The sequence below is a fragment of the Sturnus vulgaris genome, chromosome 8 (genome assembly GCF_052056855.1).
Source record: "Sturnus vulgaris isolate bStuVul1 chromosome 8, bStuVul1.hap1, whole genome shotgun sequence".
Taxonomy (NCBI): Eukaryota; Metazoa; Chordata; class Aves; order Passeriformes; family Sturnidae; genus Sturnus; species Sturnus vulgaris.
The window spans coordinates 34,522,316-34,666,325 of record NC_142250.1 but is presented as its reverse complement, the minus strand read 5'-3'; the positions used below and the strand labels follow the sequence as shown (position 1 = coordinate 34,666,325).

Below are 144,010 nucleotides of genomic sequence, written 5' to 3'. Positions count from 1 at the left end.
TATTCTAGAAACCTCAATTTTAACACCCTTCACCATGTGAAATCACACACTTCTATTTAACTCCATCACTCAAATTTGGAAGTCTTCTCCAAGGCCTCAGGTCAAAAGCAGTGCTCTCCAGAAAGCACAAAAACCCCAGATTTCTGGGATTCAACAGACCCCACCTCATCCAGGGGAAGATGTCCCCAGCAGCTGGGGCTGGGAGCTGCTCACCTCTGCTGAATTCATCCATGTCCTGCTGGGCACAGATGCTTTTAAGTCCCAGCTCCTGTGAAAACTCTGCATTGCCTCAGTCAATAGAAAGACCCTCAAAATGATTGCCAGCATGGCAGGGGCTTAATGGGCTGCCAGGCTGGAAGCTGCCATTAAAATTAGAGGCCTGCTGTGTATATATTAAGGCACAATTAGCAGAAAATAAGGTCTGAAAGAGACATAAATAGTAATCACTGCATTGCAGTTCAGAGGAAAGACACTTTCCCTCACCCGTGTCATTTCTGAACATCCTTTGCTGGGTGAAAAACTCCTCCCAGCAGGTGTTGGTGTGGTGGTGCCTCAGCTGGGCTGGCAGGGGTGTGGAAGATCTAAATGAAAAATGAAAAAAATGCAAAAAGTACAACTCAAGTGGTTTAAAATTACAGTTTAGTCACTGAAGGAGCAGTTGCTGTGTGACACTGACCAGCAGGGCAGCTGCACAGGACACCTTCCTTGAGGAAAACGAGGCAGATTTCCAGTTCTTTGCTCAGTCTGAGAATGTCCCACACATTTAGAAAATTATTTCTTCCTCTATTAATGAATGGGAATGAGGAAAGGGAAAGGCTCTGCTGCTACTCAGAACATTGCAGGAGATGAACAGCCTCAGAGCAGCTCCCAAAACTTCACTTAATTTAGGCTACAGAGGCCTAAGCCATAGATAACTTCAAATAATTTGGTGTTTAGCTTTTAAAGAAGCTAAAGCCAGTGCATCCTGATTATTGAACACATTGGGTGTCTCAGAGACCAAAGATTTGGGGTTGGTGCTGCACTGTCTGGGTGGTTAATTGGGTCAACACACATTATTTCCTCCTCTAGATTGTTGAAATCAGAGATAGAAAACAATGAAAACTTCTGTCCATCCATACAAGCTGGGTACTCCTACAGGGCAAGGAGGGAAAGGCTGTGGTAAAACAACTACAGAAAGGAATGGAAAAGGGGGGAAAATAAGAAAGAAATCCTGCAGCTGTGTCCAGTGAAATCCTGGAATGCTGAGAACAAACTGATGACAAAAAATAGCATGGAGGAAAGTAAAGCCAAGCAAGGCAGCCAAAAAACCCAGAAGAAATAAGACAAAGAAATAAGCAGAAAGGAATGTGTGGCTGTAAGATGAAAAGGTGGAATTTTTTTTTACCATCTGAAAAGGCTTAGGAAAATAAAATAACCATATCACCTGGTAAAGTATGTTGGCTTGACTGGAAAGGCATGAGCTGAGCCCACTGCAGGCTTTGCTTTTGTTGTTTATTACACTGAGGGTTTTAAATTCAGCATCAGGGATGGGATCCATGGAAATGTGGGTTCCTCACTTCCCCTCCCTGGCTGTACAAGGCTCAAATGTTTCATTTAAACTTGGGAAGGATCAAACACTGTGAAAGGGAATAGAACAATTATTGGGGGGAAGGTCTGAAAAACGAACAAGAGGTGCTTGACTGGATTAAGAGTCTGAAAGAGAGGCTAAAAGCTGCATTTCTGGCTAAAAAGAGGAAAGGATTGGCATTAGAGATTTCTCAGGTATCATCTGTCCCTGAGTGCAGGCTTTAGTTGAGAGGAGCCATAAAAGAGCAGGATGTGTAACAGGTGACAAAAATATAACATGCCTTTTGTTTTGGGCTCTGTCTGGGGGAAAACTCATTGATTTTGGGTGCTGGGTTGTGCTGCTGCTGACAGAGGCAGGCTGGGGTGCAGCACTTTGCCACCACAGCTCTGAGGGGTCACAAGGTAAATTTTTATTTTCCAGTGGTGTAAGAGCAGCAAGAAATAAGCATGACTGGGCCAGCAGCACACCACGAGAGGGCAGGGCATAGCTGGAAATTCAGCTGCAGCTGGAAATCCAGTGCCACAGCCAGAGGCAGCTCCTTGTCCTGCAGCTGCAGCAAAGCACACCTGGAAGGTGGAAAAAGGGGGAAAAGGAGGGACACGTCTGATAGTGTGTGTCTGGTGGGCAAAAACCCCAGAGATTTCACCAGAATTGCAGCAAATGGTGGAGAGAAATTGGTTCTCATGGTATGGAACATAAACACTCACATAACCCAATATAACTTGTATGTAACTCAACTCATGCAAAACATAACTGGGAGAGTTGGACAAAAGGGCTGAAAACCACTCAGCAGTGTAATTTACACACAGGACAGAATCATGGAATTGTTCATGTTGGAATAAAAACCTTTTAAGGTCATGAAATCCACCCTCATGGCATTGATGCTCCTCACACAGAGCCATTGGCATCCCAATCCCATTTCTTTCTCCTGCATGAGCCAACCAGAAATGGGGGAACTTAAACTCATTCTGATCCATGCTGCTGATTGCAAATCCCTTCTCAAACCTCGATGCAATTTTGAAGATGCCAAATAAAAATCCCACGTCCTTGCTGTGAGTGGCAAACAAAAGCCCAGCTCCTCTGAGTTTAGAATTTCAGTGCAATATTCAGTTATCCTGTATCAGGATATATCAGGAAAAGGACACATGAGCAATTCATCCCCACTGAAAATCCCTCCCGTGGCAGTGGCACACTCAGCAGCCAGCTCATTATTCATTGAATCATTAACAGCATTTCCTAAGTGCTCTGGTGCCTCACAGTGATATTACCAAACCAAGCACTGCTAAAGTATTTTTTTGCTTCAGTAGCACTATTAATCCATGAAAAAAAGTTTCTTGGACTGAAAAAAACCAAAAAAACCCCAGCTACCAAACTGGCAAATACGAGTCAGTCCTTGACAGTGCTGTGTCACACAGCCCAGGGTGAACCCTGGAATGTTTGTTCCCAGTCCAAAGCCAAATGAGCAGGATGCTTGGCCTATTCCAATGGTTAATATATGCCTCCCTAAAACTAGATTAAAAAAATATTTCACTTCAGCAGGTGGTGCTGCAGAGCAGCCCTGTCATTCTAACCATGCCTGAGCTTTTGAGAACTGAATTTATACATTTACACTGGGCTGCTCTCAATAGTTTCCCTTTCTTCTGTACGTGCTAGAGAAGTGAATATTAACTAATGAACACCCCAGTAGGTCCCTCTTGCTCTGAATTACAGGCTGGGGAGCGAAGGCAGCACAGCAGGGGCTAAGGCAGGTGTTTGAAACAGCACAATTCAGCAAGAAATCAAACCCCTGAGCTTCTGAAGCCAGGGGGTTCAAAGCACTTGGACTAGCAGAAGTGAATGGTTGTGAGCCTGATAAAACCTCAGGAGGCAGGAGCTGTAGGTGTCCAGCACTGCAGGAGGCAGGGTTTGCTGAAGTTAACTGCTGCCAGAGGCAGGAAATTGGGAATTTTAACACTTCAGTTGAGGAACTGGTATGCTGGAGAACTGCAGAGCTCGGGGCAGAGAGGGATGAAAGGCTCCAAGTGCAGCCCTGGTGAGGGTGAGCTGATTCATTTTAGAGAAACTGAGGCTTGTGCCACAGTGATTTGTTCCTTCATCTGCAAAGAGAACCAGCTAAACAAGAGATGTTTGCTCACTGCTGTCTTGGCAGGCATCTCAGACATTTTAGACTTTAAATCTTTAAAATTTGAATTTTTGAACACCTTCACCTGGGTGTTCAAAAATCTGCTACTGCTCCAAGGACCACTTTTTTTAAGATCCACCTATTCTTCATTTTTCTTGTCTTCTGTGTTTCCTTTACTTCCAGGAATGCTGCATCAAAGATTTTTCCCACAGACAGCAACACACCCAGCTCATGGTTGTAGTCACCAGACCTGAAGGAAAGGAAGATGATCTTGCAGCTGTCCCCTGCATCCTCGGGATTCAGGAGGCCTTGAGGACCTTGGCATCCCCACATCCTCCTCAAACCTCAAGGAAGCCTCGAACAGCAGCCCTGGGCTCACCTTGCCTTCCCCTCAAGCTGGCAAATCAGCCATGCTGGCTTGGCTTTACACCTAAACTGATATTCCCCTGGGAGTAAAATAACACCAGAAATTCCTTGTTTCATGGGATAACCTGGGGAGGGAAAAAAAAATATAAAAAAAGGTAATTCAGTCAACCCAACCTACCCACACAGGGCTCCAGGTGAGAAGACTGAAGCACAGTGGAGAGAATTTGGTCAGGTCTGCACCCAGGCATGGGGGAAAATTCCCCTGCTGCAAGGAACCAGCCCAGTGATTGCTTTCTGGTTGCTTTAAAAGCACAAAAAGGGGATATGTGGAATGTAACTGATTAGAATAAGGAGCTTGAACAATATCCTGAGATTGTTTTGATACATGGAGCTGTTTGCAAAGCTTTGTGAGGGTAGCCAAAAACTGGTTGTCATTAAGTCCAAGAACCAAGAAAATAATGAATTTTTTAAAAATATGCAATTATTTTATATACTTTGAAACATGCACACTGTTATTTAGCCCTATTCAGGCCTGGGTTTCCTAACATATTTATCCTGCTTTTCCCAGAGCAACCAATTTCCACACACATGCTGCAGATTTTCTGCTTTGCCATTGAAACCATTTCCCAGAAAAAGCTGGGCTGGTTCCTGATTGTCCTTGAAGCATTTCCACATCAGCTCGGTTTTAATGAGCAGATGCAACACAAAGGGCTCAGGTTTGCAATTCAGGTAGATACAAACACTTGCATAATGCCAAAGTTTTTTTATGGAAACCACAGAATCCCAAAGTGGAAAGGACCTCAAAAACCATCAAGCTCCAACCATGATTAGGGACACTGCCCATGTAACACATGCATTTTAAAACCCATCAGGAAGAATATGGAAGCAGAAATCTATTTTTCCCTGAACTACAAATCTCTCCAAGTTACTCCATGTTAAGGATAAGGAAAATGCACACATTGACATGCAAAGCCCTGAGAATATTATTCAAGGAAAGCATCTCTAGGTGAGTCACAATAGGAAATGCAGATGCTCAAAATGTATAAGCAGTGCTGTTCACTGCAGTTTAGAAACCATTTTACATGTTTAAAGTCAATTTGAATATGACTGTAAGGGGCAACAGCACCAATTCCCAGCATCTATGATTTTGTTTTTGTATTTTATTGAATATATTTGGGGAAAGAACTGCTTTGCCTTGCTCCAGCATGAAAATGAAGTTTAAACTCACCCTTGCACAGCAGAGCAGAAGCCTGAGTGTCAAAAGTCTCATGTTGGACAGGAGATGGTGCCACCACATCCTCATCAGCAGGGCCATCCCTCCCTCCTGCAGGCAAACCCAGGGTGGCTGGAGAGGGTGGGACAATGCCAAAGCATTGTGGAGAGAACAACACAAACTCTCCAGAGCACTGCCCCTCCTCTGGGTGCTCCTTTGGTGAAAAGACATTTCCTTTCTCCCTTTCTTCTCCACTGACATGGGAGGGCAGGACAGCACAAATCCTGCTTTGCAGAGCAGCCAGTCCCAGCTGGGAGAGGCTTTTCTGCAGTGTTTGTGCCACCAGGGCAGGTCACAGCCCAGCAGGTCCTGGGCAAACAGATGTGCATCCAACACACCTGCTGGGAAACAGCTGGGAAGGAGCTTGGCTGCTGCTGGAGGGGCATTTCTCACACCAGGAATTTGTTCTGACCAGCAAATCCAAGCTCCAAGTGTGGGCTGCTGTCTTGGCTGTGTGAGTCAGAAGGCTGGAGTGGCCTAGTTTTAGTAAGAGAGGCACTTTGGGGTGAAATGTTCAATTTTTTCATCCCTGGAAGAAAACGTCTCATCAAATTTTTATATGGCTTTGGGATCTTGGTGTTTCATCAACAAGACCTTTCCAGATGCATAAATAAGAAAAGACTGGAATATCACAAATTGCTTGCCCAGAGAAAAAATGAAAAGGAGATTAAAAAAGAAAAAAAAAAATCAATCATTTACGCAAAATTTACGGACATTTATGTACACATTGGGGAGTTTTATCCAACAGCAATACTGTTGCTCTTTCAGGGAATGAAAGTAACTGGAAATTTCCTACATCACTCCTCCTTTCTCCCTGGGGTTCTTCATAACAGGACCTTGGAGCTGAGCTCCTGAATGTGTTTCTGGGATAAATGGTGCAGGGTGTGGGGGATAGGTCACCTCAGATGGGGTTTTTAGGGACCCCTCTAAAATGAGCATCCATTTATATGGCAACCTTTCATTTCATGGGATGGGAGTTGATGACCCAAGTGGTCCTTTCCAGCCTCTTATATAATAAAATTAGTGAGAGAAATGTTTGCTGTTCTGGGGCTATTTTTAATTGCCAGGATGAAGCTCACTTATAATAAAGAGAAGATTTTAATTGGTCATAAAAATGCAAAAGAAGGTTTGATCTCTGTACTCATCATCCACCTCCCTAGTGAAAATAACAGATTTTTCATTACAAGAGCAATACACAAAAATTACTGTTTGTAGTGAGGTTTTTTCAGCCTAGCTATACAGAAAGTCCAGTTATGCAATGCCCCATCCCTGGAAGTGTCCAAGGCCAGGTTGGATGGGGTCCTGAGCACCTGATCTAGTGGGTGGTTTGCCTGCCTGTAGCAGAGGATTGGGACAAGATGAGCTTTAATGTCCCTCACAATCCAAACCATTCTGTGATTCCATAAAAAAAGTGATTTTCCAAAGTTACAAACTGTTTCAAACTTCTAAGAGTAAGGGAGATTTGGGCTGCTAAAGTTCTATAGGGTTTCTCAAACACTGCATTTATCCCTGTGCTTTCTTTTCCATCCTTCCCAAATATCCTTGAAATGATTCCTCTGTTTCTCCTGGCCCTGCAGTGCTGCCTGTTGGGCTAACACAGAGCAGTAGAGAGGCATTATCAACTGCAGGGTTGTTACCCCACCCCAGAAGACAAGAATAACCCAGTTATCCTGTTAGTGCATCCTTGGGGTGGATTAGAGTGAAGTGACACCAGATGATCAGTGTTTGTAAATATACACATGGAAGGTTTATTGGAGAAAAATTGGAAAACGAGTGCAGAGCTGTTTTGGTTGTTGTCATCCATAGGAATACGACAAGATAAAAACACAAAAATATTACTTGAGAAAATGTAGAAGAAGGAAAATATGAGAATAGAAAGCTCTCACCAGCTGTAAGCCTTGTGATGAGAATTGCTGCAATTTTGATGAGTGTTGGTCAAAGCCACGGCTGTAGTCTGGATCCATGGGGTGGTGGGAGAAATCCCAAAGAAGCAGAAAGCCCCAGGAGCATCCATTGAGTTTATATGACTCAGGTGAAATGGGAACACCCAGGTCCCTCCCCTGGGGCAGGGAGTTTCAGCTGGGTGATGGGATGTTGTGGATCTGACACTTTGACACCTTCTAAGGTGACCCAGCTGGCACCACACCAGTGCAGTTGGGTCAGTTGTGATCCATCAGCAGAGGGGAACACCTCCAGGCAGGTGTGAGCTTACCACAGCTGAGCTCACTGATCAGGACAAAGATCAGGTCCTGCCTGCCAGGGTTTTTCTCTTCCTTATCTCGTTCATCCCCAGCTCCAGTCTGGCTGGGCTGTGCTCTGCTCCATTCCACAAAGGATGGGATTCAGCCAAAGCATCCCTAGGACATTCATTCTGTACAGGTACAATAAATGTCAGCTTTACTGAGCACTCCTGAAAAAGGTTCTTTGTTCTTGGACCATAGTGTGTCTACAAGGCAAAAGAAAATCTGTAAAAACCACTTGGTCGCATAAGAAATTCTATACTTTCAGATCATTCTGGTTTAATTAAATGAAAAAAATATTGTATAAAACATGTGAACTGCTGCTAATGCCATGTATTGAAAAATGCAAAGTCCAAACCCACGAAATATGAGATTAATTAAAATAAAACGTTAGTGCTTTTTCTGAAACTTGCATTTCCCTGTTTCCTACTTCATTTTCATGTGGGCCTTCCCAGCCACGTTGGCTAGAAATGAACCTCTTTTCCAAAGAAAGTTGAGACTCTTACACATTAAATAAGTTCAGCTGATGGAGCCCTAAAGAAAATATTCATTACCAGGTGAGTTGTAATAAAATCCCCCATGGCTGGCACAGGCTGGCTCCTGGGTGTTTCTCTGGTGCCTGGCTGAGCTCCAGCCCTCTGCCAGGTCAAGGCAAGCATTGATGAACAAACTCCCTGGAATGGCCTCATTATTGCCTCATTATTTACCCCATTATTGCTGCAGGTGATTGGGTTACTCAGAGTTCCTCAAAAGCCAAGCATTTGCATTCATCCATTTTCACACTTTGACCCTAAACCAACGCATTTCTGTGCTTTTTACCATGACAAACACTACCTGAATAAAATATGTATTTTCTGTTCTAACACCTGAGACCCTCAGGAAATACCAAATCTATGCTGAGCTAAAGGAGGAGGAAGTGCCAACACAGGAAAATAGAGCAGGCCTTGAATCAATTAACACCACATGGTTTTATTTAATGAATTTATTATGGTTTCTACTCAGAAGCCAGCCCTTGCCCAGTTACATAAGGCTATCATTTTTTGGATGGCAGGACTGAAACGGCCTTTATAAAATCTGATATTATTTTGGTTCATTATTCCAAGAAAAGTTACTCTTTACTTCTGCTAAGCTCAAGGAAGCAGAATGAGGCTGACACTGACAGTTTGGAAGGAAACAGGCAGGAATTTTGGAAAATTGTAATTGTATGGGTGAAGTGAAATGTAGAGAGAGACACTGTCACAATTCCAGGTGCCATCACACTGAGTTGGACACCATTCATGGACAAAGTGGGACAAATACACAAATCAAGTGACTTTGCAGCTCCTCAGGGAGCAGCACTGGCTAAGGGTCATAAATCCATTAAACCCCAATCCTTAATTTTTATCACTGCTCCTTCCCAGTCCCCCCAGTCCCTCATGCAGGGTGGTTGAGCTGAGAGTCTGGGAGGGAAATCCTGAGTTATGAGTGTTGAAATTGAGGAGCTGATATCAATGTACAGCCACAGATTTGTGTCAGCTGGAGATGCAGGCTTGGGGATGTTCCCACATCCTAAAAATATAACACAGCTCATTGTGTCACTGCCCTTCTCTTCTTATTTCCTCCAACTCTTCCTTATTTATCCCAACCTTTTGTTGCCACTTCTCCAGCCCTTTTAATACCAATTCCCATAATCAGTCACATCAGATTTATTTTGGGGTTTGGGCTGCCCATATAATCTCAGAATATACATTTCCATGTATTTTCTATATAAAATGCCATATATTTCTCAAAACTCTGGCTTATGTGAAGAATAAAAGGAAAAAGGTCAGATGGTTAGAAATTTTGAAGTTAGGTTTAAAAATTAAAGGAAGAGTACACATATTTAAAAAAAAAAAAAAAAGGAAGAAATCAACATTTGAACACATCCTCCTGAAATCTCATGTCTCCTTGCTCTGGTTCATGGTTGAACTGTCAAAACCCTCTACAAAATGATCTGTGGATCTACTCTCTTTGCAGAGCTGATATTTTACAGCTGGAATCAAGCACAGAAGCAGCAGTTTGTGTTGCTGTTGAATATAGGACCAGTTTCACTGATTTCCAAGACGTTGCCCGAGCAATATGTGACTTTTTGATATAATGTTTTTGAAGATAAAATGGAAAATTCAAATTAAAATCTGAACTGAAATCTCTATTCTAATGAAAGACTCTTTCAAGGCCTGACCCCACTCTACCTCATGCCTGACAGTGCTACAGACTGAGACCCTATAATTGGGAAATTGTTTAATTAAATTGATTTAAATCACCACAAAATCACAAAGAACTGCAAATAAAGTAATTGAAGTTTTCAACTCTTCAGGATCAGAACTACAACCACAATGGCCTGAGGTTTGATTCCCTGGTTTTACTCTAAGTTAGTTAAATAGAACATGAGTTAGTTAAACAGAACAATGGGGGTCTGAGGATATTTTCTTTGGAAATTCCTGCAGTAGTTACTGTGGAATAGCACATAACATAATCACAGCCTTCCAAGTGTTAATTGTTCTAAAGAGCAGGATAAAGATTATACTCCTGACATGCAGCCAACTCAAAAATTACCCTCTTATTAAATCTCTAACCCAAGAAGAAAAAAACCTGTGACTCAGGACTCATGAGAACATTAAGAAATACAGCAGGATCTTTTCTACTTTTTGTTCCCTCTTTCCTTCAGGGGTAACAATAATAGCAATAACAACAACACAAGTTCTACCATTTTAAAAAACTGAATATGTTTCCTTGGTTGCAACATAATGACTTTGCTTGGTTTGCCTGGACTCAACATGGCACTTTATAATGAGCTTTTTTATTAGTGTTTAAGGCTAATAATTTTTTTTTTCCAGTCAGAAAATTGGACTAATTTTACTTCATTTTGATGAAAATCCAGATGAAATCAGTGGCACATGTCACAGACTGCAGCACTGTAACATCACAGGTTGCTGCACCACACCATGGACTTGTTCTTCAAGACAGCAGCATCTTCTGCTGGGCGCCTCAGAGTCTGCAGGGGTCAAACTGAGGAAGGTTTGGTTCCTTTTTTTAGGGAACCAACCAGGATCAGGATTCAAACCTGCACAGATTGAGGAAAGCCACTGAAACCTCTCTGCTGGGCTGAACTTATTTGTTTTTCTTCACTTAAAGAACACACATGGATGTGCTTTTTGCTACTGGGGCAACCTCTGGAAAGCCTAGATTGACTGCAAGCCACAAACCATATTTTATTAATGTACCATGGGTTGCTACCTAGAAATGGTAGCAAATTCAGAAAAATCTGTTCTTATTTAAATAAAATAAATGAGCCAGGTTTGAGATTTGCAAAAGCTTTTTAATAATATTTCTGTCTCAGAATATGCATTTTTTTCATGCTGATAGATATGAAGAATAACCTTATGGAAGTTGCTGGAGAAAAATGAACATAGAGGGAGAACTAAGGAAAGGAATCTGAAGCAGAAACCACAGCCTCATGGTAAGGGAAAAAAGGAAGTGTCTGTTGTATCTTGTAAGTGAAATTTATTTGTTACACTGACATATTGAGGCTGTAGTTTGGAGGTCCTTTGGGAGTAAATATTATTACTCAAAGAAAAAGAAATTGTAGGGTCCTGACAACACGAGTTGCCAGCAATTTGATTCATTGCCTCAAGTAATTCCTGCATGTAAACAGAAGCCCCCCAAACCCACTCCCACACACTGCTGAAAACGTTCTGAGTTTTGTTTTGTCAGCTGGATGAAAAGCCATGCCACAGTTTGTTTAAAGAAAAAGCTTTTTATTTCACAAAACATACTCCTCAGGAAGCCACCAGAGACCAGCCTGTAGAGCAGAAAGTACAACAAACAGATCCAGGGTAATCCTTACCCTGAGAATACCAGGGGAAGCAAAATACATTTTCTGACATAAAAATCTCTGCCTTCCTTGGACATATTGTGTGATGAAGCCACCATGGATTTACCTTCTAAAATATGAATAGGGATCTTTAAAAAAGAAATTTTAATTACTGTTTGTCCTCTTGAGTGTGTTCTGGGGGTGTTATTGATTCACTGTGTTTTTGTACCCACACCAAGAGTGTTTGAATTCAGGGATATTCCCACACAAATCTTCCTTTTGTGACAATTCCAGATACAGAATCACAGAAAGGTTTAGGTTGGAAGGGACCTTAAATCCCATCCAGTGCCACCCCTGCCATGGCAGGGACACCTCCCACTGTCCCAGGTGCTCCAACCCCAATGTCCAACCTGGCCTTGGGCACTGCCAGGGATCCAGGGGCAGCCACAGCTGCTCTGGGCACCCTGTGCCATTGGAAAAGCCCTGCCATTAATGCACTGGTGACATTTTCCTGGTGAATTGTGATATCTTTGCCTTTAAACATGTTTGTGTCCCCATCCTGGCTGGGATCTGCCAGACACATTTCAGACTCATCCTTTGCCACTCAGTGGGGAGGGTAAAGAAAAGTCAAACCAGTCAAATTCCAGCTCCTCCAAGAGAACAGTAAATAGGACACCCTTGAGTTACCCTGTTGGGTTTTAGGAACATTTTGAATACTTCTGGCTTGGTGTTGTCCCAAAAAGTCAAAATTGTTCAGACACAATAATTAAAAAAAAAAAATAGAGAACAATCCATCTCATTTCTAACTGGAGCAGATCAAAAACACTCTTACATCTATTTTTCTTGTCCAAGTCCCAGACAACATCCCTCAACTTTGTGTTCTTGGTTTTGTGAGACTGAAATCAGACAAAGAGTGAAAAGCAGCCAAATATGGAATAAACATTTTTCAGGGAAGGCGACTTTGAGAGTCAACCCATGATAACTTCCTGAATTACTGTCTTCTTAAACTCAGAGGAAAATTTGGTTACATGGTAATTTTCTACAGATTTTTTTTTAAAGTGATATATAAAGAGAGTGAACATCAGCCTTTAATAATTTTATCCAAATTCTGTAATTTTTAAATATGCTTTTGATCTGCTCTGAAAGTGGAATCATGCGAATAATCCTTATTCAATTAAAATATTATTTTTATTTAAAATTGGTGTTTCCATTAATTTTTTTCATTTTTTTCTCTCTTTTTACAATTGGCTCAAAGTCTGTAAAGGCAGCTCTGCTTGTGGGCTGCATGGGCTTTGTCCCAGTACTGAGTTCAGCCAGCTCATCATTCCAATAAAGAATTTATATTAGAATATAAGGTACAGACTGGCCAAAAGAACGTTGATTTTCATGTTTCTGAAGAAAAAAATTAATTCAGATGACAAAGAACAACGACCAGACTGAAAGGAAAAGTTTCTCACCCGTTTCACCTGGGGAGGATTTGCATTCAGCAGTTTCAAAGCATGCTCATTTTGGTTGGGGTTTTTTGCATAAAAGCCTGAATGTTCTGCAGAGAGTTTGAAGTCAGCATCTCACTGAGCCTTTTTCAGCAGTGGTCTTTGCCACCAGCCACTGAGGGGGATTTTTATTGCCAGGAGATTGCAGCTCAAACACAGCACTCTCCAAAAAGGCAGCTGTGATTCCTCCCCTCATTTCTCAGCCTGAGATCGATCCGTTTTCCTCTCATTCTCCCAGTGGAAAAATCTCCTGACTTCTGTAATTAAAGCATTTTAACTAGAGGATGGGAGAGAGAAGAAAACAGAGGCAGAGGAGGTAAAATACTTGTCCTAACCTTTGTTCCTTAATTCAGATGGAGATCCTGAGGAGACCTCAGAGCCCCTTCCAGCACCTAAAGGGGCTGCAGAGGAGCTGGAGAGGGACTTTGGACAGTGACAGGACAAGGGACAATGGCTTCCACTGCCAGAGGGCAGGGTTAGGTGGGATTTTGGGCAGGAATTGTCCCCTGTGAGGGTGGGCAGGGCTGGCACAGGGTGCTCAGATTTGCTGTGGCTGCCCCTGGATCCCTGGCAGTGCCCAAGGCCAGGTTGGATGAGTTTTGGAACACCCTGGGATAGTGGGGAGTGTCCCTGCCCATGGCAGGGGGTTGAAACTAAAAGAGGTTTAAGGTCCCTTCCAACCCAAACCATTCTGTGATTATAAAATTCTGTATAATGACATAAATTATATAATTCCCACCTTCCCACCACAGGTTTCAGCAAGATCCCAGCATTTCTCCCAGACCACATCAAAGCATCTTCCAACCCAACGATGTCACAGAGCCCTCTCCTCCATCAGTGTCCCCTCCACAAAGCTCCTGTGGTGGGACAAGTTGTGGGACAACCTGCTTGGTTTTATTCTGCACCTTTGAGACACTAAGGGACAAAAATGAACAAAAGCCAAAAGTCTGGGAATTCCTCTGAGTGCAAGTGGGGAAATCATCAGGTCTGAGATCAGCACCTGAATCCCTTGGCATGGGAGAGGCATTTCCTGGCATTCCATGGCATTCCATGGCATTCCATGGTATTCCATGGCATTTCCTGGCATTCCATGGCATTCCATGGCATTTCCTGGCATTCCATGGCATTCCATGGCATTTCCTGGCACAGCTGGCTGATAGTGGTGACCAGAGCAGCACAATGTTGGCAATGGAAATAAAGAACTGCTCCCTGCACATTTCAGAACCTGTGCCACTTACACAAAAATCGCTATTTTCTTTCACACTGACTGATTCCAGAGAGTCCCTGGAGCCTGCTGGGTCCCCAAGCTGGTGAGCTCATGATGCTTTTAATAATCAGCATTTATTTCCATGTGGCTGGGCTGATAGACAGACTGACAGGATTCACCTTCAGGGCAGAAATGGCTCTGAAACTGTAACAGCAGCAGGAGGGATTGGTGGTGAGAGGTGCTGGTTCTCATCCTGCAGGGAAGGATTGCTCTGTGCCAGGGCAGGGTGAGAGCTGGGCTGAGAAACTGAGCTAGAAACAAACCCAAGTGTTTCTATTTCTTTGCTTTTTTATTTTTTCCCCCCCAGGTAGCAAGATCTCCCAGCTGGAGGGTGTTCAGAACAATGAATGGGATTATTTCATTTATTTATTTTTTTTGTGTTTTGGGTGCTTTAATTCAACTGGGCGAGGTTTCTGCCCATCACAGCCATGGTAGTGCCATGCCAGGGCCCAGCAGTGACAGCCACTTTGGGGGTCATGCCAGTGTCCTTTGGGGTCTTCAAGGCACCACAGACATCTGGGGGATCAGGGGAACCCTCAGCCCAGCCACTGGACCCCCATTCCACACCTCACAAGAAGGGGGATGATGAACACTCATTACAAGGCTGTTTCTCCATCCTCTTGTGCCCAGCCTTGCCTGCTGGAAATGGAAAATTTCCTTTCCCCAATTTGTTCCTTCTAATTGCCACTATTTTCAGCACAAGGGTTTTAGTGTTAATTTGATTTTTTTGCTTCAGCCTCGCTGTTTCCTTCTTATCCCCTGAATTCCCTAAGCTTTCCATCCTAGCAGGGCTGTTGGATGCTTTGTTTCTGCTGGTAAATCTAAATTATATTTCCTAACCCCATTTGTATGGAAGATTAGTAGCAAAGCAGGCTGAGGAGAGGGGGTAAGTCAATCAATGAATTAACCTCCTGGTTGAACGCCACAACATGTGACAGCACAAATGCATCATGGTTTAGAAATGCAAATTTCAACAAGGGGGATTAGTGCAGTTTATAATGACCCAGAATGTTTGCCTTTAAAAAACGATGCCCCAGATGGATTCAGCCTCTGGAGCTTCAGCAAGGAGCCTGCCACATGAAAAATGTGCTCCCATCGAGGAGTGGAGGCTCCAGGCTCAGTATTGATTGAAATTTATCAGCATATTTCAGAGGCAGCAGAGGGTTTATTTAGGGCAGACAACTGGCTGAAAACAATATTTAGTTGATTCCCAAGGCTGAGCAGAGAGGTGTGTGTGGCCAAAATTGTTCATGCAAAGCTGGGCAAGGGGGAAAACCAAATCCTTCCTTCCAAGTCATAGAGAAGGGAGATCACTCGTCAGCCTGAAGGAGCAGCTCTGGCACAGGGGATTCGATTTGTGTCTACCTGTGGAATTGGGAAATCAGCCATGGCACAGCTGGAGTCTGGGAATCTTCAGTTCTGCATCTGGGAAGGGGGAGAAGCTGCTGATCCCTGGGAGTTTCTTGTTCATTAATGAGGGAAGAGCATCCTGCTCCTTTCCTTGCACTCTGGGAGAAGGGACAGCTAAAGAGAATGATGAGTGAGGATCACTCATTTTTTACTGTGAAATGTCCCCATTTCCCTGTGGATTGGCCAGCTGGGGCCAGGAACTGTTTCTGAGGACACACAGTTCCAGATTTTCCATCATGGATTGTCTCCTGGCATCCCCTTTGGCACGCTCACATTTTTCCTTTAGCTGTGTTTAAACTGTCTCACAGGTCGATGAAACAAGAAATTAGGTTGAGGGAAAACCTCCAGCTTGCAGAAAAATCCCTTAGGATTTTAGTATTCATTGACTGGCACAGACTTTTTTCTATTTTAAAATGGAAATTTTGTCAATTTAATATTTCTAAAATTATTCTTCTGGTCTAAGTGGAAATAAAGCACTTTATTAGAAAAGCTGCACTCAAGTTCTGTCCTATGTATGAGAAAGACTTCAACCATCTATAGATTTATCAGAGGCAAAATGTGGCAGAAAATACAAGATAAAACTCGTGGTTTAGATTTACACTGAGATACGGCATCAGGTGGTTTAATCTAAATTAAAGATTTTGGAAAAACAGAGCAGAAGGACAATGACTTTTCTATATTTTCAAAATAATGTCATTAATCAATTATAATACAATCGAGATTATCTCAATAATCTAGCAACTATTTATATCCACTATTTACAATACAGAAAATAAAAATCTGGCATCTTTCTAAAGTTGTATTTCTTGTAGCAAATGTATCTGTAGTTCATACAGACTAAAAGAGGAGATAAAATTGAGAAAATATAGAATAAAAAGTTAAGCTTGTTACTTATTAACTTCATTATAAAGGTTCTTGCTGCTCATATGACACTCACTCTTAAATATAAAATGTGTTTTAAATTGGGACTTTTCTCCTCACCTGGGAAGTGCTACAGCATGAACTGAACTGAACTGAACTCTGCACAGACACCCATGTTATGTACTCCACTCTATTTTGCAAATAGACCCTGAAGAAAGAATTTCTCACTTAAAGGGAGACTAATTATATGACCTTTGCATTTTGAGGATCCATCTTGAGAATTTTAATCACTCAGACAGCATGAATGGTTCAAGTCAGCTCTACTTACAATCAATTACAACACATAAGCACTTTTATCATTTGCACAAGCCAGAGAAGAGGCACCTTGATAGAAAAAATGCTGTTTACATTCGTACTGTAATGCACCTTAAGATTTATCTTTTCCCTGATTGATCAGGAGATCAGGGTACCAGCTCTGATCAATGCATAGTAGCAGGGACAATGTTTGGACAAGCTGGGATTGAGAAGCAGAGCAACACATTTTCTAGTTCAAGAGGAGAAACTTCTATTGACTTTTGAAAAAAAAAAAAAAAATTAGTGGGATATGGCACACTGTGCTCTTTTACACAGCAGTCCAGAGCCATGAAACTCCGAGAGTAAAATCGTCCTGATACATCCTCAGGAATACTCTGCCTTTGGACAGAGAAACACAGCCAGGTGGGAAAGGAAGAGAAGGAGATGGGATGTATAAAAGAGAGGCACAGGGTCGGGATGGCAACAGAAAAGGAATGAAAGACATCCGTGCAAGTGTTCTGAAATGCCTGTGCTTCCTCAGCTTGCTCGGTGCAGGTTTGATAAGTGCATTTCTCACAGTCATTAGCAGCCATCAGACTCTGGAGAAAAGCTCTGCATGTTTCTCCGTGGCCGTGACAGCTGAAGAGCCCAGTAAGATCACTTCTCCCCTTTCAAAATGTAGATTAGATCAGAGATAACTTGATTATCTCTGCAACTTGCAAAGATGTTTTCAATGCAAACAAGAGGCTCTCTATCTTCACTTTGTTAAGCAGAACAAATGTGAAGTTTCTCATTATAAGGCATCTCTTCTAGGCTTTAAATTATGTATTGCTTTTTAAAAGTTCTGCTTCACTTCCTTTTCTTTGTCAAATTTACATTTTGCTATGGAACATCGTACTGCCAATTCCCATTAAAGTCAGGGCACCAAGCTACCACTGAAGATCCTGGCTGAAGAGTTTACAGGTATCACCAGTGATTGTCACAGTTCTTTTCAATCATCTTTATCTTCTGACACCTCACATTTGATGATATTCAGCTGCCTCAGCCACACGGGCTGAAATTCACCGAATTTTAACTGTTGAGCTTATTAAAAGATATCACTGCTATGGCTGCTGCTCAGCAATGGGTTAGTGTGGGGTTTCTGTGCCATTGCTCTGTCAGAAAAGTTGTTTCTTATTAAAACACTGCAAGTGAGGATGTGTAGAAGGCAAAGAGCCTTTTACAGCACCAGAAATGCAAAGAAGCTGCATTCTTTACTTCTGGAACCGTTCAGTAATTTTCCCTAAAATACTAACTCAGCCTCCTTGTATTTATAAAGATGATTTTACTGCTCATTATCAGAAAAGCAAATACTGACTCAGTACTGACTCGCAGATTAGCAAACATTGCAAAAGAACAAACCAAATTGTTGGCATTGTTGGGAGTTTCAGACATGGAAACTCTTGCCTTGCTATTGCACTAATGACAAATATCAGTTTTAGGAAGCATAAGGCAGGTCTGTGTCTCCAGACTGAATCAATTGAATATTGCAATATGAAATTGAGCTCAGCTCAGAAATGAGAGTTTTCTCACCTCTGGGACATGCCTCTGGCTTTTGCCAGAGGTCCCTTGTTATTTTCTTAAATATTATTTGTTCATATAAATATTAGGAAAACATTTGGGAGATTTTATTTCAAGGCTTGGTTTTCACCCCAGTATCTGAAGCTGAACAAAACCATTTCCCTTAATTGCAAATCCACATCAAGATATTCCATCACACTTTGGACAAACTGACCCAGAGCCTGACAAAGAGTCTCTACCTCTCCATGATTTTTCTGTTTTCTGCTTTTCTGCTGAGAACATGAGGAGGCAGGACACAGATACCTCCAGATGATCCCTGGAAATCCGTGTGGAGGTGATCAAATATTGTTTCTTCACCTGCCCACTGTCCCCTTTGCTGTAAGAACTTTCCATAGAACATTACAAAGTTTTTTCCAGCTCTGCCATGATGCTGTAGTGTCTGTGGAACTGAACATCTTGGTCCCTGTGGAGTCTGTGGGGTGGAAATATCTGGAGATACCTGGTGCCAGGTGTCTGCATAAATATGGAGACACCAGCAGCAAGAATTGGGTGGGACATTGCCTAGTACAGAGCACCAAACCTGTTTAAATCTCAGGAGCTGAGCACTTCCCCTTACTGAACCAGCAGCTTTGATTTGAGCAGCTTCTGCATCCAAACCTGAAACCAGAAATTCCCATGATGGGCTTAGGGAAATCTATTGCAGGAATAAAAAACAGTAACACGCTGCTGATGTGAAATGCATTATGGCTTTATTTGCAGAGACAGCCTCTGCTATCAGATGACAACAGGCATGAGTGAAGGTGCTTAAAAGGAGCATTTATGGGATAAGCATCACCCAGGCCTTCTGCCCCTATTGCTGATCATGTGGGAAGCACGCTGGTAGGGCTGGGGGCCTTACAGAATTTTTAGTTCCATATTCCTCTATGGGGGCAAATGAAATACTTTTCTGTTGTGACAGCTGTAGAAAATGCTTAGATGTACCCTTTAATTTCCTTCATCGATCAGTTGAGATTGTTTTTAAATGGGGATCATAGGGGAGCCATATGCTCAGAGACATTCCCAGTACATTGTTCAGTCGAACAGAACTGCACTTGCTCCTTAGCAGGCTCATTCTTCACTCTAATGCTGTTTGCTGATGGAGTTTCCCAGCAGTTGGTGGCCTGTTCATTGTGCAAGGGCCATTTCAGTGAACTCCAAGCTCGTGTGGCAGAAGAGCTCTTCCCCCTTCCTTCTAATTGCTGCAGACCTCTCCAAATGCAAAGGATGCACGCAGGTTTGGAGCAGTGGCAAGTGCAGCTGAGCAGATCAAAGCAGAAGATTGTTGTGAGGAGCTGCATTCATTATTTGAAGGAAGTCTTTCCTTTGTCACAAGACTCATAAACGTGGCTGGATCTGCCTTTTGCTCCCAGAGGGACAATGGGTCCTTCTCACCCCTCTGAGCACTCAGTGAAGTCTGTGAGCTCCCCCCACCTTTCCCTTTAATCTGTAAGGTTTTCTCAGTGGGATTCAAGCTTTGCAGAATTCAGAACTTGAAGGAGATCCTGCCTCAGATCCCTTTGTGTGTGAAGAGCTGCACCTTTTTTTTTTTCCAAAAGGAGCAGTTAGCTCTGAGAAGTTGCTAGCACTGAAATACCCACAATTGTTATGAGAGATAAATACTCACAAATGACCTTTCTTCTTTTTTTCCTCCCCCCAGTCTTTTATTACTTATGAAGGAGGCGCTGGAAACAAAAGGAGGGCCAATTAAGATGAGATAAAATGATCAAAATTAGATAAGGATGAAGTTTTTTACAATGAAACAATGGAGTTTTTTACAATGGAACAGCTTCCCTCATCCCTGGAAGCATTCAGGTAGGATGGGGCTCTGAACAACCTGGTCTAGGGGAAGTTGTCCCTGCCCATGGCAGGAGGGTGAAAACAAGAGAATCATTAATGTTCCTTGCAGCACAAAGCATTGAGTGATTCCATAAACCTGTTCATTTTGGGGGATGCGCAGTCACACCCCGTTCCTGGGCTCTTTCTCTTGAACAGGTTTGTGCATGAGGCTCAGCCCAGTGCCTGGGGGATAAAAGGTGGCATCACCTGCAAGGAAGAGGAGAAGGAGTCGTTTTTAAGGCTGATGGAAATGCCAGCACTGGGCATCCCATAAATATCACCTGCTGCTTTGTGAGTGTGTAAATCAAGTCTGGATCCATTCTGAGTAAGAGATAAAATGTTATAGAGTGCTGTACCTGGAAGGAAAACATGCAGAACTCTGTTTCTTTTGCTCTTTGCAGCCTGCAGTAACAGCCCCCAGCATGGGAGATATTTCATAGAACAACATCTGGTTACAGAGTGCAAACAAACCAACAATTTACACAGGGGCATGTGAAAAGGTTTGACATATGGTATTTATTTATGAAATTCAAAGAGCTGCCTGTATGCAGTTTACATTCAAATACTCCCTGTGTCCCACAAAGAGACCCCACGTGTAGGCTGAATTAATTTTGCTGTATTTACTCATGATGCTGAGCTAAGTAACCTCTAATTGGCAGACTCAGATTATACAGATATCAATCACAATTTTCCCCATAGAATAGATGGATACAGCAATGTTTTCTACAATAAATATCAGCAATAAATTCCGAACAGAGAAAAAAAATTCATTCAATAAAAATATGAAAATTCTGTGGGTGGCATTTGCATCAAAACAAATTTCTAGAATACCAACATATAAAATGCAAGAATTAAAATAATATTAACCACCCCGATCCTCAACTTTTAACATTTCTCATAGGGGAAACAGAAGCTGTAAATTTGGAATGGATTGTTTTGATAATCCATTTTGATCTACTACATAATACCGACTAGAAGGAGTGTTTTATTAGGTTATTTCTACAGCAAAATTCACTTTTAAAGACATTCTTACTTCTCTATCACGTCTGTCAGCAGTTGAGCTGTTCCAATAAAGTTTAGCCTTGCTGTTCAAATTCACAGCTCATTTCTGTTCTGCTTTTAATTTGTTTTATCAGTTGGTTTCAGCTACTGGGGCTGACAAGTCCATCATTTGCTAAGCCAAAAGAGCCCTCTGCTGTTGGAGACCGACTTCCACCCAGGGGATTTCTAACCCACAGCCAAGAGTCCAGTTCCAAAGTGCAGAAAAACAAGTTTTTAAGCTTTTGGAAGGCAGAATTTCTTGTGCTGGCAACCTTCTCGTAGCTGTGTTCTGAAACATTTCTAAAAGCTGCCAAGAGGTGTGTGGGTTGGCATTGCAAACACTGGCATTTCAGCTGTGGTGGGATTCAAAAATTCCTTCTCCCCTTCTCCCTTCCTTTTGAACTCTCAGATTTCACCTGGAACTCATTGTTCTTCAAAACAAGTTTGAGAAAAATGGCTCAAGTCGAGATGTTGCGTTTAGTGAGAACCAGGCAGCCACAAGGTGTGGATTTGACACTCAGAAGAAAAATTCTGTGCTGTGCTGGTTCTGTTTTGGACTGTGTGTCACAGCATCACCATTCAGAGCAGGAGAAAGACATGAAGTTTCAAAAATGTAAAATTTCAGTGCCTGCAAATGCCACCAAAGCTAGAAACAGGATGAAGCTTTCAGACTGATTTTCACAGCTCAGCTCAGAATGTTGGAATGGACCTTCAACCAAAACTCTGCTACTGCAAAGTGCAGGCAATGCGCTGGTGGAAACTCCAGGTTTATGTTCTGGGAGCATTTCCTGGGAGGGTTTTTCCTATTCTGGCTGCTGCTCCCCTCACCCTGACGGACCTGGATCCCCATGGGCTTTTCCTGGGGCTGCTGGATCCTGCAGAGCAATCCATGGTGAAGAAACAAGGGCACGGGGAGTGTCCCTGTGCTGGCACAGGCATTTAGGGGCACCCAAGGAAGAAAAGGAGGAGTGGACAGGGCAAGCTGGCTGCAGACACATCATTAAACACAGCTCTTGGAGAGTAAACTCACTTTGTGGAAGCCAGGACTGGGTCATCTATTCCAGCCAGAATGAAATGCTAATTTTCCAGATTTACAGCAATTTACAGCTGCACTTGCTCCAGCCTGGCAGGATCAGCTCAAGCCAGCAGGGCCAGAGCACTCAGCTGTGGCAGCAGAGATGGGGCTCAGCATCAGCCACCTTGGGGGCTGCATAAATGAACAGGGATGGCCCTGGCAGCTGCTTTTTTAATTATTTATTATTATATTTTAATTTATTTATTTATAATGCAGATTTCTGTGCAACCTCTTGTAAACGGATCCATGGAAATGGAGATAATTCCAAAGCACATTAAAGAAGCTGAAAGTGAACAGGCTCCCCTGAGGCAGAGGCTGAACTTGGCCCTGCCACTGCCACCAGTGGCACTGCAGAAATCTCTTTGGAGATTTCTAAAAATCTCTACATTTTTAAAGAAATTTCTAAGTCTCTAAAAAAATTCTAAAAGTGAACTCTGCTTTAGAGGGCCTCCTGCACTAATTGATGCCCAGTTGATCTGAGACTGATCACCAGACCCCTCTCACCTTTTCCTGATGCTCAAAGGAGATTCCAGAATCATAATTTCTTGGCCCAAATCATCACAGCATGTTGATTGAAACCATGTAATTAATTTTATTAGTGCTGTGGATGTGGTTACCAAATCCCAGTTTGATTCTCTAATTAGCCTGTCTTGTTAACTAATTAGGTTTTTATATCCATACTGTGAGGGTGTTTTCTCTAATAAACTTTGGTTTCAACTGGCCTGGCTCATTGGATTTTGACAGAGAATATGGAGGCTACAGAGATTTAAAATTACTGCTACAGATTTCCTTTCCCATATACTTAATTTTATGAAATACAATTTATTGATGCTCTGGGTGAGGGACAGTCCATAGCTTGAACTGATTTGTTAATAGCCAATACAGAATTTATGTGGGCAGATACATCATAAGTAGCTCAGTCACCATAAAACATTATTAATTTTAAATTTTATTGCAATGGGTTATTATGTGGTGTATATTATAGTTTTTGTTCTGATTTTGAGATAGATTTTTGGCTCCATATTTGAATGCAGCTACTTCTTGGTGTCTGCACAATGATGCCCATGGATTTTAGGGAAAATCAGGATCAATGAGACAAATGTCCCTGGGAAGCTCCCAATCACCCCTGCCCACGTGGTCAACCCACAATAACATACAAAGAGAAGAAAGAAGATTTAAAAAGAGGTAAAAGTAGATCACAAAATGAGGGAAATGATGGAAACCCAGAGGCCCTCAAAGCAAAGAGGGACTCACCCTCCTGCAGCTTCTCTCCCAAGATGCTCCCTGGGCTCACTCACTGCCTGTCTGGGCATCTAAAAATTCCATTTACAGCTTAAATTAACCCATCCTCCCTGGGCTTGTCACAGCATATGTGCTGGGGGGATCTGGGGACTCAAACAGGTCTGGGCAGCAGGAATGGCTTTTAGAATTAATGTCAGTACAAGCTAGAAGCAAGAAACTCCCCGAGAGAGCACCCAGGTGTACAGAGGGGGACACTCACACCCTCCTCCTCATTTCGGCTCCTTGTTTGTGCTGAGCTCGTTTGCATGCTGTCCTTAAAGGTCAGCTTGGCTGCTGCTGCTGCCTGCTTGGTATTATGGTCTGCATTTATTTAGAGATGAAACAGGAGCAATTTGAGCTAATCCGTGCTGACCACTATCATGCAAATAGAAGTGGTAATCATTAACTACCCAGAGCCACTCAGAAAGAAGAGTTAATTAATTGTAGGCACACACACACACGTATCAACCTTTTATTTAAAAAAGCTGCACGGTGACATCAGCCTTCGAGAGTGTCAACTGACATTTTAAAGAGTTTCTGCTGCTTTTGTCCAAGAGCATTCAGCTCCCCAGAGCTTCTGGAAAGGGAGTTAAATATCCAATTATAACAATTTTTATCATCCAGATCATGAGCCTATTCTTCAGAATTAGCCTGAATTAATGAAAAGTGTGGAGAAAGGAGAAGTTACACATCATTACCAGCTGCATGTTTTTCTGGACAAACCCAAATCCCTGACCTCAGTTTTAAACCCTCATTAGGAGCATTTGCAGAGGAGCTCAGGCTGCTCCACACCCAGAGCACAGCTCCTGCTGCATCTCTTCCTGGTGCTCCCTGAATCCCAAAGGACATCCCAAAGGACACAGAGATTCCTGGCCAGCAACACCAAAATCCAGCTCTTACACAGCCCACAGATGTGATCTTCTGGAGGTACCAGCCTTAAGTTCAGGAAGTGTGGAGCTTTTCTGAAAAGTAACTAATTACCTTTCTTTAAAAACATAGCCACGCATCACACTGTCTATATGCATAAATTGATATTTAGAGTGTAACTGAAATTTTTGCACACCAGATTTCCTCATCAGGGAAATGTTGTGATTTCAGTGAAAATAATAAACTTTTTTTTTGCCTCATTTTTTTTCAAAGCACCTTTTTATTTAAATCAACTATAAACATAACAGGCATTTTAGGTGTTCTTTTCTCTTTTTTTTTGCCTTTTGTGGCAAAGGAAAATCATGGTTATGCTTTATCACCAGTTTAACCAGGAAATTTGCAGGGATGAGACATCAAAAGCTGCCTTAGGAGGAGGGAGGCTCTTACAATCCCTTTTGTAAACGTGCCTGTAAAACTTATTGAGAGTTGACAGGTTGTAGATACTTCAAGAAATTGCAAAACAGAGTGAGTGCAGGTGGAATTAGTGGAAAGATGCCAAGAATTTTCCTGTCTTCTCCTCATTAGGATGGTGGAGCACCATTCACAATCAACTTATTAATTGTTAATCTAAATTTTAAAAAACCCCAACAAAACCACAATTATCTGTGTAATTAAAAAAAAAAACCCAACAAGATCACAATTATCTGTGTTCAATATACAAATGCACATGAAAGAACAAGTGAATAATGCTGATAGGTCTCCTCAGCTGCATAAAAGCACAGAATTTTCTAGGAGAATAAATGAAGTGAGTTACAGGAAGTTTAAGCAGCATGGGCAGAGTTCAGATCAACATTCTGCTCTGCTATTCCTCAGTTCTGTGTGCTCATGGCTGGACCTTGTGTTGCTGTAGTGCAAAGAAAGGAAAATATGCAAGGAGCCCTCCTGTGCCTGGGGGAAAGCGAGTAACTCATGGAAAAAGGAAAGTTTTTGTCTCTCTGTCATCCTAAATCTGATGTTTAAGGAGTGCAGTATTGCTGCTTATCTGTGGAAAGATGAACTTGCATTCTTGGCTCTCCAGAATTAAGAGTTTCTATTAGTTTATAGAAGCACAGTGCTGTCCACTCTGAAGAGACCAAACTGTGCCATTTTAAACCTTGCTCTGTTGCACAGATATTTATTTTCTGACAAGGAGCTGAACGAGACTGACAGAGCAAGCAGAAATGTCTGTCTGAAAAGGCAGTGTTGCCTCAATAGATGGCTGTTTGGGCTGACAATAAAACCTCCTGAGTTTATCCTATTTCCTTAGGAAAAACAGCTTTTGGGAAAACCAGCACTGAGAACACCAACAGCATAACAAAACCACGTGAAACGATGGCCACAGGCGTGGAGGCCCAAGCTGAAAAATATCTGGGTTGTCTGGAAGGGAATGGAGATAGAAATCCAGGGAATCACGAATTGAGGTGGCCTGAAGGAAGCTTTTTGGGGCTGCTGGAGGCCAGAGCTGGCAGGGCTGTGGCCAGGAGAGATTTCAGATTTGCAGTGGCTGGGGAAGGAGATCAGCAGAGCTCCTGCAAGGCTGGCAGCTGGGAATGGGACATCTGCAGAGCTGAGCCTCAGCTCGGGCTGCTGTTTGTGCTGCCCCCAACACCAGCCCAAAATTGTCTTCCCCATCTCCTCCCACAGGTGGTTTGCACCTCTAATAAATGGGATGTGTTGTCTAAATAGAACCATCATCATCATCACCATCTGTATTTTATTCACTTCAGACACAATCCCAGCAGAAACTCACAAGAAGCTGCTGTGAGGCTCCAGATCATTGGCAGGGAATGTTACCAAAGGCCTCTTTGCTGGCAAATGAGGAAAAATGAAAACGTGCCTCCTCTTTCTCCAGAGAACTCCATCATGGACTCACAAATTTTTATTTAATGCTCAGTGACAGCTTTAGGTTTTAAGGGGACTTCTCATGCATTTTAGATGAGATGACAGTCACACGAGGTCAAAATGTGCTTGATGAATTTCAGAAGTCACTTGCCAACAGTCCTTTGACAACTGGTCTTCACAGAAATGCCACACCCTTCCTACACATCTGGATCATCTCCAGCAGATCCAAACTGCTACAGAAGCATCATGTTTTCATTTTTCCTCCCTCAAGCCCCCTGGAAGATAATTTATTTAGTAGTTTCTTTGGAAATTCCTCTCCCATTGTGTTGCCCTGTCACCAAGCTCATTTTCCCAGAAGTCTGCCTGGGCACCTCTGCAAACCTCATGGGAGCTCTCTGAGAGGAAATTCCCCAGGAATTCGAGCTGGGAGCGGGGTTTGCAGCCAGCACATCTCCCATTCCCAGCAGGTCACGGGAGGGATGAGTTTGGGTTGAGTTTGAAGCCTGGCTCCTGACACCTCCCTGCCGTGGCTGTGGCAGGTGAGCCAAGGCTGGGCTGCTCCTAAAGCAGGAACGGCAGAAATGCTAAAAAAAATTTGAAATACAGGAAATTGAAATCAATGACAGCAGACACCCGCTTCCAAAAATCTTAGAAACTGCAAGGATTTTTTTTTTTTCCCGGTTTAATGTTTATCTGTGGAATTTGGCTGTCTGTCTGGAATTTACTGTGTCTTGCTTTGCCTTTCGCTACCCTACTGGCTTGTTTTAAGCTTCTGGGTATTTTAAACATTGCCTTTTAAGTATTTTTTTTTTTCTTTTGTGGCAGTCTTAGACAAGTAGGCAGGAGGAATTCGCACATGATTGGGCGAAATAACAAGAAATAAATATTTTCCATTGTAATTGCAAGGTTGCTCTCCTCCTGTAAATTATTTATGGAAAAATACACTTAATGCCATTACCCAGATTTTCCAAGATAAAGGAAGACGAAGCTGAGGTTGCTGCACTGTAATCCATTAGTCTGGTATGTGTGATGGATCACAGTCAGAAGCAAACCATGTAGAAAATAGCTGTAAGTGATCCTCCATCTGAACTTTTGGAGCTTATTTTCCACTAGCAAGGTGTGGATACTTGTGGTAGAGCAGAAGAAAAACTTTCTAGGCACATAACATCCTTTTTTCCCTGCTGTTTTATTGGGAGGGAAGTTTCCTTCTCCCTTTGCACTCAGGGTGAATATATGTGATTTAAATCAAACGTGCCTCTAAAGCTGCATTCCAAGTGCTGGTGTGCTGCCTACATGTCTGGAAGTTCAGTCAGGAAGAGCTTTTGGAATTCTGCCCTCCTGCCCAGCCTGGCAGCCTTGGGAGGGCTGTGCAAATCACACACCAGAGATGTTGGTGCAGCACTTAAAGGAGGCTTATAAAAAAGACAAAAAGTGAGTTTTTACAAGGAAAGGCAATGATAGGACAAGGGGGAAGAGTTTCAAACTGACAGAGGGAAGATTTAGATGAGATGTTGGAGAGAAATTGTTCCCTTTGAGGGTGGTGACATTGGGGCTGGGAGCAACCTGGGATTGTGGATGGTGTCTCTGCCCATGGCAGGAGATGGAATGAGATTATTTTTGAGGTCCCTTTCAACCCAAACCATTCCTTGATTCTCTGATTCTTCTCCAGGGACTCAATGCCTAGGGCTGCTCATCACACTGACTTGTTTTCCTTCATATCTCCAGTTCCTCTGTGCTAATTGAATACCTTTGGCTCTCTTCCACACCCCCAAATTGTCATTTTTGCAAGAGAATTCCTGTGCTTGGGTTAGTCTGCAGCTATCTGTATGTTGAGAAATCAGCTAGCTAAAGAAAACAGAAAATTGTTAAATTCACCAATGCAGTTTTCCATCCCCGGGGTTATTAACTTGGCTGTGTTTTTACTATTCAGCCAATTTTCATAACATGTGAAGGGAATTTATTTGCCATCTTGATTTTTCCATTCAGTTCAAATGAAATCCATCAGGAATTCCAGCATCACTGGAGATGAGGGCACTACAGATGGACAGACTTCTGGGAAAATGAGCAGACAGACAGCTTGGTGACAGGGCAACACAATGGGAGAGGAATTTCCAAAGAAACTACTAAATAAATTATCTTCCAGGGGGCTTGAGGGAGGAAAAATGAAAACATGATGCTTCTGTAGCAGTTTGGATCTGCTGGAGATGATCCAGATGTGTAGGAAGGGTGTGGCATTTCTGTGAAGACCAGTTGTCAAAGGACTGTTGGCAAGTGACTTCTGAAATTCATCAAGCACATTTTGACCTCGTGTGACTGTCATCTCATCTAAAATGCATGAGAAGTCCCCTTAAAACCTAAAGCTGTCACTGAGCATTAAATAAAAATTTGTGAGTCCATGATGGAGTTCTCTGGAGGAAGAGGAGGCACGTTTTCATTTTTCCTCATTTGCCAGCAAAGAGGCCTTTGGTAACATTCCCTGCCAATGATCTGGAGCCTCACAGCAGCTTCTTGTGAGTTTCTGCTGGGATTGTGTCTGAAGTGAATAAAATACAGATGGTGATGATGATGATGGTTCCATTTAGACAACACATCCCATTTATTAGAGGTGCAAACCACCTGTGGGAGGAGATGGGGAAGACAATTTTGGGCTGGTGTTGGGGGCAGCACAAACAGCAGCCCGAGCTGAGGCTCAGCTCTGCAGATGTCCCATTCCCCAGCTGCCAGCCTTGCAGGAGCTCTGCTGATCTCCTTCCCCAGCCACTGCAAATCTGAAATCTCCCGTGATGTGGAGATTTCTGCCCGTGGTCACTGGGAAACAGAGTTGAGCCACCAATCCCACACAATCCCAAGGGTGGGGGAGGTCTCCTTAGCAATATTTGTATGGAAATCTGGGAAAGTGGCTCTGGGAGTCTTTTTGACTCGATCATACCTCACCCCGTGGAGGAGAAGCTTGGTGCTGGTTCAGCCTCTGGCTCAGCCTCTCCCCTGACACACTATTTTATATCATAAAATATCAAGAAGAGGAAGCCCTTCCCAAGACAAATGTGTAGGAACCACGGGAAGGAGAAGAAGAGAAGATCAAAATCAATAAAAGCACATATCAGCATGCCTAAAATGCCAGGAAAACATTGAAATTGCTTCCTACCAGTTTTGTTATCAATCCAGCTAAAGCAACAAAAAGGGAATAAGAAACTCCCTTGTCTAGGTGCTGATCAAAGGAACCAGCAGCTCTTCTTCCTGTTAGTCACAAGTGGTTTCCTTTCAAAAATATTATCATTATTTCCAAGATAAAACCATTTAAATCCTGATGGATGGTTCTGGAAATTACTCCCCACTCTGCTGACAAGCTTATCTGGCCTCAAGTGAGGCCGAGGTGTTTTGCTTGGACTGAGTTTGCCATAACCAGTAGGAAGCAAACAAAACCATATCTGAACTGCACTATGGGGTGCTAAATTTCAGTGTTTCCAAAACCAAATTCTGTAACCTAAATGATAATGACACCCTATAGGGTAAAACAATAATATTCCTAACACTCTTTATCCCATTAATGAGTGGGATATACAACCACACTGTGAGAAATTTACTCTGTCTTAAAGATCTTATAGTTTAAACATACAAAGAAAGTTAAAAAAGGGAGATGCTGATGTCCCAAAAAATCTCTTTCAACCTAACCTATCCTGTGATTTTTGGAAACAAAATTACTTTGGATAAATTTTAAAATGCAAGGTAATTTTTATACCCTGGGGTTTTTTTTGGCAGAATTAGTGCCAAGTCCTGTGTGAAAAAAATATATTAGTGCCTATCAAACAGTGAAGCTTTATAATTTATCTTATGTCACCTATTAGTAAGAATCTACATAGCATTAAAACTTCATTGTGCTTTTAAATCCAATCATTTCTCTTCTCAAGTAGCCTTGTCCAGCGTGCTGGCACAAGCCCTTTTTTAATGGCTACAAGTTAAGTTCAAACAAGTTTATTACACAGCTGTGAAATTATATTGGCATATCCAGTAATGTAAGTCTGACATGAATCTCTGTGTGACAAGTGAAAACTCATTTCATTGCTTTCCTTTCACATTAACTCTTGCATTTGCACTGTTTTCATAAGTGAATGCACTATGGAAGGTACCTTCAGTATATTGTCAAAACTACATGATTGTGAAGATAAAATTAGATCTTCAAATATTGGCTCTAAAAGTCACTAAAATAATCAGTCTGGGGTTGGAATTAAGCTATGCAGAGACATTGCTGTCATATGAAAATGTTGCATTACATTAAATATTTCTTCACCCAGAGTAATCCCAGCCATGAATACTTATTGTATCTGAAAGGAATAATTCCTGTCTCTCCTGTCTATAAAACACAATCTTTAAATACAGAATTTTAAGGACGACTCTCCAATGATGCATTTGCCAGCTCTATCACATTGAACATAACAAATATTTCTACATTCATGTGCCATCTTCAGTTCCCACTGGACTTTCATCCATGACTTCCCAGGCTACACTTAAGCTGTGGATATTGAAGAAATCACAGGAAAAAAAAAAAAAGACCTTTCAGACAAACTCCACACTGCATTTCCCTGCTGCTGCCTGGGATGTGTTAAACATGCTGCTCACACTCCACATGGCACATGTGCAGCAGTTTCAGTCCAGGAAATACCAGACTGAAATGTGAGAGTCGTTACTTTTTGGGATTCAAATGTTGGCAGGTAGATGCTGTCCACGGGGACTTGCTGGAAGTGGCTGTTTTCATCCAAGTGAACCAAACAGGGATGTTCCAGACATTCTGTGAGCACAGCAGGGGAATTTCATCCCATTTTCTCCGACTGTTCCATATAACCACTGTCATCCACTCAGCTCTGTTGTCTCAATGCTGTCTCGGTTTCACAGTTAAAATAAAATTTACACATTCAACTTGCCCATTTTTGGGCAATGCAGACGACTCTAGACCATTGACTGGTGCAGAACTACAGTCTTTCCAATGCTGATGAATCAACAAAATACAAATAGTATCAGAAATAAATAAAATATTAGTTGTCCTTTTTGTAGTGCTAGGGTTAGAGAATTTTTAAGGCAGCCTCTCCAGTCCTTTTCCTAGTGATAATTCTTCTGGCTTTAGTCCTGCCAAATGCCAGGGCAATGTTGTTAACACAAAATCTACAGACATTCTGGGGCATGAAGAAATGTACTTCCCATAATAATAATAATAATAATTTAAAAAAACCCAGGAAAATTATTACATTATTTGCAAAAACGCCAGAAATTCCTTTTTTGGCTTTGTTTATGTCACTGGTTAACTTTGTCTTTCTTAAAATTCTGTTTCTTCTCACGTGTTCAGTGCAGAAGAAAAAGCTCTGAGAAAACTCTGGGAAAGTGTAGGTAGAAAATTTTCATTTCTCCAGCAGCATGGGCTTGATGCAGATGAATCTGATCTAAATATCCCCAAATAATGATGATGGTGGGTGCAGTCTTTGCTTGGCACTCACAGCATTTGTGGCATGAACTGATCCATCACTTTGAGGTGCTCAAAACAGGAAAATCCCACAATTCCATTTCTGGCTCAGAAAAGGGTTCATATAGTGAAAATTATATCAGAGCACAGGGAAGTATAAGAGAACAAGGAACTTTTGTTTCCATGGCAATCTGAGCTCCTTCTCCAGACACAAGCACAAAGGCAATATGCTGAATGATTATCTGAAGGTCATGTTGTTCTTAGGAGAAAAACTTAGGAGAAGGCACTGGGATAATTCCCCAGCCAGGATGCACACTGCATTTCTAACCAGTTCAAATAAACAACTGCTGAAGGAAATAATTGCCTTCATTAATGGCATCAGTTTATTTTAAAATCTGTTTGCCTGATGGGAACAGCAGCCTGCTCAGGAGGATGTTTTGTACCATTTTTTGGTATGTTCAGAGACAAATGTTGAGATTCTGGGTATATTTGGGCATCCCTCACCTGGTAAAATAATGATATTCCCTTTAAAGTTAAATGTATCTTAAAAATGAGTAAAATGTCTCCATGTAAGAGACACGGTTTTCAGTCATTTTTTCCTGTGGTAAGAGCCACTCTTTTAAGGATCTGCCTCATCAACAAGTGCAGCCAGGGATTTAAATGCCAGGCAACTCAGGTGAGCAGAACCTTAGTACCTGTGTGTGTTAAACGTGTAAGGAACAGGCATCAAAGAGCCACATAAATGTTCAATGCAGTTTCCTTTGTATTTCCCAGAGTCAGTTTTAGGTTTCCATTTCCTCTGAGATGGTTTGACCTTGTTGACAGCAGGGGTAAATGCTTTGTGTGGCAACGAAAATGACTTTAGAAAGTGTAATTCTCTTTTCTTGCTCCATTCTGTGCTTCATGATTTACTACAGAGCTGAAGTACAAAAGAACAGAAACTTCACTGGTGTTCAGGAGGAAAGTTATTTTTAGAGTCATTTTGTTGCCAAAGCATATAGAAACCTTATGTGCTACCTCAGAAAGTTACCCTGGAATGACAAGGAAAACAGAGATGCCTAGATTTTTGTCCTTGTTTTTTCTCCAACCACGAAGATTTGCTCCAACTAAGAAATTATTTTCCAAATGAGAAGTTGCAGGAGTCACTGAGCTGTTTGAAGTTGACAAAACCTAAATGTGTGGTCACTGATTGTGTGGTGTAAATATAAATTGAGATCCTCAGCAAGGACTGTGCTTACAGGTACAGCTTTACTTTCTCCTCAGTGAAATCCATTCCTAAATCTGCACTTTCCAGAGTCATTTAGGTTGGAAAAGATCTCTAAGATCATTGAGTCCATCCATTAACCCAGCCCTGCCAGTCCCACACATGTCCCCAAGTGCCACATGCACACAGCTTTTAAATCATTGCAGGGATGGGGACTCCACCACTGCTCTGGGCAGCCTGCTCCAATACTTGATCACCTTTTCCATGATGAAACCTTCCCTAAAATCCACCCTAAACCTCCCCTAGCAGGCCCAGGGCAAGGAAGAGCTGGGAGTGCCTCTTTTTTCCAGAGGTGGTGTTGAAATTAGCTCAAAATACGTGGCTTGAGAAGCACTAACCCAACTTAGAGAGCAAACCTTCCTCTTCCAAAGAAATCCTACCTGGGAACAGAGGGGGAAACCCTGCTCATTTGCAGACCACAGCATTTGATGTCTCCCTGCAGCAGGACAAACATTTAAAGCAAAGTGCAGAATGACTTCTACACTCTCACTGGCATCATTTCAGGGGGGGAGGGTGATGCTTGTTGCAGTTCTGTTCTACAAAAATCTCAGTTTGCTTTATCTCCTTCCACATCAACGACAGGTTTTTACAAGCTTTTGTGATACTTCCCAGGCAAAAGAAAAGAAAAGAAACAGCCCTTAGGCCCAAAACATCTGAGCCCTGAGTGATCTTAATATTCTGTGCCACTCTTAGAAGAAAAACCTTTCTTGTAAGTTGTTTCTAGGATGCTGACAGATAAAAAAGGTAGTAAAAACATTTTATGATGAAGTAGATCAAAATTGTGCCTAGAGACAGACTTTTGTGTGGTCTCAGCTGGCTGAATTCATGTACATCCCCAAAAGAGATGTGGATGTGGAAGGTAAAGCAGTGAATCCATACCCACACCCACAGAAAGCATTAAAACCCTAAAAAATAAATACAGGGAGCTGGTTATCTACACAGGCTGATACCCAGAAATATCTATTGATGAGTGCTTGGATGAATTAATCTTTCTGAAGGGTAATTACAGACAAAAAGAAAAGAGGGAGATATTTGTGGTGACTGCAGCAGGAGGAGCAGTGGGTTTAGTGCTGCCTGATATCCTGCTAAATTCTTCCCAGCAGAATGTAAAACTTCTCCAAATCACATTCCTCAGGTCTTTAATTAAAGTACACTCAACTTTGAATTTTATGAAAATGCTTCTTGTTACGCTTGAAAACGTTAATACTCATCTCTGACTCCATCTTTAAACACTGCAGTGAGTTAAAGTTAATTAATTACCAAAAAGCCAAATTCTTAATGACGTCATGGAAAAGTTTATTTTTCTACTACTTCTCTGGGTATGTGAGTGTTCATAATGTTTTCAGAAGACTGGCTGTGCTGCAAATGGCAGAGAAATTAAACACATTTTCTGTAGCTTGTGCTCTGCCCTCACAAATTAGGATCAAGGCAGGAGGAGACTGGGTACTCTGGAAAGGGGAAACAAAGTAAGAATATTTGTGAAGTCACTAAGAGGGGATTACAAGGATATTCAGCCTGCTCCCACACTGCTCCCAGAGGCAGAAGTGACAAAGCCATCTATTACAGATAAAAGGGTCTGAAAGTTTGATGGGAAGCAGCTTTTCATCAAATGAAGTTTATTTATGTATGTATGTATAATTCAGCAAAGCATTGAAAAAGAAAAGTACATATTATTCTAGTCCTAAAAAACAAAAATTCCTATATTTAAAATAGAAAGATGCCTCGTTTTCAGATTTAAAGAAAAAAAAAAGAAAAAGTTCAGGATAAAAGTACAGCTGCATTTTTATAAAAGGAAGGACAGACACAACATAATCACTACATTCCTTTTGGGATAGCAACTAAGAAATCAAGGATGATCATTGCATAGATGGGACAGGATCTCCCACAGCCTGGAAACCAAATATATCAACAGATACAGGTACCAAGACATGAAATGATGCTTATTATGGTATTAAAATTATGAGAAACACACCAAAAATGTGAGCACAAAGCCAGAATAAAGACTGGGGGAACAGATGTGATGCTTTCTCCCAGCTGACTGGACCGTGGCAAGAAATACAATATACATGATGAAAATATAAGCTGGTATTTTCAACACAGGAGTAAGAATTCATATTTCATGTGAGCCAACTGTTGCACATTTCCTTCAGCACTGGAGGTTATTTTAGAGGTATGAAAAAGATGAAAGATAAGATTTTGTTCTCAGACAAATTGATTTCATTAATGACACTGGCTTGCGTGTGTGCAGCACAAAACATCCTGGTCTGCTTGGAAGATGTTTCAGGGGGAACAAATACCAGGATTATCCCAAAAAGAGTGAGAAAAAGGGCCACAGATGAACCATGCTCTTCCTGGCTTTCAGCTGGACTAAATCCAGGGAGCTGCCAGGGACCCCAGAAGAAGCCTCTTATAACTTGGCACATGACATGTGTTGAGTTGTATTAGTTATGGATAACTTGATATAAGTTGCTAGAAAATAATAAGCTATTGCAAAGTATATCGAAAGCTGTATGATTTAAACCATAACATTTAAACAGTAAACGATAAGTTACTATAAACTAATGTAAATATATTAAAAATACAGTTCTATACCTATAAATTAAAATATAGTTTATATCTACAAGTTATATAGATTTTTTTTTGTTGTACGTATGTAAACTAATATAAATTATAACTTGGCACGTGAGATGTGTTGAGTTGTATTAGTTATAGATAACTTGCTAGAAGTTGCTATAAAATAATAAGCTACTGAAGGTATATCTAAAAGTATTGAACGTATCTAAAAGCTATTGAAAGATATCTATATCAATATTATTGAAATGATACTATTTAAACAATAAGCTAAAGTTTGTTACTGTAAGTAACTTAAAGTTACTATAACTTAAAGTATAAGTTTATAAGTTACTATAAACTAATATAACTATGTGTATATAAAATATAGTTCTGTATCTATAAATTAAGATATAGTTTTATATCGATAAGTTATAAATAATTTTTTTGGTTACATGTATATAAACTAATATAAAGAGGGAGGCTGAGACTGATGCTTGCTGGAGACGGATCCTACTTTGTAAAAGTTAAAAGCGGAGGGGAATAAAGCCCCACAAAAGGGAATAACTTCTATGGAATGAGGATAATTTGCCCAGGGTGGCAGTGCCAGCAGATGACCCCTGCCAGGCAGGGGCTTTGAGTGCCCACCCGCATCTCCCGGGGGAGGGAAACACTTTGGCCACGGGCTGGGAGGAGAGGGCTGCCTGCCAAGTTGACTTTTCTTGGAATAAGCGCGCTCTTGGATGAGCTGAGCGCAGGAGGAGCGAGGAGCCCGGGGAGGGAGCGGAGCTGCCGCGGAACTCGGGACAGCGAGAGCGGCAGGGCAGGGCAGAGAGCGGCCAGCCGGGGATCCCACCTGCCGAGTGTCCGTGTGTCCGTGTGTCCGTGTGTCCGAGTGTCCGTGTGTCCGTGTGCCTAAGTGTGCCTGTGTCCGAGTGTCTGTGTGTCCGAGTGTCCGAGTATCTGTGTGTCTGTGTGTCCGTGTGCCTAAGTGTGCCTGTGTCCGTGTGTCTGTGTGTCCGTGTGTCCGAGTGTCTGAGTGTCCGTGTGTCCGTGTGTCCGAGTGTCTAAGTGTGCCCGTGTCCGTGTGTCCGTGTGTCCGTGTGTCCGTGTGTCCGAGTGTCTAATTGTCCGTGTGTCCGAGTGTCCGAGTGTCTAAGTGTGCCTGTGTCCGTGTGTCCGTGTGTCAGTGTGTCCCTCTGTCCGTGTGTCCGAGTGTCTAAGTGTCCGTGTGCCCGAGTGTCTGTGTGTCTGAGTGTCTGTGTCCCTCTGTCCGAGTGTCCCTCTGTCCGAGTGTCCCTCTGTCCGTGTGTCCCCCCGTCCCGCAGCCCCATCCCGGCTCGGCTCCTTCCCCCGCTCTTTCCCAGCCTCCCAAACTCTTCCCTCTCTCCAGATCAAGTTCCAGCGCTCCTGCGATGATCGCCCGTGGCCATTCCGGACTCTGCCTCGCTCTCTGCTCCTTCGGGCTGGCGCTGCTGGGGGATGTGTCCCGGGCTGTCCCCATGGACGATCAGGATTATTACCTGCAGGAAATCACCAACAGGGATCATTATTACTCCTTTCCATATCCCGGGGAAGAGTTCTTTCCTTTCACGGAGCAGCCCGGGGAGGAAGGACCTGTCCGTGCTGCAGAGACAGAGCAGCGCCCAGCGCTCAAACCGAGCAGGAAGGAGTTAAAACAGAAGAAGAACAACAAAAAAGGAAAATCCATTCTTGAAACGCCACCAGGTAACTTTCCACCTTCTCCTCCAGAGTCTGGAGCCTGTTGAATCTCCCGCTGACTGTGACTTTTAGCACTAATGAATATCCAGTTAATGGCAGTCTTGGTATTAATAACAATAAATGCGGTTGTGGTGATGACGATGACAACACATTACATTTTAATATCCCACAGGACAGACCTGCAGAACTTTCACATACTTTGAAACATTCTCTTTACTTGAAAGAGTTAAAGAGTCGGAATGTATTAATTCTGCTGTACTCTGGCTAGTGTGTGGACTTTTCCTTCTTAATTATTCTTAATTACACTTGGCAACTGGCTTGCTGTGAAAGCTGCTGTTCCATAAGCAAAAGAACAGAGACAGATTTCATAGTAAAAGGTGATTATATATAGTGACATCTCACCTGATCCCTTGTCACTTTAATCTAAGAGAGGTTGCTGAATTAATTTCACTTCTAAACCTTTGAATTTCTCTGAGATTTCACTTTGAAGCCCTCCAGAGGAAGACAAGTAAACAGAGATCTTCCTGGAAAAGACTAAGCCCTAACAAGCTCAATTTAATTATTGACCAGTTAAGTAAAGAAATTAAACAGCAATTAAAAGGCCTTAAATGGCCACACTTAATTCCATTTTCTGAAGTTTGCAGAAACTTGATCAGCTTTTACCACCCGCTTGTTCCCATTAACACCTAATTGCACCACCCCAAAAGAATAATCCCCTTCTGTGTTCCCTGTCTGGTAGGTACTTTACTGGTTTGGGATACTTATAAGTGAGTTTGCTCCATGAAGTTTAGAGCTGTAAAATTTGGGGCCAAATCTCACTCTCCTACAGCTGAACTTCCCTTCAGGAGGAAACTTCATGTTAATGACTGGGGCATATGGCACAAAATCTGTGATTTAGAGCCATCAGTACAGCAAAACAGGGGATCAGGGATTGTAGAGTGGCTTTTACTTTGTCCAGTGACATCCAGCAGATAGCAATCAAAATACTTTAAATTGAACGTTAACATTAATAGAAATTAATTAGCATTTGTGCAGCAAAAATTTGGGCTTTTATACTAATAAATAGTGATAAGAAAATGTAATTTCTAACATCTAGGAAACAGTTTGTGGGGCAGGGAGTGTGGCTGGTCTGGGTAACTCCAGGCAGAAGTCAGGGGTGGTGGCAGATGTCTGGGGAGCATAGACATCCGTGTCCCTGTGCCCTCAGGGCCCAGCAGCTTCCCCAGGGTGTGACACTGCCTGGACCATCTCTAGAACTGCCTGACCAGGTTCATTATCTCAGTATGGTCATTGCAGTCCACATGAGATCAGCTGAGAATGTTCTTGTTTCAATCTGTCACTTGTTTGGTTTTTTTAAATTAGGGGAAAAAAGGCTCTGCTTTCCACCTCCACAGATGGAATCAGGTGGATTATGACAGGACAAGGAGGAACCACTTCCCACTGCCAGGGGACAGGCTGAGATGGGAAATTGGGAAGGAATTGTCCCTCTGAGGCCCTGGCACAGGGTGCCCAGATTTGCTGTGGCTGCCCCTGGATCCCTGGCAGTGCCCAAGGCCAGGTTGGACATTGGGGTTGGAGCAGCCTGGGACAGTGGAAGGTGTCCCTGCCCATGGCAGGAAGTGGATGATGTTTTAAGATCCTTTCCAACCCAAACCATTCTATAAATTCATGACCATGGGAAACACTTGGATATTAAAGCTCTGTAATGAGGTTTTTGATTCCTTGTTGTGGTGGACAGCCGAGATTTCCATCCTGTGGTGGGATGTTCTGTGGTTCTTCTCTGCTTTCACCTTCCCTGTTGGCTTTTCCCCAATTTTCCCTGCACTTGGGGATTCACACTTGCTCCAGACATGACAGTGATGAGAACAGAATCCAATCCATGAGGGCGAAGTTCATTTATCTTTACAGACAGGCATCATCCTCGTTCCCTACCTGCTGTACTGAGCACAGGGGGAGATGCTCATGATGCACCACCAAAGGCAGCTGGAAATGGCTCAGTCCCTCCTTCCACAGCAAGTTTGGGCTCTTTGGACACAGCTGAGCTTCCAAGCTTTCACTAGCCATGTGCAATATGAGGTTTCAAAGCCTCTGAGCTTTTAAAAAAACAGCCAGAGGTACAACAAGCTGCTGATCTCCTCCACCAAACTCCTCCTCCTTGATCCAGGATATGGGTGATTGTCATCAACTCAGCAAACTGGCTGCTGGACTTATTTCTATGGCAGGATTCAGTGGATTTCCCTGGGAGCAGCTGAACAATTTTAACGGCAAGAGGCACAATAAGCCCTGAGGTGAGCACCCAGCGAGGAGAACGGGCACCACTTGTTAGAGATGTGAGTGAAAACAGGAGGGGTTCAGCACGAGGTGTCAGGCAGTTTGAGCTGCAGTGTTGAAAGTTCTGGCTATCATATTTAAAATCTCTTTTTCTCCTCACCCAGAGGCAGGCAAGGGCGAGGCTCTGATGTTTAGTGCCGTGTCCCCATGTCACCAGGGATCCGTTTGGAATGAAGATCTGAGAACCTGGCCCTCACAGAGATGTTTAAATACTAATACATACCTATATTTACTCACATGTGAATGTTAAGAAGCCAGTTAGAAATAATAATAGCAGCTGTCAAACAGATATCAATAATAATAACCATAAATCTGGCTGGGTTGTGCTTATATGTACACAACTGTGTTTATGCATCTCTCCAGAAGTAGAATTAATTTATTGGACATGCAGTAAATACCAAAATTTGGGGTGTGTGAGGTTTGCTGGCAGGCAGGACATGCGGGATTAATTAGTTGTAACAAACAATAGGCTGGCTGGGAGCTGGGATGGAGAAGGAGGAGGAATGGGAATGTGTGATGTGCCCTTTGGCTGAGCAGCTGGTCCTGATCAACTCCAGCTTGGAATCAAAGTGGAAATCAAACAGAGCAGGCTCAAGGACATGGCACTAAACTGATGACACACACTCCATTTATTTCAGCTAATTACTGAAGGTGGCCAGAATATAGATATTTGCAATCTGTGAAATATTAATGTAGAAAGAAATCCAGTTGATGCCAGTGGGTTTGCAATTCTTTGTTTAAAATATTAGAATCAATAGTTGCAAATAGTTCAGGTAAAAGTTGAAAGTATCAATCTGCCTCTTTGCCCTTTAAATGCCTCATAAATTAAGTGGTACTAGGTCATCCTTGGAAGGCAAACAGTTGGATTGACAGGTTTTGTGTATATAAACAGATTTCCATTTTCTAATTCCATCCTTGTTTGTATAGGCCTCTGTCCAAAGCCCATTCAAATCAGTGGAAAGAGTCTTGTTAATGTCAGTGTTTTTCTTTTATGAGGCTTTTAATAGAGTTTGATATATGGCGCCTCAGCTACCATCTGTGGGGCAGATCCCTTCAGAGTCTGGGGGTCTGACTACAGCCAAAAATTCATCATCAAGAGATTTATGGGGCTGAGGTGCCCAATAACACTCCTCAGTGTAGCCCAAATCTGCCACAGTGAAGTCTGTAATCACTTTGATTTGATCTACAAAACTCGTAGTTCTTGTAGAGCCATACCTCAATTCTGAATGTATTTAGAACATAAAGGAATGATGTTTATTTGCATGGCAGTGCTCAGAGTGGGGCTTAGGGCACATTTGTTCTGTATTTCAGAGATCTCCCAGTGTTTGATCTGTGCACAACATTTGCCTGTGTTTAGCTGAAATCAGGATTTCCTTTGTCTCATCTCATTTGGTGCTTTCCCCAGGCTTGATGAAACTCCTCAGATGCATCAGTGTTTACTTGCCCCATATTTGTTTATTTTCCTGCAATCTTGCCACCTGTTCATTAATGCAATTCTTAAGGGCTTTGGTTTGTTCTTTCTTGTTAATCCCTGTAGTGCATAGGATGGGCCAGGTCTTTTCTGGGACGTGTGTGTGAGGAGGAGCCACTGAGGGAAGGCAAGGACAGGATCAAATGGACAGTGCAGGCAAACGTGGAAATAATCCAGCAGAGAGAATTTGGATTTATAAAAATGGACTGATAGTACTTTAATTGAGATGTTTATCAAGATAATGAAAGCTTGGAGAGAGATCAGTGAGTGAATGAGGAGGGAAAGCTGAATCACAGGGTTGTTATTCAGGAAAAACTGGAGATATTTTGGTGTGAAATGGGGGCGAAGATCTGAAGAGTGTGTGAAGTTAAAAACATGACAGGTTTGGGGTGTTACTGGCATTTGTGTGGTGATTTTGTTCACTAGGAAGAAGAAATGACAGAGTGACACAAAAAGCATTGAACTGACAGCTGAAAGCACTTGAGACCTGGTCACCAAAATACACCAGCACAGAATTTCTCATGTGCTGGGGAACCACCAGTGCTGCTCTTTTCTAATCCTTTGGTATCTCCTGTCTTAAACCTCCTTTCTCTGAGCAGCCCAAAGTGGAGCACTCCTAGAACACAGATTTTTCATTTTAAAGCTTTTGCTTAAACTTCTCATAATAGGAACTTCTAAGAATGAACTTCCTGGCCCTAGGTGGATATCCCATGAATTTTAATACGACCTGTATTGCATCCTAATTGCCATATGTGACAAGCAATGTGGCTCTTAATGAGCTTTCTTTCATCTACCAGCCTCTATTTTCTCCTCAGCACTTTTAAATTATGCAGAATAATGAAGTGTTCACTATTCCATTTAAGAGTCCATCCTTTAAAGAATGTCACAACAAAAGAGGACAAGAGATGACTAAGAATGAATAATGAGCAATAGCCTTAAATTTGGCCAAACCTTTTTGATTAGCATCTTTCCTTACCCATGGCTTCAATGAATAATGCAACATGAAAAAGAAAAAAATGGGAATAAACACATTTGATTATGCAAGAGAAAACCACGTTCAAAGATAATTCTTCCAGCAGCCTTCTCTGAATTCAACCTCGTGTTTAAGGTGTGAAAAATATCTCTTTAAAAAACATCTCTTTTAAAAGGGGATGATTTCACAGAATAGATTTTAATAGTCTCAGCCTGAGCCTAGAGTTGTTCCTGAAATGCCAGCATATTATGAGACACTCATTAGCTAAATTCAGTGTTAGGGTTTAATGTTATTATCTGTTCAGTGAGCTGGCTGGACAGGTCAATCCCATGGCTCACAACCAAATTTCACTTATTTCTTTTGGGTTTGGAATGAAGGTTTCTGTCAGCTACACGAGCTTCAAATCTGTCAGAAAGATGAAGTAGTGGAAGTGGAAGCTGTGGAGCAGAAGAAGGAATTTCCTGAAATTTCAATATCTGAGCTGGGATTTTTAAGTCTTGTCTCATTCACTGTCTGTATAAAAAGCAAACTACCAAAAGACTGGTGGTGTGAGTACAGAGTTGGGATTTAAGTGTCATATTCACTCAGTGGTTGCTTGTGATTTTATTGTTATTATGCAAAGAATGCTCTAGATTTGGTCTTCTTGCCAGGCCTCTGGTGAGGTGTTGTCTTGTGGGGTTATTTGGTCTATGGAAATAAAAATCTGTGCCTTTAACACTGGGTTTTCCAGGAAAATGGGAACAAGTAAAGCTCTGATAGTCAAAATGACTTGCCTTTTAAAATTCACTTTTAAATTCAGTGCCTGGAACATGAAATGAGGATGTCCAGAAGAAAATGGCCAGCCCAAAGACTGCTGCTGTCTGATTATTTTCCTGATGAGGATTTCTGAGCCACAAATTCCTGCATCTTTCAGGGTCAAGCCTTGCTCCTCTGGAGCCTTCTCCTGGCTATTTCAAAAGGTGTTTGGTGAGATGTTTGCATATCTAATCAAGCAATGAGAAACACCTACATGAAACCATTAGTAAAACACACTGCAGTGCTAATTCATTACTTCTGATGCAACTACATTTATACTTTCCTTGTGGCACAGCGAAAGGAACATTTATGATTCCATTCCCTTGTGGTTTTAACATCCCACTGTGTGCAAGAACAGGGTATTCTGGATGCCTGCTATGTGCTGGGAGGGTTGGAGCACTCTCAGAGTGGAGCAAGGCATTTTATTCTTCATGCACTCGCCGGGCAGTGCTAAATCAACTTGACAGGTGTAAAAGGAAAACTGTTTCTCTTTTCTACCCCTAGCTAAAAATGGCAACGAAAAAAAGGTGAGAAAAACAAGAATAGTGAAGAGATGCCAGGTGGTGACTCAGGGAGTCAGAGTGCCTGTGAAGGGCTCGCGGGGAGTGTGTGGATCACTTAAGGCATCTTCAGAGCACTTGGGTTTAGTGTTAATCCCTCCAGCCCGAATTAAATTACAAAAGATACTCTGGTGAGTCTGCTGATAGATATCTAAAGTCCTCTTCTGGATATGAACTGCTTCCCTTCTGGTGGGGAACATCCCAGTGGCAGCCAGCAAGGCTTTGCACCATCTTATGATGGGTTAAATGGAGATAAGGAAAGACAAGGGATTCATTCCTTATTTGCTCAGTGATTTACATCATTTTTGCAAACAAAGAAAGGCTTTAAGTGACTTTTTGACTCTGGAGGGGTGTTTAAGGAGCTGTCTTCTAAATGGAAATCAGCCCCAATACACTGTGAAGCATAATTTATAACAATACATTTCAAAGAATTACATGAGATAATACTGCTTTGTCACAAGTGAAGAAACTCATTTTACTCTTGGCTTAGGAGGAGTGAATTATTTCCTATTCTGACACATGAATGTGCCCCAAACCTGCCCTGCCTGGGCTCTGTGGAGCTGCATTGCTGGGATTTGACATTGCAGAAAAGAGAAAAAAAGCTGGCAAGCTTCAAAGGACCACAGTGACATCCAGTAGCTGTGACTCGTGGCTGGAGCTGAGTTGATTTAGGAGTAAAAGTCCTCAGATAAAGGATTAATCCTCTGGTTTTTTTTGTGGTTATTTACCTGTAACTGTACAGATCTGTAAATAATAGTAAAGAATAGAGTTTTGCTCCTGCTTTCACACAAGCATTAGGAGGATGCAGTAATTGCAAAAGTGCTGCTGCATCCAACATGCCAAGCAAGGAACACAGTAAAAGTTGTGTACAGAGTTTAAACATAGATCAGTTACACGTCTTTTTACTTTCTGCTACACAGTGTATCTGCTCTGTAGCTTCCAGCTGCTCACATAGAAAATATGACATTCAATGTGGATAGTGGAAGTGATTATTGAGCTTTTTTACTTTTTTATAGGGGGGGATTAATTACTTACAGATTTATTTCGTGCTTTACTTTTTTTTAATGAATTGCCAGACAGACTTTTTTTGTGTGTCTGTACCTCAGCCTGGGGCTGCTGGTGAATTATTTAAGGTATGTACCTGGCAAAACTATTTTCCTATAATCAACGTGATTCCCAAAGACCAAGTCCAACTGAGCTCTTCCATGAAGTTGATAGTAAATAATTATGTGTATATCTATAGTCATAAACTTTAAAAGTATGGGAATTTTGGAAGTTCTACAGTGAGACTCAGTTGGATAAAGCACCAGAGTCATCTATTCATGTCAATTCTTTCTTTTGGACATGAGCAGCTCATCCAGACAGTGGCTTATAGACCTTCCTAAATCTGGTCTTCTTGTTTAGGTTATGGGGCTTGAGTGCTTCCTGAAGATGATTTCTTCCTTACTCTCCCATGTATCACAAATTTAGTGATTTTCTTGTTGCTTCCCCTCATTTTGTCTCTGTGGGATTAATCCTTCTGGCTGGGACCTAGGGTGAGCCCCCACCTGAGGGTGAAGCCCAAATTCCCTGCTTGTCTTCCAGGAGGTCTGCAGCCCCCGTTGTCCCCAGATTTGCTTTTTAGCTGTTTGAACTTTAGAAAGCAAAGCAGCCTTTGCTGAGCATCCCCTTCCTTTTCCACACCCAGGATTGATGGGAGATGCCGAGCCCATCCACCCCCGTGGTGTGCTGGGACAAGGTGTTGTTTGCACTGGGAACAAACTGAAACCCATCTTAGTCCCTCTTTCCCAGAAAACAGAGTATTTTTATGTCTTCCCCTTCAGCTACAGTGGTTTATGGTGACAGGTTTATGTCTCCTCACGACTTTCAGGGTGCTCTTAAAACATCTGTCAAAGGAAGGGAACAGTTCAAAGTATTTTGGAAGACCTGGATGTCAGCACTCCCTACACCACTGGTACAAACAACCACCCCTCAGGCCAGATTTGCCTTGAGCACACTCATTTTTCCCCCCTTCAAGATAATTTTTAACAGTGTTATGAATTTTCCTCATGCACAAGACAGAGGATGTCTGAAAATGAGGAATCAAATCTCAACCTTCCCAAAAATGCTTCATTGATTGATAACAGAAACTGCAATTTAAGCCAAACAACTTTTCTTATGTGATTGCCTAGAAGTAGAACTTTAGCCCTTGACAATGTGATTTTTCTCCTTTATTCCCTTAATTGCTCATGTACTGAAAAATACTGTCAAAGATTGGACTTGATGATCTTGGAGGTCTTTTTCAAACTTAATGATTCTGTGATTCTGTTAGAGAAAGCATTTCAGAAACAGAATTGTGCCTGTCATCACAGGCTGGATAGCCCCAGAGGACAGACCCAGTTTTATCCCAGAGTGTGCAAACTGAGCTGCCTTTAAATTCCAACCAAAAATTCCAATGAGAGCTCTGCCAAAAGTAACTCTGGGCTATATATGGTCTATATAGACGGCTGCTGGGGAGGCTGGAATTTCCCATGGTAAATCCGGAGTGGATTTGGATTTGTTACAGGATGGGGCTGTCCCAAGAACCTGGGGATGTGTCCCAGCCTTCAGTGATGTCCCTGGAGCAGGAGGCTTCCCCCAGGTGAGGCCAAAGCTCTTCCACTGCTGGGGAACAGAGGGATGAGGAGAGGAGGAGCCAGGCCCAGCACAGAGCCCAGCTAAGACAGAGAGAAAAGTGTCTGACAGCTCTCCTGGGGGATATTTTGTTCCTCTGGATCATTTTGGATCCCAGCAGAAGACTGCAGTCCAGAACTCCTGCAGATGAGTGGCTCACATCTAGACCAGTTCCTTTGCCTTTCATTAGATACATGGAAGTGACAAAAGGGGACCCCAAAAATCTTGATTCCATCTGGTAATGGAACAAAGGATTGGGGGATCATACAGAATCAGAAATGTGAGTGAACTCTGAGTGTTCTTCCAAAGACCTTTGCAAATGCTGACAAAGTGAGCCCAGGTACTGCAGAAGCCAAGAGATGGATGAAAAGCATGAGCCTCAGAGAGGAAAATGGATAAATTCCTCAGCTGCCAAACTTGCAGGAACGAGGGCTGAGGGATCCGAGGCTGGTAGCATGTGGGATACAAAAATCTGATTTGTTCCACATTCCAAATATGTACTTGGCTTTTTTGAATGCAAGTCAAATGGCAATCAAACATGTAGACCCCCCCCTGCTGCCTTACAAGAGGAAAAAAATGGGAAACTTTAAAAAATATTATAAAAAGTGCTAGTATGGAGTTACTGCAGATAAAGTGCCACAGAACTCTTTGAAAAAGTGAACAGAAAATAGCACAGAACTTTTCCTCTGCATCTCTTTCCATATTTCTGCTCATTAATCCTGAATCAGATTTTTTTCCTTTCCAATTAGGAAGTGGAAAAATGAGGAGTTTTAGGCTCAGGAAAGCTTGCCTTGAAGCTTTCCCTATTCCATGGCTTTTCAAGTGCAGAATATTTGTACTTGGCAAATACTTTTGGCTCCTGTGGATGGGAAGGAGGATGGACTCTCCAAGGCAGAACTGGAGTTAATAAGCCCCAAATCATGACCTGAACTTTTCATATTAACTCATTGATGTTTTGCAGTGGAGATGAATCTCTCGGTGACAATGTGGGCACTTTTCTCCAGGGAAAGGACGTCAAACCTCACAAGGCAATTGGTGAAAATTAGAGTTTATCTGAATGCACTCCTGGGCATTCTTCCTAGAGTCCACAGGCTAGGAAATGTGTTGCATTGAGCTTGGACTTTTGGGTTTTCAGCCTGGAGCAGGCAGACGTGAATGCAGTCAGTTTTATACTCACCAATAACTCATATTCCAATTCATTTGGAGCTCCTGACACACTTTGCTTTGAACCAGTGAGGCCTCCAATGTGCTAAATGTGGAGTCTGTGATTATGAGCCTTTGCTGGACCACGGCTGAATTGTTAAACAAAGCAGAAAAGATGTTTGGACAGGATGAATTTTGGGAATCTTTCACTGGCTGCGTAAGGCTGCATGACCATAGGAAGCTGGAATAGGGAGAAAGGAGCTGTGAACACTCATTTGGGCTGGAGAGGTGCCCACCCTTGGAGATATTTGTCTGAACCTTGCTTGAACTGCTTTATCTCCTTTGTTCCATTGCTTGGAGCTGGAGCTTCACACCAACATCCCAGCCTAAGCTCCAAACCTTCCCTACAATCCTCCCAGAGACACCCAGGAGCAAAATCTTTCTCAATTTTAACATTTCTCTTTCTGCAGCCAGGAAGCTCAGAGCCTTGAGAAAATGCTGAGTGTTCAGAATTTAAAAGGTAATAAGCAAGCTTTTAAATCCACAGGTTCCTGCTTGGGCTTGAGGCATTTTAAAATTTATTTATTGAGTTATTTCCATAAGGTGACTTTTCCATGGTTAGTTTAAAGGCAGGTAGAGAGGGGGAAGTTGAACAGAGAGACTCTGGTGTGTCCAAATGTCATCTTCACAAAGGACACATGAAAGCTGAAAGGTCACCTGAGAGCTGAAATCCTTGGGAAGATGAGCAAAAACTCAGGGAATCACACCTGGTGAAATGTGGGAAAGGGAGAGCCTGGCTGCAGAGCTTCTTTAAAAAAATCATACCTTTCTCTAAAATTACTTTGGGAACTAATTCCCTGTGCAAGCTGGGCTCTGTATTTAGGTTTTCCATATTTTCCAATGGGATTCCTGTGCTGCCCTGGGGTTTCTATCCCCTAAATGAGCCCAAATGCCAATTAGACCTCTTCCCAAGGGAAACCTCTCTCATGCACCCCTACAATTCCCCTCCTCTTTTTTAAAATTTATTTCTGGGTTTTGCTTTGGGATGTGGTGTTTTTGGTTGTTGGTTTGGGTTTGGTTTTTTTAAATAAAAGAGAGTACTCACACTTCAATCCAGACCTGGATTTGATTTTCTCAGATCTCAGAGATTTAGTTATTTTTTTGAAATGTTGCTACTTGATGCTTTGAACTCTTAAATCCTCTACTCTCAGAGTGCTTCTCAAGGGTGCAACAGCTTGGACACAGTGGGTTTTAAGGAAACAAGAAAGCTCTGTTATATGAGCTCCTAAATCTTTTGCTTTTCTACACTTCTGGATATATCCAAAGAACCTCTGGTTATTTTCTATGTGCACCTGGCCAATTTTTTTCCCCTCCACTGAAGCAGCTTTCCACTGTTTGGGATTTAAATGTATAAGTTCCATCTGATATTTTAGTGCTGTCTTAGAGCTGTGTGTTAAGGAATACTCAAGAATTCAAAGAATTCTGTGTATTCAAAGAATACACAGTCTATCAAATGAATAATCAGTTAAATCAAAAAGAGTAATTAAGTGAGAAGCAGGCAACCCAACCAAACTTATTTTTTCTTTTACTCCGCTCTAGAACTTACAAACTGATTCTTTTTTAAGGGTTGGGAAGGAGTACAAAGTTTGAGTTCAGGTTTATTGTAACCACACAACTTTCCTCTGGAATTGCTGTCTGAGCAACAGCTCCAGGCACTGTGAACACTTGTATGCCTTATGAGAAGTGTTTGGGTTTATTAATTTCTCTTATTATTTCCTATGAAATAACAACAACAGATGTCAAATATCTAAACTTGCCAGAGCAGACACACTAGGTCTTCATAAAACTCAGACCTTACACTTTATAAAAGGTTTTAAAACCAAGCTGGATTGGTTTGAGGTATTTCCTGTCACAGGCTCCTTTTATAGGTGGAGTATTTTTCCCAGATGTGCAGGCTGGCAGAGGGCTGGGCAGGGTGGCAGCTCCAGCAGCCCCTGGGGCTGGAGCAGAACCTCCCAGTGATGCTCCCTCAGGAGAAGGGGTGGGAATTCCAAGGGCTGAGGGTTGGCTTGGCCATCCCAGCCCATCTCAGGGTGTTGCTTGTGCACGGAGCTGTGTCCCTGTGTTCAGATGGCACCACCGAGGAGCAGCACAATGCTGGGAAGATTTCAGACTGACAAGGATGAGCCTGTCCCGAGGCAGCAGAGGAGAACTGGTGATCAGGTCAGGAGGAAGATCCTCAGGCAGGTCTCCCTGCAGATACAGACTGCTGCTAGTCTGCACTCTGTTGGCAATTGGAGTATTTTTAACTGGAACAATAAAAATATGAAAGGTGACATCTGAGCTCTCAGCTGAGATGAGTAATGACTCTCGGCTGCCTAAAGGCACAGCTCCTGCTACTTCATCAGCCTGGCTCTGGAGTTCTCTGGCTCACTTCAGGAGCTAAGTCAGAAATCTAAATGGGTAGAAAACAGCCTGTGAAACCCAAAACTGAAGAGCCAAATGGTTCTTATCCACATCCATGATTTACTGGTGTTAGGCTTTGAGCTACAGCGTCGAAGGAAGTCAATGCATCTGTTTCAGTATCATTTTCAACTCATTTTCTGCCTTGTTGAGAAGTAAAAAAATAGAGTTTTGTCTGTGCTGGAGCTTAACTGGATTAAAATTTGAATAACATTAAGTGGAACTGACTGGGAAGCTGCTGATTTCAGTCTTTCACAAGTGTAAATTTAGCACTTGGGACTGGAGGTGTCTGTAGCAGTGGGGATAAAATTTAATGGCTCGTCACTACTAATGAGAACTTCACAGTTTCTCTGGTTTTTCCTGCTCCACGTGTGTGGGCTTCACTTGTGTGCTTGGGAGAGTGAGAAGGTGAAAGCTGGGTGATACCAGAGTACTGCCATTTATTCCAGTGGCATCAGGTGTTTCCAGAGGATTTCTGAAGCTGTTCTTGTGTATCTCAGCCCCAGGTGAGCAATTCTGATTCTCAGTGTGGAGCATTTACAGCCCCTTTCCTGTGTCCTCTCCCTTGGATTCTTCCTTTGGGCCACCTCAAGTCCATGTTTTTTATTCCAAAAGCATGGCTGTTTTGCAAAATCCTCAAAAAATCCTCAAAAAAACCAGCTAGAATTCTCTATAAAAGTGTATTTCTAGGCCCAAGAGTTATGGATGCTTTCCAGTTTATTTATGTTTAAGGGATTTCATGACTATGCTGTCACTCTGCCCAGGGAATGTTCTATACCAACTATGGATATATTGGATATATTTACTGCTGTATAAAATTCCTACTACAGCTCTCATGGAGGGGAAGGGGAATAATTGCACCAGAAGCCAGTTTTACACTCATAAAACTTCTTATATATTTATCCTATTTTTGGTAAAATGCACTCAAATGGGATTGCTAATATGGTTAAACTTGAGATCTTCTGAGATGTCTCATTTATTGAGCCAGGGCTGTATCTTAAGATCAGAGTTATTTCTGTCTTGCTTTTGTACTTGTTAATAATATTCCAAGTTTTAATGTTTATTTTTGATGGCTACAATTAATGCTTTTAGTGTAGAATCTCTGCTCTTGCAGTACACCTCAGTGAAGTGGTATTTTTAGCTATTTTTGGCATGAAGATGTGTTTTAAATGGTAATTTTTGTCCTATACCCAGCCATTGTGCAAGTGGTCTGTCTCGGTTTTGTTCTCCATTTTTTTGGCTAAGTCTGTTTGTTTGGCTCTGGAAAAAAGAGGATGGTTCTCATTTTTGATGGCTGTACTCAGTTTTGTGGCTTTAGCTGGAATTGCAGAGAGTCTTCACCCTGTGCTTCAGGAAAAAAAAAACATCAGAGGAGACATTTAAAAATTAATAGCACAGAATTCAGCCTTTGTCAAAGCTCATCATAAAAATTAAGAACTGATACGATATTTTTCAGTCTGGGTTTTTTTGGCCACTAAAGAAAATGTATTTTCTTCAGAGTGATAAAATTAAATACTTTCTCTGCAGAGAGAGGGGAGATCTTTGCAGATATGGGCACAGATTGGTGCCACATCACAAATCCCATCCTCTGCCAGGCTGGTGGCAGCAGAAGGCAGCTCAGGGAGGGAATGTGATGTCTGGAGTTTAGATGAACCTCTTGAGTCTGGAGGCTTGGCCAGAAAACTCCCAGGCACTCTGGAAATTCCTGCCTCCAGCTGTGCCAGGAATAATAGAAGCTCTTCCTGCTAAATGTTTTGTTGCATCTCTAGCCAGCCACAACCTGGGCTTGTGAGAGAGCAAAAATGTGAAAAGTTAATGGGAGAAAATGAAAAAGTGTATATTTTTTGGAATCTCATTTGGTTTCATGTCAAACCTGACCCAAAGAATCCAGATAATTCTTCATTTTTTTCTTTATTTGTTTTTCAATCTTCAAGAGCAATCACCAGTGTATGTTGCAGTGCTGTGATAAATATTTCCTCCTGAGAGAAGTCCCTGATGTTGCAGACCTCAATGCAGCATTTGTTGCTTGTCCTGGAAAAATGCACAGCTTCAATGCAACATCAGCCCATAATTAATGTGTTAGGATAGGAAATTTTGGCCTCTCCTTAATTCTTTATTTGCTCTTTGATCTGGGACTGGAATTCAGTATTTTAACTTCTGTGCAGGGGATTTGTTGTAAGTGCACTTTGCTTGCTTTGCTCTTGCAGTGCCCTGGGAATGGGTTTTTTAGAAAAAGTAAATAAAAGCAAAATCTGGTTGAGGAACTTTCAGCTGCCTCAAGATGCTGCTTCAAATGATCTGGGGTGTAGGGTGGCAGAAAAGAAACCTGTAATTGTTGTTAGCAACACTTCAGATGCGAGCAGAGTCAGAAAATCACTCAGACTGAAATCCATGGACATTTTTCCAGGGAAAAGCTGGGCCATAGCAACTGTGGAGTGTGAGTCATGAACATCTGTGAGAATTTCACACTTCCATGATCACATCATCAAAACAGAGACCAAATTTGTACCCACCCCCCCAATGCCCTCATAAATAAATATAAATTATTTATGTTATATATATATATATGTAACAAATTATTCAGAAAATAGAAAACTTTATTCTGTTTAACTCAGCCCCTACAAAGGCTGTCCATCACAGAAAAGTAATCCAAAGATATTTTCATCAAGGTGAAGGTTGTCAGAAATGTGCTTTTACTGTTATTTCACCTTGCAGGGGCATTTCAATATTAAAGTACTTTGCATACCTGTGACCTAAGCATAACTTTAGCCACAGGAATTAGACTGCCAGAGTTCCAATTAAAAGTTTCTGCTGTTGGAAGATGAATTATCAACCACATTTTTCATAGGGAAACCTCTAAATTTAGCTGCTAGGGCAAAATTTATGATATTGGCCTCATTAAGAAATTTTTTGTGCAAGGCCATGAAGACCTAAGAATGGTAGGAACAGTATAATGAACATTAAAGTCTTAATTCCCACAAAATACACACTTATTTGTGTGCCTAATTTAGCTGTATCTGTAGGTAAAGCCACAATTTTGCCTCTTAACTGAATGTTGTTTTATTTAAACAAGACTTAAATCCCCTGTCTCCCCTGGGAGAGGAGATTGTCAGACTGCACAGAGCTGATGTTTCTCCATTTCCAGATCCCAGTATCTGTTCATGGGAGTTAGACCAGCACAGACTTGTAGGAATTGAAGAGGGTTACAGGTGTGGCTCTCATGGTATGGACTGAAGAGGAAACATGATGCTCCTCTCTGCCCTTCCATTTGAAAAGCTGAACATAGTCCAAAATTGATGGGAAATTCTCTCTAAGTAAAAGGATTGTTTGTCTGCTTTGCCTCTGAAAGAGGAGGACTGAATGATTTCCTAAATGCATCTTTATTAGATACAAGAGCCATAAAGACAATCTGGACTTATCTGGCATTTTTTATTTAAACCAGAAGGAAATAAAATAAGTGAATAATTTAGGCAGTAAAGATGACCACAAGTGTTTTCCTTGCCTGCTAATACAGTTGTGTGATGCAGAACAGCTAAAATTGCAGCACAGCAGCTGAAATGATACTGCAGGAGTGAAGGAAACCACTGTGGCTCTGCAAAAATGGGGTTTTTGACCAGAGCTTCAATTGAAGATGCTGCAGCAATAGGACAAAGCCATCTTGAGGATGAAGCTGCTTTCAAATATCCCCACACATGCTGAGATTGCAAACTGAGCCCCTGCTGGCTCGAGGAGGGAGCTCAGCTGCACATTCGGGAATTGTTCTTGCTATAGGCAAACCCAGAGTAAGAGGTAAATTCAGATTTCAAGAGATGAGGTGGAGACTGAGCTGATTCCTGGGTGTTTCCCCTGCTGATTTTATGGGACAGGGAATTTCCCCCAGTGCCCAGGGACCAGAACTGCCTTGGTGCCCTGGCTGGGACTCCTGGGAGAGGAATAATTGCCAATAATGGGCACTGAGTTGTGGCCATTTAGCATTGCTGTAGGAAAGCTGCTCTGGAATGAAAACCTCACAAGAACACACTTCCCCAGGCAACTGTTATCAACTCTGAATCCAAGCCCTGTCTCTTTTTACAGCCTGGAATTAATTCCTTTGATCTAGACATCTTATTAATGGCTCATTTCTGAAGTGAATACCTGTTCATGGCTGCAAATCACACACAGAATCGTGGTTGAATATGGGCCAGGAAAGGAGAAATGTCCACAACAGCCCCTTCCCTTCAAGCTTCATGTTTGATTTTTGTCTCTCTGAACCAGAAATGCTGTAGGTGCATTTTTTAAAAGAAGTTCTTATGTGCACAGGGCATGTATTTCAATGTCTCAAAGCCACAGTTGAATTCCCTGTGTTTTATAATGATTACATTTTCAGCTGGTTAAAGAAACAACCAAATAACTGGGTCATTTCCAGCTGAATCCATTATGCAGCAGATTCACACAATCTCTGGCCATTCCTGCTGTTCAATTCCTGCAGCTTCCCCAAAGGTTTTTTCAAACTGGCATAGAGAATACCAAATCATTAAGACAGCCCTACTGATTGAAGGGCAATTTTCATTGTTCCATGAAATATTTCTTCAAGTTAAATAAAATACATTAAAGCAATACTTTAAAAAGTAAAGTTTTATGAATGCCATAAATCAGTTTATTTTATTTTATTATGTTTTTCAAAACTAGGCTGTCCTGGTTATCTCCAGTAGCTTTTAGAAGCAAGGGACACATACCCCAACAAAATAATTTATCCAAAATTAAATTCATAGTATGACTCAGATTTTTTTTTTTCAGTAGTGATATGGCAACTTCAGGTGGATTTTGTTGTATTATAATGAATAAATTTGAGGTAATCAGAAAAAGCTATATTGAAAAATTTGTCCCCACCATCTCTGTACATTACAAATTGTTGTTTTGGTCTACCTGCTCCTCTTTTAATCCCTTTATTGTTGCTGGAATCTGTATGCATGTGGAAAACATTTACATTCCTAAAGTGTTATTATTCAAATATTATGGCTATAAATAGAAGACATAATTTTATTTTAAAACAAAATCAAAAGTCTTCTCTTGTGGAAAACTGAAGCATGAATTCCATACATCCAAGCTGCTGCAAACAATAATCTTGATGATTCCAAGAATATCATCCCCATGCAGAGTTACACAGATGGAAATATCTAAAGGTCTTTGAATGCAAATCCTGCTGCTCTGCTCCCAGTTTGGGATGTCCACTGGAGAAAGAGGAGCCAACACCAGAAGAAAGTATTTTTATTAATTTTCAGCCAAGTATTGGAGGAAAATATTCATTTTTTTTTCTTACCAAGATAAGAAAAACTTTGATTTGGTTACTTAGTGAAGTCACAGCCTAAAGCCTAGAGAAACCAGGTGCTCTCCTATTAATTTATATGGATAACTGTAAAAAAGTAAATTCCAGGATATTATTGAAATGATTGCAAAGATCCTCATGATTTCACTTGGAATATTGTAAGGCTTGAGCAGATTGGGAAAGGAGAGTGCTGTGAACAAAGCATGGCAGGGTTTTCATCAGAGTTACCTGTTCTGCCTCTTGGAGTCCCTGCCTGCTCACAGTCTGGGTTTCATTGCCAGCTCCTGCTAAACTGAGCATTTCCTAACATTGCTAATCTGATGCATCCACAGACAGCACAGGTAATGCATCCTTGAAAAATAAAGAGCAGTCAAGCACCTTTCTCTGAGATCCATATGAACAGTTATTATTAAGATCAATTTCTCTAGAAACACAGATAAACATCAAAATACTCAGGGAATTTTTTTCAGCCTGGAAATTCCCATCTTGCGGCCTAAATCCACAGGCAACCCAGGAATTCTGCAGCTTTATAGTGAATTAATAACATTTCATTCTGAATAAAACCAAACCCTCTTCTTGTACCTGCATGGGCAGGTGAATGTCACTGCAGGGAACCTCAGCCTGCTCTGACAGGCAGCTGCCAGGCTCAAAAATAGTGCATTTCCTAAAGGTTTCATCAAAATAGGGTTTTGCACAGCTGAGAGCAGTGGTGGATAGGGACTGTGCTGTGCATCCCATGATGTGACACCTGGAGTAGCTCCATAAACCTTTGCAGCAGAGAACAGGATGTGAAACACTGGGAATTTTCAACTTGTATTTTATAACTGCCAGCAGTACCTGTAAATCACTCCTTGGCTTTGCTAGGAGCAGCATAAACACCGAATTAATTGATATTTTATGAACTGAGAATGCAAAACCAGCTTGCTTTTATTCTTCAGCTTGCCTTTATTTTCAGCTTGCCTTTATTTTCAGCTCAGACCCGGCACAGGTAGTTCTGGGTAACTTTTGAGTGTGGGGAGTGCTGAGATTGTTCACAGAGGAATAGACACCAAAGTGCCAAAGCATTCTTAGGATTGCACCATGACATTGATTTCCAAACCTGTGTTGAGGATCAAACTTGTTAAAAAGGCAGGCAGCTCCCAACAATGTAATTTACTCCCAGTAGAGATCTGTCAGAGCCCGAGACTTCTTCCAGTTGGAGTATGATGAAAGATGCAACACTCTATAAGGAAATGAAATTAAAACAATCAGACAATCAAACCAAAATCCTCCCAGCTATTCCTTCCTCTGGCTTTCATTGCACATCCTGTTTCTTCTCTGTTTTGGATAATTGAATTGAAAGCTCTTTGAAATGAGGAGCTGTCTACATTTCAGCTCTTATGTAAGACTAAGATCACTGTTGGTACTTTAGAAAATATATGAGTTTCTAGCTTTTGTCTTTACTACTTCTGAAGGGGACATTTGGCCCTGGGTTTGTGTGAGAACTTCCCAAGGAAGAACAAAGAAACAGCACCATGAATTGACAGCCTGTAACGTTTTTCCTGAGGGATTTTAATTTGTTGTGAACTAAGGAGGAGTCTGGGAAATCTCACATCTCGCCAGTTTGAGCCTAAAAATGCAAAGCTGCACCTGAAAGTTAAATCCAACCAGGGTAAGAGTCTCAGGGACATCCCACTGCCCAGGGCAGAGTCCCCATCCCTGCAGGGATTTAGCAGAGATGTGGATGTGGCACTTGGGGACAATAGTGGTGAGCATGGCAGTGCTGGGGGAATGGTGGGACTTGATGATTTTTGAGGGCTTTTGCAACATAAATGATTCTTTCCTACTTTGATAACCTCATGACATTTTGGTGAGTGATTAAAAACCCAAACATTTGTCTGATAATCACAAAACAGATTTTTCCCAACCTCTGATCTTCCAAAGCCAGAGCTCCAAAATTGCTAAAGTAATGGCATTTGCTTTTCTGTCCTCGAGGATGTGCAGAATTTGGGGCTTAGAGAGACGGTCCTTGGTTCAGAATTGCTCTGTTTGTGCTTAATCACCACCTCTGCAGAGCTCAGCTCCCTCTGGGCTCCCAGACCTCTGGAACAGATGCTATTGTGCAACGAGAGGGACTCTGAGTGAAGTTTCCAGAACGGATTTTAATTAGAAACATAACTTCATACAGTAGCTTGGAATGAGTACAGGGAGGGGAGAAAAAAAAAATCCAAGCAAGAGATGAAAACGAAAACACCAAAAAGGAAAAATAAAAAGGACGTTTTGCTGGTGTTTTGTACTGAAAAGCACTTGACAGGAAATACTGTGCATATCTGAAGCACAGAGCAAGCAGTAATAACTATCTGAGCCCCTGAAAATGGTGTAAATCTGCATTGTCTCATTGATTTTCTGGGAGCTGCCATTTCTCATTGGCCTCAGCACTGCTGTGCTCCTTTATCCCAGGGAGGACCCCAGCCAGAATCCAGAAACTTTGAATACTTGTTTGTTTTGTGTTGTTTTGTTTGGGTTGGTTGTTTTTGTTTTGTTTTGTTTTTTTTTTTCCTGTTTAATTAAAATTTAATCAATCTTTTGTTTTGTAGATTGCCCTCCACTTGGTCTAGAGACATTAAAAATTACTGACTTCCAGCTCCATGCCTCCACAGCAAAGCGCTACGGCCTCGGGGCCCACCGAGGAAGGCTCAATATTCAGGTAACATCAATTTTTCCCCTAAGTGGCAGAATGGCTCCAGGTTGTGCTGCTGAATAAAGAGAAGCAGTGGATAGTTATTGCTTCTGACTGCTTTGTCAGCTCGTGTAATTCAAGTGAAGGGGAAACACTGGGCTTGGAGAGGGGAGTAAGTGTGATGGATGACCTTTGGGTTCGTGGGCTACTTGGGAAAATCTCCAAACTTGGTGTGCAAATCCAGACTGGTTTATTCTGTGAGCAAGCCAAGGTGGAGGCAGCTCCTTTCCCAGCCCCAGATCATCCCAGCTCCCTTCACAGTCAGCCTGCAAGGAAGCTCTCACAGCTAGTTGCTTTTTTCTTTGTTGTTTGCCTGTAATTAATGACAATGGTTAATTGAAAGTGTGGTTTCAAGTGAAACCCTTTCCCTAAGGCATTTTTTTCCAGAAGCAGTGATTATACCATCCAAAAAATGCTTCAGAACTCTCTAACATACAATCCTTCTGTTTAGCTTCTTTTGTTTAAGATTAAAAATGTGTTTAGGTGCTTTGCAAATGCCATTTTCCCATTTCTTGTGTTTCTGTTTCCCTCTTTATTATTAGTTCTGTGTCTGCTCAGGGCTGTTCTCTGCATTACAGTCTGTCCAGACTAAAAATGTTACTTTGCATGATAAAGCACAACACTTAAAGTCATAAACAGGATATCAGCACTGAGCCAACAGTGCAAGATCTCTAAAGTTTATTTAATTTGTCATGTTTCATTATTAGAACCCCCCCCATTTGTGTTTCTCCCCAGCTGAAGGGGTTTGGTGCTCAGGGGGCTTAGGCTGGGACTAGGAGGGATGAGCTCTAATCAGCAGTGCCATTCCACACATGGCATCCCTCTGGAAAAGGGATCACCCTTGGTTAAAATCCCAAACATCCCTCTGAGCTCCTTTCTGGGGAAAATACCTGCAGACCCCTCCGAATTTATTGTCCAGTGTTTGTTTTAATGTATTAAAGTTGTTCAGAAAGCTCAGGAAGCCACTTTGGAAAAGCCAGCTGGGGGAGTGGCAGGCAGGCAGCACAGAGGTGGCAATGGGCTCCTCCTTTCCAGTCCAGCATGGGGCTGTGTGCAAGGTGAGCTCTCACCTGCAGCCTTCATATTTATTGTATTTGAGAGCCCACTGAGGGAGTTTGCTTCTTTACTTGATATTTTCTGCTAGGAAAAAAAAAAACCTCATGATCACAAAAGTGGAATGCAGATGATATTCAGGGGGGTTCTAGAGGAAGGCTTAGTTATTTTATTACAGCCTTGTTTATATAATGGCACAAAACCAAGGACTGTGATGCAAACCTCTGAGTTCTCTCTTGGTTCTGGCTACTTATTTTTCATGCTGCTGTTGAAGTTCAATTTATTTAAACACAAGACCACACTGCTTTAGAACAGCAGTCCATCCAGTCCTCACCAGTAGTGTGTTAAAATAAACAGAGAGGTGAAAAATAAATATATTTTATATATATATAAAATAAATAGAGTGTTACCAATGGCTGATGTTTCCTCTAAATATAATCTCCAGAGAAGCCCAGGGCACAGTCTTTTACTGGGAAGAAAAGCAGAAGAAAAATGCCACTCAGCTCTTCCCAAAGTTTCCCAAAGCTTGGATTAGACCAATTTTTTGTTTACTCCTACTGAAACTATGCATACAGTAATTCCTTAAACCCCAGCACCACATAGAGTTACCACGACTGTTAAAAAAAATGGGTTTACCTTTATTTTTCTTTAAAAACAGTTTTCTTCAGGCTGATTTAAAAATGAATAGCACGAAAACTTTTCTAAACTGCAGGTCCCTGTCACTGGGGTTTTGGTCACCCTTCCACTGGGGGTTCAGGGCTGCATTTTACTCTGCATGAAGATTTCTGAATTTCAGTCTTATTTAGAGGGGATTTGCTCCTAACAGAGACAGGTCCTGCAGGTGTCTGCTGTGTCAGGTGGGTAATGAGGTCCCTGGTGATTTCTCTTGGCTGCTCAGCTCAGGAGGTTGCAGTTTGCTGGGGAAAGGCAGAAGGCACTGGGGTTTTAGCTGCTGTGTTTTCCTGCTGTTCAGAGCTGTACTTGAAGGAAAACACTTGGCCCAGCTCAGACACGCTGATGTGCCACTGGAATTCAGTGGGCATGGTATGCTGTGGGTATGGTGACAAGCGATTTTATGGGCTGCTGCCCTTGTCCAGTGATCTGGATATCACCACAGAGCTGTCACAATGTTCATGGGACTCTGCTGTCCCCCCCAAAATCACACAAAATCCTCTCTCTGCCCAACCTCATCATCTGATGTGAAGTCAGCTGAGAAGCTCAAGGCTCTCCCCAGGTAACTGGCACTGCCTCAATTCCCAGAGAATTTGCAGAATAATTAAGTTTTTCAAAAGCTTTTCAGGGTTTGTTTTGGTTTTTCCCTTTTTTCCTGTTTAGATTATCTGAAGCACATGAAATGAATCAGTTGGTGTGTGCTTTATTCCAGAGAAGGACAGGCTGAGAACTGGATAAGACTTTGCAGGATCTGCTTCTCTCATTGTGTGGGCTCTGATTTTCCTCCCAGTCCTGCCTGAATGTGGGGATCAAGGTGGGATTTCTCAAGGGCACAAACCATGTTAGTAGTTCCCATATTTTGGAAATCCAGCTGCAATAGTGGAACAACCAGGAGTAATTTAACATCATCAAGAGAAATCATAGCATAAAATAATATTAACTGAGGCTCTCTGCCTTCAGGGATAAAATTCATTAGTATTTGTCACTTACACGATAATTAAGAGTGGTTGAAACGTGAATAATTTGTCTAACTATGTTTCTTTTCCTTCTTCATTTTCCTGGTTGGAGAAATCCAAACACTGAAGATTAATCAAGTAAAGCAATCCCATGTCTGCAAATACAGGCAGTTGTGTACAAAGGAGAACTCCCAGTCCCTGAAGGGGCTCCAGGAGAGCTGGAGAGGGACTGGAGATAAGGGATGGAGGGACAGGACACAGGGAATGGCTTCAAGCTGAAGGAGGGGAGATTTAGATTGGATTTTGGGAAGGAATTGTTCCCTGTGAGGATGGGCAGGGCTGGCACAGGGTGCCCAGAGCAGCTGTGGCTGCCCCTGGATCCCTGGCAGTGCCCAAGGCCAGGTTGGACATTGGGGTTGGAGCACCTGGGACAGTGGGAGGTGTCCCTGCCATGGCAGGGGTGACACTGGATGGGATTTAAAGTCCCTTTAACCCAAACCACTCCATGGTTCCATGATTGTCTTTATTCCCTTTGAAAAACTGCATTATCAAATCACAAGGAAAATACAAAATTATTGAAGATTTACTCACAGCCTGTGTGTTTTAATTCTTCCCTACTGGCAGTGGTTGCTATAAATACCTGTGATGAGTAATACTTTTTATTCCCCCCCTCCCAAACTTCCTATGGTAGAATAATTTTTTGATCATCCTGCTGGGAATGGAAAAGAATTTAAACAGAGGTGGTTTGATATTTGGTGTATTTTTGCTGCTGCTCCAGCTGATTTGTGGCAGAAGATTGGAATTTCTTTCTTTATTTGAACACATTTTGGTAGTGTCATCTTTCCCCTCATTATAGAACAAGGCTTTCACAACACTGATATTGTGAACAAGTTTTTATTCTGCCTTGCACACAACTAATTTGGAAGAGAAACAGGAATTAAAATGCAAAGTCATATTATTTGTAAAGGAATTTGTAACCTTCATCTTATTTTCTGGATACCTAATAAGCAGCTAATTTGGTTTAGCTGAATGACAATTTTCAACTTTCACACTTGGGAATAACTTATTTGTGAGTGACAGAAAAAAGTCTCTTTTCCTCTATCCAAAAGGGTTTTTTTTCATAAAACACTGCATATTGGGAATTTTTTTTTTTTTTTGCATCTGGCTGCAAATGAAGCACAAACTGGGTTAGAATTTGAGTTATTCTTGAATATTCTGTGAAGGGAAAAAAGATTTGCTCAAGACTTTTCCCTGGCTTCCAATTTTCATCAGCTCCTTCAGTCTCCTGCTTATGAAGATAATTTAAGTACCTATTACATAACTTGAATCTGCTTTTTCCAGGAATTCAATATGGATTTTAAAAATTCAAGTAAACTTACTGAGGAAAGGTATCTTGATCTGTAATATTTGATAGAATACTAGGTAATAATTGTACCCATCTCTCAGGAATGATAATTTTTCCAAAGAAATTTAATAGGAATTCTAATTACTAAATACTTGATTGAGTCTATAAGATTTTATTGTGTAGAAACAGTTTTTTGAAGTGGCCATAGGGAAATAAGGCACCTTCAGAAAAAAAATATAGATTGAAGCTTGAGAAGTGAAATGGTAGCATAAATTTCTGGAGTATTTTTTCCTTCAGAACCATTTCTAAAAATAACTTCTCATTGATTAAACTCCTCTTTTTCATGTAGTATTTTGTGCTGATTAGACACAGACACCTGCTTTTTTTTTTACCCAGTAAAAAACCCAGTAAAATGCCCAAAAAAACTCCATTTTTTTTCACTTCAGATATGCTGATATCAGAAAATAAGAGAGCAGGGAGAAGTAGCAGCATGGCTTTTTTAATTGAAAAAAAAAATTAATTTTTTAAAAATTTTTTTTTTTTTTTTTTATGGTACCTTTGCTCCTATTTAAGGCCAGAGTATTTTAAGCTCTGGATAACTGAGACTCCCCATATTTGACATGCAACTTCAGCTTAACTTTATTTAAACCCAGCTGAAACCATGGATACTCAAGAGTGTAATTTAGGTGGGAGGGTTTTTTTATTTTAATCAGCACTTTTTTCACACTTCTTTCTTCTGCTTTCCACTTCTCATTGCAATGTGGAGGAGCAGCCTATTCCCTGATGAGCAGCACCCCAATGGGAAATCCCCTCATCTCAATAAGGACCAGGGATTGGGAGATGGGGGCACTTGTTCTGCAGGAACTGGTGGAATTTCCCCAGTGTGAAGGGGATTAGCAGGATGCTGCTCTGTAGATTTTAACATTTCCTGGCAAGGTTTTAAAGCCTCAGGCTGTTTCAAATTCCATCTTATTTTAAAATGCATTGAAACCTTTCCTTGCAAAAGGTTATAACTCAGGTCAGTGACTGTGTTTGTATTCTCATGTTTTCCCATTGTTCTGCTCTCCTTGAAGAATTTATCTCCCATTGTTAATAGTTTTTTTTTTTTCTCTGTGCTTTTTTCTTTTTATTTTTATACAAACTTCTTAAAATATCAGAGTTAATGCATAGAAGTAAGGGGTTTAATTTGATTTTGGTAAATGAAGGAAAACAAATAATTTTTAAGCTGCCTCAGTCCTGAAAAAAAAAAAAAAAAGAGGAGTTTTAGGAATTGAATCAGTGTCTTGTGTTTGGCAGCACTTCCTTTAGATGCCATCAGAGCCACACTGGGAAAAGGGATTAACCACAGCATCCTCTCTGAGTTAGAGCCACCCATTTGGGGAGAAAAAGTCTGTAAACCTCTTCATTTTCATTTGGGAGATATTTAAATTATATCCATTCTTGGAATTGCATGGATGGCAATGATAAATCCACATAAAGCACAGATGAAATACCACAAAAATAAACGTAGCCTCAGAGGACCACATGGCAAAGCTTCTGTGCTCTTTATGGCAGAATCCAGCTTGGTGCCAAACATTTCCTGGGCTTTAGAAGGAAAATAAATCTCTGAAGGTTTCAGATGCTATGTTTCATTAAATTCTAGTTCAGATTTATTTGGAAAACAGCTTACCCAAAATACCTTCAGCTATTTCTTTGAAAATGCTGGGAAGGCTGTTTGTGGTGGGTTTCCCAGCAGAAATTGGGATACAAGTTGGTGCTCAAGTTGGGGAACAGCCAGACATTCCTGAATTTTTAGCCTTTGCCCCCTTGCTATGAAAATTAATAATTCTGGTTCTGCTGGGAAGTAACGTTGCTGTTTCCTTTTGCCTCGCACTCTGCTTTGCTGCTTCCAGGGAAAACAAGATTTTTCTAATCACTGACCATTATTTACACGGGCTGGAGCTGGCTTTTTAGGACTTTCCAAACTCTGCAAACCATTTGGATAATTTGTTCTGGATAAAGGCTGTGGCTCTGGATCCATCAGGCCACAAGAACAGACTGAAGCTCTGTTTATCTTTTCTGACTTCAATTTATATGTCAACATTCTTCGTTTTCAAAGGGACTTCCCAGAATTTCCTGCCCTGCCTTGAGTAAGGAAATATTTTGGTGAGGGCCTCAAGGGTCTTTAAGTGCTGCCAGAGGAGTGAGGGGGATGAATGATGTGTTCCTTTCTTTTTCCCATGAAAGACCTGCAGTTTCCTAGCTCTGATTTATGGTCAGCTTTGCCTTCTTTTCAGGCAGGTGTTAACGAAAATGATTTTTATGATGGTGCTTGGTGTGCAGGAAGAAATGACCCCTACCAGTGGATTGAAGTAGATGCTCGAAGGTTGACAAAATTCACTGGAGTCATCACACAGGGAAGAAACTCCCTCTGGTCGTAAGTACACACTGACTTCTCTCCATGGGATTCATGTCCTGATGGGCTTTGGTTCTTCAAGGAAAAAAAAAAAAATCAGGAAGATTGGAAATGCTGTGAGACATCGAGTAATTGAATTTACAACAGTAAAAGGCAAAGTCATTACATCTGGCATAAAATAGAAGTTTAAGGGTAGCAAAATTCTGTGGTCATTATCTACAGCTGGGCCTTTACACTCACCTTGTGTTAAAATTCCTCATTCTTTTCCAGTATTTAACTTGATCAGATTAGGTTATAGTTTCATTCAAAACTACTCAAAACATTTCAAAAGGGACCTTTTTTTTAATTTAGCTCAGAATAACCATGCCTCTTTGAGATGTCTTAATCCCTAGGTAATCACCAAGCAATTGCTGTAATTCCAAAATAACATGATTTTTATGTGAACAGATAAAATAAACTTTATAATACTATATATATATTTGCATATATATTATATATATGTAAATACATTATTTATACATTTATGTATATAATTAATTTTATTTAAAATATAACTTAATTACATATCTGCATATAATTATGCAAGTATGTACCTTGTCTATATAGATTAAAATATGCTATTTTTGAGCTTTCTGGCCACTGCTTGTGCTAGACAATGTGCTCATGGCACTGAGAAATAAGGGTTTTGCCCAGATTTATCTGCATTTACTCCTCTGTGACTGTGGCAGAGTGTATGTGAGGGATGCAGCAATCAGATGGCAGGAACAGGAACTGGAGGTGAGGATTTGGGTTTTTTTCCTGCTCTTTAGGTTTTTGTTTGGCCTTTTAATTTGTCATTGAGTCTCACAGGTTTTGTGTGAGCAGGTAATTCCACTTGTGCTGCTGGACCTTTTGCACAAGCATGCAGGACATGCAAAACCACAATGACAGATCCATTCTGGTCAGAGCTCTCCCTTAGAAAATGAAAATGAGACATGTAATTGAAGGTAAACCAGAAAAAAAAATGCCACGATATCTTAGAAAAAGAATATTTTTTCTTTCAACAGTTTAATTTTCCGTGGGTTTTTTTGTTTAATTTCTTTTAACATGGTTGTGGGAGTAGGTGCTTATTTGGCAATAAGGTTTCTATATTTATTCCACATTGTTCTGTGGTAGGTAGATAATTACTGTGGCAAAGCTTTACTCTTTTCTTTATTCATCCTCTTGACATTGCTGTTCCTCTCAACGCCAGAGCTGCACTGCTTCATCCTGTCATGCTTCTATTTTTAGTTCAGCTCTGTTAGGAGTTTACAGCAGATCTTGACACTCTATTTATAGCTGGTATTCACACTCATCTTGGGGTTTTTGGTTGTTTTTTTTTTTTTTTGAACCATAGAAACACAGAATCACAGAAAGATTTGGGTTGGAATGGACCTTAAAATCATTGAGATCCAACTCCCCTGCCATGGGCTGGGAATTTGATTTTGCCTTCTTTCCCCATAAAAAATTGGTGTGCAGAACCCCGAGGGTGTGCAGGAGAAGCAGGTCCAGGCTCCTCCTGGATTCCTGCTCAGATGTGAGGAAAAGCAGGAACGTTTCTGCCTGATGGGAGCAAAGATGGATCCAACAGGACCAGCTGTGCTGTGGGGCAGGTTAATGTCCCCTGAAAACACATCCTGTAGGACTGAACTGTGCCCCAAGAAAGGGCAGGGGAATGGGGAGAAACAGCCCCATAAGGGGCAGAAAAAGAGTGGTCAGGACTTGGATTGGGGTGGGCAGGTTCCTTTGTGCCTGCTCTGCTCAGAAAGCAAAGGAGACTCATCAGCTTCCTGCCCTCAGCCTCTGCTGTGCCTGTGGTGGCATCAAAAAGGATTGCTTGTGATATCAAAGTTTGTACCAAAAGATGCCCTTCTGTTACCTGAGGCACCTTCCCAGCTTTATGAGGCTGTGTGACAAGAAGAGAGAGCTTTCATGACTGATGGAAACATATGTTGGAGAATAATCTTATTGTAGGTGTGAGAGCCAAAAAAGCACCTCTCTGATCTGTGTTGTATTAGAAGTGAAAGCCTGCCAAAGCAGGGGAGCCGAGGTAAGATTTTTATTTAGTCCAAAGCCTTGGAGACTTTCCCAGCTTTATATTTTAAAAATAAAAAATCAAGGCACTGAAGGAGAACAAGCTTATATTAGATATTGGGAAGAAATTGTTCCCTGTGAGGGTGGGCAGGACTGGCACAGGGTGCCCAGAGAAGCTGTGGCTGCCCCTGGATCCCTGGCAGTGCCCAAGGATGGAGCTTGGAGCCACCTGGGACAGTGGAAGGTGTCCCTGATGATCTTTAAGGTCCCTTCCAACCTAAAGCATTCTGTGATTCCATGACACTGGGAGAAAGAACCAATAAACCAACTCTTTTTATTGAACAAGAATCTTTAACAAAATGAAAAAAAAAAAAAAATGTACTTCACTGGAAGATCTGCCTGGATCAGATTTGTCCCTGTCCTGGTCCCTGTAGTTTCCTGCTGCTGACTTAATGAGGACATTTAAAATGCCAAGGGAGGGCAGGCAAGGACACCCTGAATCCTCTATCAAACATCTTTGCCCTTCACTGCAGGGCTGCAGCCTGGCCTTTGCTCTCCTGTGTGTGATGCTGCAGCCAGAGCTCCTTTACTGCTGCTGGACTCATCCTTTTCCTCCCTGGGAGCAGCTCTGGCAGCTGGAGCCTGGTTTTGTTCATGATCTCTCCTATCAGACACGATCTGCTCACCTGCAGCTTTGCTCACTGGGGGTTTTTTTGGGCTTTCTATGCAGTGATGAGCTGAAGGTTACACTTCACACAATGCAAAGAGCACAAAAATGCTTGGGGTTTCCATTTCCTGAGCACTGGCAGGAGCTGCTTCTCCTCTCCTGCTGTTCCCTGTCTGTCTCCTCTGGTGGATTGTGGCTCCTCTTGCCCATGCCAGGCTTGAGACAGGAGAGCCCTGAGGAGGAAGAGGCTGAGTTGCAGAAGCAGCTCTTGAAAACACAGATGACCTGATGGGAGAGAAGGAAACTGAGCCTGGTTTGTAATGAATACTTGGATTGTTTAATCATTTCCTTCTTAAGGAAAAGCACTTCTGAGTCAAATTTTTTGTTTGGATGTGAGTTCTGTGATGGTCACAGGGAATCAAATCTTTATCCTCCCCTTTTTTTTTCAAGCCTGTAACAAGCAAAAACAGGCTTTGAACAAAAAAATCCTGGATTTGAGGAGTGCTTCCTTTTACCAGTCAAAGCAAGCACGTGGCCTCGAGGGCTGTTGCTGTTCAGGCACCTCAGTCATTCCTGGGAAACCTGAAATCATGGAAAAGTGTTCTTTTGCCACCATAAATGGGCTAATCTGCTTAGATCATCCAGAAGATCTGCAGATGATGAATTTCACAGAAAATGTGGAGCCCAGCTGCAAGAACCAAGACATCTTTTTGATCTTTACACTGAAGACATCCAAAAATCAGGAGTGCCACAAGTGCTGGTTAATAGGAATAAAATCCAATGCCTTGCAAGTGAGCAGAATATCTGTTGCTTTGAGGGAGAAATAATATATGTAATTCTTCCTTTCATATTGTAAGTGCTACCATATTCATATTGCTGCCAAGTTTTAGGAACCAAATATCTTTAAACAACTGTTCAAGGCTGTAGAGTGGGACACTGGAAGCATCACTGTGGAATTGTGCCACGGATTTAAAGCAATGATGTGGTAGTTTAAAATATGCACTCTCTTGACAGAGAGAAAGAAACTATTAATCACTCTTAGCAGTTTGGCAGGAATTTGAAAAACAGAGTAAACTTGTTTCCCACAAACCAAACTCTCTTCTGATAATTCAGCATCATCTTTTGTATCAAGAGAAAACCCACATGTCAAAATAGAGTCAGTGTGTGCTGACAGTAATACAAAGCTTCAGGCTGTGTGAATGCAGAGGATGTTTTGGTTTCCAGGAGAGGATGTAATGTTGCAGTGTATGAGATGCATTTTGTAAAAATTAACCTTTCAGTCATGGTAAATTGTGAACTATCACCACATGCCATGGAATGACAAAATGACAACAATAAGAAGAAACATGGATGAAATGATCTGGGCAGAAGGTTGGAATTCCACAGCAAAATTATGAAATTTTTAGAGAAAAATCAAAATAGACTCATTCTCAAGTATGTTCTCTTTAAGACCTTTCGGTTTCATGAAAGAAGATTTTTCACTTTTTTGCAGGATATTGGTCTTTAGGACAAAAACTGTAGGGGGAGCATCTTAATTTTTCAAGTCTGGTTTGGGTAGAGGTTTTTCTGTGTCTTCCAAAATTACAATAGCTCTTAAAAGGTTTGAGGAGACACCAAATCAATGGTGTTGCTGGCTGGAAGGAATGACTTTCATTATTGTCTGCTTCTAAACTGGCACCCTTTTAAGCTGGTCACTTATTTTCATTAGTGCTGAAGAAACATTTTAACTAGAAGCTGGTGTAGACACCATTGCACACTCCCCACTGTGCCACTTGTTTGATTTCCCTGTGCTGCTCTGTAGGGATAGCAAATAATAATAAATATCCAGCAGATTGGATTTTGTGTCTGATCATGCTTTTGCTACAGACAAGGATCTTGTGATTGAATAGGGGAATGATTTTGCAATTTTTTCGGTAGCACACCCTCGACCTCAGCCTTCCCCGTGTGCAGTGTAGCTCTTCATGATGCCCCAGCATCCCTTTTGACAAACTGTCCTGAGGGAACTGTAGGTCTGTAACAAGCTGGGTGCCTTCCAGAGACACAGTTGAGAATAAATTTAGGTCAGTGCAATTTGCTTGCTTGCTTCTAATTTCGGTGGTACATCGTTCTGCTCTTTAGTCACAAAATGAATGTGTTGCCCCACATTTCAATTTATTGCTGCACTCACTGGCAGCTTCTCAGAAGCTCAGATTTGTTTTTTAGGCAGTCTTTATGGTGAGGGGGTAATTTCCTTGCTTGGAAGGCAATAAAAATCAGAGTCACAGAATCATTAACATCGGAAAATGCCTCTAAGATCATCAAGTCCAACACTGCCAGGGTCTTCCCAGCTATTCCTGGTACTAAGGTCGTGGTCTCAGTAGTAACACTGGTTCCCTGAAGAGATAATCACACGAGCATCTTCAGTATTCCAACAATAGCAGGGGAAAGAGCAGTGATAATCCTTCCAGTGACACTGTGGTGGCATTCAGGAGAGTGGAGAGGATATTCACAGGTATTTTGAGCTGTTACTACAATCTAAGAAAACAGAATTTTGCACTGTGCACAAGAAAATTCAGCAGAGCAATGCTGCTTGTGAGAGCAGAGAAGAATAAACCCTAAACCCTGTCCAGCTCACAAGTACAGCAGACAAAGTTGGCAGTGAATTTCAAGCAGTTCCTCCTGTCCCCTGGCAGAGGCTGTGAAAACACACCTTGGTGAAACTTCAACAAGTCCAGTGGATATGTCTCGATGTGTTATACAAATCATGTAACAAAACAAGCAGCTGCTGTGTGCAGGCTTGAGTAATTTAATTCTGGTGCATTAAATCAGTGCAAGCTGTTATTTGCCCTGACTGGGTGACAGGACTGCAGAGATTATTACAGCTTTCCCAAACTCAGCCTCATGGAGTGAATCTTTCCAAATCCATAGAAATCATATCAAGTGGATTGATGGGAATTATAAATCAACCTGAACTCATTGCAGAAAAAGCTCCCTTGAGATAATGCTGTCAGTAGTTACGTTATACTAATGTTTATGATGGGTTTACCTAATAAGTTAGATTTTCTCCTGACTGTGGCTTGGTGAATCCTTCTCATGGGCTTTCCTGAGCCAGCCTTTGGCAGCTGCACCTCCAGGGCTCTCCATCCATTTGTTTGATTTCATTCCCTGTGCCCTGTTGATTTTCCAGCTCAGTTCTTGTCCCCTGCCCAGGATTTTTGTCCCAGCCTTGCTCACCCTGATGAGCACTGCCCACCTCCCCTGGGCTCTGGGGCACTGCCTCGGTGACCAGCTGGGGTGATCCTGCGTGGGTGGGGTGCTGACAGCACACCCAGGGACAGATTTATGCTTTCACAAGTTTGTTTGACAGAAATGTCAGAGCTGATGCTGTTCTGTGCTGTGATTTGTCACGGGGATCCTCTGGCCAAGGCTCTGTGACTCACTGGGAGGGAGCAGGTCACTGCCACCCCTAGGGATGCTCTGCTCACTCTGCACACCCCAAGGGTGCTGAGGAGTGGACAGAACCTGCCCTGCTCACTGAGCCTCACTGGAGATGCTCAGAAGAAAAAAAAAAAAAAAAAAGGAAAAAAAGCTTTTTCACCTTCACGGAAGGGACTTGACATCAAACGAGCCGAATCGTTTTGGAAAAGGTGACTTCCAGTGAATTTCAGCATCTGCTGCAGCAGATTACTCACACTTACTCATCACAGCCTGGATTTGTGTGTTTGGCACGGGCACCATGACTTGTTGCAATGAGAAGGGTTGGGTGGGGGGCATCAGGCTCCTTTTCCCTCCTCTTGTGCCCTTCCCACACCAGGAGTGACACTTGGCCACTCCACGTGGGCTTGGTGGCACTGAGACCCTTCAGCATTGCTGTAATTATTCTCTCAGATGTGGACACAAGTGGCAGGGTTTGTTTGCTCTTACTCTCAGAGCTTTTCATTTTCCTGTATTTTAACATTCACAAAGTGAGGCATTGCCTGTAAAGTCTGGGTTTTTCTCCTCAAATGCACGGATGATTTACAAAGGTGAGATAGGCACATATTGAACAGAAAATTTAAAATGCCACAAAAAGAGGTTCAGGAGAAAAGGCACCACAGCTTGGTTGTGTTCAGCAAATACAGAGGATTGGTGTAGAAAGAATTTCAAACTCATGCAGGTCTCATTGCAAAGAGTGGCCCAAAATAAGGGGTATTAAGACCAAAATGTTTGGGGCAGAGGATGTTTCTGACCCTGGCACCTCCAGGCATTGCCAACAGTAAAAAGAAACATCCACAGCTGGCACCAGATTTTCTAGAAAGTCATAAAATTCTCATAAAAACCTGGCTGTAAGTTGCAAATGTTGGGTTGGAAAGGTATTTGCACCCCCAACTCCTGTTTATTGAGTAAAGCTCTGAAAAATCTGTGCTGAATTCAGTTCAAGCAAGTGAAATTCTGGCTCTGAGCTTTTCTTCATTAGGCCTCCAAAGAGATGGATTTCACAGCAGTACATTCATTTCACTCAGCTAGAAGCAATTTTAAAAATTAAACATTCAAAGATTTCAATTATTAAAAAAAAATACCCTTGCTGGCTAGCAATCTTCATCTCCTAAATCATATTTATTTTAATTAGTTTGCAAAACTTGCTGGGCTACCTGTGGTTAGCCTGGGCATTTTTTGACTTGGCTTATTTGGAAGCTGTTTGACAGGGGGTGATTTAAAATTTTATCAGCATAAATATTATTATAGAATATTAATATTAATGGTTTTAAATTTAATTGCATCTGAGTACAAATTAATTTTTCAACTAGAAAGCCATTTAATTGCCAGCATGCTGATTCTGTTGCATGAGTATCATTTAGTATAAGGCTTATCCAGCATTTTTTTGGTGTAGAGAATTTGCTATATCAAGTATTTTGGCGTGTCAATTTATTTATTATTGCTGGGTAGACATTTATTTGCCTGACTGATTCTATTTTATATTAATTTTAGTAGTTTGTCTTGCAGATAAATCAGGTGAGCTTGACAGCAGGAGAATAAAATGCTCAGCTGGAGCCAGGTCTGTTGTAGATGATGTTCATGGGAGCTCTGCTGGTGTTTGCTGCTCTCATTCCAAGAATGGCAGAGAATCGTGGAATAGATTGGGTTAGAAGGGGCATTAAAAATCATCCTGTTCTAATTCCCCTGCTATAGGAACCTCCCACTGTCCCAGCTGCTCCAACCCCAATGTCCAACCTGGCCTTGGGCACTGCCAGGGATCCAGGGGCAGCCACAGCAAATCTGGGCACCCTGTGCCAGCCCTGCCCACCCTCCAGGGAACAATTCCTGCCCGATATCCCATCCAGCCCTGCCCTCTGGCAGTGGGAGCCATTCCCTGTGTCCTGTCCCTCCATCCCTTGTCCCCATTCCCTCTTGGAGCCCCTTTATCCCCTGGAAGGGGCTCTGGGCTCTCCCTGGAGCCTTCTCCAGTCTGAACAGCCCCATTTCTCTCCTTTCCAGACAGGAAGGTGCTCCATCCCTTCAGTCTTCTTTGTGGCCCATCTGTGCCACTCTGGGCTTGAGCTTCTGCTCACCAGCACCTCAAATCCCCTTCTCACCTCAAATCACATGTGGGGTTTCCTTGATGGGGAAAAGCATCCTCAGAGATGAGGATCAAAGTGTTAGATTTATTTCACTTCTTGCTGGTTCAGCTTTCCATGATTGAGAGGCTTGGCCTTAAAGCATTGCATGCAGCTCAAACAGAATAAACCCAAACAGTGCCAGTTTCAGCAGGAAAGGAAGAAGCCTGGATCCCCTCCACTGCTTCCCACTGAGCACTCCTTGTGTGCTCCCCTGAGCTGGGATTCAGCAAGAAAAGTCAGGAAATTCTGTCAGGGAAGGCAGGGCTGGAGATGTTTTGTTGTTCTGGTGCTGCCCATGCTCTTTTTGCCTGTGCTCAGTAGCCTGATGCTGTGGTTAGATAAGGAAAAGGTGATTATTGGGGCAGGAACCTGACAAAGCTGTAGGAGTTCTGCTTTTAATTCTCTGCTTTGATTCAGGTTTACTCTCTCTGTCCCTGGGCAGGTTATTTAATCCCTGAGCTTTTCTTTTTGAATGAAAATGGAAATGCAGGACATTTCTATGCATTACAAGAAACCGAATTTGAAATTGAAGGTGTTTAAATAAGCTTTATCTAAGGCCAGTGCATTACAGATAAAAATCAAGTAATTAGTAATAATTCAAAAATCCACCATACTAAGTGAATTTGAATCATATTTTGATTTTTGCATTTACTATCTCTGAAAGGAATTGATTAATGTTATCAGTGGATACTAAGATTTTTCAGATAGGCTGCTTGTGAAGAGCTACAGCTGCTGATAAATTTGAAAAGGGATTATTTAAAAGGGATGCACCTGAATCCAAAGGATCCCTGTAGGTCAAATCTGTCCTGGGTGATCTTTTTCCTGCATGGAGGAAATTTGTGAGGCAGAAGTGGCAGAGGGTTGAACTGGGGGTCACCTCAAACCCTCCTGGCTTGTCACACAGTGGCTTCTCTATTGCCTTGCCCTCTGCCAAGAAAGAGCTCGATAATTAATGCACTCTTTTTTGAATGCTGGCCTAGGGCTTCCCTGGAATTCTGTCTCCTCAGCTCTATAAACCCAACAGGTATCTGTATTTTTCTCTTAGGAGTGCATTGGTAGATCCTGGGAGATTTTATAGTCAAACCAGTGTTCTCTAAAACAGCAGCAGGGACATCCTGAGTCTTGGAAAACATTGCAGCTTTCTTTCAGCCTCCCTTAGACAGCTTTATTGTTCAGTTCAGTGCTGATGGGGCCCCAAAAGATTGGATGTGACAGAAATCCCTGTCTGCAAATCCCAAACCCGAGGAGATGGATCTTGGTGTCACCAGGTAATCACACAGACAAAACTCCCCAATAGTTCTCCCAGCACAAGGCTTTGCTTCAGCTGTCGTGTTCCTCTGATGGATTGCCACAAAAAAAGCTTTAGATTTCCGTGCCTACATGAATAAACCAGATGTTTATGGAACTCCTGGATCCTGGGAAATGCTGTTCTTGCTGCAAACAGACTGGAGCATGTGCAGCACATCCAGCTGCTTCCTGGGGTCAGCAGCCCTGCTGTGCCACAGCCGGCTGGGGAAGGGGCAGCCCTGAGGAAAACTGAGTGAGCTGGATGTGCTGGTGCTGCTCTGGAGCTGTGGGAGTGTCTGGGATTTGAAGATACTCAGTCAAAGCCCTGAGCATTTGGCTTTGCCAGTTTTTTTTTCTCAGATCCTCTGACCACAAGAACACACAGAGGGCTCCCCTTCCCCAGCATGGGGAATGTGGTTTTAAGAAGGTGCCATTTCTCAGGGGAGCCTGAATTTACAGGAGTCTTCTTATTATTATCAGAAGCTGTTTCTATTATGGAATTAGAGGAAAAAGGGGGAAGGATTTCAGCCCCTGGAGGCAGCTTTGCATGTAGTGCCAGTGAGAGAAGGATCTGATCCCCTGTGATGATTTTATTCTGCTTCTTCCTTACAGGCAAACACAATTGATAGTGCATGATGTGTGCCTTCATACATTGCATTATTTACCTCATCCATGACCCTCTGAGGTCCTTCTATCCTGCCACTGGATGCAGTCCATTAGGATTTTAATTGCATTCTGCCTTTCCATAGCACGTTACTTGTTGCCACTCAAGATGGAGAATGTGCAGGAATATTTGTGTATGTTTTCCTGTGGGAGAAGTTTGAACTTTTGTGATGGTAGGGAGTGAGAAAATCAGAATATGTTAAATGAAAGTCCCAGCTTAGAAATGTTACTGTGACAGCAACATTTTCTCATGCCAATAAATTGAGCTTGTGCTTTAAAAACATCCTGTATGTGCCATGATTTTCTTACAGAAGTCTGTCCATGGTTGTTGTGATTTTATGTGACTTTAGTACTCTGAATTTCTTCTGCTGACGTTGAGCAATGAATATGGATGTGTTGTGTTTGCCCTCCTAATCTGATCTGTGCAGTTGAAGTGAAAAAAGTTCTGTAATATTTCAGAAGCAATGACGTTATTTGGTTTGTGGTGTTGCCTCTTTTCGTCATTTAGCCTGATTTTGAGAGATGACCAAGAATAGTAAAAAAAACCCAATTATACATCCCTCCCTGTCAAAAAAATAGCAAGGAAATCTAAACCCCCCCCAAAAAGCCAAATATAATTTTATGTGCATTGAATATGTACACTGCCAACAGCACCCTCCTTCAAACCCAAAAGGAGTTTTGCTCTCAAGCTTATGTTTTTCTAGTAATTCAGGAAAAGCTTTTTTTCCTCTTTTTAGAGTTTTGCTGTTGGCCATTTTATAGAATGGTTTGGATTGGAAGGGACCTTAAATCCCATCCAGTGCCACCCCTGCCATGGCAGGGACACCTCCCACTGTCCCAGGAGCTCCAACCCCAATGTCCAACCTGGCCTTGGGCACTGCCAGGGATCCAGGGGCAGCCACAGCAAATCTGGGCACCCTGTGCCAGAGCCTCACCCCCCTCACAACCAAGAATTTATTCCCAAAATCTGATCCAAAGCTACTTTCTTTCATCACCCATGTCCTGGCACTCCATGTCCTTGTCACAAGTCCCTCTCCTTCCTCCTTGTCAGCTCCTTTATTTGACAGAATAAATGAGCCTTTCTTCAACTCAAGAATACAGAGAAGCTGAGGGAAGAAAGTTCTTTGCAAGAGTCAGGAGAAACTTATCCAGCCTGCTGAAGTCACTGTTTATTTTGTTGTGTGTCATTTATCATTTTACAGCCAAATTCTAGAGATGCCAGCACGGCACTTCTCAGCTCTCCAGTAAATCTCCTACCCCAGGAGCCCTTCCACTGAAAGGCAGACAATTGGGATTTTCAGAGTGTTGCTAACTTGTTACAGTTGTTTACCAAATACTAAAGTTGTGTGCATTACAAGTGATAGATGTACCCTTCTTTTCATTATGATAACAAAAAGTTGTCTGCTTGGCAATAGTCAAGATTTTTCCGTTTAATCTAACATGAATGGCAAAATCTATTCACTGATGGAGGCTGGTGAAAGAGTTGCAAAGCACTGGTTTAGTGTCTAAAACAGAGCTGGGTTTGTTCAGTTGTTTTGTTTTGTTTTGTTTTCAAAATCTCATTTTTTAACTTTTAGGAGCATTAGTATAGAATATCCAGAAGTGATTTTCCAAATCCTACTAAATATTTACCTCATCTTTGTTTTCAGATGTGTAAAAAACCCCTCAGTTGCCTGTTTTGTACAAGGCTTGGTGAACTGGGGCTGATGGTTTTGTTCCATCCTTGTCCCTTTTTGGTCTTCATTAGATGCCTGACTCTCTTTAGTGAGCACATAAAGGCTGGTTTGTCCCTTCAAACACAGGCACAGTGGCTTCAGTGTGTGTGTGTGTGTGTTCATAGGTAGTTTGCTATTATTAGTTGATTAAAAACAAACAAACAAACAAAAAAACACCCCAAAAACCATAACAAATCAAAGTTGTGTAGGAGCAGTACAAGGGGAAGTTCTGAGGTGTGTCTGTCCTTCCAGGCACTCCTGATTTCCAGTTTTTATACTCTGCAACTTCTCCCATACCTGCCCCAAAGGCCTTTTTTCTTCTCTCCAGTGCCAAGAGCTTTCCTAGCCCTGGTTTCACTCCCAGCCGTGGGACTGCAGCTTAGCTGAGAACCTGTGCTGAAGAAAAGCAGCCCCAGAGCCCTGCAGGTTGCACATAAATACAGAATTTAATCATCCTGGACTGACTTCATGGTACAGATGTTCCTCCAAGCCACAACTCTCCTCCAAGTCCCTGCCTACTGAAACTAGGTGTTAGGGGAAAAAAATAAATCACTGCTGCTCTTTCTGAGTAACAAACATCAGATTTGGGCATCACCTTCTCCAGCCTCCTCCACCCCTGTACACACATTTCCACAGGTAATGCCCAAGCAGTGTGAAACTCCACAGCTTTAATCCAGAATATAGGAAGCAGCATTTTACATTTCCTGTTCTTTAGATGGATCCAGGTGAAGCATAACTGAAGTATTTGACTTTTTTAGATGAAAGGGGATTTTGCTGTAAATCAGATAACATTAGAAAAATCAGCCTTTTGGGGATTGATCAAGATATTGTAGGAGGGCAGCAGTCCTGTGATCAATTGTCTCTCTGTCCCTATCTCTTGCTAATAAATACAAGAATAACTGCAGGCACCATTTATTCTTCTATTGAAAGAAATGGAAATTTTGCTGGTTGAAATTCACAGATGTTTCATCTTGGAGGATTTATTACTTTTTTCCCATCATCTCTGATAATAACAGCAGAACTAATAAATGTTCTGCTGCTGAAAAGATGATCTTTGAACACTGCATAAATCTGTTCTAGATAAGCCATTTATCCCAAACTCTGCATATAAAAGGAGAGGAGAGCAGCAAGTCTCTCACCTCCTGGAATCCCAGAATATTATCTCACCAGGATTTTGCTTCTGTGTGCTAAGCTTTCTGAATAGTCTGTTGAATCAGATTGGCATGACTTTGCCAAATGGGATTTCCACTGCTAGCAGCCTCATAAGCTTGATTATATTAAATAATGTGCAGTCATTCTAAGTCATGAAAAGTAACTTATTTGTTCTCTTTTTCAAGGAGTAACTGGGTGACCTCTTACAGAGTGTTGGTGAGCAATGACAGCCATGCATGGACTGCTGTCAGAAACGAATCTGGAGATGTGGTGAGTAGAACAAAATGTATTTTATCAGGAAGAGCAGAGGTGGGAAAGCAGGGGCTGGCCACGGGTTATTCAGTGGCAGCATCTCTCAGTGGTCCCATTGATTTTAAGAGCAAATCCCAAGGTACAGAAACAGACACAGAATTGTCCAGGGGGAATGGGGGAATTGCCATCCTCAAAGAGCAGTTCTGGCCTTGTGAGGTTATGAAACCTCCAGGTGCTCTTAGGCACCCACACTGTTGGGTTATTTTCTTTAAAAAGCCAAGCAGCTAATGGTTGCTAAAAAGTTGTTTATTGCAGAAGCACATCAGTCTCAAAGGCAAAAACAAAGCAAAGCATTGGCAAAAGCACACAGCAAAATGCAAGTGGCAAAGTGCAATGGCATAAAGCCATGGCACAGAGCTCCAGCTCTCCCTAATACAGGTTTTTTTTATAGAAACTTCCCAACTAGCTAAGATACAAACTTGGACCACTTCTTCTTAACTTATTAGAATTCTAGTTTCTTAGCACGCCAGGCTATGTATAGACTACGTACGTGGCCTGTCTTGTTCTAACTGAAAAATGTAAGGAATATTCTTAACTCTAACTCTATTATATCTAAAGCTAGGTTCTTGGAGCCTCTAAGGAAACACCAGTATGTTTTTCAACCTTCACCAGAACATGTGCTACTTCTCAGGCATTTAAGACCTTTTACTTACTAAAAGCACTTAAAACTTATTCCATTTACTTACTTACTTACTCACTCCATCTACTCACTTACTCATTCCATCTGCTCACTTACTTGTTCCCTCATTCTAAAACCTAAACTTTCTCTTCTGCCTTATATATGAGTGGTTTAACATACTTCAGTCCATCCAAAGGCTTTAACCCAATCCCTGCACTCTGATCTCTCTCTGAAAGATTCAGAGAGATTCCTGACTCACTGACTCCAGCATGGCCTGACCCACCATCAGCCTGAAAGGCGACTTTACATTTCTATTACCAAAACCACCGAGAGCCAGTTTGAAGCAGTGACGTTGCCGTTGCCCCCTGTTTGTCCTGCCCAGATTTTTGAAGGGAACAGCGAGAAGGAGATCCCGGTGCTGAACATGCTGCCCGTGCCGCTGGTGGCGCGGTACATCCGCATCAACCCCCGCTCCTGGTTCCAGGAGGGCAGCATCTGCATGAGGCTGGAGATCCTGGGCTGCCCCCTGCCAGGTAAGAGCCTTTCTTAACCAATGGTGGCTTGCCTGACATTAGTGGCAAGACTCAAAAATTTCATTTCCTGTGGATAGCTTTGCTTTCGGTGTAATATTTATCTTTAGAGAGTAGGGTTATGCAAAAAGAAACAGAAATATCTGCCCGAACCCACAGACAGTTTCAGGATAACTTTTGATATGCAACTCATAGTATCTGTAAATATCTTTATTAATAAAATAAGATTGCGTGGATGATATATCAAGATTTTCTTTGCTGTTTGGACTTAAATGCAGTGCAGTAAATCTTCCTGAGTGCACATGTACAATGCAGACAACAGGATTAGGTATTGGGACAGGCACTTGCAGATGTCTTAAGCTTCTAAGGCAAGAAATAACAATTATACAGCCCAATTTTTAATTTCAATTTTTTTTTCATTATATAGGCCATCGAACTTCCTCAAAATATTTTGAAGGCAAATCCTGTTGCTGAACTAGTGCTTAGCTTGTAGGGAGGAAGGAGGGGAGTTTGGGCTGTAAGGAATTTCTAGGATATTTCAAGTGTTATTAAATCCAGCATCATCCCTGGTAAATCAGAAGTGAGGGGATGCTGTCCTGTGCACTGTGAGGCCACTCAAAAAAAGAAATTCAAACCCATTCAATACTGTTAATTCTGGCAAAGCCATAATTCTGCCAGGTACATTGTGAGTAGTCTTGTGGTGGATTTATGTCTTCATTTATGTGTCTACATGTATATAAATATTTTAAAAAACCTCCTTTCTCAAAAGTTCTCCAAATTGCTCACTAGGTATTCCACACCTCTCATCTCGTTTGTTTTTTGTTGTTGTTTTCTTTGATCTCAAATTCTGGCACCATGGGGATTTGTTTTTGCAAAGGTCTGTGAATAGTGCTTTAAGAAATACTAGAGCCAGGAAAAAAATGCCTTTCCAGAGCCTTTCATTGCTGCTTTTAGTGTGTCTGCCTCTGTTCACAAGTTGCTGCCTCCAGTTCCTCTGGTGATGTAGGGTCTTCACATGCCAAGCAGACACAGCTTGAATTTGTCCTTCAGATGTATAAACACTCAGGGTGAAAATTTAAAAAAAAATACAAAACTGTTTGGGGCATGAAAGGGATAATTCTCTGCCAAAGAGAAGTGTGGGGCAAGCATTGTCATAAAATTTAGTCTGTAGATGTGTTATCATGAAGCGCTGAAATTTAGCAGCACACAGACACTGCTGTCAGTGGGTAAAAAATACATCCTGGACTTGATGGCAGTGACCAAAGGTGCCTGTGCATGTGAATTTCCCTGTTTTCAGGAAGATTCTGATTTCTTTTAGCTGTGGGTTTAGAACTCTGCACCTCTGTGAGTTGCTTGTTTCCCTTTGTGATGGGCAATTCCACAGCCAGTGTTTCCCCTCAGCTCTCAAAAGGAGTCTCAGAGAACAGTGATTTATCCCAAATTCCTGTGTGGAACTGCTCTCTATAAACCAAGGTGTGAGGCTGAAGGAAAAAATCCTTTCTTCAGCACCATGGCTTTTTACTGGCACACAGGAAACACACACAGAGGTCTCCAGGGAATAACAGAGATGACACCCAAACTGTTTTGTAGGGCAATTTGGAGGCAAATTCTCATGATCCCTTTCTCTCCCCTAAAACTGCATCTAAAGAAAAAATGTCAGTATTTGGAAGGGTGATTTTTATTAAGTGCAGCAGTTTTTTTACCCTGGATTCTTACTGGCTTTACACCCATCCAGGGCCAGGTTCTGCTTGGCAATGCTGGCATTTGTTACCCTTCAGCTTCACGGGCCTGTGTCAGTGGGTGAAGCTGGGAACACATCTCCACTTTCAGCACTGTCCTGCTGAGTGCTCTTCCAGCTTTTCACAGATCTTGGATTCACATGGAAACAGCATCAGTGCATCCCCCTGGTAGTCATTTATTGAGTTAATTGCCCGCAGTGGCTGATTCAGTATATTCCTGAAAGAAAATACCAGAATCATTCATTGAGAAACACAATGGGAATGGGGTGTGCTCATTCAAAATGTAATTGGAATGAAGAACTAATAGGTTTTGATAAGTGCTGACCCATCTTTTTAGCTCAGAAAGAGCTGGCATTTCTTTCTCCTTGCTCATTTTGCTCATCGCACGCGAGGCGCCCGAACAAAGCTGCTGCTCAGGTTCCAGAGGCCTTTCCACACACGTTTCCTTCCTGTAGGATGGCATTTTTTTTCTGCAGCTCCCTCTAAGTGGATTCCTCACCATTTATTGGTGTCATTTTGCTCATTCCAAGTTAAATATCTGGACGGTTTGGGGTGGGACAGCGGGTTTGACAGCGGTGATCTAACACTCTGTATTGAGTGTGGGACTGGAAATCACAGAATCACAGAATCACACAATGACTGGGATGGAAGAGACCTCCAAGACCATCGAGTCCAACCCATGCCCTAACACCTCAACTAGACAGAAATCCAGGGCTCTTCCTTTCTGACAGGTCTTTTTCCATAAAAATGGCCAATTTTCCTAAATTCACCAAAATCAGAGGTGGAGCTCTGTTAGTTCACACACCTCTAACCTTTCCAAAGCCTGGGGCATAGGGAAATACCCCAACAACTAAAGGAGGGTGGAAGGATAGAAACCCATTCTTCATAACTCTGAATTTCTTTCCATGTCTCCTAGACTTGTGATTTTAGGGTTTATGCCTTTATTAATCCCTGAATATATGAAACCATTTGCATTCAGGCTGTGCTCTGTATCAGCTTTCCATCCAGCAGGCTCACAAGGGAGGGTAATAAAGGAATAACGAGAAAGGATACAAGAAAAAGAAAAAACCTGAATAAGATTGATATTCTAGGAAAGGTTGTTAGCACTGTTGGAATGAGGTGGAAATGGTAAAAGACAGCTAGAACCCATTCCTGTGGGTAGGACTGTCCATAAAACCTGCTGCATGTGGTAGATGCACTAAAAATTGGATAAATCATGATAAAACACTACTTGGACAACAGGAATAGAGAAGTTACTGCTTATCTAAGTAGTATAATACAAGAAGATTGTAATTTTTATCAGTGAAATGCTTATATCTTATCCATAACATAAATTTTTGTTGTGTCTTAGGCTAGTCTGGACAAACAACCTTTTCTAGACTCTTACAGTAACTCTAAAAAAAAGCAAAAAGAAAAGCAATGCTGTGTTGTCCAACTATGTCAGTTCTATCTTTGGGCAACAGAAGGGATTTGCTGTTTCACTGAGAGAAAGACATTTATCCGTGGAGGAAAGATGCCAGAAAATCCTACCTATAGCAACAATCAGTGCTGGCATGTCTCAAAAAACAGGGCAAAAAGAGGACAAAAACCACAAGCATTTCATTCCCTCTCCACTTTCCAAAAAATGCTGATATTTACACAGGGGGAGACTGACACACACAAGCTTTTGCAATTGCCTCAGAGGGATGGATGTGCTTTCCTTGCCTTCTCTTTCTCAAACCTAAGGAAGGTCAAAAAGAAATTGCATGTGATCAAAAGCACCCAGTGATTGGAGAGAGAAAATTAGTTGAGTTCTTCATGCATTTATTTATATTGTAGATTATTCGAGGTAAGAGGCAATTATATTAATGGAATAAATTTGTGATGAAATTTAATTTTTAATAGTTCCTATATAGAAAACTATCACTGATATTATGATTATGCCATTACTTTGAACCCAAGGCTAAAAAATGAACTTTAACAGTTCTGTAATGGAGTACTGTGTTTTGCAGTGGCTTCAGTCTTATTTTTACTGTTCTGTCTTAGTGCCAGGCTACCTGGTCAAGTCTAGAGTTGTGTTCATTTTTTAATAAAAATGTGACTTTCTATAAGTATCTTTCATTAAAAATGGTCTTGTAAACAGCAATTCTAAATCCAGCGTTTACTTCTGAGAATAAAAGGAGAAAAGAATCAGTTTGTAGTTGAAAAATATTATTTCATTGCTGATTTCCTGTGTGATGTTAATGCTCATGAGCAATGCTCGTGAGGCTGCCATGAAATAGATCATGTGGAAAAAAACTTAGGATCACCTGATGTGGCTGCCAGCAGATTTATTTCAAGATTAACATGTGCTGTCTGTGAGATGTTCAATTTAGTGAAGACAAGTCAAATTCACTTAAATTACATGGAAATTAAAAAAACCCAGTCATTTGTGAAATAGCATGTTGAGGGTTTTAAGGCAGTCAAAAGGATTTAAACCACAATATTTTTTTTATTAAAAACTTCTCTGAATCCCTTGGATTACCTTCATTATGCCCTTCATTTGGAGCACCAATCCCGAGAAGCTGAATCCTGCTGGAAGCATCAGGGCTTCACTGGCTGAGGTGATTTAGAGCTGTAATAAGTGAAAATATTTATTTTTAAATCAACTGCTGAGCAAATTGGTCCTTTCTGGTATTTTTTATGGGCACTTTTCAGAGCCCTCATGCTGCAAAGGAGTTGGGCCTTGACCCACTTGGAGTTCTGGGGTCCCCAGCACAGGAAGGACATGGAGCTGTTGGAGAAAACCCAGAGAGGTGTCTGAGATGATCAGAGGGATGGAGCAGCTCTGCCATGAGGAAAGGCTGGGAGAATTGGGATTTTTCATCCTGGAGAGGAAAAGGCTTTGGGGTGACCTCAGTGTGACCTTCCAGTACCTGAAGGAGCTGACAAAAAAGATGGAGAGAGACTTTGGACAAGGGATGGAGGGACACAAGGACACAGGGAATGGCTTCCCACTGTCAGAGGACAGGGTTAGATGGATTTTAGGCAGGAATTGTTCCCTGGGAGGGTGGGCAGGGCTGGCACAGGGTGCCCAGAGCAGCTGTGGCTGCCCCTGTATCCCTGGCAGTGCCCAAGGCCAGGTTGGACATTGGGGTTGGAGCTCCTGGGACAGTGGGAGGTGTCCCTGCCATGGCAGGGGTGGCACTGGATGGGATTTAAGGTCCCTCCCAACCCAAACCATTCTGTGGCCCTGTGAATTTATGATTTAACAGCTTTAGTCACTTGTCCATCTTTACAAGGAATGGAAGGATGAAGGGAACAAGGTGCCTCTAGCAACAAACTTCCTTACCTTTACTGGTAAAGATAGATTACTGGTAGAAAAAAGCTAATATATCCCTCTGTATAAACGTGGGTGCCACAGTTTTTCCAAGGTTTTCTCCTTGGAAGAAAGAGATACTTTCTCCAGAATTTCTGTGAATAAATCACTATATTTCTATTGTAACTCTTCTGCGGTTTGAGTTGCTCAGTCTCTTATTCTTGGTTTCATTAAAAAAAAAAAAATTTGCCAAAGTGGACCCATCCAGCTGTGTGCAAGCCTTGTTTGCCTTTGTACATTTTAGCTTTTAATGTTCTAATCTGTATTCCTGCTGCAGCAGAAATCCAGTGATCCAAGCAGCTCTGCTACAGCAGAGCCTGGCAGACTATGAGTGTTAATTCCCTAGGGAACTGTCAAATTGAGCTCTGTTGTTGAGGAAGGGCCAGAGATACAATCATTCTCACTGCACAATTTTTTTAAGTTTCCACCAACTCTACAGCATTCACAGTCATTCCCATGATATTAGTGTTTGATGTATGGAAAAAGAGCCAGGCTTTGAAAGGAATGGGATTAAAGCATCAGGGAAAAAAATCGGTTGCTGTATATTTTGGCTCATGGGGATACAGAAAACCTTCAACATCCTGGCAGTTTTATGATGTTTATTTTTATATTTTTACAACGTGGAGATATTTTTTCAATTATGAAGATATTCAGTGGGGCATTAAACACATAGACTCTTTTGAGAAGAAGTGGGGGTTTCCTTTATGATTTCCATTTCTCATCCATCACTATATTAATGAGTAATTTCTACAAATTAACATGGGTTTTGATGAGACAAAGGGGTTTTTTTGGACATTTTTCAGTCATATTTGTAGAGCAGCCTTCATCTGGCCTTCCCATATTTCTGCAGAAGATTAGGAAATGGAAGTGGACACAAGGATGAGTCACGTTACTGTGAAGCTTCATGGGACTTTCATGTTTCATTTCACAAATAACTTAAGTAGTGCCAAAGACCCCCAACATTTTAAAATTTTAAGGGAATGTTTAGTGGTTTTAATGCCAGAAATATGAAACTTAAAAATGTTATAAAGTATTTTGCAGTGTTATGGGTATTCCATAATTTCATTAAGGATTTGTTGCTGTAGGATGGTAACTACATATTTTTCCTACTCAGAATTGTTCTTTTCCCTCCCAAAAAAAAGTCACAGCTGACAGGTGATGCTGTTTAAAACCATTTTTTTTTTCTCTAGAGACAATGTCTTTCTGTGTTGCAATAAGACAGGATGACATTTAGACTCTTTCATATTATGCTTTTCCCTCAATAATTTTAAACCAATGAAGATGATTTTGTGTGAAGGGAAACAATTTTTCATAGAAGCCTGACAACCACTGGCTTGACAAATGATTACTCAAAATTCCAGACATCCCAGATGTGGCAAGTTAAGGAATGTGTCTGATGTTTTCCAAATAGACTTGTTTGTCTCTGAAAATAAATCATAATAGATTAGGCTGGGAGCACATTTATCAGGAGCTTCAAAGCTGAGCCATAACAGTCTTGGTCTGTTTGTTGGTTTTTTTTTCCAGGTGCAGGGCCTGGAATGTGAAGGAGACAAAAGATAATTTTCTAATCACATATCTTCCTTTGATACTTCAAAAGAAACAAACTATAAACAATATCCATAAATAAGTGCATATGTAATTTTTTAAGTAGCAAACACCTCTGACTTCCACAGGAACTCTTTTGGAAGATAATTAGGAATGCTTAATAGACCCAATTATTCCTTTCCATGTTTTGCAATTGGTGCATAGACTTGGAAAACACTCATCAGGAAAACTAAAATTCCTTGCAATAGTAAATTAATCATGTGGACACATAACATTTACTGTGGCTTTTTCCTCTAATTTGCTTTTTCTTCCACTCTTTTATCTTGCATCTGACTCATCATTTCCCAATGACTTTTCCCCTCCTCTGCAGCCTAAGGCTGCCCTTCTGCTTTGCTGTTGAAGTTTAGGTTTGCTGTACAGAGGAGCTGCCTGGAAAGCTGATGCCTCCTTGCTCTGGTTTGGATCTGTATGAATTGATTTGTGCAGTGATTAGAAATATTTCAGATTAGTTGTTTCTCTGAGTTTTGCTTTTGAAAATTTGTTCTAAGTACACACGGGACAGTGGAATTCAGATTTCCACGTTCCTTACATGCACTGTGCCAAAGCTCCTCTATATTTGCAATTCCTCAGCATGTGAAAACTCTTTTATTTCTTTTCTCAGACCCAAACAATTATTACCACAGAAGAAATGAAATGACAACCACTGACAATCTGGACTTTAAGCATCACAACTACAAGGAGATGAGGCAGGTAGGCAAAGGGGCTGGTGTGTGATGGAGGGGGGATGGATGGAGGCTTTTCAGCACTCTGGAATCTGAATTCCACCTCTTCCAAATATTATTAATCTCTGTCTGCAATATGTTTAAAAATATTTCCTGTTTTAATCTATTAAAAGAAGCAGTCCAAGAAAGTCCCAAAGTATTAATTTGTAGATAAACTAACCTGAAAGAGGTGACACTATGTGACAGAGGAAGTGTTGTCATACAATGTGCCACTTTTTTCCTTCCATATGTATATGAATGGTGAATGACACAGTGGTTTCTCTTTCTAGTTTTGACTCTGATTTAGCCATCAGTTTTCTCATATATTTCAGTGGGTTTGGATAATCAGAATAAACTCTAGAGTCCAATTCCCTTTTCACAGTTGGGAAAATCAGCAAAAATTCACCAGAAACACCAGAAAAAAACCAAACCCAAACTCTGTTAGTATAATTTAAAATCTATCAGCCTTGTTAATCTTGTTCCTTTAACTTCAAACAGCCAACCTTGTTCTTGGCTTTGTTATTGTTTTTAATCTTGCTTCATATCACCACAGACACAAGTGTGGGCTGTCCTGAAGAAATATTTCTGCTCACTTTCTCTTCAAATATAAAGATAATATGTTTGGACTTGATGTGTGTGAATCACTTGCTGTGTGCTGGATTTTCAGTGTATTTATACTGCATGAATCACCACTGGGTTTTATTGAGCAATTGTGTACTGAGTCACACGTTTATTTTGGTAGAGATTTCATGGCCTATATTTCTTAGCACAAAGATTAGACGAGTAGGAACTCAATTGGCATAATTACTGTCAAGAACAATAAAATAAAATGTATTTGTGTTGTCATTGCAGAAAGACAGGTTGGTCAGGTTAGAAATATCTTAGGGAAAAAAACACAGCTTTAAACCAGAATGTTTTTGCACTCTTCATACAAGTGGAAAATCTGTGGCTGTGAGGATTGAACTGTGTGCTCTCCCAATTTCTGTTCTCCTCTGTGTCAAAATAGTTGATTTTTTTAGACCTCGTTGGATTTTAATTGCTGGTGGGCAGAATATTGTGGGTTACATTGTAACAACTCTTATAGTCCCAAAACTTCAGTGCAAAATGGAATAACTGCCAGAGTCAGTTTCTTATTAAAAACAAACAAACAACATTCAAAACATCCCCAACCCCCAAAATATACATTACTGTTACTTTTCATAGCTGCTTCACCACCAGCCAACTTAGAAAAACGCTGATATCTGAAGTGATTTATTATCAACACTAAGGAGGAGGAGATGCTGTTCCCTGGGCCATGTTTTGGAAGCATTACATTACATTGCAATAAGTCAATATTTGTGAGAGGGAGGCTTTTTCTCAATGTCAGGTTATTTTAATAGAACTCTCTGGTTAGGAAGATGAAATTTACAGTTTTCTCCATGCAAAAGAGCATTCAACATTCTTCTTCCAGGCAATGGGAATGCTTGCTGTATCTTGTGTGCAGGATTGTTTCACAGCCCAAAATATTTGTTATGTGTTCATTTCTATGCATATATTTGTATATATTCATGTGATACAGGAAGATCTTCCATGTTTGATGTGGATATTTGAATACAACCTTGTCTTTGAGACAACAAACCCAGATCATAGGTGAAATATTGTGCCATTTGTAGGAATTGGGAATGAGAAGATCAAATATGAAATATGTTCATTTTCAGCATTGTGTTTCCATTAACTCCATTGCATTACATGTTACCAAAAGAGTCACAAGTGAATGTTACTACAAAGGCTTTAATGCAGGAAAAGTTCTTTGAGTCAGAAAATAATCACATGTTTGCAATTAAAGAGATGATGGGGGAGTTTACTGAGGCCAACACAAATATTTCCACTGACTGTAATATACTTTGAACTTGGTTCTGGGCATTTTCCTCCCTATTAATGAGCATTTCCATACTTTCAACCACTTTTCTAAATTGATGTTCTTGGTATCCTGTGAGCACTGGAGTGCCAGGCACGTCAGCAAAGCTTCTGCACGTGGAGGTTTCAGAGTCACAAGTTTCTCTGCTGGGATTCAGAGACAACAGGCTCCCATTCCTATTTCTCAGCTGCATGGATGCAGGGAAACATCAGCCAGCTCAGTTTCCTTCAATTTGAAGAAGGTGTGAGGAGAGAAATTAGTAAACACAGGTGTGAGTCAGTAACATTATTTATACAGTACGGTTTTAGCCTTTAGCTAAAATAGAACTGCTTTTAGTGCAATATCTTTACTTGCTGGAAGAGTGAAAAAATTAATATTTCTGTTGGTGAAAATGTGGCAGCCTGCAAAATAAATGCATTTCTGTGCAGACACCCTGGGTCAGCTCAAGTCCCTTACCTATAGCACCTCACAGAGTGTGGTTGTTTTAATTACTCCCCATTATTTTAATTACTCTCCATGGCATAATGCTTTAAAAATGAGATAGCAGAGCTATAAATTCAAGAACTAAACATAAAGCTTTTACAACTAAGAAGTAATCAGAGAAGCAAATTAAGAGTTTTTGCTGCATCCAATTTAGAATGAACCAATTCCTAGTGGATCTATTTTGATGCTGCATTGTTTAAATATGTTCTTTTTTTCTCTCTTTTTTTTTTTTTTTGTTGGCAGTTGATGAAAACTGTGAACAAAATGTGCCCAAATATCACAAGAATTTACAATATTGGAAAAAGCAACCAAGGACTGAAGCTGTATGCTGTCGAGATTTCTGACAACCCAGGAGAGCACGAAGTTGGTTAGGATTTTAATCTTAACTAAATCTGTTTAAGGGGTGTTGGGATTTGGTTTTTTTCCCCCTCCTCTTTCTCTGTATCTGCACTAATTATCACTGATGGAATTTTATTCATGGCAGCAAGGATTTCAAATGTATGTGGGAGGAACCTCAGTGCTGTATTTCTAAATTGGGAAGAGGAGGGTGAGCACAAATAGAAGACATTTTGAATGTGGGATCGAATTCTTTAATGATAATTTTTCACAGTAATAAAATAAAAGTGAATTTTAATACAGGAGGATGGATTTTAGTCGTGGGATTGATGTAGCTATGGATAGAAATTTACTTTTTTTATGTGGGGTGAATGTATTGCAAGCAGGGACAGGTCGAATCTCCAAATAATTTTTCAGTCACGAGGGATGAGGTTCAATTTCCTACCATGATATAATTCTTCAGCATATAAAGTCATTCAGTCTTTGGTCCTTCTCACTGTGATAGTGCCTGGGACAGCTGTTGGAATAAAGGAATTTTGTGCTTTGCTATATCCATGAATACCCTGATAACGTGTTTAGATTGGTTGTTAGGAAAACTCACTTCTAGAAAAGTATTTTTCATGTGACTTTTAGACCTTCTAAACTGTTAAAAACTACCTCTAACATGATGAAGTTGTGAGTATAATTAAAGATATATTTAATCAAAAATGGGTTTTGGAGGTTTTACACTGTGGCTTTAGATATCACTAATACCTAAGCCTGTTCTAAAATAGCAACAGAAAGAAATTTATTTCTCCAAAGCGACATTTTCACCTCTCATCCGTGCAGCTGAGACATTTCTCCAGCACTCCTTCAGTGAAATGCTGCTGATGGACACTGATGCCATTTGATAGAGATTTGATTTGCTGCTCTGACTACAGCTCTGCTCTGTGGTTTGGTTTTTTTTTTCCACAGGGGAGCCAGAATTCCACTACATTGCAGGAGCTCATGGGAATGAAGTGCTTGGGAGAGAGCTCATCCTTCTGCTAATGCAGTTCATGTGCCAGGAATACCTGGCTGGGAACCCACGCATTGTGCACCTGATCCAGGACACGAGAATCCACCTGCTGCCCTCCGTGAACCCTGATGGATATGACAAGGCGTATAAAGCGGTAATTCGGATTATAAACACATCCAGGGGGGCTTTTCTTTCCAGCAGATGAATCAAAAATGCCCCTCCTGTCATTGTTTTGTTCAAAGATCACGTTTTACACGCGAGTAAAATTTAAAAATGAAAGGATGGGCACATCAAAGTAAACACAAACCATCTTGGGGAAAAAGCTGAAAGAAACAGTATTTGGTGTGAGGTTGGTTAACAGCAAAATGTAAAGGAAAGGAGGGTCACAAAGGCTGCCAGAACAAACCACCCTGAGGTGTACAGAGCCATGGGAACACCATTATGGAAAATGGAAAATTCATGCAGTCTGCTTCTCACGAGAAACCAAGCTCAGCACGTGAAAATTTGCATTCCTTCTCAGCTGAAATTTAATAGTGTGCCTTTAAGGAGAGCACAACGTGTTGGGCATCGTAATAATTCAGTCTGGATAAAGACAGACACCAGGAAAAACTGTAGGGGCTGGTTGAATGCACTGGAAAATCTTCCAGAGCAGTCTGCAGAAGACTGGAACAGGAAAGTCAGAATCATAGTCATGGGAGGGAATGTGTGCTGTCTCCATTGAGAGATATATTTTAGCTAACCTCAAGTAAATTTTCATGGGTTTTCCTTCACCTCATTCAAGATTTCATACAAATTTTTTTAAAAAGCCAGTTGTTTAATTCAGATAATTAAATAATTAATCTTCCATTTCTCTGTATAGAATTATTCTGGCACATTCCCAAACATTCTGCAGGGGCTCATAGGTTGTCGTATTCTGAATGAACATTGATTTTTATTTTCTTTATTTTTCTTTTTTTTTTTTTTTATTTATAATCTAAGGGCTCAGAACTGGGGGGCTGGTCTTTAGGACGATGGACTCAGGATGGCATTGACATCAACAATAACTTCCCTGACTTAAACTCTCTGCTCTGGGAGTCAGAAGATCAGAAGAAGAGCAAAAGAAAAGTTCCAAACCATCACATCCCGATCCCTGACTGGTACCTGTCTGAAAATGCCACTGTGAGTAAGGCCAGGAGAGGGGACACAAAGGCTGGGATGTGCTGACAGAGAGAGATTTGCATTTCTCAAGAAATTAATAACCTGGGGGTGAAGTTCCACACCTGATATAAGTCAATAATTCCCTTTATGTCAGTGGAAATAAAAATGCACCCCAAAAGGACCATCCCCACCCCAGCTTTTAGAGGCAGGACTTGAGGAAGAAACTGTTTCCTGGAGGATTTTCTTTTCCCTCAAGAACCTGGGGGACTCAATTCCCAACTTTTAGGCAGCAAGGTAGACAAGGACAAGAGCAGCATGAGCTTGGCCATGTGGATCAGGCTGCTCCTGAGTTTTGTGGCATAGATGAGCTCTTTGAAAACTCACTCACAGATTTGCCCTGAGATTTTCTTATTTGCTCTTACTTGAAATATATTCTTATCTCGTAAAACACAGCAACAGATCAGGCATATGCAAACCCAGTGCTGTGGCTTATGTAAAGTCGTTTATTGGCTCGTAATACCAGAAATTTAACTTCTTTTGGCCTGACCTTTTAAATATAACGACAGCTATTAATAGCACCTTCACTGTGGCTGTTTTTAGTGCTTTAGAATCACACAATCATGGAATAGTTACAGTTTAAAGGCTCCTCTGGAGATCAGTCCAGTCCCCTGCCAAGGCAGGGTCACCTGGAGCAGGTGGCACAGGAACCCATCCAGGTGGGTTTGGAATGTTTCCAGGCAGGGAGACTCCCTGACCTCCCTGTGCAGCTGTTCCAGTGCTCTGCCACCCTCATGGAAAAGTTCATCCTCATGTTGAGGTGAAACTTCCTGTGTTTTAATTTATGGCCATTATTTCTATGTTTAATCCCTTATTTTGGAAACAAAAAGAGGGGGAGCAATGTCTCCATCTGACATCTCTATCAGTTCCTGCTCTTGGCCTCACTCAACATAGATGTTCCTGTTCCATAAATTACTGATGTGAAGGTTTTGTTAGTTCATAAGGGATGTGTGTGACCTCCCAAGGATGGCTGACAACCATGATTTAAAGGTCTCCTGTTGCTGACAACCATGATTTAAAGGTCTCCTGTTGCTGTAGGGGCAGGCACGACACACAAATAGACACACTGCATTTCAGAAGGCTGATATCCCATTTATTACAACAACCAGCTGTCTTTTATACACTCTACAAAGTTCACACTTTCTTCATTGGTCACAATTAGTCAACAGAATGGTGATTGGTGTAAAACCATCTATGCCTCTGTTTTCACAAAACTTTTCTAAAAATACTTTTCCCAGCTCAGGTTTTCTTTCCGTTTATCTCCTTCTCCTTCTTCTCTTCTTGGTCTCCAGGCCAACAGCCTCGATAGAACACTTTTCAGAAACAACCCTTATTCATTAACCCTCTCTGGCCCACACACCAGCTGTGGGTCCTACTATATTCTCCTTGCCCACATCCCTTCTGCTGATGGTTCTCAGGAACTCCTGATCCTGCTCTCCCTTTGAAACAGCATCATCAGATTTCCAGGCTGACTCAGAGCTGCTGTTAATTCTCCTCCCAGGTGGCTGTGGAAACACGAGCCATCATCGCCTGGATGGAAAAAATCCCTTTTGTGCTGGGTGGCAACCTGCAGGGGGGAGAGCTGGTGGTGGCCTATCCCTATGACATGGTGAGATCCATGTGGAAAACCCAGGATTACACTCCCACCCCTGACGACCACGTGTTCCGCTGGCTGGCATATTCCTACGCCTCCACGCACCGCCTGATGACGGATGCCAGGAGGAGAGCCTGCCACACCGAGGACTTCCAGAAGGAGGATGGCACTGTGAACGGAGCCTCGTGGCACACCGTGGCTGGAAGTAAGTGGTGGAAGCTCCAATTAGTGTTTCCTTGCTAATTAGGATGGAGCCATCGCTGCCTGGTGTACGTTGCAGCGGCGGCGGTGGTGGAATGTGTGTTCTAGGAGGAATATTTCCAGGTGTCATTGCTGTCATTAATACCTGGTGACTGCTGCTTGTACAGCCAAGTTTTCCAAAAGTGCACATGCACAACAGTAGCTTTAAGAACTCTGTGTTTCTTCCTTGTCAGGAATAAATCAATCCCATCCAAACCCCCACACAAGGTGACAAGAACAAAACTGCTGCCAAGCACCACAACCTGTGTCAGAGCTGAAGCAGTGGCTTCAGGGAGAGATTCCAGTGGCTCTCAGATAAGGAAATCCTGATTTCAGCCTCCTGCTGACTGAGCTCAGCCTCAGATCAGCTCCCACTCACATTCACTCTCAGTTGTAATGAAATGCCATAAAAAGCTACTGTTTGCCTGCTGCTGTCCTATTTCTAAAACACCTGGATGTCCTTACACTTAAATTTTGCATGGGCTCCACAGGCATTCCTGCTGCCAGGATGAATCACAGCTTGGATCAATCTCCACACACCTAAGCCTGTCACCCCGTTAAGGAGCACAAAGGGGAAGCCATGGCCTGTGGTGTGGCCAAAACCTTGATTTCCAGGAAAGCCCAATTAGAAGCCCATTTTTAACAGCATTAGGCACATTTGCCTCTCTACGTGTGCACTGGAGCAGGTTGGATTCAGACACTGCTGATTCATCACAGTTCTGCTCAAAATCCTCGTGTTTTTCTAAGTGCATCAGTCAAACAACATATTCCCTGAAATTAGGAAATGAGACAGGCAGCTGCCACCAGTGGGCTGACAAAAGGAGCAGCACTAATGGCAAACAGATGCAGGCCAGTGTCTCTGAAACCCAGGTTTGGCTGAATCTGGCTCGTGTTTGGAACTTGCAGCTACTTCCACTGCATAAACATTTTGGGATTTTGGACATGGCTTTTATGGTTTTTATGATGGCCCATGTGGAGTTAGTGCTGGCCAGGCTTTAAAGGCTACAGTTGAGAATTAGCTTTTCAAATACTTTTTCAGGAGGTTAAAAAGTGTTGGGTGAATTTGGGGGGAAACCTTGAAATCTTAAGTTTGACAGTACATTCCCATGCATTTCTGCAAATTCTAAAGCATTCTCTGAGAGCTAACTTGACCACTTAATTACCTAATTTATGAATTTAATTATCCTAAGTGCTACAAGAAACATCATTATAAATTGATCCAGAAAAGATGGCATTGGCCTTGTCACTAAGAGCTGCCACACTGAGTTCCATTAAATAAAGATGGACAATACAGATGCTGAATATTACCCTGATTTCTCAGGTCCAATTACATTTTGGATTTGCTTCATCTGATTTGTTTTATTTATTGATGATGTTTTAATTATGATTTATGTCCTGCTCTGTTACATTATGGTAAGACCTCCAACAAAGTGCTTGCAGAAGCTTTCCCACCCATCCTTTTGTGTGGGTGCCCTCTCCTCATTGTGCCACACCTTCAAACTGCCCTCTCTCCTCACCCACCTGCTTCCTTGCAGTGGTTCTGCACAGAAACTTCTCACTGCTCATGCCATGGGAAAATTTAGATGGGATTTTTAAAATTTCATTTCAGTCCCTAGAGAAGCACATGCACCACAGATAGCCAACACCTCCTCATGCCTTTAAAACCCAGCTCTGCTGTCTCCTGCACATTATTTTGACTGCAGTGAATGCAAGTTCTTCAGCAATTCTACATACAGAGTTTTTGCACTGGGTGAACTGCACAGAGGCAAAAAAGAGACCGATTTAATTTTATTTCCTGTGTTTTTGAGGCTGGATTTGCATGTGCAGGCACTAGGGAAGAGTCACTCTTGGCAACACAAAGCCATTTTCTTAAATACACGTATTAAAACTGAGCAATTACTGTGTATGGCAAAACATTTCACAGCAGATTAAGCAGGATGTTATACAATATGTGAGGGGAAAATAATTGTGGCTGTTCCTCAAGTGGAGGGGAAGCACATTTATGTGGAGTAGCATATGCCACTGGCTGATGTTTAGGTTTTCCCCATCAACAAAAGTGAAAAGTTTAACATCTGTATTATATAATCCTCCTGCTCTGCTTCCAGAAGGCACTGAGGGCTCATTAAATACTTGACTACTGCTCTGTGGTAATTGGACAGGAACAGGGATTTTGGTTTAACTCTTCTTGGTCAGAAGCACTCGGTGAACACAACTCCCGCTAATCTTTCCCATTTTAAACATAACAATTCATGATCATTAAAACTTTTAAAATAGATTTTCTCATTAGAAATGCGGGTGGAACAAGAGATGAAGCTCACACAATTTCTTCCTCTAGTGTTCATGTTCTGTTACCTGTATGAGGGTGGAGAACTAGTAAGCAGGAAAAATAATGGTGAGGACCAGGAGAGAAACCTGGAGAATGGAAATGTTTGAGCCCTGTATTTTCAGACAGTCCTCCTCAGTGCTCCAGAGCTTTGCAAACAGTTACAGTGGTCTCTGTAATGCAGAATTAAACTGTAACTCCTCATAGATTGGAGGCACTGAGGTTCCTGGGGCTTGATTAGGACATATTTCTGATGGAAATTGATGGAAATCCCTATTGCAGAGCCACAGTGCAGATCCCAGTCTTCTGCAACACCGTGGTAGGGAAAAAAAGACAATCTTTCATTTCTTACAAACCACAGACACCATATGTAACATAAAATAATTATTACTACCTTGATTTTTTTCTGGCTTTTCTTTCTGTTAGATTACTCAGGGAGGAGAGCAGACTGAGGAACTATTTCACCAGCTGCTCTGATAAATCACTTTTATATAACAAGCCCTGTGAGCACATTGCTGTGTGTCCTGGCATTCTGGGTTCTATCAGCTGAGTTAACAGCTGCCACCCAGCAGAGACAATTCCATTTCTACCCAGGGCACTCCTAAGGCAGAGCTGCTCCATGGCAATGTCCAGGATTAAGGATGCTTCATGCCTTCTTAAAAGCAAAGGGTTTTTGTTGTAGAGAGAGACTTTTCTCCTGGTTGTGTCCCCTTCTTCTCCATCAATAGAATCCCAGAATGGTTTGGGTTGGAAGGGACCTTAAAGCCTTTCCAGCCCCTGCTTGGAGCAACTTTTCACTATCCCAGGTTGCTCCAAGCCCTGGCCTTGAGCACTCTGGTGCTTTGTTACAGAACATTTGGCATCTCTGAAAACATTTTGCCCTTCCAATTCTTGCAGGCTAATCCAGCTGGATGAATACCCAACTTGTGTTTGTAGAAGTCACGTTAATTTGCATAAAAACTCAAGACCTGACCAATAGATTAAAAAGGATATGAAGTTGTTCCCTTTTTCCCCAATACTGACAGGCATCAATGACTTCAGCTACCTGCACACCAACTGCTTTGAGCTCTCCATCTATGTTGGCTGTGACAAATATCCCCACGAGAGCGAGCTGCCAGAGGAGTGGGAGAACAACCGCGAGTCCCTGATTGTTTTCATGGAACAGGTACTCCCCACGAGTGACTTCACATCCACAGATTAAGGTTCCTCCTGTTCTCCTTGCATGAATAATTATGTGGTTATTGGTATTTTTGATAGGCACATCACTTCAGCCAGGCTGGTTTGACTTCAGGGAATAAAATAATGAAGCTTCTGAAAATTTGATGCCTGCTAGAAAGGGCTGCTAGAAAAAAGACCCCAATATTGTGTCTGTTGCTTCAGCTGTTCTTTTTATCTATGAATCTTATTTATTTTGAATTTGATGCCTCAGGAATCCTAAGAAAATTCACAAACTGATTCACAAGTTAATGCCCAAAGGGCTGCTACAGGGTTAATAATGATATTCCACAATGTTGTGAGCCATAAAGTAGGAATATAAAAATATAATTCACTTATGGAATTAATGATTGATTGTAAGTTCCTAGGAATACTACTGTTCATTGCTGTGCAATATTTACTTGCTTTTTAAATTCTCCTCACAGGTCCATCGTGGCATCAAAGGTATTGTGAAAGATGTGCATGGGAAGGGAATCCCAAATGCTGTTATTTCAGTGGAAGGTGTAAACCATGACATTCGCACAGGTAAAAATAAAAAACAAACAAAAAAAACAAACAAACCGACAATAAAACTACAAAACACAGAGCAAAAGAACAGATCTGTGGTTTAAAAACAACCCCACTAAACCATGGTCATAAGTACCACATCCACACATTTTTGAATGCTAATTTTATGTACTTTTATGTCTTTACTGGTGTTCTTTGTTCTTCATTTGCTGCCACTTCCATGCACTTTGCCACTGAGGTAGAGTGGCAGATTTGGACACATAAACTGATTTCATGCCATGGAATATCACAGAGCTTTGTGACTTCCAAATCTTTAATATTTGCCACAGGAGGTGATCTGAGCCAATAATGAATCCTGGAATATCTAACTTAGCTTATGATTAATTTCAGTGCTACTGTGTCTCCATTGTAAAGGACAGCATTGAATGACAGAAACCTAATTAGGCAATAATGATTCTGCCTTAAATATTTCCAAATGGGACCACTGGGAAATGACAGTGGGAATTAAAGTAATCAGCTGTTTTTTCTAGCCTTGGAAAGCCTTGGCAGTGCTGAAAGTCTGCCATAAAGTGTGGGTTGTATTACTCTGTTAACAAAGTTAATGTATTGCTCTGAGTTAGTTCAATATGTGATTAATCTCCAGCTCTCTGTGCTCTGGATTGTCATGTGAACAAAAAAAAAAAAAAGTGCAAAAAATGTGCAAGATCCCAAAACCCACCTTGTAACACTCGGGGAATCTTGCAGCTGTTTACATCTTGACTTATTGCTGAACCTTTATGGCTCAAGGCCATCTGCACTTGTTAGTAAAAATAAAAGTAGTTATTTCATTCCCTTTAATTTTTCTTTTTAATGAGATGTTTAAGCTCACACTCTGGAATCACTGTGGAGATGGGAACATAAAATTTCTATCTTGTTTCATATTATCCAGATAACAATACACGTCTCATTAGTCCCTGAAACGAGAGGATTTATGCTGGAGCCAAAAAGCTAAAATGACATGTATAACTCCAGAGAAAGAAGGCAAATTGTCAGTAGTCTTCTTTCATTTATACCTTTTAAAATGAAAAATGTGTCCATTTAAACCTCTGAGTTGCCTTGATGTAAAAATAGGCCAAGCAGGAGAAGAATTATGGCCACTATCTCTATTCACATAAGTTTTGTTTCAAGTGAGCTGGGCTCTGCTGTTTCACTGCTACATTAACGTGGCCAGCTGCCCCACAGAGCAGACAAAAGTTGCCTGTAAAAGCCTTCTAATACCATTTAAAGGTTTGAAAAAATTCCTTTGCTTCTTCCTGTGGACTGGAATAAAAGCACATGGGTTTGACTTTCTCCTGGATACAATATCCCTGATGGAATGAGAGGGATGCTGACATTCAGCTAACATCATTAATGGGCTAATTGAAGGCATTGATTCCAAGAGCAAGAGCTTTGTGGGAAATTATTCCATTTTCCCTCGATGCAGATGTAACTATTGATTAAGTCTGAGTGATTCCACGTTGTTACAGTCAGATATGGGCTGGACACTAGGAGAAAACCTCTGGAAAAAGAGTTCAGTTGGGTGAACAAATGCACCTTTCCCCCCCTGCCATGGTGCCAAGGCAGTTTTGGGGATTGCTTCCTGTCATTTGGGAAATGACAAAGTAAATATTGATGGAGAAATGTGCAGTTTCTTCACGGTGAAACATTTCTGTGTCACAGCCAGACTTCAAAGACAGATATTTCTCTGTGGTTTTCGAACCAAAGAGTAATAAATTTAATTTCACACAGTGTCCAGAGAAATTTTCATGAATATTTTGATAAGTTTGCTGTGATTTCAGTATACTTGATGTACCAAAACCCAAGGATTTTGAAGTAGCATTTAGCAATATTTAATATATTAACAATATTTTTATATTAAATATTTATTAGTCCAAAATATATATATAAAAATATAAATATATATATTATATAATATAATATATATATTATATAAATATAATTCTGGTATTACAGCTCTCCAGCCTCCCTCCCTCCAGGCTGCCTGGTCCATACAGAAAAGTTGAGTTTGTTACATTCTTTGGGTATGCAGCACTATGGCCAGGTTTCCTGGAGAGTCTTTTGTTGGTAAAGGGGCATTAGAAAGATTTTTATAAGGTATTTAAATCAGTGCAGTTTGGTACATTTAACTGTAAAAATTGCTGTTGCACTTTTACAATTACTTAATTGTAACTAAGATCTATCCTTTCAGGCTCAAAGGACATTTTTCTTAATTGTAGAATTTATGGAGTAATCTGACATATTAAATTCTTAGCAATGCTATCTTTGTCCTTGAATGCATTGTTATTTTATCTAAGCAGACATGGCAATTCTTTTCCAGCCTCAGTAGGTGGGTATGGATGCTGTCTGCCTCCAGCCTGCTCCCATTGGAACCTATTATTTCAGCAAAACTATTATTTACTAAATTTATCCGTGTTTTTAATTGTGTTTCTTTTTGCCATCTGTTCTGATTTTTTTTTTTTTTTTTTTTTTTTTTTTACCTACTGGATTTAATCTGATTTTCAAAGAACCCCAACCTTTTAGCCTGGTATTAAATCCTGGGCACTGACAGCTGACAGAAATACTCCTTTCTGCTTGTTCCTAAATGGAAAGGAGGGAAAGTGCATCCTGCTGAAGGCTTAATACCCAGCTTTGCAATAAATTCCCAGTGGGGTGTGAATGTGTAGGTTTATTGCTGGCCCTGTGTGGGGTTGTGATGAACTGACTGTTAAATGTGTCAGAAAAATGTGGGTCAGGTTTGCAGTCCTGGGGCTAAAGCCAGGCTGGGAGCAGGGATGTGATCACAGCCACACACGGGGGGACCCCGAGCCCCGTGCCTGCCCTGTGGCATTGCCAGAGCATTTACAGCTGAAAATGAGCCCTGGGGGATAAATACAAGGAATTTGGGCAGATTTATGGTTTGGCTTTTTGTTCTGCTTCCAACTGACCCAGTGGTGAGGGAGAGCTGAATAAAGAGCCTCTCTTAGAGCCTTTCCTAAAAGCGCCCAAGGCATGAGAAACAGAAATTTTGGACCTCATTATCACCCCAAATGTGGTTAAATTGACTTTAAAAACCCCATATCATATTGGGATGTAAGAATGGATCTGACCAGGTACGATTCTGGCACACTCAGAGCCTGCACTATCAGGGTATACTCAATATTGCTAACATTTGTTAACACTTGCTGCTTGCAAACACATTTTTTACTTTTACCAAACCCTAAATTAAAATTCTGCTTCTTTAAACAGAGGCTGACCAGTCTGATCCTTCTCCAAATATAATATTTTTATGCAAATCACCTTCAGTTTTTGCTACACTCTGCACTGCCAGCGAGCCAAGGCTGGTGTTAGTAAGGCTGTCAGGTCTCATCAGTGCTAAAAAATCCCAACCCCTCCTCATGCAGGAGATGTTCCATTTCTATTTTTACATGGAATTGCATATTTGAATATGCACTTGCATTCACAGGGAGTTTCTCCAGGACAGAGTGCAAAACTAATTTTAGGTAATAGTTTTTCCCCTTTTTCAATTCACAGCTAAGAATACTCGGTGGTTAAAATCATATTTAAAAGAAGCACACATGTGTATATAAAATGGATATATCTGAGATCATTCATGAGGAAAAAAGAAACCAAAAACTCCCGATTCAATGATGTGTCAAAATACATTTTTATGAGTAGTTTAGTTGATTACAGGAGCTTGGTTTGTGCATTTACATTTAACCAGGTGGTTAAATGCCCTGGTGAATTTACTGTAGAAAAATCAGTGTAATAAACCCCAATGTAAGGTTTTATAGAAGGGAATATTTACTTACACCTCAAAGCAAATTGTTATTTATGTATTCACACACTTTTTCTAGTAAATAGCACCAAAATCTGTGTCCTGGCAGTCTGGTCAGGGTTGTGTGATGTGGATATTTCACTGGGGCTCCTCTGGATCCCTCAGTTAGGAATAGTTTGGGAAAGGTCTTTTCTACCCCGTGGGAATCACCAGATTTTGCCTCAGGCCTTTCCAACCACCAAAAATCTACAGCTGGATTGGAGCCTTTTTTCCTCATTTGGAAAATATGGTTGAGGTGTGTTTTTCTCTAGGGTTGGCAGGATGAGGAGGGGTACTTGGGGAGGGGGAAGCCCCTTGGACACCCTCCTGGTGTGAGGATGGAGGGTTCTACCTGTGGTGTCACTTCTCCTGGGGATGATGCAGAGCTGGGAGTTGGTCCCAAATGGTCCTTGTGGGTCCCTTTCAAACCCCATACGATTCTGTGTCCTCATTTAATGGACTCAGGTTGCCCCAGGAAAGCTTTAGATGCAATGTTAGGATCAATTTCTTCATGGAAAGGGTTTTCAAGAACTGGAGCAGGATGAACTGATGCATGGAAAGGCTGACCTGGAACAGGGCCTAAACAGAGCCAAAGGGATAAAATAGGGATTTATTGAAAGGATCCACCTTGGGCAGTGCAAGAGCCCGGCCGGGGCTACACCCAAATCAAATCCAAGATGGATCCTGGTCATGAGTTTTACACTTTTATAAGTTTGGGTTCATCCACACGTTGGGATCAATTATCCAAGCACAGCCCCAGGCTATGAAGTCTCAGCCCCCTGGCTTCCCCCTTCCCTTTGCCATTGTTTCTGCTTTTTGGGCTGTCCTTGATTCTCTAGCTGGGAAGGAATTGTTTTGTCACTCTCCTGTGAAAATAACTTACTAACACCTAATATGAAGTTTCAGAGTTACACACCAAGCAGCAGAGAGTCTGAAAAATATAAAAGCTAAAACCCAAGGCATCATTTCCCCCTGGGATGTGGTGGAGTCCCCATCTTTGGAAGCGTTCAGGAAATCTGTGGATATGGCCCACGAGGCCACGGTTCAGTGGTGATGGCTGATGGTTGGACTTGAGCATCTTAGAGACGGTTTCCTGACTTTACAAACAGCACTCCCTTCAAGGAAAAAGAACCAAATCCCTGAACCCCATCTTTGTTCCCACCAGGAGCCGACGGGGATTACTGGCGCCTCCTCAACCCGGGCGAGTACGTGGTGGGCGTCAAGGCCGAGGGCTACACCGCCGCCAGCAAGACCTGCGAGGTGGGCTACGACATGGGGGCCACCCAGTGCGACTTCACCATCGCCAAGACCAACCTGGCCAGGATCAAGGAGATCATGAGGAAGTTTGGGAAGCAGCCCCTGAGCCTGTCGGCGCGCCGGCCGCGGCAGCGGGCGCGGCAGTGGCGGCGATAGAGCCCGGCCCCAGCTCTGCTCCTCCCAGCCTGGCTGTAGTCGTAGTGAGAGTTGCATAGCCCGTCTCTTCATGCCTTTTTCTCTGCACGAGGCCTTTCTGTTAGTGGAGCTGGATGGATGCTGCTTGGAGGGGGGTGTTTCTCGTTTTTGGTGGGGAAAAAATCGGGAATGAAGTTCAAGTCGGACTCCGAAAGGAGCCCCCGGTTGAGGGGAGAGGCGGGGAGGATGGAGGAAAGGGTTTTGAGTTGAGCTGGAGTGAAATGTTTTGCTTGTTGGGTTATTTAATCCTTTGTCGATCTGTTTTCTTTAAAAATTGAAGAGAAAGGATTAAAAACAGCAACAACAAAAAATAGATACTTGTAAAGGAGAGGTGTTCTGAATGAAAAATTGAAAAATGTATCTAAAGCATAGAATTGGTATATTATTGCAACTCAAAAAAAGTTTTGACACTCCTTATGTTTTATTCTCACAGGGGAGGAAAAGCTGAGAGGCAACAACTTCTGTTTAATGTGATTGAAACTAAAAATTTCTCTCTTCCTCTGAAAGTTCCCCTTTTGATAAGCACTATATTCCAGGAAAAAAAAGCCTGCAGTGAATAACCCACCTTTGCTTTCCTGCTCAGGCTGTTTAGATTGAAGGATGCTTTGTGCTGCCAGAGTTCAATGCCAGGAGTGTTTTCTCCTCTGGCTTTTTAAGGCTGCAGTTTTACTCCATGAACTAAACCTGACAGAAAGGTTTTGGGGTCAGGAGCACTCCAGCACTGTGGCGTGGCAGTTCTTCCCTGATGTGGGAGAAGGAGCTGAACAAAGCTTTTCCTGAGGATACAGCACTTGTGTCATGTATGAGAGGAGAGGCTTAGCCACTGAGAGGTGCTTAATTCACAAATCCACTGGTACCATCTTTTTTCTTCATTTTTGGCCTGGCTTGAAGTGCCTTTTGTGCTCCTGCACATCTCATGCCACTGTCTCCTGTGACATCTTGCTGCTGCTTTTCTGGCCTTATGCCTCTTGGGGAGCCGGATTTGTGCTTTATTGTTGGCTTTTGAGTAATCAAATTGTACAGCAGGACAGGCTTGAGGTTCAAGAAAGATGCAGGGCACATTTAGGAAAAAATCAACACTGGGCAAATTGCCAGCTGATGAAAATACAACTTTGCTCCATTAGCTTCAATGTTATGACCTAAATTATACCTAAAAAAACCCAGGCTCAGCTGCATGATTTTAGCCAGTCTGTGGCTAAATAAGCATCTCTTAACACACTTGGTAGCAGACTGCAGCATACTCTTCCAAATACAATTCTGTTTTAAACATTTTGATTGCTATTTACAGTTTTTGCCAGTTTGATAGGGTTCTTGGAAATGACATTCAGCAAAATATCATTGAAACTGAGGAAAAAAATACAGAGTAGAAAAGTTACTGTAAAAATGTGCCATCTGTATTAATGATTTTTTTATTGTCAAGGAATGTAGGAAACACATAAAAGGTAAAAGACTGCAGGATGAAAAATGTAATCATGAGCCCTTGCATAGTAAATAATTTTATTCTTAAATTTCTTAGGCAATTTCAGCCCATGCTTGTTCTGCAGATACCATTAAATAATAGGAAAGGCTCCAATAAAACAGAAGAGTGCACTTTTAATTCTCTGTGACTGAAATTATGGAACACCTCCAAGTCAGTATCATTTCAATTAGGTAATAGAAGTAAACAACTCATCCAATCATTCCATCATGTGGAATTATATTTTACTAATTTCACCCTCTTTAGCAGCCTTACAGCATCCTGTGTGCCATATATTTTTGTATAGCAAATGTAACTGCAGTTTGTCATGAAGGGATATTTTTTTTCTTGAGAGGTGAGAAGGGATCAATGATGTCTTTGTGCAGGTAACAAAGTTAAATAATTTTGGAATATGGAGTAATGACAGCAGACAATTTGTTTGCAGTTAAATTTGACTTGTTCACTGGCATATGTAGATTTTATGACCATCATGATAGATCAAGAGCACACAAGAGTTTTTGGGTTATGAATGGAGTTTTTTGGTTGGATTCTCTCTAAAGTCCCACAAAAGCATCTTGCAGGGTAGCTGGAATGCTCTGGCAAAAGTGGAACAAAATAACCAAATTTAAATGGGATTGAAGGTGGAAACCACTGTTTTAGTCCTGGCAGGTGAGGTCTTTCTACCTTGAGATAATGGTGTGAGAGTTTAACTCTACAAACCTTGAGGTTCCTGTGCTTTGTTCTCAGAACCGAGGCTCTTTCTACGGGAAATTATTTTTTCATTGCTAACAAGAAATGGATTTGATGGGGAATTCTTGGACATCTGTTAGCTAAGACTGGATGGACTCTGATTGCTGAAGGCCTCAGGTGTGGGGACAGTGGCTTTGGTGTTTTTTCCTGGCTGTCACTAGTGCTTACACGAGTTTGGGCACAGCAGAGCTGGGACTAATGCACATGACCTTACCCCATTTTAGTCCAGGCATTCCTAAATAAATGGCCTAATAGCTGTCAAGTGGACTTGTCTGTGCAATTATTTTCTGATCGTCCAGCACTGGAAAACACTCAGGCTCCAAGGAATTTTACCAGGAATATCAGATGTGAATATCTTGTGCTGAGATGTTTATGCCTGCCCTGGATGTAATGATACCAAACTGATGTGTGCCCCATTTACTGCTGTAGTTATGCACCTGGGAGTTAAAATGTTCCTTTCCTCTGAAATACACAGCACCATTATTTAACCTTCAGACACATCCAAACCACAAACCAGTAAATCTGGATACCAGTTTTCTATTTATCTGCCTTTTCCACCTCTTGAGAACAGGTGATTTTTTTTCTAAAGCCTGTACTTTAAATTTCTTTTCCTTTTAGTGTTGGAAGCAAACAGACAACCCTGTAGAGATGCCAAGAAATAAATCTTGAGGGTGGATTCAGCCCTTTTGCAATTACAGATCCATTTGAACACTTATAGGAGTTCTCTTATGTGAGAACTTTGCTAAAATCTTGATCATCCCTGATATAAAAGAGAAAAATACAATCCCTTCCAAGTAATAAGAAATTCAGCTGCACAACCTCACCCACACAGGAAAGGTTAAACAAATGAAAGGTTAAAACAGGAGATACTCCACTCTGCTTGATAATACCAACCATCAGTCATCTGCTCCCATGCAGAGCCCTGACAATCATAAAACACAGTGGGAGGTGCCTGGCTTCTCCTTAACTATCCCTGTCAGGTTATCCAGCTGCTCATTTTTATTGGTTTAATTATCATCTGGGTTTTTCTCATCCAGCCTGATAACTGCAAGTGCAGTAACCTCTCAAAAACAGCTCTCAGTACCTGCAGATCCCAGACTGGTTTGGGTTGGGAGGATCTTAAAATCCATCTCATTCCAACCCCCTGCCCTGGGCAGGGACACCTTCCACTATCCCAGGTTGCTCCAAGCCCTGCCCAACCTGGCCTTGGACACTTCCAGGGATGGGTGAATGAGGCTGAGAAATGATATCTGCTTACACACACTGGTATAAATGTAGTGTCATTTGGTAATCTCTAATCCAAGTTTAATTTGTTGGCAGCAGAAGAGTTTTTTATGGCTTCTACCAGGAGGTTGAGCTCTGTGTGGGTAAAACACTGATGAAAATGAATATGAATTAAATCATTGCCTGTGCTGGCTAGGAAATCCATTTCTTCATTGGCTATTTTAAGCCTTTCACATTATTTTCAGCTTCTGTTACCATCTACTTTTCTCTTCTCTTATCCATGTGTAGTTGTGGGTTTTTTACTCTAAGTTCAGCTCATTATTTTCATGGCATCTGGGACATCTCCCCAAACTGGATTTCAGCAGTGAGTGACAGTGACCCAGCCAGATTTCCTTGTTTCTTTTATCATGCTGTGGAAGGTGACCTTTATGAGAAACACCAAAACAGAGATGAACTTGAAACAGAACACAAGTGGATTCACACCAACGCCTTCCACTAGTTAACCTTTAAAAACTGGAGTGAGATACCTTTGCTGTGGGTCCGTAAAAGCCCGGGTTTGGAGCATTTTTACCTTTCATTTTGTAACCAGGCTCTGAGTGAATTTAGGCAGAAGCCCCGAGCCTGAGGGGGAAGGGTAAAAGCACAGGTAAATGGTGTGAATGGTGGTGGCATCACCTCCTGCTGCAGGACAAAGAGCTCTGTGCCCTCCTTCCAGCCCTCCAGCCAGAGCCTGAGCACACAACTCCCTAAAGCCTTTCCCCCTCCTCCTACAGCAGCTGCACACCTGGGGAAAGAATCCGTGGTTTTAACATTTGATTTCATGGATATTTCTAGGACCACTTTGGCCTGTGCTGCTTTGTGTTATCATAGAGACAAAACAGGGTTTTTTTTGGCTCTTTCCAGTCCTTAATAAACAGCTATGAATCCTCTTGGCTTCAGGTGATTAATTTCTAGAAGTTTTAGTGTTTTCTTCTGATATCTCCTTCATATTCCAAGTTTACATCATATCTATACACTTAATCTGAAGTATTTACTGGTCTTTAATTTCCTCTTGAAGGTCATTAAACTTCAGATGATGTTATTGTATTTCACTATAATGTTGTAAGATTTTTTAGCAGAAAAATTTGCATTCAGTGAAACCATCACAGTGAATGCAATCTTGTCACTAAATAACCATTCTCTGCCATCTTCCACTGATAAAATCAACATTTTGCAGCATCCATGGTCACTTTATAGCTAGGTGAGGTTTACAAATCCACCAAGTCCACATTGAGGTTTGCAGAGCAATTTGCTGATCACTTTTGTGGCTTCTCCATCCTCTTAACCTGACAAGAGACTCAATTTGATTTTGATGGAGATTGCAGTTTCCATTACAATTTTAAACATTGCTCACATGCTTGAGTTTGATTATCATCTTGTTTTTTTCTCATTAGGCACACAAAGGATATTTTTATACATTTCACAAATTTCAGAAGGGCTGTATTGACTCAACACATTTTGGTGGAACATTTCAACTTAATAGGTAAATGAGTGCTTTCATGAGTAAAAAATGAAAATAATTGGATTTTGGAAAGCTTGTAAAAACATTCCAGGCAGTGAACACAAAGGTACTTTACAGGTGCATGTTTTTGATACTTAATCTCCCTTTTCAGGTGTTTGAGTGCCTTTGTTCACCTGCTGGGTGTCACTCTCAGAGATGTTAAATCCACCTTCCCCTCGCTGGTGTTTGGTGATTTCCACAGGCTGGATTAACCAATATCCCACAGTTTTCTGCTCTTTATTCAACTGATCTTCAGACCAGATCCTTTCAAGCACTTGTCTCTCCCAGGGAAGGTCCCTGGAGCATGGCTGGAGTGCCAGCATCCCATCCAGAGAGAACACTTGGATTTTCACATTATAGCAGCACTTTTGAACCTGTTATTTTCCCCAACCAAAACACTACAAAAGAGCATTGCACTGTGTATTCTGAAATACTGGTGGTGTTTAGAGAAAACAGTAACAATTCCCTCCTACTATGATGCTAAATAATCTCAACCACCTGATATTTTAATTATTCTAGTCATTAACTCTCCCTTAATTTACAGCAGCTGCTTTCTAAAATTCAATACATCACTTATGTCAACAGTACAATCATTCTTATTAACTCTGCTGTCCCAAAAGCAACAGGAAAGATCATTCAGAGTAAACTGTCATTTGAAGATTAAATATTCATCCAGCCTTATTGTCAGCAAGTAAAAATATGAAAAATGGAATTACTTTTTTGTGGTTTAGATGTGACAGAAATTCAATACCTGGGTTAATAAGGAGCAATGGCAGAATAATCTCACTTACCCAGACCAGGGGGATTTAAATCTGAGATCTGTTTCTGACCACAAGGATGTGGGTCTGGTTCCATGGCCTCAGTGTAAAAAGTGCTGAAATCACATTGTTATTTATTACAGTTTTGTGAGCCCCATAACTCACAGGTGAATGGAAACATTCATTTGGGTTGGCCAAGCTCTGGCTCAGCTCAGGGATCATCTCCTGATCCAAGGTTGTCCTCACAAGCAGAACAAGCAGAAAGGTGAATTTACAGAATACTTGGGAGAGGAGTGGGAATTGAAGGGAAAACCAGATTCTGTTTCTGTGATCCACCCTGTGTCTGCCTTGTTTTTCTATATTTGGCTAATGAAGGGCAGCTGGAGCCACTGTAATGAACATAATGATTTCTGGGAACATTCAAACCCCAATGCTTGCACTGAAGGACCAAGACAATCAATCAAGAGCTCCACCAGAGAGACAAAAGCTGTTAAATCTCCTTTTTCATTTTAATTCTAAATGGCCTTGCACCTGTTGGTTGCTAAATGGTCATTTTTCAATACTAAAACAAATTCCTTGAATGTTAGAACTTTGAGAGTTGTTCTACAGAGATATTTATCTGCTTTTTCTAGGACACTTTCTGTGACTTTTGCCCTAAAAGGGTCATCAAGGACCAGTTTGACGACTCTGAGTCACTGTAAATTTGGGTACTGATGCCAACAGCACCCTCAGTCAATGCACCCTCAGCACTGTGTGCAGAACACACCTGATTTGGAGAAAATCCAGCATTTTAAAATTGGTTTCTCACTAATGAAAATGTCCATAGAAATTAATTGCTGATTTCCATCTCAGCTTCAGAAGTCATGTATCATTCTTGAAGCAGTATGAGTCTCCAGAGGGTGCTTTTCAGATTATCACAGTCTTTACATGTTTTATTAAGACCTTGACTGCTACATGATTGATTTAATATAAATATAAATATAAATCAATAGAGCTTCGCTAGAACTCATCCCTGTCTTCTGCAGGGAACTTGGTCAATTTTTGGGAAATGAGACCAGAAAAATGTGAGATTGGGGTGGGAGAAACAGAACCTCTATTACACAGAGAAAACTGAAGGATGGAAAAGAAGATTCCAGTTGAAATCTTCCATTCCCCTAATTTTCCTGAATAAATTTGCTTTTTCCTGAATTTTCAAATAATCCTTGTTCCTGAAGCAGCCACTGAGGTGAACAACAAAGGGCATCCTAAGTGGTGGCATTTCAAATTGCCAAGTCCAAGCCAGAGAGTTCAGAAGCAGATGGTGGCAAATCATATTTCAGCAAACGTTGATAACGAGTTTATCACAGAAAATTACTCTGAAATTTGGGATATGGCAGAAAGCTGAGTGGGTAGTTTTCACATCAAAGGACCTCAAAGCTGATAAAAGCCCAGGGTAGAAAATGGGGTGGTCAGAGCAGCAATCCTTCAATGAGTTTGTGATTTGACAATCAATTGTCGATTGAAATGCTGAGGATGTTGAAATCGTCCATTTCCAATCGAAAATAAAATAAATGCCTGTTATTAGAAAGATTAAACTATGAAGCAATTAAACTATGGAGGAGGAAAAAGGAACAAATCAGGGTGTTAGAAATGAAGTAGAAATGAGTCTCTGTGACCCATACCAGCAGTGGGGTGTGTGCTTGTGTGGGCACACACGAAATGAGGAGGGGGCATCAGCACTGCAGAGCTGCCAACTGTTCCCCAAACTGTACAAATGCAGCCTTAATATAGTAACAAACACTGGAGTCCCCAGTGTTTATCAGCTTCCCTGATTGCATCTCCTCAAATTTCAGTGAGCCTAAGAACTCAGGATGTAAAATAGTGGTTATAACATCCCTCCCACCGTCCAAAAAAAGAAAAGAAGGAAAAAGAAACAGAACAAAAGCCCCACTCTGCAGAGCCTCCTGTGATTTGTGTATCTGAAAATGTTATCTTGAAATATTTGGGAATTTGGCCCCAGTTCATGCCAGGTTGTAAAGAGACTTTAGAGAGGAAACAACAGATTGTCATCTGCTGAAACCATACAAAGCCTGTTGACACCACTATAAAACTGCCCAGCCCCTTTCTCACTGCATTTATAGACTTCCTTATCAGTGCCCCAAAGCTTGCCAAGAGTTTCTCTTTATCTGATTCCCACAGGGAAAGTAGGAGGATTTTCTACATCAAAGTTCATGACCCATCCACACCTGGATGTTTATCAAGGCTCCAGCACATTGTGGGTGCTGCTGGAACCAAACTACTAAAGAAAATGTAATTTGAGATATCTTCTTAAATTTATAGAGCCTTTCATGTAATAGAATTGTTCAGGCTGGAAAAGCCCTCTAAGGTCTGAGTCCAACCATTCCTGTTGCCAAGGCCATGTCCCCATGTCCCCATGTCCCCATGTCCCCATGTCCTCATGTCTCCATGTCCCCATGTCCCCAAGTACCACATCTCCAGAGCTCTTAAATCCCTCCAATGGTGGGATGGGGACTCCACCACTGCCCCGGGCAGATGTGTTAGAGCTGGACAAGCCTTTCCATAAAGAAATTTGTCCCAATATCCACCCTGAGCTCCCCTGGCCCAGCCTGGGGCCGTTCCCTCTCCTCCTGTCCCTGTTCCCTGATCCCAAATCCCCCCGGCTGTCCCCTCCTGTCAGGGAGTTGTGCAGAGCCACAAGGGCCCCCCTGAGCCTCCTTTTCTCCAGGCTGAGCCCCTTCCCAGCTCCCTCAGGGATTCTCCAGCCCCTTTCCAGCTCCATTCCCTTCCCTGGACATGCTCCAGCCCCTCAGTGTCCCTCTTGTCATGAAGGACCCAGAACTGGACACAGGATTTGAGGTCCCTCAGAAGCCCCAGCCCAGGGGACAGGCACTGCCCTGGTCCTGTGGCCACAGCAGGGACAATAATATATTTTTTAATGGTTTAATACCTCAGTGCTCTGTCCAGAGAGGCACTGGTCAGCATTGAGGCTGTTCCTGTTGCAGGCTCTGTGCACACATGGATTAATGATGATAAGAGCTCTGATAACCTCCTGAAGATCAGGCATTGCCACCAGCCAAGGAGCTCCCTGCAAAGTGACCCTTGGCATTTTAGCCACCATTTGTCACATCAGCTCTCTCTAAACCACAGTGCTCCTGCCCCTCTAGCCCAAAATACCTGAAATATCTTGGATGACTTCAGTGACTCAGCAGCTCTCTAGCCCTTCAAACACACAGGGGGTAATTTGTAAGCAAACAGACCTAAATTCAATCAGCTGCTCACAACAAATAATTTGAACATCTCTGCGTGTGCAGTTAAAGCAGATCATCCTAATGTGGAAATGATGGCACGTACAGAATCATTTTAATAAGATGATTAAGAGCTGTGGGCTCCTGGGGAAAGCAGTGCAGCAGTGTGTGCACCTGCATCCATTAAAAGGAGCAAAATATAGGCAATAACAAGCTGTAACTTGCCAGCCCATCTGTGGGGCATGGGATGAGCTGGGGTGGACAGGGAAAAGAGAAAATCCAGTGTAGGACAGCCTGGGGTGGTGTAATGAAGCTCACATGGGGCCACACTGGATATTTGCTTCCCTCCCAAAATCGATGGAGATTTTTTTGGAACACACACACGGAATTTGGGTTATGGAGGAAGGAAAAGTAAAATTAGAAAGGCACAGGTAGTATCTGTTTCACCTCATCAGCTCAATCTACTCTGCTCATTTTTACCATAACAAGAACATGCCTCAATCCCTGGAAGAGGTCTGTGAATGCTGGCCAAAAAAGAGAGGAGAAAACAATCCAAAGTAACTACAAGTTCTGAGATGATCTCACTGCCCATGTATATTCATTGTTTGCTGCTAGGCAGAAATATTCTTTCAGTCCTCTTGACGTGGAAGAAGTAGAAATTATAATTACAAAATAATAATATATTCTATAAAATTAATTGACAATTTTTAGCAGATAATAGATTTTATTGCCTTTGTAGTATTCCTTCAGAGGAATATGTTTGTAAAGCCCATACATATTTATAGGTGCTACAAATATAGAAGTACATAAATATGAAAAAATGCATAGATATATATTCCCTTCCTCTTCTTTCTTTTACATTGCAATGAAGGGACAAAGCATGAGAAAAAATATCTGTAACAAAGCAACCCAGGCTGCAATAGCTGTGTTAAGGCTACCAAGGTCACAGAAGAAGATGATGTGTGGCTACCAGTGACAAACACCAACACTAATGTGAGTTTATTGACAAGCACAATGGCAGAGATGGCCAGGAAAGTGAGGTACAGGCTCTGCAGTGCACAGAAACTGATAAAGTGATTTCTCATCTAATAAAGCATGCTGGTATGTCCCTCCTGGATTGCCTGAATTATCAGGCAGCACTTCTTTACATGGAGCATCTACCTGCTGCTAAACACACCATTATTTAGGGAATGGTGTGAGTTCATCATCATTTACATTTTTCTTTAGATTCAGATACCATCTGCTGCTCTGTTTTCTTTTGCCTAATGTCACAGTCATAAGCATGTAATTACCATACTCCTACTCATTTTTTTTCATGTTCTTATTCATTTCAAGCTTAATTTCAGTCAGATTTTGTCCTTAGCTTTCTTAAACCCTGCAATTATTAGAAGACACTTAATGGGATCAACAGCAACGTTCCATGCTGCAAGGATAAATTTTGAAATGGATTAAATGAGGACAGTTGACAAAGCACTGAAAGCAGTCTTTGGATCAGAAAAAATGGAAGGAAAAAGTAGCCTTGTAAAAACTCACAAATGTTGACTTTATATTCACTAAAACCTCTAAGTCTCAGTGTTTTTGCACTTAGTGGTAAAACAAGAATTTGCAACCCTGAGAAAGTGTAGGCCTTTGTAAATATTAATGGAGGAAAGTGCAAGCCTGGCTCTACTCTTCTGTCCAAGTTCAGGAAAAACTCAACACGGATCAGTTGTGACCCTCAGAGTCCTGCCAGGTTTGCTGTTTGTCTCTGGGTTATTCTGTAGCTTAAGGGGGGTTATAAAAGCCAGGGAGAGGGATGTTCCATACAGGCAGCTGGTGACAGGACAGGGGACAGTGGCTTTTAACTGAGACCACCCTCCAGGGAACAATTCCTTCCCAATATCCCATCCAGCCCTGCCCTCTGGCAGTGGGAGCCATTCCCTGTGTCCTGTCCCTCCATCCCTTGTCCCCAGTCCCTCTCCAGCTCTCCTGGAGCCCCTTTAGGCTCTGCCAGGGGCTCTGAGCTCTCCCTGGAGCCTTGTCCTGTCCAGGTGAGCACCCCCAGCTCTGCCAGCCTGGCTCCATCTCAAAGCTGCTCCATCCCTCTGATCAGAATGGATATTTCTGTGATGTTTGCACAGGATATTCCAGCATTCCACAAAGAGACATAACAACAGTTTAGGTCAACTGCTTGTCATCAGCTGTCCCAGCAGCCACTGAATAGCTCCCAACCTTTTCCCTTCCCCTCCCCTTGGGCCCCTGGTGCAGTGCTGAGATTTGCTGTGCTGCTCCAGTGTCAGGGACCAAAGTGGCTCAGGGACACACCTGAGCTCTTTATTTTGTGCTTTTTATTTGTGTTGGGACTCCTGCAGCTCTGCCTGGGCCCCTCTTCTGCACTGCACGTGCTACTAAGCACAAATAATTCAAATAAATGTTTGCTTTGTTGGAGGTGCCTTGCCATGCTGGGAACGTGCCCCTTGTCTTGCTGGCATTGCAGCTGCTTTCCTTCCAAAACCAGGCCAGCAAAAGCTGGCATGAGGCTTTTAATTTGGTTCTAGCATGATGATGGCAAAAGAAAAAGGTTATATAATGATATGGATGGCAAGTCCTTTGAAACTTCACTTCCTTGCATTTTCCAGGGTAATTATTCTGTCTCTGCTAAATCTCCAGGCGAAACTTTCCAGGAATTAATATTCCTTTGCATTTGCCTTTGTACTGTGAAAGACAATATTTAGGTCCTTCCTCAGGGATGGAAAAAAAGAGTTGTAATGGAGACCAGAGCAAAATAAAACCTCCCACAGATTCAGAGAGGGAGCAGCATCCCAGAATCTCTCACATGCTGTTAGCAGCTTTCCTTGTTTGAGCCTGGAGCCCAGGATGGAGCAGTGATTCTGGGAAATGCCTTTCCCTCCGTGTGAGAACACGATTGTTGTGCTGAGCTTTGCAGAGCCAGCTTCTCCTCTCAAAGATAGGAGTGAAATCTTTGCACGTGGAGCCCGATTTGTGCCTTGCTTTCGGCACAAATTAAAAGTGGCTACAGGCTGAATAAACGGTGAATAAATGGTTTACCTCAGCCGGCCCTGGCAGCCTTTGTGAGAGCAGGGTTTTAATCTGTGCAGAGTCCTGTTAATGTGTGCCTGGCAGGGAGGTGGGGCATGCACAGAGAAAGGTGGGGAAATCGTTACCTAAAATAATGAGGGGAAGTGGGAATAAAAGACGCAGCGCAAAGTAATCGTGTTGGTTAAAGCAGAAATTATTTGACGTCTGAGAATTTTCAGCTCTTCTGGGATCTCTTCTGCTTTTCTACAGTGGAGATTTAACACCTGTATGGGAAGCAAAAGAGCCCTTAAGAGGCCCAATCTGTGCACTGGAGTGGAATTTAATCTTCAGCTCAAATCTCTGTCTGGAGAAGACTGGAAGTGTTCCTGATTCCAGTGGAAGGTGGCTCTGCCCATGGCAGGGGATGGGGAATGAGGAAACCTTTAAGGTCCACTTCAATCTAAACAATTCTGTGAGTCTATGTTAATAAAATTAATTATTAATTATTAAAATATGAATGATTAATTCCTGTAAACCCATTTGAGGACCAAGAATTTGGGATTTACATGGACAATGAAAGGCTCTGCTCTGTGAGGACCAGAAGTTTTGCCCTTTGCAGGGTTTGACACTTGAGTGGTGTTGAGGAAGAATCTTCAACCCAAGACCTTTCTGTGGGAATTTTGAATTGGGGAAAATGTTCAGGGAGCAGGAAAAGGAAACCCCTCAACCTTGGTTTCACACCAACCCTGAAACCTGCCCAAGATGTCAGGGAATAACTAAACTTAAGCAGAATCATGTGTACTAAGGCTAAACATATATTCAAGACTAGACATAAGCATTGTGTATTCAGATTCTCCAATTATTCCACTTGTGCTGCTCATATTGGAATGAATATTCCATTGAAATGGACTTTGTAGTCGTTTTCCAAAAAAATGGGAAGGACTGACCAGGTCATATCATTGCAATGACACCACAGGCTTAACTTTTACAACAATGAACTGAAACAGACTTTTTAAAACATTAATTTTATATGAAAAAATAGCTCATGCCAAGTCATTTATCATAATCACATTTCATTAACAGTAAAGTTAACAAAATCACAATATACAGATTTAGTATGTATTTATTTATATATGTCACTTTGTAATAACCATTAACTCTATGTAATAAAAATATATTACAACATTTGATATGTATCCACAAAGCACAAGCCATTGTAAACAGAACAGACAGCACAGGCCCCATTATTCAAAATCTGAACTCAGGAATAATAATTATTTTGTTGTATTCCTTTAAAATGTAGACACAGGATTTTAATTGTCTGCCTTTGCATTAATGGATTTGTTTCTCTGGAATATCTCTTAGGAGACTCTCAGATTTAGCTTGCCTGGGACCCTAAAATCCATGTTAACTCATGGCACTCTTGAGTGTGTTGTCATTACAAAGAGGTCTGTGCATCCCTTTATCCATGCAATCCAGAAAGGTTTGATTTATATTCCCATTTTCCCCCTAAATAAATAACCCCTGTAATTACACCCCATTGTTATACAAAAGACTTAAATGCAATAAATTATAGTGGAATATTTATAATCAAACATGCCCTATCTACAGCAGCTATTAATGTTTTTTCATAACTATTTTCCTTCAGACTGGATCTAGGTGCTTTTAGAAATAGGAAACCATCTATTTTCAATATTTGCAAAACAAAACAAAATACTTTAAATACACAGACTGAGCTTTTTGTACCTCTCATGAAATGAATGGTCCTTACTCACCCAAGCAACCCCACTGCCCTTGCAGCAAGGAGTTGTAAAACCAGCTCCTAACAATTTTTTAAAAATCAAATAATCTTCTAATAGTGTAATCTAGGGACAAAGGTTTATATCCACCTGTATCTGGAAGGACAGGTAATAGGTTACATTCCTGCAAGGATTCAGAAGGGAACGATTTGTGATTGCCAAACATATGGAAATTTTAAACCTAAAATAATCTTCAAAAATAAAAACGCTGTGAATAAAATTTCTAAGGATTAGAAAAATGCCCTGTGTATAAATAAAGTTAATCAAGGCACCTCTTAGTTACCTATTTCTATTTTCCAAGGCAATATGTGATAATCGTTTTCAAATATCTTATCTGGGAAGCCCTATGGTTTCTGCTATAAAAAGACCTATTCTTTAGTCTGGCTGATGCAGGTAGCTTTATTTTACTTGAATGAGGCTGGGCACAAAGCACAGAGAACTGGTCCCCAACCTTGTCACATATTTGCTGTGTCACCCTGAGGGCACCGAGCATTTTACTGACTTTTTCCTCACAAAAGTCACTCAATTAATGAAATTTCTTCCTTTGTATTTTTTTCCTTCTGTTGGTCATTGATCCCATTAGCAAAACAGGAGGAGAATTTACCTGTCTGTGCACAAGGGTTTAATGGTCAGGAGGGAAATTAAAACACTTTGGTATCTGACAGGGCTTTTTAAAGTTTTTGTTCCAGAGCTCAGAATAACACAAGTGCAATACAGAGCAGTGGGATGGGCAGAAAGGGGAAGGCTGCAGCCAGTTCTGCACCATGGACCTGCTGCATTCCCACTAACATCTCACTGGGATGCTCTGGCATTTCATTAAAAAGCACTGGATCCAAATCCCAAGGGAATGGGGAATTTTTATTTTTTTGCTCTTTGCATGACGTTTTAAAAAGGTTTGTTTTAAAGCTCTAATTGTAGAACTACAGTGATTAGAAAACAATTTTTAATGCCAGAAAGATGGAGAGGAACTTTGGACGAGAGCAAGAGGTGACAGGACAAGGGGAAATGGATTCAAACTGACAGGGAGTGGGTTTAGATTGGATATTTGGGAGAAATTATTCCTGGGAGGGTGAGCAAGCCCTGGCACAGGGTGCCCAGATTTGCTGTGGCTGCCCCTGGATCCCTGGCAGTGCCCAAGGCCAGGTTGGACATTGGGGTTGGAGCAACCTGGGACAGTGGGAGGTGTCCCTGCCATGGCAGGGGTGGGAATGGATGGGATTTAAGGTCCCTTCCAGCCCCAAACCCCTCCATGATTCCATGACTCAGTAATAATTCCAAATGGAAATCCTTTTCCTGACATGACTGTGTGTGTAAATAATCAGCCATATGGATTTGTGCCTTTGGGTATATCGAAACCATGTGAAATAGCATTTCTTCAACAACAACAAAAAAATTTAAAAATTTGTTATTTTACTCCACAGTTGCCATCCCTGCTGTCACAGCCCTGACGATTTTGCTTCTTGGCACACACATCTCTGAAGGGCACTTAGAGCCTGTAGGGTTAATTCTCCTTCTTAGAAATATAGACATTTATGATAAACTACAGCAACTTCTCCAGTTCGTTAGATCAGCAGTGTTTGCTTAAAAACCAACAATCCTAAATACATATTTACACCAAACACACCAGGAGTACAGGTAAGAAGCTGACATTTTACAGACTGCAGCAGCTCTTTTCTCCATGTAAACTTTTATACCCTCCCAACAGGGACAGCTGCCTTTTGGAGCAGGATGGTTTTCCTAAAAAATAAACTTAACCCATTGAAAATGTTCACTATATTGAATGGTGAAAGCATAAAAAGCAAATTAGAAATAAATAGATTTAAGGCTATGATGTTGTTATTCTCACTTAGGTCTGGGGAGGTGACAAAGACATAATCCCTGACTCTGCAGACACAAAATCCTGTGCTCAGCCCTCACAATCCAGCAAAGCAAACACAGTGACTCTGGGATCAGGATCTAACTGAACTTTCTGTGCTGATCAGTGATTTTTAGAGGCAAGGAACAAGGAGCTGACAGAGGTGTGAAGTCTCTGTCTTTGCTTTTAAGCTTTGTTTAATCACAAGAACATTGAGTGTGGGGCGATCTAAGAGCAGTGAAAAGCATTTTCCAAAGGGTTGTTCCAGAGATATTCACTGTGCACATAAAAATGTGTAGGACAAGATATTCTGAGGATTCATTTAGGACTGAAAGGTGAGGGAGCTGTGAAACCTTAGGCATGTAGGTCCAGAAAAATTCACATTCTGCAAGTGACCTAAAGCTCTTGGAATTAAGAATTAAACCTGGTCATTCAAACATGAGTAGTTTCCATATAAACCATCTGAAAACCATGAGAGTCTTCCCAAACCCAAAAGGATCCTTCTGTGGCAGCTGCCAGCCTCAGCCCAATCTGTGGCACAGCCACGGGGCTTTGACAGGATTTTCACCTTTTCCTTTGGAATGAGGGAATGTCTGAGAGACCTGGAGAGCTCTCAGGGTGGGAACAGGGCACTGGGAAAAGCTCACTGCAGCCAGGGAATCCCAAATCTTTGCCAGTTTGCACTTCCCAGCCTCCCTGACCCTCAGCTTCCCATTCCCACCCAGCCCTGCCTCGCTTTTGGAACCCCTTAAAGATGTTCTGATACAGCTGTTTTTTTGAAGCTTAGTCTAAAATATATTCTCAAAATTATTTTTAAAAAAATATCCTTGCCAGAAGATTTTACTGTTGTCCTGAAGCAGACCAAGATCATTTCCTGGATGCACTGGCAAAACAGAGGGTAAATCACTGCCAGAGGCAGGCATGTGGCTTTTGGGGGCTTTTGGGGGCTTTTTGAGGTTCCTTCCAAACTCAGCTGGTCTGGGATGCTGTGGTATGTGTGGCTACAGCTGCAGCAGTCATCAGGCTCCATAAGGATTTGTCTGGAGCATTCTTAATCTCTAAGTTTTGGGGTTTTTTTTCAGACATAAGGGAAATTCAAAAACGTCTGATTTAGGGTTGAAAAGGTTTTTAGGGTCATCTACTCGAAGTGTAAGAACAGGGATAGAACTTAATTAGTTCTGTGGTTGCCTGACATTGGAAGTGAGCACTTGCACATCAGAGGAACTCCCTAAATCCTGTTTACAACTTTCCATTTGTAAATATCACAAAAACAGGGCCCTACACATAGAGAAGGGATCTATAAAGCCTGGATGAAGTCTTCTAATTGACCCAATCCTCAGGTGAAATCACCATTATTTTGATTTATGCCAAGAGAGAGCTTGGTACTTAATAATTGTTCAACAAACCCTTATCAGTCTCTCATAATTTTTGCCAATTGCAATTACCCAGATCTTCACATTCAGACTGGCTCGAGAGCATAACAGAAAGCAGGATCACAGTTCACAGTTAGGGCTCTGAAATGATGCAAAAAACCATTAAAATGAACAAAGGGAAAAGCTCAGAATCCACAAAACAACGTAGTGGACCACATTCTCTTAATCATCTGCCAGTGCTCTGCCTGCCAAATTTACAAAGACATGAAGGAAATGTTAATTGAACATGCGTGTGAGGAGTAGCTCTTGCATATGGGTCACAGACACAACAAACAGAAAATGCATATTGCCGAAGCAGCTGCCCAGATTTTGCACATGCAGCTCCAGATTTTGGGCACGGGTTGCAGCCAAACTTTACAAACTTTTTCAAAAATATTGAAGTAACAAATGGAAATTTCCCCACCCCCTCCCCCTTGCACACACATGTGTTAGACGAGAGAACAGCTCTGCTTCATGGGCAGAGAGAATAAATACTGTGCATTACATTTACCAGCATTATTTTAACTCACTCGAATCAGAGTGTTGTATAGTACATATAATACTCAGCAGACAGATAGTTACTCATATCTACATTCATCACTGAGACACACATTTTAGAAAATTTTGCCAGTTGCTTATAAGAATTCAGCTGAAAATCTAGCACTTAACAAGCCACAGTATCATATTTTGAGTATCCTATAAAATGTCATCAGGAAATGTTGGGGTGGTATTTTTATTTCGTGTACTGAGGCAGTTTGTCAAGCACCAGCATTTACAACTCCTGCTTGCTTCAGATGGTCAAAATATGACAGAGAGCTGATGCAAGGAAGGGGAAATTATATCTATTCTCTGTTATAAGATTAATTATAGAAGAAAGGCACCATGAAAGAGAGACAAATTTTTAAACACATACAAGGGGAGAGATTTATTGCTCATGGTGGGATATAAATCAACCAGTGACTGACTGTGATACACAAGCATAATGAGACAAGTCCAGTGCTGTATTCTCCATCTTTTACTAGACATCCTAAGTGGATTATGTTTTTTTTTTTTTTTTTTCTCCTGGGAAATTAGCTTACTCTCTTTGAATTTGAAGGTTTAAATGTTTCTGGAGCTGCCCTTATTGACATACAAACCTCCCACTGACTTTGGCATCAGCTCCATGTTTAAGTTTCCAACAGCTGTGGACTTTTCTGGTGCAATTTAAGTCAAACATGCTCAATATGGAGCTTTTTATTTTTTTGACTCAGTAATAATCAACTTTCTAACATCCTGTATTCTAATACAATCCAATCATCAATATGTGTTCAAATAAACATTGAACTGGGTGTTTTTATCTATTGCACCTGAGAAAATTATGTTAAGCCTAAGAAGCAAAATGATTAAGATGAGGTAGACTATTTAATCTGGCTAAGGGCTCATTTGAATGCAGTGTTTTAAATGTTAATTTAAGCTTTCTTAAATTCTGTGGCTATAATTACGTGTGGATTTTATTGTAATGATGGTATTTTTAATGACTGAAATTAAGAATTAAGCTGAATTTTTTTATTTACATGGTAGCTGATAACCTTCGGATAATAACTGAGGTGTTACCCCACATTCACTGACTTTGGGGTGAAGCCCCTCACTGAGTCCCCAGTCTGGGCTTTTTATCAGACGCCAGAAAATTCAACAGTGGACATTTTTTGCAACATGCCAAGCCCTTTTCTTTCATGAGAGAAGGTGGCTACTAAAAAGTAATCCCATATTTTTTACACCTTGAGGTCTTGTTTCCTCAGAATGTCACTGACAGCTGGAATATGAGCAGGGATAGATGGCAGTACAGCCAGTTGTGTCAGCTGTTCTTGAAGCTGCCATTGCATTCATGAAGCCTAATTAACCAAGCCCATTTTAAAATCTGGGCAGGCATCTCAGTGCATGGTAAATGTTAATAATGTTCCTGTGCAGAACTGCAATCCAGAGCTATAAAGACTTGTACTGACACCTCCAGAGATTTGCACATTCAGATGTGGATTCAGATTATTGGCTCCACTTTCGTGGTGGAGAGGGCGGCCTATTATTTGTGCTCCATTTGCTTTGGAAATTATACTTGAAACTCAGATTTAGGCTCATCTTTCCTTTAAGTAGGAAAAAAACCCATGATTAATAACTCCTTCAAAAAGAGATTTGTTATTTTTCCTCCCGGGCACAGGGCCCAGATCTGCAGCTTTGGGCAAAATCCAGCTATTCAGAGCTCAGATATATGGAAGGTAGGCAGGAGGCATCCTGACCTTTCCACCCTGTCTACCATTTGTCTTTTCCTGCAATTTAATGGAGAGAATATTAGTGGGATTCTATGTGAATAACTTTAAAAATTTAGAGAAGGCATGGCTGAATCCAGCACACTCCAAAAGTGGTTTTCATCTTCCTTCAATTCTATGAGATTCTTCCTAAAATATATATCAGAAATGGTTGAACTGCATTGGGCGCTGGATGAATATTTAGATTTTTTTTTTTAAGCTTTTCCCATGAAGATATTTTCTACACACGACCTTCTCAAGCCACTAGGGTGGGGTGGTTTTTGTAAAGCCACGTTGGCAGCTACATCAGAGGGAGCTTTACCTGCAGCCAATGACAAACACAGCACAAATATCCCTGTGCAGCTTTTCAGAACAATCTTACACCAGCAGCAGTTTGCTCCCATTCCCTTCACAACTCCCTCTGCTGAGGACTAGTTTGTTATCTGTAGATGCAGCTGCTGATGGGAATCAATGGGAGATTTGTATTTGTGGAGCCTGCAGGACCACGGATCAACAACGCTCTTCCAGTCAGAGGGAGGAGATCCAGAGCAGCCTGGATGTTACTGTGGGCTACTGGAGGGACTGGGCTTCACCCTGCCCACAGCTGCCTCCCAAAAGCTGGACAGCTGAGCAGAGCTCCTGGGGATGGGCCAGCTCCTGTGGTGTCACAAAGATCAGGTCCCTTAGAGGCTCCTCACTCGCTGAGCTGCGGGAGGCTCCGGCTGCGCGCCGAGGAGTTGATGGAGCTTCTCTTGAGCAGCTTGTTTAGGATGTCCTTCCACGTCTTCTTGTACTGGTGCCGTAGCAAAGAGTACACAAAAGGGTCTGAGACAGCTTTGCTGTAAGCTAAGCACTTGGAGATGATCCCCCAGTGGGAGTTGATGTGGACCACAGAGGATAATTCAACAAGTCTGGGGAAAGAGGGAGGGTGAAAGAGTGAACATTGACAATTACATTTACCCACCCCAAACCTTCAAATTATTGCTGGGCAATTGCAACAAAACTATAGAAAAGAAATCCCTACTCGTGAAAATATGTATGTTGTCCTCCTCTCATAAATTTTAAAGGCTGCAAATGTAAACTTGGGGCCTGTTTGCCAAAGTGACGTTGCTTGGTCTCACGAGAGTCAAATTCCTCTACCATGAGCAACCTAAAAACCCAGTATCAGTCTGAACTTGTGGTTCTTGGTCCCCTCTAGAGCATCTGAGTCACCTCACCAGGGCTGCCCAGCTCTCTTGGCCAGTCCAGCCCCTAGAGAGAGTTCAATGCCTTTAACCTGTTTGTCTGTAGAGTTGTAGAACCACACAAGGAAAATTCATCCCTGAGAGATGGATCGTACCTGGAATTAAAAAACTGGCCTGTTCAAAGGGCAAGGATTCACTCTTGCACAAATTTAGCAAAACTTTTAAATAATTAGGGGAGGAGGAGAGGGAAGAGCTGCATATACTGCTCATACCTAGCCTAGATAGTTCACTGTGTACTGATAGAGAGCATTTTTGACAGGGAAATATTGATAACTCCTCACGTCTTTGAGCAGCATCAAAGGGCAGCTCTGTTCAATATGCCTCTATAGCTGTTAAAACTATTGATTTTTATAGAGGTCAAACAGCCACGTGTGCTGTTGCAGAGCCCCACATGGCAGATCAGATCTTTGCTGGACCTGTCTGCAGCAGCAGATTTTCTTAAATCTGCCTGGGAAATACTTCAGTGGCTCACATTTCTCCAGACAAGGAGCATCCTGAAGGGTGGTTCCTGCAGCAGCAATGACAGCAGTGTTGGTATTTCAAGCAGTTTAGAGATGAGGACTTTTTTTCCTCAACCATTTTATTCCCATTCCATAACCTTTGACAACAACACACATTTAAAATAACGCTGGCAGATGTCACGGTCCAGTCACAGTGAGGGACATTTCAGGTGACCAGGGAATGTCACATGGAAATACTTGGGAATTGTTTGTGCTACTCCTCTGGTGCTGCTTGGCTCAGCAGCTCTGAGGCCCCAGAGAACCCTCACCTGTCCCATTTCTCTCTCATCTCAATTAAACAAATGTTCTTTCAACCTCTCCATGTAATTCTTGGTTGTTATCTTTCCTACAAAGATCAGAACCGAGACATGATTTTCATCTGCTCGAGTTTCCAGGTGGTCTCAGCTGGTGTATTCTCTCTTTAATGAAATGCAACTTATGGCATCCACGTTAACATGTTCTAAAATGAGAATTGACAATTTGGAAATTAATCATCTACTGAGTCATATTTGCTTTGTAATCTACCATGAGCCATCCTTGTTGTGCTCCACTTCATTTATTCGATGCCTACTTCACATTTTGAATTTCATCATGTTGGATTTCACTTGGATGATTTATTTTTACTGAGTGCTTTACAGATGTGAATTTGATTATATTTAATTATATTCAGCGGATGCCTTGAATAAGCAAAATATGACAAATTTGTGTCTGAGGCTCTGTCAGTCAGTTCTATGAGACATTAGCAATCTCCATTTAAAGCACATCAAGTAGACACTTCAGGGTTGCAAGCCTAGACTTGCTAATTTTACCTTCATTGACTGATCTAATGAAAAACTTACACTTTTATTAACAAAATCTTAAATATTTTCCTTGTGTTCTGTAAGCTTCCTCGACATTTACACATTTTTCAATTCTCATGTATTATTTTTTATAGTAAATTAAGTTTGCTGTTATCAAGCAGCAAACACAGAAATGTAGCCAAACCCTGAGCTATGCATTTCTATTTCATGTACAAACAATTAAATGTCAGCCTTTCAAGGCATATCACAGGATTTATTGCCTTTGAAAGGTTTTGTTTCTCATTTGTGAGGCAAATTATATGCACAGCTTCCATTTTCATGAAACGTTTCAGCCTAAAAGAAGACATTTTCAGTGAAGGAACATTAATATTTCAGTGCTACCTGTAAATTAAATTTTACAGTATCAACTACATAATTCCCTGGCTTGCTTTCATAAGCCTCTCTTCTGCTGTCTGGTCTTCAAACCCTTTTTATTTCAAAGCTGTAAGCTCTTTTTCAGTGATATATTGTTCATATTTTAGAAGCTTATAAGTCTGTAGATTGTGTCATTTCACATGACTAGCCAATTATTTTATTTCCCCTTCAGTAAACAAACGAGAATGCCATGTTGAAGAGTGTGACCTTGATCTCTACACACAGAAAGCACACTGGAAATCCTTTATTTGCATGTGCAGTTAATCACTACATTAAAATATTTTACTGAACGTGTGCCCACCCAGTTGGGATGCTGAAGAACACAAATTGCAGAAAAACTCTGAGCTTCCTGTGTGCCCAAGCAGGATCTGCATATGCAGAGGGCAAACAACAGTTTATAAACAGGGTTTCTTACCCTCTATCCCCCAGAGATGGTATAACAGAATTTTAATCATCTTCTGCCTGTTCCACCATCCACTTCTGTAACCTGAGGGCTTGGGACTATGAACTTCTGCCTGCTATTACTTCAGGATTTTTAATTTAAGGCCAATTTCCTCACACGTTGACAGCACTTATTAACTTACATGAGCCAAGTTCAGTATGAAATGCCTGGAGTTGGAAATGAATATTAGAAACTTGTATAACTTATCTTCATTTTTCTTATGAAAAAGTTCCTTGGAGAAAAGAGGTTTGGAGCAAGTATATTTAATTGCATAATGATAAATATAGCAAAGAAAGAGATGTGTACCAGTAGATTATTTCACAAAACAAAAAGCAAGCTATGCCTAGAAATGTCTAATGTGGGGGATTACACCTGGCATACTGGAAAAGTGGAAACACCAGATCAAAGACAATCAGAATCTGATACACTGCTTAAGGTCATCCACTGAACTAATTAGAAGGGTGTTTGCTTGATAAATTAAGTGCTGGAAAAAACAATTTGATTTTTACCTCAATGTGATCTGAAAAAGTCCAGTTTACCCAGAGAAGAATTTTTCTGTCTGGGGTCATGAGCACAACTCCTTCACTTGTTCATGGGATATTTTTAGTGTGGAAACAGGAAGATGTTATAGTAAAACCTTGTGATTTGCTGCTGTCAACCCCCAGCTCAGGGAGTGCTTAAAGCATGTTTAATTGAAATATATTGCTGATTCTCTCCTGACTTCTGTCCACAGCTCGAGCTGTGATTGATTGTATCCCTCTAGAGAATGCAAAGCACTGGACCGAGTCCAGAAATTACAACTTGCTGACACAATAAAAATCCAATTCTCCCGATCCCCTCGGTGCCCAGGGAAGGCAGGGATGGGCTGGAACACCCAGCCCTGTGCAGAGAGCTCCCCTTAGCCTGCTGTGCACTGATCCTCTTGCACGTGTCACAATCTGAAAGGCCAGGAATGTGGGAGACTTCTCCCCTCCTGACATGTCTGACCAGCTCCCACCCTACCCCAAAAACATCCTCGTGCATCCAGGAGCCTGCATTTGTCCTCTCCTCACCATCACCCTCTGTGGAGAAGCAGGAGAGCGTTCAAGTGATCCTTGTACAGACTAAAGGGAGAAGGCTCAGGATTTTTTTACTCCCCCTTCTGTATCCCCAGGCTACTGGGACACAAACTGGGATGCCACGGAGTGAAGAGGAGGTGGGGAGGTGGTGCCTGAGTGCTGAGATGCCTTTGGAGGAGCACAAAAATACTCCTGGCAGCTCTGGTTAGAGCACTTGGTGTCACTCAGGATAAGCTGCCAGCTATTCTGTGACTGGGAGGATTTTCCTTAAGTTCAGAGACCCAACATGAAATTAAGTTTTAAATTAAACATGAAATTAAGTTTTCCTTAAGTTCAGAGACCCAGCATGAAATTAAAATTAACCATTTGCAAAAAGACAAATACTTTAATATCTTACAGCTTGAGAATTGAGGCTTAATGTCCTTTCATACCATTTAAGTACATGGCTTGCAGTGGTGTCTTGTGGCCACGAAGTGAAAATGAAGGCAATTCTAGAAAATTACTTTAATTTTATAATTCTGGAAATTCAGGGTATTATACTACATTGGAAAAGCTCAAGGTTGGCCAAATGTTCAATTATAATGACTCTTAATCAAGATTTTTCAATGATTTTTTCAAGGTGGATCTGGGTTTGACTGAGGCAAGCCCCACTAATTTTATTTTCTTTTACTTTACTTTACAGACCCACTTGAATTTTACTAATTTTGTATTTATACTTAATAGTAGAAATATAATATAAGTAGAAATAGGAGATACCTTATTTTTTTTTTCCTTTCTCTGTTGTGCATAGCAGCATCTCAGCTTTTTCCAAAATCTTATAATAAGCAATGCAAGCTGTAAATTTCCTTCAACAAGCTAGATAACTTTTTTTCTGGATGTACTCACTTTCTAACACTTTTTATTTCATAGGAGAAATTCAGTGTTTCCCACAGGAGCCGTTTCCAAAGATAAGGTGGTGGATAGACATCTACCATAAATCATGAGAAAATTTTTCAGTTATGAGCCAGCACAGCTTTGATATTTGATATTTATGACTAATAAACCCTAACCAATCAGACAAAACTGTTAAGTCTGTGGACTATGTTCTCAGCTCAGCTGAATCTTGTTGATCAAATTTTTATGGTCTAAGCTATTCAGGAGAGTGTTTCCCTGGAAATCAACCCCTGGACTGGGAAGTCAATCAGAGCAGTAGGTGACAACGACAAAAAAAAATTTGGGAAACCTCATGGACTGACTTCCTAAATCCCTCCCATGCAAGCAGCATAGACTGGGCTGGGTGAGCAGAGTGCAGCAGGACTGAGTGGAGAAGCACTGTGACATTTCACATCATTTGCCAGCTCAGTAAAATCAACCTCTGCCACAGATCTCCACAGCAGACTGGAATGCTGTTCTGGCTCAGAGTGCCCTACTTCCCTGAGTCAGGAGTGCATCTCAGCAGCCTTTGCCAGGATGCAGGTTCACACTCACCTGGTGATCACATAAGGTGCAAAGCAAAGAATGAAAGTTCCAATAAAGGTACTTATTTTCTTCGTTGCCCGCTGCCTCCGCCTCCTCTGCTCTTCGAGACAACGCTCTCGCACGCTGTGTGACATTCAACACAAACAACGACATCAATCACAGCATCAGGCCACAATCTGCAATGGCTTCACCGTGGAATGATGGACAACAATCTGTTTTAATTGCACAAAGAACGGGCGCACTGCTCTTAAATGGGACAGCACCAAATATTAATGCATTGTCATCTTACCCTCCACAAAGTTACTGAGAAATACATGGTTGTGTATTGGTGTGCACACACCCCCATTACATCAATTGTTCTATAGTAAAATTGGTGGAATTCATCCTTGAATTCACTTTGCAGCTCCTTTTTGAACTACTGTAAGCTGTATTTGCAGGCAAGACGATACTCAGAGATCTGGAAAATATCCAGAGTGGGATATTCCCACTTCTTCCTTAGAAACAGCAATTCCAACATCACTGCCTTGGAGAGGAGAAACCTCCCACCAAGATAACCAACAAAACAACAAAATCACTCTGAAAAAGAACACTCTGAACCTTCAGCCCAACATGGGAGCTCTCACTGCATCCCATAGCTGTGAGCTGTGTGCCCATAAACATTCCAGCAGATCTGCAGGGCTGCCCTGCTGAATGCTCCACAAAGCTGGAATTGTTTCATAAATGCACAGGTCTGGGATATCCTCACTGCTCACCTCAGACCAGCCCTGTTTCCAACTCAACAGGTGCAAATTAGTCACACCTTGGGGTTTTTTCTTACCTATGGTATTTTGGGACAAGAGTTTTTCCTTTGAGTTTTCCGTTGGTGGTCTCAGCAGCTCTGAGTGCCCTCGGTGTGCCAGCAAGGAGCACAGGGCTGAGACCTTGCTTTCAGTGCAAAAAATCCCTGAAATCAGCACATGCACTCATGAAAATTATGATTAATGTGAAAGCTCATCCTTTTCCTCTGTCTGAGTGGTTCCTCTGCTCCCCATGATTTCTGAGGGAAGTGGATGAGTTCCTGTCTGCTCCAGGCAGGTGGATGGGGCAGCACTGGTATCTCCCACAGTGCCAGGACTGCCTGTGCCTCAATAAATCCCTTTGGAAAGGGCACAGCAAAGGCAGACCTGCCATCCTGAGCCCCTCTCAGTGCACACGGCAGAGCTGCCACGTTCTGACTCCTTGCACAGATCTCACAGTGACACAGTCACTTCTCAGGCACACTGAACGGGCTGGCCCATGTCCTTATATATATATATTTATTTTTTTAATAACCAAGTTGTTCAGCATTGGTCTTTCCATTTTTGTTGTAAATTTTTAATTGATGACTCACTCTCAGGCCCCACGCTCTCACAGCTCTGAGGCTCATGGCCATACCCTTACATTATTTACTTCATCTGTAAATGTTTTATCAACAGCCAAACACATCATGTTGTGTCCTGAGGATCTCAGTGTGTTTCAGTGATCTCTTTGGCAATGAGTTCCTCTGGTTGTGTTAAAGAAAAAGTCTTTCTTTTGTTCCATTTTAAATTTGGTCTTATATTGCCAGACCCCAGCTATCAAGATGTGATGAAATAAATATTGGAGGAAAAGTTTGTTCTTCTAACAAATTGTCTTTCTCTTAAAGACTATGACACATTTAAAGGTGTTACATGTTCTATGAGTGAGTTATTTGCAGCTAGAAATGACAGCTGAGAAGGGAAAAAAAAAATAATCCACCTTTTCAAGGAAACCTATGTGCTTTCAATTCTGCAAGAGCTGGGGAACTTGGAGTATTTTTATGTGCAGAAAAATTACCTGAGAGTTTCATGAGCTTTGTTTAAGACCTGTGTCTTTAAATTCAGAATATCCCGAGCCCAGGGCAATACAGGAAAGTGAATCTCCAAAACAGGTTCAATTAAGGTGTTGTTAGGGAGGAGAGGGTGGTGTAATTTTTGTCTCTGTTTCCCCAGTTCCATCTTTTCCTTTCTGGCACATACAAAGCTGTCTCTCACTCCTGGAGCTCACCCATGACTGACTGGGTAGACTTAAACCCATTTCTTGTGTTCAGACTTTCCAGATGTATCCAATAAATACCACATCACAGAGGAAAGTATTTTATCTCACTTCTTCATGTAGACAATGTACACAGATGAATATTTTGTTTTTGCACACTCTTTCATGCACTAAGATAAGATGCCTGTGAGTTCCAGTAATGACATCAGTAATAGAACAGGATTATTGACCAAGCTTTCGTTTAAAGATTTTAATATCCTGGGAAATCTGAGCTATATCCCTTTGAAAGTTTGGTATTTTAAACAAAGTTTATGGGATATTGGGCCTTAAGATGTGTAGAGCTAGATACACCAAAAGGATAATATAGATAATTTGAATTAGGAAATACATGGGTTAAGCACTTAAGTGAAGTTTTACCCAAATCTCCCACAATACCCAAGATATTTAGGTCTTAAGAACAAATAAAAAGCAGGACCCTGAGCTAACTTGAAATGCCATGTGCCTTAAACAGTCACAGAAATGTGTGGGGTATTTGGAGGTTTCCTTTGTGCTCATTTTGAATGATCTTCAGGAGATCACTCGTGTCTTTCTAAGTCACAGGTAATAAAGCCATCTGTCACAACGCTGACACTAGACCCCCCTGCGGGTGGATTCTGAGTCACAGGAAGCAGAAAATTGTCTGTACTCATTTCCCAGTGTTGAAACTGGACCCTGCAAAGAGCCAGAGGAGTCAGTAATGTAAAGTGGGATTGCAAACTTTGCTCTCTCTCATTTGGACTCTGCCAGCACCCACGGCTGTGCTGTCAGGTACTACAGAGCACCCTGGAATTGCCTGTTACATAATGCAGATGATGCTTTGTTATGTCAGGCATTTCTGAGCATCACTGACTGTTCCAGCAGAGCTGCAGCCCCTGTGCAGGTCTCACAGGAGGGAAGGTGACCCGAGATCGGCCCCTGCCCGCAGCAGGAACTGTCACTGCTGAAAGCAGCCCCTCCAGGGGTCAAATCAGCCACCAGTTCTGTAGGGTAGGAAAGAAATTAAACCTCTCTTTTCTTAGAGAGAGGCATCAGAATAACGCCAGGTAAAGGCAGAGGGGCAGGTTACTCACAGCAAGGTGCCTGCACAGCTCTGTCTGCCCTGGAGAAAGGAAACATCATTCCCACAGCCCCACTGAATCCATCCCGCAGTGAGAGGATCACAAAATGCACAAACACCCTCAAATCAACCTCAACCAGAAAAAATGCAGAGGAGGAGAAGCAACACTGAGATTTTTGCCCTTTTACTAAACTTTGCTGTGCAGTCCAGGCATACTTTTAGCATTAAGCAAAACGAATGGGGTTTCAAACAGCCCTGGTGGGTTTATGGCACTTTCCTGGGAGTAACCACCACATCTCCTCATGCTGCAGGAACTAAGGCAGTCGAGGCACAGTTCATCAACCAGACAGCACGTAGGGCTGGAGGGTGTTTTTTCCTCAGTGTGACTTGGTGAGTAAAGGAAGATTTATACCTGTATTTCTCAAGAACGGCGACAAGACTTGCCCAAAGTTCTGCTCTGCATTCTTGGTCAAGAGACAGCTCAAACAGCTTAACAGGAGAATTCTGAGCAAATGTTTCTGTTCCTCTAAAATGTGCTGCCCTGCCCTGATCCTTCCAGACTTATTTGTCTTAGCCTCAGGCATCCCCAAGCCATGACCTGTGTTTGAGGACAGCCACATGTGCTCTGAGCCCTGCAGCTCTGCTCCTGGCTGCCTGCAAATGGAGAAAATTGGAGCAGGGATGCTCAGATGGGATGTGTGGCATGGGACTGCCCTCTCTGTCTGCTCTCCTCCAGGCAGATTTCTTCCCTGTGTCACACACCACGCCTGCATCCCTTCCACATCTATACATTGATTATTCATGCAAGATTTATGGCTTGTGCATAATCCCTGGTGTGACTTTTGCACACATTCCTCTCTCTGTTTGGTTCTTGCCTTCCAGCCCACAATCCTGCCAGTCCCTGGGGACTTTGCTTCTCTTGTCTTGAGGCACAAGGGACTTGCCTAAAATCTCTCATTTGAAATGAGCTTTGTACATCCCTTGTTTGTCACATTAACGTTGCTACTGAATTCTCTCTCACTTAAGGTTTAAGTACAGGCATTCGAGCACATGAATTTTGCAGATGTAATTCCCTTAAGGATTCTGCCTTCAGGAATGATAAAGTTCCAGAGAGCACAGCAAAGGGGGAACTTCTGGGAAAAGGAGCAGCAGGCAGCGCTCAGCTTCCCTTCCAAACTCCAAGGGACATGTGCAGCCTCCTCCCTCTCAGGGATCCAGCAACGGGGTTTGGGGGCTGACAGTGCCCAAAATATGCAAAGCTATCGACCACTAAATCCACCTTCAGAGACAAAGGGCAGAGATCCGATCGCTGTCTCAAAGGACAGTGCATGCTTGGCCAAAACTGCCTGTTCATTTGCTCTCCCCCCCAAAACAAGTCCTTAAGCCTAACAAAAAATGAGTCCTGCAATCAGAGAATTAAACACAAGTGAAAAGAAACATGCATAATAGAAACCTGCCGAGGGGATGTTCGTTTTGTCCCCCTCCCCATCCCCTGCTGTGAGACAGATTAGTCTCTGTTTACCACGGCACCGAGCCCCCTCCTCACAGGTAGCTTACCTGGGGTGGATGTCCACAAGCAGCACCAGGGTCTGCATAGTGATCACGTCGATCCGCTTACAGTGGAACCGTGCCACCTTCAGCACTTTGAGATATGTGAAACACAGGACCACGAGGGACAGCAGGAAGCTGAGGGCGTGAAAGACCCCAGTGAAAATCACAAACTGTGTCCTGTCCTCTGGTCTCTTGTTGTAGAGCGTGCAGGAGGCGTAGAGGTGATGGAAACCCAGCCAGGAGAGAGAAGCTGCCACGATGGGGAAGGATGCTGAGTGCAACCACGTGTAGCTCAGAATGAGAGCAGCGTCTCGGTACCTCATCTTGGAGTGATAACTTAGAGGGAAGACCACAGCGATCCACCTGTCAATGCTCAGAGCTGCCATGCTCAGCATGGAGTTGGTGGTGAGGAAAGTCTCCAGGAAGCCCACAACGTGGCAGACCTGATCTCCTCCCGGCTGACTTTTGTAAATGATCCCAGCCAAGGTCAGGGGCATGCTCGACACGGCCATCAACAGGTTGCAGAAGGTGAGGTTGAGGATGAACAATCCCGGGACCTGCTTGCGGATGTCGGCGCTGTACAGGAAGCACATCAGCACCAGCACGTTGGCCAGCAGGGCCACGAGCATCAGCAGCACCACCACGAAAGCCAGGAGCAGCTCCCAGATGCTCATGGTGCGTGCAGTCACAGCAGGGACATCTCCGAAACTGCGCCGTGCCCGCTCCGGGGGACCATGGTGTGAGGTGGCCCCAGCTCGCCCTCCTCCCCAGCCTGCTGGCCCCCCTGCATGCCCTCCGTGCTTTTGGAGGAGCCGCAGTTTTCTCCTCCAACCTCCCCCTCCTCGCTGCTCCTTTCCACGTCAACGCTTCCCCGAGACGTGCACAAAAGCACTGGGAATGCCCATCAAACTGCAAGGAGGGCTTAAAAAATAGCAGCGGGGCTGAACCACTGCCTGCCGTCGGTCCATTTGGGGCAGAGCACGTTATTCTGAGACGCTGCTCTCCTGAGATCCCCAGTTATCAGCCCCAAGCTTGCGAGCAATCCACCGAGTGAATTGTGCTCTTTCTCCCTTGCTTTCTGCCTCCCTCTCTCCCTCTCTGGCTTTCTCTCCCCTCCCCTCTCCTCCAACCCTCACTCCCTTCCAGGCTGAATGTAACCTGCTTTTTATGATCACAGATAAAAACCCCATTAATGGATTAAAGCATGCACACTGCTGGTGATTCGCAAACGTGATTATGTCATCCCTGCTCCACAACCCCTCCCCTCCTCCTTGCGACCGTGACTAGACTTTCCCCAAGAGAAACCCCATGCTTTCATTTAATTCATTTAGCCATTAATTTGCAAACAAGCCTTGTAACCGAATCCCTGCACTCCAGCGTGTTCCCTACATTTCGGTGCATCACTTGCAGCGCTGCTGTTGCTTGCTCTCAGCCAGGGCAGGGGCTCTCTTTTCTCTTCATTAGCTGTGCTTAAAGAGATGGGGGAAATGGATATATTCTGCTACGGGAATGGTTTTACTGCTCGGGCTCAGCACTTTGCAGTTCGTTGTCTCCAAATACCATGCGGAGGAGGAAACTGATTGCTTCCCCTCCTTTAAAAGCAGGGAAATCCAAGCCCAGATGCCAGAGCCACATGCCCAAGGTCACAGAGCAGGTGAGGGGCAAAGGCAGCATCGTGCTGCAGGTGCCTTTATTCACTCAGCCTTTCTCCTCTCCAGGAGTTTCTCCTTCCTCCTAATCAAAGCCTCCCTCCTGTGAGGGTGAGCACCCTGTGAGATCAAAACTAAAAAGCAGCTTGGCAAAGGAAATAAGAATGAGTCTGACTTACACATAATTAGGTGTCAAAATTAAGTTTGTTTTAAAGGATGGAGCGGGAGCTGTTTTCTCATTGCTTTTCCCGTCTCTTTAAATCAGTTTTAACTGGGCAGGCTGAGAGTTTGTGAGCAATCAGGACAGCTTTCTGATCAAGGCAGCCAGGCTTTAATCCCTGCACAATAAGAAAGCAAAAGATACCCTGCAGCACAGTTATTGGGGCTTAGTAAGTGGTTCTGCACGTGTAGGAGAGCTGGATGCTCGGGCAGTTTTCCCTTGGAGCCCTCCAGAGCTGAGCATCTCCACGAGCAGCAGCTGGCACCCTGCACGCTGCCAGAGCTTGGCATGTTGGAGAAAAAGCATCTTTCACTTCAGTTTTGGTTTGGTTTGTTTGCAAAAGGCAGGCTTTAAAGGGCTGATAGAGTCATCAAAGGAGCAGCTCAGGGTGCAGAGTCCAGCCCTGAGAGCTCCCTGTTTGCAGAACATGCTGAGGGGATCAGGACAGAACTACAGTGTCTGTCTTTTTTCCAAAATCAGTGAAGTGATGGAGCGACCATCCCTGGAAATGTTCAAAAAATGTGTGGATGTGGCATTTGAGGACGTGGCTTAGTAGTGAACGTGGTGGTGGTATTTGGTTGATGGCTGGACTTGATGATCTTAGAGGGATTTTCCAACTTTAGATTCTATGAGAAAAACTTAAAGGTGACCCCTTCTTTAAATACAGGGGGTTGTTACACTCCTAGAAGAGGTGAACTAAGGAAGTGAGGGAGAAGATGAAGGTTTTGCTGCTGCTTCACAGCAGCAAAGTTTCCTCCTTGGGTAGGCAGCAACAGCCCTGCTGAGAGGGGTCTCCTGGCATCAGCAGCCTGAGCAGGGTGTCCTAGGGACAGTCAGGGACAGCTTAAAGCCTTGAAGCTCAGCAGACAAAGGCAGCCTCGGGACTAAAGGAAGGTGCTGTGTGAGCTGGGAGTCACTGTGAAGAAAAATGTGGGAAAACTTGCTAGGAAGAAGAGGGGGGAAAGCATGGGAAATCCTGTGATCCATAGATGAGAGACAGGTACTCTGTGACTGTGGTCAAAGGGAAGGTCACCCCCAGCTGGCATCAAGGTGATTCCTGACTCTTTTTTCCACACTCAGCCTCCTCCTGGGCTCAAATGAGCCCTGCAAGGCCCCCAGCTGCACAAGGACTGGGGAATTCAGGATTTTTCCCCTGCCTTCAATGTACGAGGCCATGGGTTTATCAGGGTGGGTTCCTGACACAGCATGCTGTTATCCCTTCAGTGAGCTGTGGTGCCTCCAGGATTGAAAAGCTCTGCTCCTGAGTAATTCCCTGCTGTTACGGGGGTCTGGCATCAGTGTTGAGCCTGGGTGAACAGTGGGGGAGGAAATTCATGCCCGGAGAAAAAGGATTAGGATGACAGTCAGGAAAAGAGGATTCTCCCTAAGCAATAGATGTGAAATAATGGGAGGCAGATGAGAGTTCAGTTGTGATGGAATATGGAAGGTTAGATCTGGGGGGAAATCTACAATCAAGGGGAAAACCTTTGTAGATATCAGGAGGAAGCTGAAGTTTTCTCTCAGTGAGTAATTTGAGTCTCGGTGCATATTTTGTATTCTGAAGGCCCAAGTGATTTACATAACTAATTCCCCTGTTGGTAATCCCTGCAGCAGAGGGGTTTGCTGAACACTTCTGAGTTTGTTTATTTATTGTGTGTACCCAAGGGAGCACGATGGACCCATGAAATGGCTTCATTTCCTACGAATCAGGAGGAGAGGATCTGCTGGGCATCTGTCGAGGGTTAACCCCAGCTGGCGACTGAGCACGGCTCAGTCACTCCCCCTTCCCCAGGGGATGGAATCCTGGGATGGAATCACAGAGTAATTTGGAGTCATTTAGAACAGACTCTAAGACCACCAAGTCCAAGGAAAACAAGGAAGCTCTTTAGGCACTCGGGTGGGTTAAATTTGCTCTCTCTTCAGCCAGTGCTATGCAAATCCTTGGCAGGGTTGCTTGATGGAGACAGAAGCCACAGGTCTGTCTCTCTTTGGGGTGTCAGAGGTGACCTTTACACCTCCCCTGTCACCTTCACTGACCAAAAATTAATTGACTTCAGCCTTTACTCTCCCTAGCCCCAGATAACGAGCATCACCCAGTGGATTCTTGCCTGGTTCCCTGTGTGGCACACTGGGACTAACTGGGAGCTCCTGGCCAGCCAGATGGGCCACCACTGGGGATGTGGGGAGAGAAAGCCTCCAGTGCTTTAGGCCTGGAGCTGAGAGTGCCAGGACAGCTCCACAGCTGCTCCCCAGAGCCCTCCTGGTGAATTATTCACACTCGGGCTGTCACCACTGCTTGGCTCCATGGAACTAAAGAAACATCAGGTCCACAGGCACGTGGCTGGTGCTCCTGGCACTTCTGCCTGCTGGATGGTTCTTTAAGGACTCTTAGGGCAGCTAAGGAAATCAAACAAGCCAGGAAGAGCAGAAAGCCATGGGAAGCTTTGAGTCAGGGAGGTTTGTGGGTGGATGTGTGTGTAGGTGGATGGCAGAACTCTCTCCTTCCCTGAGCTCCTTTGGAGCCAGGTGAGAGCTTCCTTCCTGGGGACCAATTAGGGGATGAGCAAGCTCAGTGTCTTGGTCCCTCTGTGTTATTCTGGCAAAGGCAGGATGTTAAATGACATATTCCAGCACGGGCTCTGGTTCACAATTCATATTTTAGAATCAGTCCCTATCAGCACCATCAGTGATGCAGATATTGAGTCACACTTCATATGGAGCTCTGTAAGAACAGCATTCTTTTAAAGGAGAGAGTGCGTGGATGTACCTGCTTCATTTGGTTTACCTCAGAGACAAAAAGGGGGGCTCAAAATAGAGCTTGGGCATTAGATTTTAATTGCACTGCCACTTCTCACCCCAGGAAATATTTATTAACAAAAAGTAATTAGCTACATTTTAATGCTTTTAAAGATATAAGAGACTTCTAGTTTGGTTTTCTGGGTTGGTTTTTGTTTTTTTTTTTTGTTCTCAGTCTATTTTTACTCCTCGCCTCTTGCTTAATGCTAATGAATAAAAGAGTAACTAATGGGAAAATTAACATCTTTGAGGGATGTTGAAAAACTCCAATTAAACAAACAAAATCGCATCTTATTTAAATGGAATTAAGTTAGTATATCCATAATATTGCAGCCTGTAGAATTATTCAGCACACACCAACACCCTTTCTGTTTCAACCTTTTCTAGAAAGAATTATTTCCATCCTCCAGGAACTGTTGAAATATTATTATAGAATCTTAGAGTGGTTTGGGTTAAAGGGACCTTAAATCCCACCCAGTGCCACCCCTGCCATGGCAGGGACACCTCCCACTGTCCCAGGCTGCTCCAACCCCAATGTCCAACCTGGCCTTGGGCACTGCCAGGGATCCAGGGGCAGCCACAGCAAATCTGGGCACCCTGTGCCAGTTTCCCATTTCCCTTTCTCTCTGGGATGCTTTTTGCAGCAGCTGAAAGAGAATTGTCTTTGCATTTAGAGCTGCTTTGTGAATTGATGTAGCAGCCTGAGCTTTGCTTTGCCTTGGGAAGTTTGTTCTTGTTTGGGGGACCTGGAAAGGGCTTGAAGAGATTTAGGGACCTGTATCCAAGTGGAAAGGTGATGGAACTGGAAGGTTTTATTCAGGAAAAGGAATTAAGCTCGGGGTGACCTCTCATAATGTCACCTATGATGTGCTGTCACTGTGGGATTTAAACTGTCCTGGGCAAAGATATTTGAAATGAAGACAAAGAAGGAAGACAGTTGCTAATTTAAAGTCCCCAAATATTCTTGGCTGTCTGAAGACAGGTAAAGCAAACTAATTCCCAATCTTTTAGGAGGAAAGGCAGGACTGAATTTGCTAGATGTTACACTTTATATTGGTCCTATATGTGATATAAGTGATATAAGTAACACCTGTCACATCTACACTGCTCTAGATAGAACTTGTTCACTTCACCCTGTACTCCTTCAAAATGTCAGAGCAGAAACCACTTTTGTCACACTTGCTCTTTTTAGATGTGTGGTATTTCAATTTCCTCTTGTTTTAAACTGGGCTGGCTCCTTCTCACTCAGCAAAGATGAAAATAGAGGCTTGAACAGAAGGCTTTCAAAATGATACGTAGATGTCAGTGCCTGCTTCTATATAAAAAGTCACACATGAGCATGCACCCTTGTAAACTTCCATTTAGCAATTAGCTAAGTATTTTATTTTTCAGAATTTCCTCTACTATAGAAATTTTATGTGGATATTCTTATCTATCCACTTCTTTGCATGACATGTCCATTATTAATCTTGTTATCCTGTGATTGCAATATTTGTTTTTTGCATCTTGGTTGGTTTGGGGTTTGGTTTGTTCGTTTTTGTTTTTTTTTTTTTAACTGAACAGAACAAGATTTCTGCTCTTTCTAATAAGTTCTGCAGAGGAGGAGGTTATGATACATGTGGGGATGATCTAACCAAATATGTCTGTTTTATTAACGAAGGATATTTGGATCTTTGCCACAGGCTGGGCTGAAGAGTTTGGGTTCAAAAATGCATTTAATTCCCATGAGCATATGTATTTTTTTGCAGAGCTTGGTTTTGCTTTGCCTCCCTTACTCTGCTGGGATTTTGGACTTCAGGGCTCAACTCCTTGTGTGTCACCTGCAAGTTCTGCACAACTAATTTAAATATACTGGAAAACTTATTAATTTTATTCGAGCTCAGGGAAGGAGACATCCAATTCATTCTCTCAGAGACTAAAAGACTCATTGCAAAGCAGTCTATTAAAGGCTTAAATTATGCCCCTGTAACAGCTCTTTTGGGGTTGTGATTCCCTTGGATCTGTGATATATTGGCGAGGTTTTATAAGGCTTTTTTCACTGGCAGCTTTTCTACAAGTCCAGTAGGTTTAAGGACTTTGAAATTCTAATTTTAATTATTGATTTAACTGGCTTACCATGGTAATGAAGGAATTATGCAACTCCTGCAATAAACTCAGCAACCTTTTAAAAATACATAAGTTATTTCCAGGCCATAGTATGGGAAGCACTATTAATGAGGTGTGGCCTGCCCTTGCCATCAGTTTGGCTTTTTCATTATAAAATGTTATTAGTGTAAAGGGTTTTGGTTAGAACCTGTAAATCTCAGTCAATATTTTACAAGCAAAATAGAATCATAGAATGATTTGGGCTGGAAGGGACCTTAAAGATCATCTCATTCCACCTCCCACTGTCCCAGGCTGCTCCAAGCCCTGTCCAGCCTGGCTTTGGACACTTCCAGGGATCCAGGGGCAGCCACAGCTTCTGTGAGTAAATGGAGGACAAAAGGAGGTGAATATTCACCACACTCAGCTTCTGTGTTAATGCAAAACATTCCTGTGTCCATCAACCAGAACCAGCAGGTTCTGACACTGACACTGTGAATCACCAGAACTGCAGCTGTGCTGGCATTTCGTGTAATCCAGGAAGATGGATCAGGGATGGATCAGGGATGGATCTGTCTGAGAACATCTTGTCTTCTGGTATCAAATTATTCAGGTCTCAATAAACTGGAAGAGCAAATCCTGAGATCCTTTATTGACACCGAACAGGATTTCAGCTCTGAGATATCCCATTTGTAGCTCCACCAGCTTTCTACAGCAATCATGATATTCATTTTATGGTAGCTCATGTGTGATGGTTCTCCTTGGGCCTGGAGCAGAGAATGTTCCATAAAAAAATACAAATGCCAAATTGGTGAGTTATGTTAAATTCCACAAGGGTTAATTTTTTATTTTTTTTTTCATTTATTCGCTCAACCCAAAGAGTTCTGAGGTCTGGTTTCAGGAGTTTCATCCTTTACCAAGATGCAGAGTTTGTATTCAAGAGCTCAGCAACATCCCTCTTCTCCCTTCTAGTGCAGAACACAGGGATAAAACTCCTCCAGAACAGTCACAGCCTTTCAGTCAATTCTAACTCTGTCTTGTCATCTCCTTCAATTTTTTTTTTTCCAATGCAGTAAATGTTTAAAATAACCCAAACAATGAAATAGGAAATATTGGCCACTTTCTACAGTTCCTCTGTCATTGGTCCATGTAGGTTATACCTGGAATAAAGAAAACTCAGAGGCAGAACCAGCCTCGTGTCCAAGCTCAGCAAACTCCTGAGGGAAAAATTTGGAAAACTACCCAGTCTACAGCAGTACTGTGCATTTATTAGCTGTAAATGAACAGGGATACCTCCAGTTTATTTTTACCAAGGACTCCTGATCTGTCTCAAGTGAGCTCTTCCCATGGAAAAAGTTGATTGAATCCACATTCATGTAGAATGTTTCCATGTCTACTGGTTAATCCATTTGTCTTTTTAAAATACTTTTCTGATAAACGTTCAGAGAAATCATGAGAAAAGAAAAAAGCAAGCACACAGGAAGATATAAGATCTGTGGAAGGAGCAAGTGAGGACAGAGACTTTGAAGTGAGCTGTTATATCCTTTATATCATAATATTCTAGATTTTTTTTCTACTTTTCTCATATTAAATTTCACCTGATAGCTGAGATTCTAGCCACAAAACCTAATTATAAGGCAGAAAAGAAAGAAGTGGTGAAATTTTGTCTATGTCCTTAATCACTCTTTGATTTTTTTTATCAAGCCAAGGCATAACAAACATCACCTGCAATTATCTCCCACGCAGAAAGATGACTTCCTTTTGTCAGGAATACCTGTCAGGCAGACCCAGGAGCCCTGGGATTTTATTACTTGGGGCTCCTGGAACACCTGCATTTTCTTGGCAAGCTCTAAAGATAAAAATGCTTTAACGGTGCTCATGTTAAGAATTTCCTCTGCAGTCCTGAGTCGTCATTGATCTGGTAGCTGTAGAGAGGTAAAAATAAAAGGAGTTGCTGACTGATTTCTTTTCCCAGTGTTGAGGATCTTCTGCTCCTCATCACCAGTTTTAGCTTTATTAAATTAACTCTAAGTCCCTACTTTTGTTATTTGTGTGAAAGCCAAACCCCCTAAAGATTTGGACAGAAAGCTACAAATGGAGATTTGCTTTCCTCACAATATGCTGGTCTTTTTCTCTCATGTGAAAGAAAAAAATGTTAATTATCACTGACAAAAGGTTTCTTTTAAAATTAGCATTTGAAATCAGTATAATTAACTTCAAGGAGATATTCCTCCTCATCCTCTGGGCCAGGGAGGTGAGGATACAGTGAAGGAGGAGCATCCCTACATGTGGAGACACAGGAAATGTCCCTCAGCCCACAGCCAGATGATGCTGGAGCTTCTTTTTACTTCCAGGTACACTGCTGGAAATGGAAACAATGGCTTCAAAATGGCTTTAAGTGCAGAGAAACTGAGGTTATCTTAATACAAATGTCTGCAATATTTCCTCATTTGCAAACAGTGCTGTTGCCTTGGATTTCCAGCTATCATCATTCCTCCCCTCTGGACATTGGCTTCTCCCCTTTTTTGATTCCAGCTGTGTAAGGTCACACTGGATTTTGAATTTATTTTCTTCTAATCTTTCTTGCAAACCTTCTGACATTTCTTCCCTATTAATGGGGGGAAGTAAGCAAAACTCAAATCTCTGCCATTTCCCTTCATTTTTTCCCTCATCAGAGCTCTTTAACATCTGAGTCTGCCTTTGGTGCTGACTTAAGGGAGGGGAAGAACTTTCCAGTGAGTGATGTTGGAGAGCAAACACAGAATTAAAAGTGCAATCCAATTAGTAGAAACTGCATGTCTGCCCCTCAGGAAATCCTCTAAGTCACCCTGGCAGGGCAATGAACCCTTTCAGATCATGGGATCACAGGATGGTTTGGGTGGGAAGGGACCTTTAAAGGTCATCTCCTTCCCAATGTGTTACATGGAGGTGGCAACAGGATTGAAAGAGCAGAAAATCCAAATCTGATATCAAAAACTGGATAATTTCTGCCCGTGATGTTCATGTAGCCTTTGGAATGACTTCCAGAAAGAAACCTTGTAAGAATTTGCCCATTTTAGGGACGAGTAAAACCTGCCTTAAAAGATTTGTTGGGTTGTTGCAACTGGAGGAGATGAAAAAGCAATATTGAAACGAACTTGGGGGCTTTATCAACACACAGCTTGCTTGGTTAAATAAAGTGTAATTCCAGAGACAGCCAATCTCCCTTTGCAGCAGGGACACCCAAAATCTGTATTCCCAAGCTTTCCAAAGCAAGATGAAAGCTCATGTTTATCCACAGAATCAGGAATCAGCTAAAATCAGTATTTTTATTTCAAAGTATGCTTTGGGATTTTTTTTTTCTTTATAAGCCTTGCAGTATGAGACCTGCACTGCCAAAGCCCAGCTTTAAGATGATTTTTTCTGACAAGACATGCATCACTGAGAACATTCTCCTGTAATGGAAGTGATGGCACAGGTTTATGGGACTGTGAACACAAACCTGCACTGACAGAGGCTCAGAGAATGGCTCTGTGTCCCACATGAATGTTCCTCAAAAGCCATTTTGCCTCTGTGACACCCCATGAGGGTTTAACCCACAGCAAATCTGAGCCAAGTTGTGTGATTTTCCAGCATTTAATAGAAGAGTCTGAGCTGTGGTGGCACAGGGGATGAGCAGTGTGTAAATCCCTGGTGTGGATGGTGATCCTGGATGGAGCAGTGAATATTTACTTCCTTGCTTTGCTCAGATCCTGTGAGGTGTAGGGGCTGTATCTGGTGAAATCCTTTTTCCATCCCAGAAAGGACTGGAGGTTCTTTGCAGCCCTAACTTGCTCCCAGTTATCCACAGAGATCCCACAATGAGGAAGGAGGTAAAAACCCCCTCTCTTCTCCATCCTTGAGCTGATAACAGGAAAACTGGATTTATAATCCTGTTCCTTCTTCTTCCACCTTTCTCTTTCCTGCTCATGAGAATAACCCTGGCTGCTGTCATTGTTCTTGGAAAATTACTACAGATAGACAGAAGTACAGACAGAAATACAGATAAATCCATGAATATCCCAGGATATTACCTTTATCCACCAAAGGACAGGATTAGTTGCTGTGCAACTTTATTAAGCACTGTGTTGGGTGACTTTCACCAGAGAAAGCTGTGTTATAATGGGGGTGAAAAACAGCACAGGACCTACAGGAAAAATTCCAAGAGGCAATATTTTATCCAAAGAGAACTTTATCTGTTTTAAGAGATTCTGGTAGCAAAATTCTTTGTCTGATTTCCTTAATTTTTTTAATTGTCCCATTGTAGGATGCTATACTTGGCATGGAGAGAGCCAAGGAGGGATTTTCTGATAATCTGATTTAATAACATGGAATATAGATTTTCATTGCCCAGCTCCTGGGTCAGGAGTATCATATTAGCTCCAAGACAAATTAAGAGAAGGATTTTGCCTGTATGGGTATTAAAGGAGCACGGATTCTAGGAAGGACTGGGTTCATGTGAGCACCTCTAAGTATAGGTGGGAGTGGAAAAGTGGGAACTGGGAATGGTGACACTCCTTACAAAAACAATGTTCTTCTCAGACTTCCAGCCATCCTAGCAAAATATATTCTAACTATACCCTTGTACTACTTGGGCTCTCTCCTGACTGCAACCACCCTGTCTATCTGCTGCTGTCTCTACCAGAGGAAACTGCTTTAAAATATCACTAAATTCTCCTTTGGTGATTTACTGAATTTACATGAAAAGAGCTTCATTGTAATTTTTTTTTTAATAACAATATCTTTGATCTGTTTTATCTAAAATTCTCCTCCTGAGCTGGCTGCCTCTGTTAGCCCTGAGCATTTCATTCCCAGATGAGTGTGGCAGCATTACTTCTTTCCTCAATACAGCAGCACAAAAGGCACAAGCAAAATGTGGTCTTTTCTAACAGGATCTGAAAAGCTGCACTTTCTGGGTTAAGGTTGCTTTTTGTCTAAAGAAAAAATCGCATAGGTAAGAAAGACATGACAAAGAAAAAGGCTTTCTGAGCTGAAACACTGAAGAAAGTGTTCAGGAACAGTTAATCCCCCAAAAGATATTTCTTGAGCAATTCTGGCAAGAACTGATAGAAAAGGCTATTACTTATGTGTCTTGCTGTTATTTGCAGCATGGGCAGGACTTGTCAAGACATTAGTCTGCTGCATTTCAATATTTTAGGCCACT

General features: G+C 41.9%; 2 protein-coding genes across 2 annotated transcripts; one reads left to right on the top strand and one right to left on the bottom strand.

Moving 5' to 3' along the window:
• Positions 1-36,383: 36,383 nt before the first annotated feature.
• CPXM2 (carboxypeptidase X, M14 family member 2) lies at positions 36,384-104,619 on the top strand. The gene is made up of 13 exons (XM_014879628.2): positions 36,384-37,299; positions 57,563-57,672; positions 64,008-64,147; positions 77,424-77,508; positions 78,552-78,702; positions 85,982-86,070; positions 88,705-88,828; positions 89,752-89,948; positions 90,773-90,952; positions 92,490-92,787; positions 96,171-96,310; positions 96,786-96,885; positions 101,865-104,619. The coding sequence occupies exons 1-13, from the start codon at positions 36,987-36,989 to the stop codon at positions 102,110-102,112; spliced, it is 2,175 nt and encodes a 724-aa protein (XP_014735114.2). The 5' UTR covers positions 36,384-36,986; the 3' UTR covers positions 102,113-104,619.
• Positions 104,620-115,151: 10,532 nt separating this feature from the next.
• On the bottom strand, positions 115,152-133,239 carry GPR26 (G protein-coupled receptor 26). Its single transcript, XM_088169423.1, has 3 exons — positions 132,088-133,239; positions 127,413-127,526; positions 115,152-122,398 (listed from the first exon to the last, which is right to left on the bottom strand). Exons 1-3 carry the CDS (start codon positions 132,753-132,755, stop codon positions 122,182-122,184), a joined length of 999 nt encoding a protein of 332 aa, XP_088025549.1. The 5' UTR covers positions 132,756-133,239; the 3' UTR covers positions 115,152-122,181.
• Between the last annotated feature and the right edge of the window lie 10,771 nt (positions 133,240-144,010).

What these genes read in the sequence shown, in the direction of transcription:
- GPR26 (XM_088169423.1), bottom strand. Translation starts at nt 132,755, where the DNA reads ATGAGCATCTGGGAGCTGCTCCTGGCTTTCGTGGTGGTGCTGCTGATG. An exon ending in CTTGTGGACATCCACCCCAG is followed by an intron (nt 127,527 to 132,087) that starts GTAAGCTACCTG and finishes AATGTCACACAG; the next exon opens with CGTGCGAGAGCGTTGTCTCG. An exon ending in GCACCTTATGTGATCACCAG is followed by an intron (nt 122,399 to 127,412) that starts GTGAGTGTGAAC and finishes CTCTTTCCCCAG; the next exon opens with ACTTGTTGAATTATCCTCTG.
- CPXM2 (XM_014879628.2), top strand. Translation starts at nt 36,987, where the DNA reads ATGATCGCCCGTGGCCATTCCGGACTCTGCCTCGCTCTCTGCTCCTTC. An exon ending in CCTGGGCTGCCCCCTGCCAG is followed by an intron (nt 78,703 to 85,981) that starts GTAAGAGCCTTT and finishes TTCTTTTCTCAG; the next exon opens with ACCCAAACAATTATTACCAC. An exon ending in ACTACAAGGAGATGAGGCAG is followed by an intron (nt 86,071 to 88,704) that starts GTAGGCAAAGGG and finishes TTTTGTTGGCAG; the next exon opens with TTGATGAAAACTGTGAACAA.